Source organism: Medicago sativa, chromosome 3, assembly GCF_051527215.1.
Source record: "Medicago sativa cultivar Bolivia chromosome 3, Bolivia_mono, whole genome shotgun sequence".
Lineage (NCBI taxonomy): Eukaryota > Viridiplantae > Streptophyta > Magnoliopsida > Fabales > Fabaceae > Medicago > Medicago sativa.
In genome coordinates this window covers 92,634,648-92,778,826 of record NC_140751.1, presented here as the reverse complement: position 1 = coordinate 92,778,826, position 144,179 = coordinate 92,634,648, and the positions used below count along the sequence as shown (strand labels likewise).

At 33.2% G+C, this 144,179-nt stretch overlaps 10 protein-coding genes, 4 long non-coding RNA genes, 1 other non-coding gene and 3 pseudogenes across 21 annotated transcripts; 6 read left to right on the top strand and 12 right to left on the bottom strand.

Annotated features, from left to right (window-relative positions):
- Positions 1–7,195: 7,195 nt before the first annotated feature.
- Positions 7,196–8,983, bottom strand: LOC146942030 (serpin-ZX-like; annotated as a pseudogene). Its single transcript, XR_015033540.1, has 2 exons — positions 8,364–8,983; positions 7,196–8,196 (listed from the first exon to the last, which is right to left on the bottom strand). The product of XR_015033540.1 is annotated as a serpin-ZX-like (transcript).
- A 4,046-nt stretch (positions 8,984–13,029) lies between these two features.
- On the bottom strand, positions 13,030–14,612 carry LOC146942029 (serpin-ZX pseudogene; annotated as a pseudogene).
- Positions 14,613–35,362: 20,750 nt separating this feature from the next.
- On the bottom strand, positions 35,363–37,156 carry LOC146942028 (serpin-ZX-like). Its single transcript, XM_085758026.1, has 2 exons — positions 36,579–37,156; positions 35,363–36,430 (listed from the first exon to the last, which is right to left on the bottom strand). Exons 1-2 carry the CDS (start codon positions 37,134–37,136, stop codon positions 35,654–35,656), a joined length of 1,335 nt encoding a protein of 444 aa, XP_085614152.1. The 5' UTR covers positions 37,137–37,156; the 3' UTR covers positions 35,363–35,653.
- Positions 37,157–41,279: 4,123 nt separating this feature from the next.
- On the bottom strand, positions 41,280–43,030 carry LOC146942027 (serpin-ZX-like). Its single transcript, XM_085755989.1, has 2 exons — positions 42,649–43,030; positions 41,280–42,271 (listed from the first exon to the last, which is right to left on the bottom strand). The coding sequence occupies exons 1-2, from the start codon at positions 42,676–42,678 to the stop codon at positions 41,486–41,488; spliced, it is 816 nt and encodes a 271-aa protein (XP_085612115.1). The 5' UTR covers positions 42,679–43,030; the 3' UTR covers positions 41,280–41,485.
- A 697-nt stretch (positions 43,031–43,727) lies between these two features.
- Positions 43,728–45,503, bottom strand: LOC146942026 (uncharacterized). The gene is made up of 2 exons (XR_015032556.1): positions 45,023–45,503; positions 43,728–44,055 (listed from the first exon to the last, which is right to left on the bottom strand). It is a non-coding gene; the product is annotated as an uncharacterized LOC146942026 (long non-coding RNA).
- A 3,660-nt stretch (positions 45,504–49,163) lies between these two features.
- LOC146942025 (serpin-ZX-like) lies at positions 49,164–51,612 on the bottom strand. Its single transcript, XM_085755987.1, has 2 exons — positions 51,178–51,612; positions 49,164–50,261 (listed from the first exon to the last, which is right to left on the bottom strand). Exons 1-2 carry the CDS (start codon positions 51,562–51,564, stop codon positions 49,479–49,481), a joined length of 1,170 nt encoding a protein of 389 aa, XP_085612113.1. The 5' UTR covers positions 51,565–51,612; the 3' UTR covers positions 49,164–49,478.
- Positions 51,613–55,683: 4,071 nt separating this feature from the next.
- LOC146942024 (uncharacterized) lies at positions 55,684–56,274 on the bottom strand. The gene has a single exon (XM_085750002.1). It carries the CDS (start codon positions 56,272–56,274, stop codon positions 55,684–55,686), a length of 591 nt encoding a protein of 196 aa, XP_085606128.1.
- A 7,891-nt stretch (positions 56,275–64,165) lies between these two features.
- Positions 64,166–67,857, top strand: LOC146942023 (uncharacterized). Of its 2 annotated transcripts, XR_015032550.1 has the most exons (5): positions 64,170–64,385; positions 64,869–64,937; positions 65,405–66,537; positions 67,162–67,249; positions 67,521–67,857. It is a non-coding gene; the product is annotated as an uncharacterized LOC146942023 (long non-coding RNA). The 2 variants fall into 2 exon arrangements; XR_015032549.1 differs by having other exon boundaries at positions 64,166–64,385; positions 65,405–67,249.
- Positions 67,858–72,034: 4,177 nt separating this feature from the next.
- LOC146942022 (protein NRT1/ PTR FAMILY 4.5-like) lies at positions 72,035–75,054 on the top strand. The gene is made up of 6 exons (XM_085755984.1): positions 72,035–72,084; positions 72,281–72,359; positions 72,460–72,677; positions 73,334–73,780; positions 73,883–74,007; positions 74,124–75,054. The coding sequence occupies exons 1-6, from the start codon at positions 72,082–72,084 to the stop codon at positions 74,956–74,958; spliced, it is 1,707 nt and encodes a 568-aa protein (XP_085612110.1). The 5' UTR covers positions 72,035–72,081; the 3' UTR covers positions 74,959–75,054.
- Positions 75,055–78,370: 3,316 nt separating this feature from the next.
- LOC146942021 (uncharacterized) lies at positions 78,371–82,050 on the top strand. Its single transcript, XR_015032548.1, has 4 exons — positions 78,371–78,652; positions 78,788–78,904; positions 79,767–79,896; positions 81,275–82,050. It is a non-coding gene; the product is annotated as an uncharacterized LOC146942021 (long non-coding RNA).
- A 1,219-nt stretch (positions 82,051–83,269) lies between these two features.
- Positions 83,270–85,809, bottom strand: LOC146942020 (thylakoidal processing peptidase 1, chloroplastic-like). 2 transcript variants are annotated; one of them, XR_015032555.1, is made up of 6 exons: positions 84,784–85,809; positions 84,612–84,680; positions 84,442–84,510; positions 84,251–84,337; positions 83,954–84,150; positions 83,270–83,857 (listed from the first exon to the last, which is right to left on the bottom strand). XR_015032555.1 is itself a non-coding variant. In XM_085755986.1 (6 exons), the coding sequence occupies exons 1-6, from the start codon at positions 85,489–85,491 to the stop codon at positions 83,731–83,733; spliced, it is 1,128 nt and encodes a 375-aa protein (XP_085612112.1). In that variant the 5' UTR covers positions 85,492–85,809; the 3' UTR covers positions 83,270–83,730. The 2 variants fall into 2 exon arrangements, 1 of the variants encoding a protein (XP_085612112.1); XM_085755986.1 differs by having other exon boundaries at positions 84,083–84,150.
- A 3,463-nt stretch (positions 85,810–89,272) lies between these two features.
- Positions 89,273–98,378, bottom strand: LOC146942019 (uncharacterized). Of its 3 annotated transcripts, none has more exons than XR_015032553.1 (8): positions 97,824–98,122; positions 97,648–97,721; positions 97,256–97,362; positions 97,028–97,170; positions 95,624–95,705; positions 91,023–91,108; positions 90,795–90,937; positions 89,273–89,472 (listed from the first exon to the last, which is right to left on the bottom strand). It is a non-coding gene; the product is annotated as an uncharacterized LOC146942019 (long non-coding RNA). The 3 variants fall into 3 exon arrangements; XR_015032552.1 differs by having other exon boundaries at positions 97,256–97,341; positions 97,824–98,112; XR_015032554.1 differs by lacking the exon at positions 95,624–95,705 and having other exon boundaries at positions 97,256–97,341; positions 97,824–98,378.
- A 624-nt stretch (positions 98,379–99,002) lies between these two features.
- LOC146942018 (pollen-specific leucine-rich repeat extensin-like protein 4 pseudogene) lies at positions 99,003–102,824 on the bottom strand (annotated as a pseudogene). Its single transcript, XR_015032551.1, has one exon. The product of XR_015032551.1 is annotated as a pollen-specific leucine-rich repeat extensin-like protein 4 pseudogene (transcript).
- Positions 102,825–102,922: 98 nt separating this feature from the next.
- LOC146942017 (seven transmembrane domain protein) lies at positions 102,923–106,958 on the bottom strand. Its single transcript, XM_085755985.1, has 7 exons — positions 106,817–106,958; positions 106,638–106,707; positions 106,469–106,528; positions 104,818–104,932; positions 104,536–104,651; positions 104,135–104,259; positions 102,923–103,417 (listed from the first exon to the last, which is right to left on the bottom strand). The coding sequence occupies exons 1-7, from the start codon at positions 106,891–106,893 to the stop codon at positions 103,294–103,296; spliced, it is 687 nt and encodes a 228-aa protein (XP_085612111.1). The 5' UTR covers positions 106,894–106,958; the 3' UTR covers positions 102,923–103,293.
- A 9,142-nt stretch (positions 106,959–116,100) lies between these two features.
- LOC146942016 (U5 spliceosomal RNA) lies at positions 116,101–116,217 on the bottom strand. The gene has a single exon (XR_015033897.1). It is a non-coding gene; the product is annotated as a U5 spliceosomal RNA (small nuclear RNA).
- A 2,246-nt stretch (positions 116,218–118,463) lies between these two features.
- LOC146942015 (uncharacterized) lies at positions 118,464–122,653 on the top strand. The gene is made up of 5 exons (XM_085755983.1): positions 118,464–118,813; positions 119,901–119,941; positions 122,020–122,079; positions 122,177–122,233; positions 122,325–122,653. The coding sequence occupies exons 1-5, from the start codon at positions 118,699–118,701 to the stop codon at positions 122,397–122,399; spliced, it is 348 nt and encodes a 115-aa protein (XP_085612109.1). The 5' UTR covers positions 118,464–118,698; the 3' UTR covers positions 122,400–122,653.
- Positions 122,654–127,877: 5,224 nt separating this feature from the next.
- Positions 127,878–134,060, top strand: OVA6 (Class II aaRS and biotin synthetases superfamily protein). Its single transcript, XM_085755981.1, has 11 exons — positions 127,878–128,270; positions 128,363–128,419; positions 129,347–129,457; positions 129,623–129,709; positions 129,808–129,921; positions 130,011–130,217; positions 131,307–131,444; positions 132,595–132,756; positions 132,888–133,087; positions 133,492–133,575; positions 133,696–134,060. The coding sequence occupies exons 1-11, from the start codon at positions 127,941–127,943 to the stop codon at positions 133,835–133,837; spliced, it is 1,632 nt and encodes a 543-aa protein (XP_085612107.1). The 5' UTR covers positions 127,878–127,940; the 3' UTR covers positions 133,838–134,060.
- Positions 134,061–135,306: 1,246 nt separating this feature from the next.
- On the top strand, positions 135,307–142,706 carry LOC146942013 (pyridoxin (pyrodoxamine) 5'-phosphate oxidase). The gene is made up of 14 exons (XM_085755980.1): positions 135,307–135,526; positions 135,605–135,775; positions 135,861–135,899; positions 136,145–136,312; positions 136,424–136,529; positions 136,815–136,984; positions 137,127–137,369; positions 137,687–137,775; positions 139,450–139,500; positions 139,597–139,687; positions 141,392–141,496; positions 141,576–141,646; positions 141,826–141,921; positions 142,456–142,706. Exons 1-14 carry the CDS (start codon positions 135,368–135,370, stop codon positions 142,520–142,522), a joined length of 1,626 nt encoding a protein of 541 aa, XP_085612106.1. The 5' UTR covers positions 135,307–135,367; the 3' UTR covers positions 142,523–142,706.
- The last annotated feature ends 1,473 nt before the right edge of the window (positions 142,707–144,179 follow it).

Genomic DNA, 144,179 nt, shown 5'->3' with positions numbered 1-144,179 from the left:
GATTTACTTGGTGGAGTTCTCCTCCTATAACTATTTGGGATGATCTTGCCAAGAATAGGCTTGGTCTACCTTACTATAGGTTTTGTTAAGCTTTGAGGGTTTGGTTTGGTCTCCCCTCCTTTCTGTACTCCACTTTTTCTTTAATATATTTTAGATCTAGCCTCCTTGGCACATCAGCTTAAAAAAAATGCGTGATTATATAATGTAGTATATAATTACACATATATGGACAGGCCTGATAGGCCTAGTTGGCTTTTTCTATAAGCCTTAGCCTGACCTATTTAAATTAATGAGCTTTTTAAAAAGCTTGAGCCTAACTTATTTAATAAACGAGTTAGACCAAGTCGAGCTTTAAGTAGGTTGGGTCATAGGCCCATGACTGGAGGCCTGGCCTATTCCCAACCCTACCCTGTTTTATCTTGGTTTTTGGGTGTCAAACATTGATTACGTTTGAACCTTTTTAACCGGTGATATCTCATTTTTTCTTGGGAAGGGAAAAAATAAGCAAAACCCTTGAGAATCGAGGTCCGGGAGTTGTTTTCGCTACGGGAAGGTGTTAGGCACCCATAACGACTATAGTATCCTATAGGAACCGTCTTTACTTTCTACGCGCGCGCTTCATTTTTAAATGCTATTTAAAAGTGATATTTACACCTAAAGTTTTGCTAAGTGAAGAATTGGAGGGAGAAGAATGTGTTTGAATTTTATTTTATTTGAATTGAAGGAATTCTGATTCCTTGCCTACGTACCCTTTTAAGGGATCAAATCCACCGTAGTTCTCTTCAAAAAATATTTTTGTTTTCATTGGTTGATTTTAAGTTTGAAAATTGGAATTTTGAAGAATGGGAGAGAGAGGCCTCAAGGGCATGAGATTGTGAAAATGTGAGGTTGAATTAGTTATTTTGCAAAAGAAAGTCAAAGTATGATTAAAATTCATTAAGATTTTATTTAAGGAAAGAAAGGGAAAATCAATGGGAATTTGGATCCCAAAGTTTATTAGGAAATTATTTGAGTGATGTTGTTCATGTTTTTGTTTGGAAAATTGATTTTCCTAAGTGTAGATCATAGGCATTCATCTAAACATTCAATCCTAAACATACATCTAAACATGCGTACCCTAGCCATACATCTAAAGTATCTATGTGATGTGTGTGCATGTGTCGGTGCTTGTGTCGGTGTACATCATTAGAGTCCATTGTCTTTTACATCATTGGCCTAGATACATTCTATGGTCTTGCAAGAAATTAAAATTGCATGAAGAAAATTACAAGATTCCTAGGTCTTTACATTCTAATTTTTGCATGGATTTTAAAGTGCAAGATATTAAAATGCAAGAAATGAGAGATGAAAATATGATGTGAGATGCTATGGAAATGAGACATGAAATAAAGTGGTTAGTGATAAGAGGCATAGTGTAGTAGAAAAAAATTGGCTAAGAAATAAGGCATAATAACATAGTGAAATGGTAAGAAAAAAGTGGCAAAAATGCACTTAATAAAATACCAAAATTCCAAGGTAAATGCAAGAGACTCATAACTCTCACATTTTGACATTTTTCAAAGGGTTTTATGTTCAGCCCCAATGTGAGAGTTATGAGAAATACAAGTCAAGGACTATGGTATTTTATTAAGCCTATTTTGCACTAATTCACATGCTAAAAATAACGAGTAACTTGCTACGTGAGCAATCAATTATCACACATCTAAAACAGCACCAAAATACCAAATCAAGCATCAAACAAAACTCCAAAATGATTCATCGCACCACAATTATTATGAGCCAAAAGATTGGAATCGAAATATGCACAAAAACTTCATAAATTGGACAAAACAACACAAACTTCAAACAAATTCTCCATGTATTTTCTCTAACAATTTTCAGCACACAAAATTAACAAGAAACAAACCTAAATCGTTCAACAAAAAATTGCAACAAGAACTCACCCAATTTTACAAGTTTTGGATCAAGGTTTTCAACCAAAATTAAAAAGAAAGGAAATAAACCAAGGCAAAATAATCTTCCAATATTTCTTGATCAAACTTGACATGCAATATATCAAGATTAATCAAAAAATATAAGAACAATTATATAAGAACAATTCTAGAATTTAAACATGCAGGGGTAAGATTCAGCAAAACAGTGTGTAAAATAGCAACAAAACATACAGCAAAATGAAGTTCAGCACAAGCAGGCCCTAAGCCCAAGCCCAAGGTTACTCAAGATCCGAGTTCATCAGAAGGCATAAGGACCATCGGATTGATCCAACTGGATCAGATCCGAGATCCAATGACCAAAACATGCGAAGGAACACCGAAAACCCTAGGCTAGCATGCATAGAATTGAAACTGAAACAAATATCTTCAAGGGAAAAAGGACACGTGAAGATTAAAACAAAGTTCTTTCTCTCTCTTGCTTCATTCACAGAACGCGTTCACTCCCTCTCCATATACTTCATCTTCTCTATCGAAATTCTGGCAAAGAAAAGGAAAATCCGGCGAGAAGCTCCGGCACCGGTGTGGTGGCCAGAACTCAAATCTTTTGCAAATTGAAAGTTTGTTAACATGTTCTCGCTCGGAATTACTCCCTCTTTACGAATTCGTCGCCAACTTTTGAAGATGGAACTTAGAGATTCGTAGATCTACACCTCAAATTCGCGAAAAGGCTTTGAAACAAGAACAACAGGAACGTGTACGCAAAGTTTAAGGATCATTACCTTTAACCTTGATTTAACTGCTCGATTCCAGACTGGAGTGCTGTGGTGATTCCGATCTGGCTGTGTTTTGTTCGATCTCACCTTGAACCTTGCTTCTTCTCGGGGTTTTCATGAACTGTCACACTTGATTCTCGATCCGACGCATTGTTCGCTAGAAATCTCAGCTCTGCGTGATCCTGAATTGCATTTGAGTCTTCGCGTGTAACTCAGCTTCGAGTCCAAAAACGATCGTTGTGCGGATTCTGGACTGTGATTGCTTCGTGAATTGGATTCGGTTGTCGTAGTGATGGATTCGTGAAACAATGGAGTTATGGCGTGGGAAGAAGAGAAAACGAAATTGTGTTGTATTTGAGTGATAGAATCGGTTTTGATTGTTGTGAGATCATGATGAATTTTGTATTTGTGTTGTTTGCGGATGATGATCGTTTTTGTGGTGGTTTTGTGGTGGTTTGAAGTGATGAATGTGGTGGTTATGGTGGTTGAAGTGATGAATGTGGTGGTTATGGTGGTTGAAGTGAGGTTGAAGATGAAGATGAAGGTGGTTAGAGTTTGTTAGGGTGGTGATGGAGGTAGTTAGAGTTTGTTAGGGTGGTGATGGAGGTTGTTGAAAATGAAAGAGGTGGATGGAAAATGAAAATGTGAATTTGTGGATTTGTGAAAAAATACAATGGTTCCATGAGAAATTGTGAGGTGAGTTGGATTTATAGGTGCCATGCAATAATTCTTGACCAATGGGAGAGTGCCACATGGACTAAGTAGTAACAAACTTTGACCAACTTTGACCTTGACCATAACAAACTCAAAAAGGGTTGAAATGCAAATAACAAAAGCTTTAAGGACTAAAATGCAATTATTAGAAATTTTAAGACTAAAACGAAAATTAAAAATGAAATTGAATTAAAATTGGTAAATGGAAAATAACGTAAAGTGAAAGGATTAAAAATAACAAAATGGATTAAAACGCCCCAGAAATTTTATGTGAAATGACCAAAATGCCCCTAGGGACTAAAATGACTCAAAAATGACTCAGATGCAATTTTAAAATGATTTTTAACAAGGAATTTAAGCAAAAGTTTATGCAAGCCAATTGAAAAAACTCAGGGATAATTTTTTAGAAATTAAACAGAGTCTTGACATATGAAATGACTAAAATGCCCCTAGGGGGCTAAACTGACTCAAAATGACTTCAAATGCAATTTTTGGAATGGATTTTAACATGAAACAAGGACTTATACAAACCAATTGAAAAGAATCAAACAATTTTCAAAGATTAAAATGAGTTGAAGGCAGGAAATGACTAAAATACCCTTTTCCATGGAGTTTGCAAACAATATTGAAATAAGATGCAGGGAAAGATGCAATTGATCAGAGACACATCAAATGACTTGAAATGTAAGAAAAAAGGATTGAGCTAGTATTTTTAGGTCCAAAATTAGGGTATAACATACTCTGACATATCTTTTGATGTTCAGCAAGTAAGTCAATTCATGCATTCTCCTCGCCATCTTCACTTGGCAGCAGTTTGCCGTATAATTCGTTACTTGAAGGGAAGCTCTCATCGTGTCTCATTCTTTTCTGTTGGAAATTCTCCTAAGTTGAGTGCTTATAGTGATGCCGATTGGGCATGATGCCCTGATACTTGACACTCTATCACTAGTTGGTGCATGTTTCTTGGCTCTTCATTGATCTCATGGAAAAGTAAGAAATAAACGAGAGTCTCTAAATCATCTACTGAATCTGAGTATCGTGCCATGTTTGCTACTTGCTCAATAATAATTTGGCTTCGTGGTCTTTTGGCTGAACTTGGATTTCCTCAAACAGAGCCAACCTCACTTTATGCTAACAATACAAGTGTCATCCAATCGTTGCAAATCCCGTTTTTCATGAACGCACCAAGCATATCAAAGTTGATTGTCATTCAATCCGTGACACTTATGATGACCGACTAATATCCCTTCCTCATGTCATTACTCAATTGCAAATATTCTTACCAAGGCTGTTTCGCGCCCACGTCATTCGTTTCTTGTTGGCAAATTGATGTTCATTGTCCAACCGCATCAATTTGAGGGGGGGATGTGAATAAGAAGTTGACTTGTTCTCCTTATTATATTTATTAATTTGTTCATAGAAAGAAGGACACAACTCAGAAAATGATTTGTTCTCATTAATTGTAATTATTTACTGTAATTACTTGTATAGCCTATAACCTCTATATATACACAAGGAATAACAATAAGAAATGCATCAAGACAATATTTGTGACTACAAGGTCGAACAATAAAATCTAAATATAAGGTTTTACCTTTAACACATATATACTACTAGTTACTGAAATCATTGGAGTCACATAATCTAATGAATCAAAAGATAACACATACCACATTCATTATTGAAGGCAGCTAGTTAAAGAATTCAGAACTTCCTACTCACTTTCCTGCAGAATCGATCTAACAGCACCAAGCATCATCTTCCATGCATCTCCTACACAGGTTGCAGATGAGATGCATAATCATTATATAATTATACATCTACAAATCCTTATAATTAATCTTTTAAATGAAAATATAAAATCTACATGTAACTAAACAAACCAATGAATTCCACAAGAATGGTTGAGGTAATAGTACTAGTATTGCATTCACTGATTTTCATATCAGAATAACCTTATTAGAGGATCAATAACAATTTTGGGAGTGTTATACCAGGACTTCTGAATTTAACTCAAAGCCATTATATTAGTATTACAATTTCTAAATTCTATACTATGTAATCTAACCAGTGTGATAATGAATGAGTAGAATTATATAAAGTAAATATGTTTTGTTAAGATAGTTATAGACAAACGTTCCTTTCGAAAAAATCTTCAGAAGTTGAAGGACTGAGTAAGTTTACAAAGCTATAGCCAAACAGTGCAGATTTTCAAAACAGGCACAATCTAAAGAAAAATCTTTATTTGTCCATTTGTTACAAAAGTTATTCCTTCACTCGAACCTTGCATTCAACAATTAAAATATCAACAATGAACAAGCATAAGAATTTGAGAGAAGTTTCTATATAGACATGATTTGTTGCATACTTTTTTAGGTAATATAGATTTTCCCAAAAAGTTTCTACACTCCTGAGTCCTGATATAAGCAATTATGTTAAAAAAACCCAAAATACTCCTCAATTAAATTGAGAAAACGAGAATAAAGGAAAACCAAACAACTTAAACTTATTGATCATAAGCAACAAACCTTAGAACATAGAAGTCTTACAAATTATGAAATCAAAGAAACTAACATTAAATTACACTCATAGAGCTTAATAAAAAATTAAAAACAATAATTGAAACAAGTAATATAGATTACACAAGGGCAGAAAATACAAGCCTTCTACAATCATTACATCAATCGAGCATAAAATCAAATCAAATCAAATTTTTGAGAAAAAAGACGGGCGAAATTCCTATATTCAACAATAATATGTAGAACCTTGAGAATGCGGTGAATCTTGCAACTTTCCACTGACGGTTCCAGCCTTAAAGTCTAAGAGCATATATAAGCTGCGCAACTCCAGCGGTGCTTATCTGAACACAGAGCAGAGCTATATATGATAAATCGAGGTTGAGAATCTCTAATGTGATCACTGCTTATCATAAAAGGTGAAGGAAATCTATTCTCTGAAGATCAAGATGAGTAATCAAAATACATATCATATATGTGAGATGATCAAACCCTTCGATTCTTTTAAATTTACCAATCAGAATTGATAAGAAAATTTTATCCATAGTTCATATTCAAATTCCATATTGATTATATCCATAAGCTTATAGGGTGGAACCATTTTATTGCAAGACGTGACAAGTCCTGTTATGTTTTTGTGCATCAAACCAAATAATTATTTACATAATGGTATTGCTTATAGGAAAAAACTTACATGTTGATTTGCTGTCAACTTTTAGATCATTGGTAACAGATGACACAAGAATTTGTTAATGCTTAATCAAGAATTAGTCTAAGCTTCTATAAAGCTAAGAAGCTACACAAATTGAAAAGACGCAGATAAAAGAAATGAAATCAAGGACCTTTCATCCTTAAGCTTGAATAAGTCAATTAAAATAAAACTCTTAAATTAAAGGTGAGTTTTGTTTACATTAGTTAGAGATTAGTTAAGTTTGGACTCTCTTTCTTAAAGATGTACTTGTTTTTCATAGTACCTGCCCTTAAGGATGAGTGATTGTTAAGGACCTCTTAGCAACTTCTATTTTTTATTATTTTAAGGAGAATGGCAGCAAAACTCACACACACTCTTACCATATGCTTAGACGGTGTTGTATGTACAACTTATATGGTAAAAAGGCCGCATGAACATTTCATATGTTGGGACGTGGGTTCAAACCTCCACTTTACAGAGCATAAAAAAAAGTGTTACATATCATGAGTTGTTAAAGAAATTAGAGGAATTCTGCCAAAAATTATTAAACTACACAAATATGAACTCTTCGAAGAAAAAAACATCTATGAACAAATATGGAAACTTAGGTAAATCATCTCACTACATTCCCGTTCTACTAACATCATATTGTCAGTAAAAAAAATATGCTAAAAATATCACTCACAAATGGATCACATCCAAATATACAACTATCTTCATCACAAACACACGATATATTAGAAAATAAGTTCACTATTTATCTATTGGCAATCCAATACAGTGTGGCTCGCCAAGATCATCCAAGAGGATTGAGCACCTGTCCAACAAAGACGACAGTTCCGGTCAAATCTTCTCTGATCATAAATAAAAAAGGGTGGTCAGCTACAAAGTCTATTCGAGTTGGAACAATCCTGGAGCTGCCGACTGCTCCAGCTATAGTGACCGCAGCAGCCTCAGTGCCTTCTTCGTTTACTTCAATGAAAGACTTGTGAAATATATTGGAAATACAAAGGTTTTGAGTACTCATCACCATTTTAGTCAGACCTCCATTAGTAAAAGGTAAAACCACGCCTAACTCCTTCAGCATATCAGAAGTTTCAAGTTCAAATGAAATATTGAACCTTTGGGATCCTCAAGTCACCTACCTCCACTTTAACAAATGGAAGTTTGTGTTGTATCAACTCAGTTTCGGAAGGCAACTTCTCAAGCAACGTTGGCAGCCCGTCTTTAGCATCTGGAAGAAAAAAGTACATAGAGAATTGACGCTTATCTTTGCCTTGCTTATACGGAAGACCAAGAACTTTAAAACCATCAAAAGCTCTAATAAACTGCTTCTTCTTGCTGATCATAAAGGGAACCTTGACTGATCTGCCATTGAGAAGGTGAAAATCATAGTCTTTCGTTTTGGAAGCATCAAACTTATTGGTCCATGCTCCTTTAAAGTACAGTGCATTTGCAAAGATGAGTCTGGTTAAGTGGTCAACCGACCCTTGACGAAGAATTTCTTTAATAAGACCATTTGTCTCTTTCTCAGCCCATAAATTCACTTTATTAATCACTTCAATTGCCTTTAAAACCATGTCAATTTATTAACAGTCAATTATGCAGATAGATAAGTTGAGTTCTTTTCACAAGTATTGCAATAATAGAATTTAAATTTTTAACAGTTGGATGGTAGAAAACAGTAAAGAAAAGAAAATTGTTGTGAAAAGAGGGAGATACATACAATACATACCTTGTTCTTGAAATCAACGGAAGACAAAGTTGCTTTATAATCAGTAGACACAGTTTCTTTGAAGGAAGGTTGAAGGGGAAGGGTTTGTTCAACCCACACACTATTGGCAACAGAGAGGCGAGGACCACCAAAGGGAGCGGCATCAGAGAGGATGATGGAAACGAGTTGAGAGACGAAGAAGTTTAGATGATAGATGGATTTAAAGCCAAGGAAGTCGAGAAGTTGTTGTTGAGTGGCACCCTGAGATCCAGCAGCTATGATGCTGAGCACAACTTGGATTGAGAGTGGCGATAACACTATATTTTTGTCTTGGTGAGATTCTTTTGTGAATAGATGTTTGGCGATGGTGAGGGAAACGTTGGTTTGGTTAATGGCAGATTGGGATCGGAGGAAGTCAAGAAGCTGACGATGTTCATGTGTGGGAGTCTCATCGAAGCCAATAATACTATTCGTTTTTGAATTGAATTGAATGATTGAAGTGTGAAAGATAATGGAGACGCTGAGCAAAACTACGAGCCAGAAAAGATGTTTGGCAATGGTCATTGATTTGCGAGGAAACTGCACTCTTCTTCAATTAACGGCGCACGAAGAAGATCTTGTTTGAAGAGCTTATTGCATTTAAGAAGATCTCGCTCATTAATAGCCAATAGAATGTTGATATGTGTGGTTGATGACGTCATACTAGAAGTGATAGGAAAATTATTTGGGGAAAAATATTTGTTTTTTCTTTTCTATAATAATAAAAAATAAAAAAATTAGGGTGAGGATGACAAATATTTCAACTTAGAAGTTGTAAGGGGTATAAACGGAAAAAAAATTGAACCCCCTACCTTTTATACACTCATTAACATTTTAATTTCCATTCAAAAAAATATATCATTTTAATTTCTCTCTTTATCTCTCTTCCTATATATCACATTAAAAAACTTACTAATCTAACACATCACTCTCCATATGTATCTAATGGTCGCACTTCCAAAGTGTAGATGTATTTTGGATGTTTATCAATCTTTTTCCATTCCAAAGTGTAGATGAATTTTGGATGTCTATCAATCTTTTTCCAAAAGAAAAAAAGCATCTATATAGTATTAAAGAAAATTATAATATAAAAAGGAAAATGTTGTTTACAGCGACACTAAATTCGTTGAATTCCACGACCCCTGTATTTTGCTGCTTCCTAATTTTTTGTAACCGCCTGAATGTTTTTAGTGGAAGTTTGTTTTGCTTGTTACCAAAGAAAATTCACTTTCGGGATAACTCCGCGAGATATCTCTCACGAGAAATAGCAAAGCCCATATAAAAATTATAACTTACTATACAAATCACACGTTGTCATTAGTCAGTCAATTAAAAAAGTTTTTTTGGTACAATTAAAAAGTTTTTTTTTACGAATCAATTAGTTAAAATAGAATATCTTCTAGATAAAAAAAAATTAAAAGTCATATTACATTAATTATCTTTTGCTATCTACTATCTTTTTTACGGAAGAAACATTCAAAATAGGTCCTCAATATAGGATGATATGTAATCAAAAATCATAGGACCAGCATGAACACGAGCAGTTAAAGATAGACTATGAACAAATTTATTAGTTTGTCGCTTACTACAACTTGCCCTGTTGTGAAAAAGGATGAGTATGCATTGGGTAATAATTTTGCTCAACTCTATGCAATAGAGCCTCGTTTTTTTTTTTAATAGTCTTTCCTAAGTAATCTAATTCAATTACAACGCGAGAATCAGAGTGTTCGTACAACCAAAACAATGTGCTCTCCGGCATAGTGAGCAGACTGTGTCGTCACCATTTCGCCTACATACATAGACCAAACCCGAACTTGTTAGCATCTGTGAAAAGTGCAGCATTTGTTAGATTTTGTGTTGGGTGACTGCTGCAAAACTTTAACAAGAAGAAAATGACCATGATATGATGATAGTTGCACAAATAAATTTTTAAGCATGTGTGAAACACTAAGCTTTAGGTTCGATTCACCTCCACCAATTTATGTAAACCATGTGTAAATGGGAAAAATCGGTGAATCTCCTTCAAGACACTATGGAATCATTGACATGAACTGCATATTCATATCAAACGCATCAATCAATAATAGTTTATAGAATAAAATTCCTTCATCTACTCTCGTGCTCTAAAAAAAGAGGAAATGGTTTAGAAATGATTTGGCAAATTAGACTCACGTAAAACATGAAATTCATGTATGATTCTACCTCTAAATTGCCTCTATCTATAGAGAAAATTATATCACATAGTTGAGAGATCAAACTTTTCAAAAATGTTTTACAATGGTTGACCAAATGTTATAAATATCTTATACACGTTCATATAAATCAAAGCAACCTATCAGTCTAACGATGTAAACTCGCGATGGTAATTGTTCTTTTAACCCCTTTATCTGCTCTTTATCGTGATAAATAACATTCAGGAGTTATATTCGGAACCTTTAAAAATACAAAAAAAAAAAAGGTTGTTTGAAAGTTAACCCCCTGAATGATTTGTGCATTTTGTGGAATTAACACTTCTTCAAAAAATTATAATACAATTTTTTTGGTTAAAGCTGTCAGTTTCTCATTCTCTCTTTTATATTTTTCCCTCTCTCCTCCATATTCTCTCTATCTCTCTTTCACTCATACATGTCATCTCTTTCTCTCTTCCCTAGACTTCTTTAATTTCTCTCTTATGTTCTCATTTTCTCTAACTCCATTTTTGCTCTATTTTTGTTACTCTTATATGAAAATAAGAGATAAATATTAATCATTGATATCATTACCACATCATTCAACAAGAAAATACAAGTTCATTTTGAAACATCATTATCAAGCATGCAACGAATCAGACATTTACCAACACCACCCAATGCCGCCACGGAAAAAGCAAAACCCCGAACAATGATGGAGGATGGAGAACCAGCCACCGAGAGATCAGAATCTAGATCTACCCCTGCGAACCATCCATCCAGGAGGGTCCCCGAAAACCACTATGAGTCGATGCGCACCAGCACCACCACAAACCAGCCAACGATAGAAGAGTGACCGCTGAGAGAAACTGGTGACTGAGTGATGTAGACGACCAAAAGCCAATTGTCGCACCACTCAGCAACTGGAGCTACATCGTGACAAAAATATTTGGGTTGGAAGGGAGGAGGGAAACAGTGGAGATAGAGAGAGGTCGGAGAAAAATGTTTTAGAGAGAGAAATTAGTTGTTATTCCTAAAAATAAATTAAAAATTGTAAACCAGCTCCCAGTGTCACATGATACTTCAAAGTTAAAGAAGAAAAACTAAAATGGTAACGTTAGCAATTTTAAGTCTAATTGTTAGGATCAAGCCGTTCGACCCTTGTAAATTCACCGATTTTAATATATGCTTTTTCATATCTATAGATTAGAAAATTATATCCATGGTTCATATCCACATTTCATATTGTTAATATTCATGAACTCCATTGTTATTCATATGCAACGGGAAGAACATGTTAATGAAACATATGACTGAGTCATGTTATATTTGTGTGCATCAAACCAAATAATGATATACATAATATTGCTTATAGAGAAAAACTTACATGTTGATTTCCTTTCAAATTTTATATCATTGGCAACAGATGATACAATAGAATTTGTCGATGTTTCATCAAAGAATTAGTCTAAGCTTCTATAAAGCTAAAAAGAAACCACAAATTGAAAAGATGTGGATAAAAGAAATCAATTCAAAGACCTTTCAGGCATCCGCTTGAATAAATCAATTACATTAGTTAGGTTTGGACTGAACAAAATAAAACTTTTAAGATGTACTTTGTTTTCCCCTATACTTGCCTTTAGAATATTCTTGAGGATTAATGCTCTGTATGTTCTGTAAGATTCAAAAACAAGGATGAATGTTTGAATATGTGTTCCAACATATGAATTGTCCGTGAAGCCTTTCAACCATATGAGTTTACGAGATCAACTTAGCAACCTTTATAGAGGTGAATATTGGATTTATTAAAGATTATAAGAAAATAAATTGTTGCAAGTTTGTGCATTATTCCTAATATGAATTGAGATTGGTTTGGAAAAATGGATAATCAGGGATGACGTCCTTGACATTCCTAAAACTGAATCTATTCAAAATCAAAATATACAATTGTCTCACGCAGTTCTGAATTGGGACTGACAAAAATGTAACCCAAAGATTGACCATTCCCATTTCCAGCAATGAAGTAACAAATTTCAATCATTTGGAAGGTAAATATTTTTTTAAGTAACATAATCGCAAAAGTTTCAGGATAAAACTAACATCTACAATTTAATCACCATCTTTAAATTCTCATCATTAATCTTACCAAATAAATATATACAAATATAGATTGTAATTTGATTTCACAAACACTTACCGAAAAACAGAATATTTGAGTGAAGGGAGGAACACAAAGTGAAGACTAAAGAGAGTTATGCAGTAAGTGGGTGCGATTAAGGCATTTTGTTAAATGTTAGTGTGCCCAACCAGTTTTAATGTTTATCACTGTTATTATCCTTCTGATTTTCTATCCTTCTTATTATCATGGCAGGTATTAGATATCATGAGTTGTTAAAGAAATTAGAGGAAGTCTGTCAAAAATTATTAACATACACAATTATGAACTCTTCAAAAAAAGAAAAAAAAAACATACATGAACATGTGAAAACGTAGGTAATATCTCTCAACATTCCCATTTTACTAACATCATATTGTCAGGAAAAATAAGCTAAAAATATCACCAAGACATGGATCATATCCAAATATAAGACTATCTTCATCATAAACACATATGAAATATTAGAAAATAAGTTCCCTATTTATCTATTAGCAATCCAATATAGTGTGACTTGCTAAGATCATCCAGCAAGAGGATTGAGCACCTGCCCAACAAAGGCGATAGTTCCGGTCAAATCTTCTCTGATCATAAATAAGAATGGGTGGTCAGCTACAAAGTCTATGTCTGTTGGAAGACTCAAGGAGCTTCCGTAAAGTAAAGTTGCAACGGTGGCTGCAGCAGCTTTGGTGCCTTCTTCATTTACTTCAATGAAAGACTTGTGGAATATTTTGGAAACATAAAGGTTTTGACTCACAGGAGAGTTCACCATTTTAGTCAACCCTCCATTAGTGAAAGGTAAAACCACGCCAAGCTCCTTTAACATATCAGAAGTTTCAAGTTCAAATGAAATATTGAACCTTGGAATCCTAAAGTCACCTACTTCCACTTTATCAAGAGGAAGCTTGTGTTGTAGTAACTCAGATTCGGAAGCCAGCTTCTCAAGCAAAGTTGGCAGCCCATCTTTTGCATTTGGAAGAAAAAAGTACATAGAGAATTTACGCTTATCTTCACCTTGCTTATAAGGAAGGCCAAGGACATTAAAATCATCGAAAACTCTAATAAACTGCTTCTTCTCACTGGTCATGAAGGGAACCTTAACTGAGTTTCCATTCAAAAGGTGAAAGTCATAGGCTTTCGTTTCCGAAGCATCAAAATTATCATTCCACTCTCCTTTAAAGTATAGTGCATTAGCAAATATTAGCTGCGCTAAGTTGTCGACCGACCCTAGAGGAAGAAGTTCTTTAATAAGACCATTTGTCTCTCTTTCAGCCCATAAATTCACTTCTTTTCTCGCTTCAATAGCCTTTAAAACCATATCAAAAATTAAAATCAATTATCCAAATATATAGTTTTGAGTTCTTTTCACAAGTATTGCAATACAAAAATTTAACAAAATCAAAATCAAAATCAGGGAATGCAGTTGTATTTTGTAGCGAAAAGAGGGGAGATATAGAAACATACCTTGTTCTTGAAATCAACAGAAGACAAATTTGCTTTATAATGATTAGACATAATTTGCTTGAAAGAAGGTTGAAGAGAAAGGGTTTTTTCCACCCACACACCATCGACAAAAGAGAGACGAGGCCCACCTGCGGGAGCACCGTCTTTGAGAATGGCGAAGACGAGTTGAGAGACGAAGAAGTTTAGATGATCGATGGATTTAGAGCCAAGGAAGTCGAGAAGTTGTTGTTGAGTGGCACCCTCAGAACCAGCAGCGATGATGCTGAGCACAACTTGGATTGACAGTGGCGATAACACGATATTCTTGTCTTGATGAGATTCTTTGGAGAAAAGATGTTTGGCGATGGTGAGGGAAACGTTGCTTTGGTTGTTGGCGGGTTGGAATCGGAGGAAGTCAAGGGCGTATTCGGATCCACTACAAGAAAATATCAGATTAGCTACCATTATTTGCCTACCATTTGTTTTAGTGGTTAATTTGAAGTTACAAAAGTGAAGTTTAACTACCAATAGTATTTTTTTTAATACATTATTAGTTTATTAGTTATATTTACTAAATTATAACACTCATTTTTCACAAAAAAGAAAACAAACAAAATTCACTCCAACTCTCGCGAAACTCTCTCTCTCTCTCTCTCTCTCTCTCTCTCTCTCTAAGAAATAGACTCCACCGCCTCTGTTACCGCCGAACTCCGCCGCCACCGTTACAGATGAACTCCACCGCCGCCGTAACGGAACCATCATTTCCTCGTCAGAACTCCATTTCCAGATTCATCGATTGTAGATCTTCCTCATCTCTCTCCAAATCGATCTCTCATAATCTGAATCTTAGGAGAAGAAGCTCTTTCAAACTCAAGGATCGTGACAGACCTCATCAACAAGGTGCGAATTGTGTAAATTTTCGTAAGTGTCGTTTGGTTTTGTTGTGAATTTGTGATTCTCTTGGTATAAGCTAGCATATCAATTAGGTTTTGAATTTTTGAGTTTGTGATCTGAATTTGCGTACTTCATTGGCAACATTGAAATTAAGTTCAAATTTAGAAACATTGAATAGGCCTTATTTGGATATTCAACTTAATTTGTTGCTTATAGAATAAGTGCTTGTCATGATATAACTTATAAGTGCTTATTTTTCATATTGTTTTGGAAAATCAGTATTTGGCCCAAAGAATGACTATTTCGATGATAAGTGCTTATGTATAAGCTATTTTGATGACAAGAGATAAGTTAAATTGTTTTTGTATAAGTTGTTTTCATAATTTGTGATCTGAATTTACTTACTTTACTACATTGAAATCAATGTTCAAATTTTGAAACATTTTAACAAGCACTATTTGAATAATCAGCTTAATTTGGAGCTATTAGCATAATCACTTTTGTATAAGCTAATTCTATGACAAAAGATAAAATGAAGTTAAATTGCTCTTTATTTCAGGGTGCTTTCAAATTTTGCGTTTTCATTTTCATTCATATCAGTATTAACAGGAGTAACAACACTTTACAACACTGGTTTAAAATATGGTGGCCCTGTTTCACTTGTATATGGATTGCTTATAGCTTTAGCTTTCACCATGCTGGTTGCTCTGTCTATGGCTAAAATATGTTTCTCCTATCCAATTTCTGGTGGTCTTTACTATTGGAGTGCCAAAGTTGCTGGTCCCAATTGGGCACCCTTTGCTTCTTGGATTACTGGCCGGTACTATCCTGTCCCTATGCTACTGCTCCTACCTACCTCCTTTCAATAATAATTGTAATTAGGCCTATTTCAGTTTTTCTTATTTTGTTACGTTGTTACTAGGCCTATTTGAATTTTATAGTACTATGTTGTAGCGTGAATATCAGGTAATTGTTAGCGTGAAGAGTTGTCCCATGTGTTTTATTGTTTTTTCTCTAGCACCGAGACTTATGATGAAAGATATGTTTGGTGTACGACATTGATAGGGTTATCATCTCAGCTGTAAGGATGAGTAATACTATCAACTTCTACTTACAAGAATTGATAACAACGTTGTTGGAGTTTCAAACTATTTGGAAGCATGGTTCCGCCGTAGACCATATGAGTCAATTCACCTTAGAGGTATTTTGTGATAAACTACTACAATCATCCGTTGAAGGTAAGTTCTGTGTCACTGCAATATCTGTCAGAGATGCAGCATTGGAGCTTGTTGGTAGGCATATTGCTTTACATCCATATATGGGTTTTAAGGTATGTGCCAACGGATGTTCTCTTAATTGTAAATATGATCATGCCTTAAAAACTTGTTTGTAGGCATATTATGCGTTGTGTTTCGAATTGCTTGAATTAGCCTTGTGCATATGATGGATGTCAATTTTAAACTAGTAAGCATGATATTGGTGTCTTGTTTCTCTTTTGGTGCTTCTTACATTACTAATTTATCACTGAATCCCTAATTGATGTTCTTGTTCACAGAATCATGCTTGTTCTGATTCTTAATCTCACATCGCTGGTGCATGCTTACTTGTGGGATGAGTGTACTAATTCCACTCGTTATTCTGATGAATGACTCTGCAGGTTCCTATATATCTTCACTGATTTATAAGTGTATCATGTTCCTTGGAATCTATGGATTGGATGCATCACAATTTGAAGATACAACCATTTTCATGATGATTGAAGGTTGGGCCTGAAATTTAGAAGCATAGCAGCTCTGCTATGTTGACAGTGTGTTTACAATTATATTGCGGAGGAAGATTTAAATTGTTATATCTAAAAGCTTATCTGTTTTGGAGAAGTAAGTGCCTGTGAAAATTTCTCATTTAGGTGATTTTCTTCAGTTTAGATTAACTTCTTCTTTGCTCTGGCTTGGCTATGACCCTTATTGATGAAAATTCACCAATTTCAGTTGCTGATACCTAAGTTTTAGTTGCATGGTGCTCTTAATAATGTTTATTTTTTTAAACGCGTGCTCTTAATAATGTAAATAATGCATATTGGGGAGAATGATGTTGGATCTTCATGTGGCTGAGAAAGTTATTTGTGTGAAAAATTCAAATTGTACATTGATTGACCTGAAAATAGTTTATAAAGAGAATAGACATCCGTTAAATTAAAATTGATTTCGTGGCGTTGAGTTAGGTTCAAGAACAAATATTGAATGTTTTTGTTTTCAAAAAGGCGTTATGTTCAAATTTTGTGATATGTTCTATTTGTGTTGAATGTCTCTAGTTTCTACATGTTTTGTAACAAATATTACATTCATCTGGTTAGGATTAGGATTATCATATGGTAGCCAAGCATCACAACTAAGTCCTCTTTTCATGGTGAATACCATTATCTTCATGGCACTCGGTTTTTTCATAGGATATTCGGTTGCTTCCGTTTCAGGTAAAAATCCTTTTGCTGCTACTTTTCATCTTAAGCCTTACAAATTTTAACTTTTTATGTCACTGCTTCTATATTCATATGTTATTACGTGCCTTTTTTTTGACAGTTAAAACACTTCAAAGCTTGTGGAGGAATGACTTGGCAGCTCTAAAGGGTTCATGTCCAAATTGTGGAGAAGAGGTTAGCCATTGCCCCCTCAAACTTTGTAGTCTTTCATACCTTAACTTCTTTGGCTGTTACCCATGCCATAGTAAACCATTGTTGGGCGTCTTTGACTAATGATCTTGTTTGGATATACATCTTAACCTAACACTTATTTGATAAGCAATTGTCTTATTATGAGCTTATATAGCAGTTGTTTGTTATTGAAAATGGAATGAGAGTGAACTCTCTATAATCTAAAAACAATTTATGACAGTTAGCAATCTAGAGGAACTTAAATAAGTTATAAGCAACTAATGAATATATCAATAGCAGTTGTTTGTTATTGAAAATGGAATGAGAGTGAACTCTATATAATCTAAAATCAATTTATGACAGTTAGCAATCTAGAGGAACTTAAATAAGTTATAAGCAACTTATGAATATATCATTAACTTTTTCATAAGTTCTTTCAAACACTTACACAAGAACTTCATTAAAAATGTCTTGAGTGAGTTAGATTCCTTATCTTCCAGGTATTTGCATTTGTAAGACACGTGTGTATATTTATGATAAGGATGTTTACAGAAAAGCTAGTAAATTCTCAAAATTCTATATAAAATTTTTAGCTATAGATTTGCTGCGAAATTGCTTTGTATAACCATAGCTATTTAGTTAGGAAAATAAATTTTTTGAACAATTTTGCTACGCATTGGTTGGGAGTTAGCTGGGACATTAATTATATTAGTTGCGATTTAGCTAGGAAATATTTGGTAGATAATTTGCCGCCCAATCCATGCTACGGCCAGTACGATAGCTAATTCAAAACTGAATAGTAGCTAAACATGTTTTGCTAGAAATTAGCTACGAATTAGCTATTATTTTCGTCGAAGCAAATCCCTGATTTTCTTGTAGTGATCGGAGGGAGTCGATGTTGATAATGAGTGGGATCGATTTGGATATCTTGGGAAAAATGAATTTTGGACCAAGGATGAATAAACAAGCCACGATGTTGAGCATGAAGAAGTAGAAAACAGCTTTGGCAATGGCGATTGTTTTGCGAGAGAACCTCATTCTTCCAAGAAAAAAAGAAGAAGAAACTACCCAAGACCTAAATTGACCTAATTTGAGGAGATTCTTGTATTTATAATGAAAAAGATCTCGCCAATTAATATTAAAAAAGAAAGAAAAGATCTCGCCAATTAATATTAAAAAAGAAAGAAAAGATCTCGCCAATTAATGTTAGTAATTCGATGTTATCGTCAATCAATAGTGTATCTATACTATATATAAAGAAAAATACCCCTTTCAGCGCTTTTGGGTTGGATTTTTTTCCAAAAATACCCTCATTTTTTCAATACAAATAACACAAGTAACAAATAGATAAGAATAAATTTAAATATTAAAAAAAATGTGTAACAAACTAGATTAGTATATTTATACTAACTTTTTCATCATTCCAATTATACCCTTAAACAACTTTTTCTATAATAAAATTGTTGTTGGTGTCATTAAAAAAAGAATTTAGATTATATTTTTTTGTTATATTGTATTATTTTCGGTGTCGTTGAAATAGATAATCATGGTTTGTTTGAATTTTTATAACTTGAAAGCAACAAACATTAATATATTTTTTTAATTTTAATCAAAATCAAAATTTCATAAAAAAAACACAGTTCATAATTTTCAAACATTAACGCAATAAAAAGAGCAGAAAAACGGGCACGTGAGCGCCCGTCTTTTCGCTAGTATATATAAAGTAAGGTTTTTTATGGCACGTGTCACTTCCACGTTTATTCTTAATATTTTTATATATTTTAAAACGTTGTATTTAACATAAATATCTCAACAAACTTTTGATCTTATCCACTAAATATTTTATTTAATTTGTTATTGAATTCCTAATATTTTATGTAGGAAAAATATCTCAAAAAACTACATATAATACTTTCATTACTATCCGTTAAATTTTCACTTTATTTTTTTTCTCTTTTAGCACTTTATTATTCAAATTTTTCTTTTAGGAAAAAAAGACTTCAGTTAGTTTTTAATATATTATCTTTTAGCAACATCGGTTAGTTATTTATATATTATCTTTTAACAATATGTTTTAATGCAAATATTAACTATAAATAAATGAAATAACATTTTTTCTTCTTCAGGTTTGACAAATACTTATTCTATTATTTTTTTTACTTATACTTTGATTATATATATATATATATATATATATATATATATATTTTTGACAAGATATATATATATATATATATATATATATACACACACACACACACACATACTTTCATTTGTTTTTCTTAAATGTTTTATATAGTAACATAAAGTCGTTGCATCTATTTTGAATGTCAAATAAATATTTATCTATTTTTAATCAACTATCGTAAGGTTTCTATTATTCTTTGGACTCGAACAATATTTTTCTTCTCTCTTTATTCTTTGAGATTATTTCTCTCTAATGGAAGTGTTACTTTAATTATTATTATTATTATTATTATTATTATTATTATTATTATTATTATTATTATTATTATTATTATTATTATTATTATTATTATTATTGTTGCTATTGTATTGTTGTTTTAGTTACTATACTATTATCATCATGGATGATAATGGATGCCCACGGTTATACATAGTAGTTAATTCTTTCTATTTGATAAAAATAATATTTATGTCGTTCTCACATTCATATGAATATTAACTAGAAGAGTATTAGTGGATATTAAAGTATGTACAAATATTTGTAAATATCAACGTGTAAAATGATTTTTTATAAAAAAAATGCATTATTATAAAATAATTAAATTTATGTAGAATTTATTCCTTAAATTTTATTATTAATAATTGTGTCACTAATGATCATTTTACAACCGTTGCATGTGAGAGTTTGACAATCTCTCTTGAAGTTACAAAGTCAATCTCTTACCACTGAGCTCACACGTCTTAAACTTATTCCTTCTATTTTGATAAGACAAAAATGTTATATCACACACTTTTACTTTGGCTTAATTGCACTTTTGGCTCTCTATCTTTCCAAAAGTTGCGATTCTGGACCCAAAGTTTTGACGCCACGTCAGCGAAGACCAAGTCAAAATTGGCCTTGGGGGCCAAAACTGCCAAAGATCCAATACATAAGGGGCAGTTTTGTATTTTCATTAGTTAGGGGTCCAAAATCGCAACTTTTGAAAAGATAGGGGGCCAAAAGTGCAATTAAGCCTTTTACTTTCACAACAAATTACTAATCATACAAAATTCATTATTTGAGAAATCCAGTTATATTTAATTTCATGATGAGAAGATTTTTATTTAATTAATACGAGAATTGAATAATTTTACTAATTTCATAGCGGGTACAGATTTTTGCGAGTCCGGGTACTTAAAAAATGTTATTTTATACTATATTTGTTAATAATTTTACTAAATTCATTCTTCAATTTTTTTTGCTAAATCTATTTAAATTCATCTGCATGTGTATCTATTAATATACAAGTACTTAAAATATGATTTATATTATTTTATTCATGTGTATCCATTAAGATATTCGTTCCATACGAGTTCGTGTTGAATTTTATTTAGGAATACCATGCATAAATTTTGGACATTCTTAATTATATGTATAACCCGGGCAACGCCGGGTAAATACACTAGTTAATATTAGTACAAGTCGGTACTATCAATTTTTGTTAGTAATATATGGGGGTCCTCGTGAGCATAGCTCAGTTGACAGGGACAATGCATTGTTATATGCAGGGACGGGGTTCGAACCCCGAACACCCCATTTATTCATTTTTTTTTTTTTAGGAAACCCCATTTATTCATCTTATAAGGTGAATTCTAGCATAATCTACTTGACAAAAAAAATTGGTGAAAATTAACTCCAAACTCCAAAAATGACAAGGAAATTATAGTCCAAACTCCAAAAATGGCAAGGAGAGAATAGCCAGCCAATTAGAGATGTTGACATGGTGGTTGATGACGTCATACGAGAAATCGTTGTTTTCTTGTACGAAATGCAACCAGCTCTATATCGTCGGCAAAAGTTATGGTGCATAAGGAAATCCTTATGCACCGTGTATAAACACTTCACAACCATCAGATCTAGTGTACACGTGTAATAATCCTAAGCTTCTCAAACTACACCAAATCAAACTTCATTTGCTTCAAGAATTTCTCTCACTAAAACATAAAGATCTCCCTCTCTCTCTCTACAATTCATATGAGTCTTCATCTCTTCCGGCCACACATGATGATTCTGGCGCGGTGGTCGCCGACCAGAGGTGGCAGCGCCGCCGTGCCGGAGAACCAAACTCACCCTTTTTAAAAACTAAAGCCATTTTTCAACATCCATTTTCGTTTTAAAGCCAAATCCGAACTCGGATCGCGCAAAAACACAACGAGAAGGAGTAGATCTAAAGGTTAAAACCGGTTCGTTCCTCTTCTTCCCTCGCGTTTTCTTCTTCTTCTTCGATCCAGTGGCGCTGTGTTGATTGTTATATGTTACTGTTTCGTCACTGTTTGTGTTCACGGTTTCAGATTTGATGTTGTTACTGGATTCAAAATCTTTGTGATGTTAGAGGGATTTATGGCTGGGAAACTGCTGGAAACCATTAAGTACATCTAATGGTTTTGGAGTACAACTGCTGGAAACCATTAAGTACATCTAATGGTTTTCCACATCAAAATGGTTTTGGCATTCCGATACGGTGATGATGACGGTGATGATGATTAACTACGGTGTTGATGATGAGATTGAAGATTCTGGAAACCATTTCCACAGCAAAATGGGTTTGGAGTACAACTCACAGAAACCATTTCCACAGCAAAATGGTTTTGGCATTCCGGCACGGTAATGATGACGGTGATGATGATGAACGACGATGTTGATGATGAGATTGAAGATTCCAGTGGTGATGATGATGAATGACGGTGATGATTCAGTTTATTTCCGCGTTTGGTTCGTTTTGTTATGTTTTGTTTGGTTTCCTTTGGGGGTGTAGGAAGCAATTATGTTGGGATTTATGCACGGTGCATAAGGATTTCCTTATGCACCATAACCGCTCCCTATATCGTCGGGCCTCCAAAATATCGAGCATCCACGAATTTATTTTACGTGTAGTTCAACGACTCTCACACAATCATTTGTTGAGAGTTATTCTTTAGGCATCTGATAATTTCTCAAAGACACCTCAAATTACTCAATACCTCTAGCGGACATTAATTACCGTTTATATCATTTTCTTTTTTATTTTCTAATTGCTAATTAATTTTTTTAATAATTGCTAATTAATTCTTCTTCTTTGCTAATTTGTTAATTTTGAATTTTATTTGTTAATTGCTAATTATCTCATAATATTATTTATCGGTTGTCCTCGTTAGCTTAGCTCAGTTTGTAGGGACAATGCATAATATATGCAAGGTCCGGGTTCAAACCCTGACCACCATAAAAAAAAATTATCAGTACAACTTCAACATTGTAGTTAAATTTCAATGCTGTGAAATTAAACAAGAACATTCATAAATTTTGATATTATTAATTATAATATTGATATTTTTTATATTATTACAATGATGACTATTTTTTACGTTTTTGGTTGTTATTTACGATTTAAATAAAAGATTTCTCTTTTAAACAAATTTACGTTCTTATTTAATTAGAGACCAATTATTTCAATAAGAGTCGGGCCTCCAATTTGATTAGGACGGCCCTCCTAGAAATGATAGGTAAATGGCAAGAGCCAACTAAGCAAAAGATCATGTTCGACACTGGTCCACGACCCAATCCATCGTTATCTCATTGTTCATTCTCCAAAGTCTCTATCCAACATAACTATTCTCTCGTCTTGGATTTCCTGTGACTTTTAATGCACCAATAGCTAGCAACACTTTCGACGACCACCGGAGCGGTGGCCTTGTTTGTGACAACTAGTTTTCCACCATTTTTTTCACCTAGGTAAAAATCTCCCTCCCAAAAAATCCAAACTCTTTAAAATGGCCAAAGAACAACAACCTCGTCCCATGAACATCATTTGTTGCCCTAATCCGATGGACAGCAGAACTGCTTCGCCACCACTTATCACCACCCCCGACAGGTGGTTGCACTACCACTACCAACAATATGAACAAATGATCTCATGTGCAACTTGGTTCGGTTGATGCAAAACCATTACCAAATAATTCATGGAATAAAATCTGTGATTGCAACAAGTTGAAAGCCCGTGACATTAATCAACACGACTAAATGCCTCTAAAATTATACTCCCTCATGTAACACCCTGTTTTCCCAACATAAAAATTTCATATTAAATCAGAGTATTTAAATCATAAACGGAATGTCACATACTACTTTAAAGTCATAAAATAGATATTAATAAATATCCTTCCAGGTTCAACATCATAAAAGTCTGGAAATACGCAGCGGAAATAGTTCGACATGAATAAAGTCTTGGCACGCAGGCCTTATCAGAAAATCTCATAATTTGGTTCAATACTTATTCATAAAAAGTTCATAAAAGACACGTAAGGAATAGATATGAAAGTAAGTCCCATCCGGTTACGTATCAGAGCACCTAGACACAAGTGAGGAGTCCACTCACGAACACTTCTAGTCTTTATTACCTGCAAGTTACCCATACAAAGGGCAACATTTTCAAGCAGAAGGGGTGAGATTTCTCAAACGATAATATTAAACATATAAATCATATAAAGTACATTCAACAACTTAAACATCATTAACATATCTTATACTCCATTAACTAGCATCATTAATCTCCTACATTAGTTATACACTTCATCTTATATCATCCTAATTATAGATGTAAACATCATCATATAACATCAATTACTAATTCATAAACATCAGCATACATCATCAAATATTAATTACAAACATCAACACATATATTAATCACAAACATCAACACATATAATGATCATAAGCATCCACATCAAACACCAAATATAATCATAAGCATCATCATGTATTTCACATAAGTATCATTATCAAAGCATATCATTTATCGAAAACAACTTCATAATTAAGTTCGTAATCAACTTCTTAAACAAACATCATCATTAAATCATCATCAAATATAAGTTATGACAACTCTACAATGCAACAACATCTTCAACAACAACTTAGACAACTTCAACAACAACCTAGACAACTTCAACAACAACTTAGACAACTTCAATATGCATGTGGTACCACCAGGGCATTAAGCCCCCTTCGCTAAGGTCATATTTGGACCTGTCGGACATTAAGCCCCCATCGCTAAGGTCATAAAGAACCTGTCGGGCATTAAACCCCCATCGCTAAGGTCATAAAGAACATGTCGGGCATTAAGCCCCCATCACTGACTATGCAACGACACAATCTTCCTACAACTTGGACAACAACGTGAACATCTTATACAATTTCATTAAAATGGACAACTTCTTAAATCATGACAACTTAGACCGACTTATATATCTTCACTAAGATTCAGCAGCAACAATTGCAGCATATAACAGTGCTAGAATATCATATCATCAATAAGAAATGAATCATATCAACTTAACATCATAGAACATCATAATATTATGTATCATACAATACTCACATAATGTATTCCAACATATCAACAACAATAACCACATATACATTAATCAATTACATTCATATCAAAGTCCAAAACATTCTTCAAAAGCAAATCAAGTTTGATCAATGAGACATAAGCCAAATACTCATAAAACACCTCAACTAAATCCCTAATACTTAAGTTGAAGTTGGGAAATCAACCATAAGTTTTTGGACTAACTTGGGATTAGTTATACTAAGTTTTCTTAAAGTTTTCTGAAGACCCACTTGGACTATTTTCATCAAAACTCAAAATCTACACATAATTTTCTATTCACTCCAAAGCCATTAGAAAGCTAACTCAATTATCTACAACTTTCATGTTTACACCGAGAGCTAATTCAACACGGAAATGGGTGAAAAAGACACAAGAACGCAACAATCGAAGTTCTGACAGCACGCAACGAAAGCACAACAAGCAGTCACCCATGAGGGGCTGCCTTGCTGCGCTCAGGCGTGGAAAACTGCGCCCAGGCGTGGGAAGGCAGTAGCCCACCTGCGACGCAGCTCTGTGCAGTCCCATTTTTTTCGGTTTCACCGTTTCGTCCATAAAAACCTAACCGTTACTCCAAATCCGATTCCGTTTTCGCCTACGCGTTCTATTCGACAAATCCTATCATATTTTACTGAAAAATCATATTTTTAAATCTCCAAAATAGCTTATCCTAGAATCACTTATTTCTCAAAAACACTTAAAATCACTTTTTCTCAGAATCTCAACTTTTCATCCATTCTCATGTTTCTAACCATCAAACTACTTCTAATAACATTCCTATAGGATATCTAAGGTTTGTCGCTCATCAATTCTACGGTTCTTCATCATCTAATCATCAAAATCGCTCATAAACCCTAATTCTTAAACTCACCGACTTCTCATCTAATCATATGTTTTTAAACCTCAAAACTATTCCAATAATCATTCTACGGATTATCTAAGGATTGTTCACAGTTTCTACATCAATCTAACAATTTTCATCCATTAATCCTCAATTCTTCACTCAAAACCCTAATCCTCTTAATCTCACAAACTCTCCCCAACTTTGGTAGATGTAATCTAATGATTTACAACTTAATATTAAAGCAAGATAGTCTCACCATTACCTTAATTTTGCAGAAATCGCAGCTCTCTCTTCTTCTCTTCTTCTCTTGGCTTTTCTCCTCTTTTCTCCAAAACTTGAACGTACGTTGTCAACTATTCTCTCAACCTAGCTTCCTCTATTTATAACCTTTCTATTCTTTCTAAATCTATTTGGGCCCAACAACTTATTATTCTTTCTATTATTCTAACCCCCAATTCTACTTACACTAATAATTCTCATATTCTAATAAATAATAGAATAATGCCACATAATAAAATACTAACACCTCATATAAATAATTAAATCACATAAATAGATTCTAACTTAATAAAAATAATTAAATAAAAAGGAGGGTGTTACACCTCCAATCCTATTTACAAGAAACAATTTACTTTTTAGATACATTAAATAATTTATGTATTTGGTTTAGGTTCTTGACTAGATACATACATTATTCAATGTATCTAAAAAGTCAACTTTCTCTTGTAAATAGGACCGGAGGGAGTAAAAGATAATCAATCATAGAGACGGAATAATGTATAAAACTTGTGTCAACAAGTTATAAAAGTAGCATATCCTCAACTAGATGAATATTTTATACTCCATCCGTTTCAAAATGAGTGTCACTTTAGCCAAAAAAAATTGTTTCAAAATGAATGTCACTTTCATTTCCAATACAACTTTAATTTTTTTCTTCCAACTTTACCCTCAATAAATACTCCAACTTTTATCTCACACAATATTCAATGCAACTTTAATTTTGTCTTTCTCTTATAAAGTAAGGGTAGTTTAGTAAAAGCGTTATATCCAATGATTATTTTATTCCATTTCTTAATATGTGTGCGAAAGCCTAAAGCGACACTCATTTTGAAACGGAGTGAGTATCATTGTTAAAAGTTAAGGTAATGTGTGTCCTTAATAAGAGGATGCAGTTGCTAGTTACCATATAGGTATGCAATTAGCTTAATAATGACAATCGAGAACGAAAGTAAAGGAAAGAAAAATAAACTTAATCAATTTGTTGCCAAAAGACCTCAAAGGAATCAGCTAATAAGGCGAGAAATAATTGGGGAGGAGGAGAAGTCCATGTAGTCAATGGATCGACATTCGTAGCCCCAAACTTAGTTAGCCAATCAACATATTCATTGTCTCATCTTAAAGTATGGATAAAGGAGATCGTCCAAGGATGAGAGGAGATCTTCCTAATGGGAGAAAGAATAGTCTCATGGGGATGAAAATCGGAGTTATGAACATCTTCAATCAAATGTAGAGCCGCTTTAGAATCAGATTCTCAAATAATATACCCATGACCAAGTCTCATGCCAATTGAAGGCCTCACCAAATGGTTCAGAGTTCAACAAACATATTAAATAATGTACTAAAAAAACCATAAAAAACAATAATTCAAATCTCATTAGAGTCTCTCAAGAGGTCACTAAAACTGACATTACATGGATTGTCAAAGGAAGAAACCATCCATATTGACTTTGATATAACCATCACGGGTGGGTACCAATGACCATGATGAAGGACATAACAATCCTCATGTCGAGCAAGAGCATTTATCATAGAAGAATGATATGAAAAATACTATTAATTGAAGTCCAATTATCCTTCTTAATATGTTTAAAAATCTCTTCATTTTTGTTCCTCAATATCTCCCAACAAATAACTATGAAAAGCGAACATGTCTTAGACATAATATGATGCTTTGACCAAACCTCTCAACTATTAATTGAGAGAAGAAGCTAATCGTTAACCAACATTTTGTTGAATTGTTAATCCATAAAGTGAATAAAAGTTAGTAAGATTTGGATAAGCTTTGTTTAGAAAATTAGTTGGTTTGTTAAGCTTCTTAACTAACAAATTACTTCTAGAAATAAGTGATAAAAGTTTTTAGGATTCAGCCATGGATCAGTAGATACAAGTTATAGCATATCAGTATCAAAGAAGGAAGAAGAATTTGTGTACCTTGTAGATTTAGGATTCATGAAGGATGGCTCTCAGAAGGATGAGAGGGATGACTACCCTCATTCCGATTAGGTTTGCACCATGCTGCTGGTCAGAATGATTAACCGTCTGATGGGATGACGTTTAAATAGCTAAACGGCTGAGGGCAGGGACCTCTCATTGGGCTTAGCTAAATGGTCCAACCCATCACGGTCCATTTAGAAAGAATAGCCCAATCACACATATTCATCAACTAATTAGTGCTTAACACAATAGACCATAATTTATATTATGACATTAACTTATGATAATTGATTATTGTCGATCCATAATTGATTAATTAAATAATTAATCCAACAATCTCCCACTTGGATGACAATACTCAATTACTAAAAAAACATCACATTTCACTTTTCATAAAGAATTTTAATTTTAAAATTATATGTATGGTCAAAGCACTAATCATTCAAAAGAGAAGCAAGCTTTAATGCTGTAGAAATTGAATCCGATAGGGGAAACAAATCTTACAGATCAAAGACTCACTTTTCTAACAAACGATGAATTTATAGTGACACTTTGAATTAAAAGAATGTGTCATTAAAGAATGGCCCAAGCATTTTAAAAATGCTTTAACAAACTCCCACTAACCCAAAATATCATAGACTTAATCAAATCATTATGAGTTACAATACTCGTACATACAAGTCTGTGGTTAGTGGTTCTGCCAATGAGTTTTCAATTTTATAAAAGTCATATATCCACACAGGTCTAAGAATAGTAATTACTTATAGGGATAGCCTATTAAGAGAGTGTAATTACATTTAATCAAAATCGATAAATGTTCTACGACATTCAATTAATCCAAGTTTTAGCAAAAAGAAATGTGACTATGAAAATCCATAAGAAAATAGGAAATTCAAGAATCTCCAAATTGGATCAACATAGACACTTACTTAGTTTAAAGAAAATAAAATGTGGATTAATGTGGCCACTAGAATGTCAATAATAAATGAACATTTATGATTATCTCAGTTTATAAGTACTTCAAGAACACAATATCATACTCGATAGGAGTATTGATATTATACATTGTACTTATTATTTATGACCTCATAAAATGTGGAATGTTGGTAAAAGAGAAGCACAATATATATTTGCATGCTAAGAGGTTATTGTGCATATTCCAACAAAATTGACTTAAGCATCTAATTATGATGCTTATTGAGATTAAAAGAATTTTAATATATATCTCAATATATTAGAATGAGACTATGTTTAAAGTCTCTTAGGCTATGCCATATTTTATAGTGTGCACAAGAGTATATGGCAATGACGAGAATAATATTGTGTACACATTTCTCTTGATCTCACATATATATATAAACAAGAGTGAGATTTCTCATTTGAGCTCATAATATATAGTGTTGTGTACACACTCCCACTGATCCCACATATATATAAAAAAAGAGTAAGTGAGATTCTCATTAGTGATCACTGATATATAGAAATATTTTAATAATGTAGTAATCAATTCGACAGCGGGATACTTGAGTGCAAGATTATCAACATAAGTGGTTATATAATGTTAAATAATAGACTTTCATGAACTCAACCACATATTTTGCACATGAGTATAGCAGAATCATTAACACAAGTGGTAACTCAATGATAGTATGAAACCCTATGTATATATAATTTATTAATGGCAGATATTATTAAGAATTGGGTTTCGTAGTTAACCACATATTCTGCATTTAGAATTAAGGAGAATGTAAATTTTCATTTAAGAATTTTATAACACAACATCTCCTTTTTTCACAATTAAAATTCCAAAGAATTTTATAAATATAGTAACCTTTATATGACAGAGTATGATGATTATATAAAAAGTTTTATCATCATATGAGTGAGATTAAGTCTCTAGTATTATAAATAGGATATGAGACTCATATGAGTGAGATTTAGTCTCTAAAATCATAAAATAGGATATGAGACTCTATATACAATTTTAGTAACTCACTCAAAATTCAAGTGCTACAATTATAATTTCACACATTTGAGAAAAGATTAGGTTACAAGCAGCGGAAATGCATGAGACTTATATTTTATTATTATTGAGGATATAAGAGAAAATAGTCATAACCTTCCAATATTAAAGAATAGCTATAATATAAAATATGTCAAAATATAATAAAATTAAATATCTCAAATATACCATTTATAATTATTTAGAATAGTGGTTTAAATAAAATTTTCTCAATTGAGTTGTTAAGAATTTTGGGATTTTGACATATTGCTTTTACAGAGTTTACATTGATATGAAATAATATGGAAGTGTATAATAATTTATGAGAAAATAATATAACTAATATCCTCAATATAAGTCTCTACATTAATTTTATATCTAAAGGTATAAAATAAATAAATATATTTGTTTATGAGATATAGTTAATTGACATGCAGAATTTTCCTCGCTTGTTAAAGAATTATATGTTCTCCACTTGGTGAGAATGATAGTTAAACTAATAAGGTATTTTTCTTACCCGTAAAAGGATGATTATGTTAAGTAATCTCATACCGATAGGGTATGTCCATCACGTTACACAATACATAGCAAGGTAGTAAGGATTCTCCCACTTGATAGAGAATAGATAATGATAGTTGAATTAAAAAGTTTGAAAGATACTTTAAATAAAATATTCAACTATTTCTCTATCACAAAATGATATGTTAAGTAACGTCACACCGATAGGGTATGTCCGTCACTCACATAACAAAGGGATAATAGCAATCCAAAATATTTATATATATATAAAAATAACATTTAAGCAGAAATTTAATTCAAAATTAGAATAATATTGGATTGCAAAATTTATATAATTTTCTACATGTCTTTTAATAGAGTAACTTACTTATTGTAATCTCATTCGAGATCTTAAGGATAATAAGTAAGAACTATATCATCACAATGTACAATTCTTATGTCTCAAAAAATTTAAATATTGATAGGGTACTCTAATTATATTTGACATAAGTATAAAAATTAAGGTACATTGAATAATAGCAATTATATTAATAACAACACACCGATAGGGTATGACTGTCACCAATATAATGCTAATCTATTTAACAAAATTTGCATAATTGTATCCACGATAGGTGAGATTACAGTTACACAAATCAATAAAGTTTATGCTTAAGAGAATATGATAAAAATGATATCATGCATAAACAATTGTACTTAATTTACTCGACTTCGGCCATATTCAAATAATAGAATGACATGCTTAACAATATTTTAAATTAGCATATCATAAATATGACTTTAGAATTTCTTTTATATGAAGTAGTAAAATAACAAAAGTTATTATTTGGAATACAAGTGTGTCAAATAGTTTTCTAATTTATCCAGAATAGAACTCTTAGAATAAAATTTTAAATACTCCCACTATAAACTAGAATTAGAATATAAATACAAAAGGAGTATTATAGTAAAATATATAAGAATTATAGAGTTCTATTTAGAATATTCTGGAAAAAGGATTTCACTTCTATATAGGATATCATAATTGCACAACAAAAGAGAAGAATGAATAAATGTTTTCATATGTGCAATAATATACGATAAGTCACAAGAGGATAAAAAATAATTAAATCACGACTTACCTCGCAGTGTGTGACATTCATCCTTATGCTTAGAGCTAGTGATTTTTGATGACTTAACGAGAATATCTTATAATATAGGCATCTCAATGAATACAGAATAAGCAATTATAAATAAATGTGTATGAGACTCTAATTATAAATCAATATGATTTATATAAGAATTCAGATGTAAGGATGATAAATATTTTAAAATTGTCTCAATTCTTAATATGTTGTTTTGATAATATTTAACGGATAAACAACAAAGAGACGTGCAAATATAGTTCATAGTTAGAATTTTAGCATAAAAATGCAACTATGCATCATTCAATATATATAAAATATTTAGTATAATATTATTGTGATCCAAGTACTTAATTGCGACAAGACATGTTAATAGTATTTGTCACAAAATTTAGAGTAGTAAATTACGGGTCTAGATTAGAGAGTATAGTAGAAAGTATAATGTATATTAAAGAGAAATATGCCAATTTTAGATTCAATTAATATAAATGGCATATATAATATACAACTTACTATACTCATTTTGAAAACATAATATTATTAGGACCCTTTTAAATCAATTTGTGACAAGAATCAGGGACAAGTGTCTAAGTTTATATATGTCGCAAAAAGAATGATCAATTAGAAAACTTTGGATATTTATGCTAATACAATATGAAAGAAAGAATATATTAAATTCAATATATTTGGCATTAGAATTAATAAAATCGAGCCTTCTAAAAATTCACAATATTAACATTTTAATTTATTAGATAGTTAGTGTTACTAATATAAGAGAGAAATTTCAAAAATAGTTTAGGCTCAAATATTGAGAATATATGATTTTAAGAGAAATTATTCTCAACGATCCTTTTAAGTTTTTGACAAAATTTTGAAACCCACAAATCAAGAATATATATCCTATAATAGTCAAATTATTCTTTTGAAACACACAAATCAAGAATATATATCCTATAATAGTCAATTATTCTTTACTTAATAAATTGTTGAGGGCATCGACAAATCCCAAAATATAATAATTTATATAGAATATTTGATGCAAGAATATATATGATCGAGTCTGAGAATTTTCATAATCATAACACTTTAAAAGAATATATTTCATAAGTGTTATTACTATAAAAAAAGTATTTTAGACTCAAATATAGATGATATATGATTTAAAAAAGTACATGATTCTCATATCAATTTACATCAAATATTTAGAGGTTTCATAAAGGAATTTAAATCCCATAAACCAAGGGTGTAAAATAAATCATATTCTTTTAAGAATATTTTTGGGTGCAAAAGAAAATTATGATTTTATTCTAAATAATAGAATATTTATTGGTTAATGGGGTAAACAATTTGTCATTGACACATCAATTTGGAGAGTGAGACATGCTTCATGTGTCAACAAAGAGTAAGGAATATTCAATAAAATTTTCACACAAATTTAACATGTGAGAGTATGATATTTAAAATATAATATACCCCAAATAAATTAGACAAATATTTATAGCTGTCAAAATTTCCAAAAGTCATACCAAAAAAACCAAAACACAAGAATATAATTATAATTTTTTTTTTCGCAGAAACAAACAATTTTGGAACATTTTGCACTATACACCTCTCCCACGCACCAAAAACACGTAAAGGTTTTTTTTTTTTTTGCACGCGTGTACTCACACGCTGGGTTTTCTACGCCCGGACACCTGAAAAACGGGTTGAAACGACCCGCGACTGATCCGATTCGATATTGCTCATTGGTGGACGAAATTGAATGATTCAAGTGGCGTTGAAATCGCGATTGAGTGAAAGAGGGAAGCCACATATCAATTTTGTGAATTATCAACTCAATCAGAGATTAAAAAATTAGGGTTCTTGACACAAAAATATAAATCAATGATTTCTTAATTCTTATAGAATATCCAGCGATTTACCTTTTATTAGAAGAAAAAAAAACCCTTTAGAAATCATCAAAATTGTTCATGAGGCAAAAGATTTAATCGTACGCTATTTTAAAAAAAAAGGTAAAGGATGTCAAACATGAATCCTATAATCTGAATCTTATGCACAATTTCATATTACTATCCATATCAATCATAAGTAATACGATAATAAGACATGCATCCTCTGATTCAATTATTCGATAATACCATGGACGAAACAAATATATAGCACATATAAATTCAGTTCAGAATTCACGTTTCACGTTTATGCATACAGTTAATCCATCAATAGAGTAATAGCCGTAATATGTATTTAATAGGCTCTGATACCAATTGATAAAAGTTTTTAGGATTCAGCCATGGATCAGTAGATACAAGTTATAGCATATCAGTATCAAAGAAGGAAGAAGAATTTGTGTACCTTGTAGATTTAGGATTCATGAAGGATGGCTCTCAGAAGGATGAGAGGGATGACTACCCTCATTCCGATTAGGTTTGCACCATGCTGCTGGTCAGAATGATTAACCGTCTGATGGGATGACGTTTAAATAGCTAAACGGCTGAGGGCAAGGACCTCTCATTGGGCTTAGCTAAATGGTCCAACCCATCACGGTCCATTTAGAAAGAATAGCCCAATCACACATATTCATCAACTAATTAGTGCTTAACACAATAGACCATAATTTATATTATGACATTAACTTATGATAATTGATTATTGTCGATCCATAATTGATTAATTAAATAATTAATCCAACAATAAGTTGTAAAATCCATCGTTCATTAACTAATGAAAAGTATAGTTACAACAAACTCTCCTCTCTCTCACTTATATTCTTCATCTCTCTAAATGAGTCATCATTCTCTAAAGATTCTTTCTTTCTCTTAGATTATTGGATATGCAAGAAATGTGTGTTGCGCTAACAATTAGCATCAAGATCTTTAAATAAGTTAACGAACTTAATTTCCAGCTCATTTGGTTCATGAACCAAATTCAACGAATCAATTGTCGAGTCGAGTTTCGAACTTTATTCGAGTTGTCTAGGTTCATTGTCAGCCCTTATGTAGCCCAAAGATTGACCATTCATTTGAAGTAACAAATTTCAATCATTTGGTCAGAATCATTTGGAAGGTACTAGGGCTTTGAAGTAACATAATATCAAAAGTTTCATGATAAAACTAACATCTACAATTTAATCATCGTCTATAATTTCTCAGCGTAATGTGTATAAAATAAAATACAGTTCCTAATTTAATTTCACAAAAAATTACCCAAAAAAAGAATATTTGAGTCAATGGAGGAACACAAAGTGAAGACTGAAGAGAGCTATGCAGTAGTAGAGGCATTAAATGTCCGTGTGCCCAACCAGTTTTAATGTTTACCACTATATTCCTTCTGATTTTATATCCTTCCAATTACCTTGGCAGGTGTTAGATATCATGAGTTGTTAAAGAAATTAGAGGAAGTCTACCAAAATTTATTAAAATACACAAGTATGAACTCTTCGAAAAAGAAAAAGAAAAAAAACATCTATGACATATGGAAACATATGGAAAGGCAGGTAAATCATCTACCTACATTCCCATTTTACTAACATCATATTGTCAGAAAAAATATCGCCCACACATGGATCATATCCAAACATAGGACTATCTTCATCATAAACACGTGATATATTAAAAAATAAATTCCCTATTTATCTATTGGCGATCGAATATAGTGTGGCACGCTAAAATCACCCAGCAAGAGGATTGAGCACCTGTCCAACAAAGATGATTGTTCCAGTCAATTCTTCTCTAATCATAAACAAGAAAGGGTGGTCAGCTACAAAGTCTAGTCGAGTTGGAAAACTCATGGCACTGCTAGTGATTACTTCAGCTGCGGTGGCTGCAACAGCTTCGGTGCCTTCTTCATTTACGTCAATAAAAGACTTGTGAATGATTTTAGAAATACATAGGTTTTGAGTAGAGTTCACCATTTTAGTCAGACCTCCATTGGTGAAAGGTAAAACCACGCCTAGCTCCTTCAGCATATCAGAAGTTTCAAGTCCAAATGAAATATTGAACCTTGGGATCCTAAAGTCGCCTACTTCCACTCTATCATGTGGAAGCTTGTGTTTTAGTGACTCAGATTCAGAAGCCAATTTCTCAAGCAAAGTTGGCAGCCCATCTTTTGCATTTGGAAGAAAAAAGTACATAGTAAATTGACGCTTATCTTCGCCTTGCTTGTAAGGAAGGCCAAGAACTTTAAAATCATCGAAAGCTCTAATATATTGTTCTTCCTTACGAGTCATGAAGGGAACATTAACCGAGTTTCCATTCAAAAGGTGAAAATCATAGTCTTTCGTTTTCGAAGCATCAAACTTATCATTCCACATTCCTTTGAAGTATAGTGCATTAGCAATGATTAGCCTGGTTAAGCTGTTAACCGACCGTGGAGGAAGAAGTTCTTTAATAAGACCATTTGTCTCTTTTGCAGCCCATAAATTAACTTCTTTGGCCACTTCACTTGCCTTTCAAACCATATCAAAATTCAAAATCAATTATTCAAATAGATAATAAGTTGAGTTCTTTTCACAAGTATTGCAATACAAAATTTTAACAAAATCAGGGCATGCATTTGAATTTTGTAGTGAAAAGAGAGCAGATATAGAAACATACCTTGTTCTTGAAATCAACAGAATACAAATTTGCTTTATAATCATTAGACACAATTTGTTTAAAGGAAGGCTGAAGAGAAATGGTTTTTTCCACCCACACACCATCGACAAAAGAGAGACGAGGTCCTCCAGCGGGAGCACCGTCTTTGAGAATGACGGAGACGAGCTTAGAGGCGAAGGAGTTGAGTTGATCGGTGGAGTTGGATTGGAGGAAGTCAAGAAGCTGTTGTTGTGTGGAGCCGTCAGAACCAGCAGCAATGATGCTTAGTACAACTTGGAGCGAAAGTGGCGATAACACCATGTTCTTGTTCCGGTGAGATTCTTTGGAGAAAAGATGTTTGGCGATGGTGAGGGAAACGCTGCTATGGTGGTTGTTGGCGGATTCGGATCGAAGGAAGTCGAGAAGCTGCTGATGTTGAGTGGGATCGATTTGGATATCGCTCGGAGTTGTATTCGGTATCATGATTTTTGGAGCGAGCATGACTAAACAAAGCATGATGTTGCACACGAAGAGCGTGAAGTAGCAGGCAAGGTCGATTGGTTTCCGAGAAAACTTCATTCTTCTTTTTGCGGCACGGCACACAACAAAGAAGAAGAAGAAGAAAGTACGGAAGATCTCAATTGACCTAATTTGAGGATCTTGCTTGTATGTATAATCAAATGCAATATTTTATTCTTTATTTTCAAATATAATGAAAAAGATCTCCCCAATTAATATTAGTAGGTCGGTGTTATCAAATTTTTTTTTTTTCAATAACCTAGTATGAAAAAAATACAATCCAATCTTTGAAAACAATTACCACAATGAAGAAGTGTTATGGACACCTTTTTTAACATTCACTCTCTTATTGATTGAAATTCATGCAAATAACACACATTAAAAATAGACTCACCTGGATTTTTCCCAAATAAGAGAGTGAATGTAAAGAGAGCTAAAATGAAAACACACACCACATTAACACCATTTGGGATTGCGCTATTCTATTTGAGAATGGCTTGGCTTCCACCTAGATGGCGGCATTCAACTATGTTTTCATTTTTATTTTATTTTTGTCTAAATTTGTTTTACAAATTCTAGATAGAAATCACAATTCTTACTCTCCTCTTCTTACAATTTCCTTCATACCATTTTCTCCAGGGCCGTTCCTGAGTAACTAGAGGCTCGGTTCTAATGTAAAAATAGGCCCTTAATAAGAAAAAACATAATTTTTTTTAAAGAGCAATTATCAATTTAAATTGAAAATAAGATCCGTAAAGATAAAAAAAATCATTATTGTAACTAACACATAAAAAACCAATATTCTAATCAATATTATAAAAATACAACTTCAAACGAACAACTTTATCAATTTTCTAGGTTGTTATTTTCCTTAATTTGTACAAAGGCAAAAATAAAAGGTTTATAATGTTTTTTTAGATCCCTCAAAAAAAATGTTTTTTTAGAGAATAATTATAATGTTTGTTCTTTCAAATAAAAAATTATGACATTTGTTGTTAATGCTTTAAAATTATATTGTGCTTTCATTTCTAAATATACAATCCAATATGTTAAGGAGAATTTGGTTGAATTGAAGAGAAGATTGAGGAGCCTCAAATCCATAATAAATTTTGTCCAAGTCAAAAAGGCCTCTCATACTAAAAAATAATAATTAAAGAAAAACGGTTTCTGGGTTAATTAGAAGAAAAAAGGAAAAAATAAAAAGATTAATGAACAAAAAGACTTGAGTTGAAGGTGTTGAACCCAAGGAGTTGAAGGTGTTGAACCCAAGACCAAGTAAGTCAATACTAGCTCATAGTGCTACCGCTAGGTCACTTCGGTTTTACTAATAAGTTTGTCACGCCATTCGTATATATAATTATTTTACATGCAATATATATAAAAAAATAATTAAAAAAAATAAAAAATTGGGTCCAAAATTTTGGAGGCCCAGTTCAGCAGAGCTGCTTGCACCCCTTAGGTCCGGCCCTGATTTTCTATCATCTACATATGCCTACTCAATTACGCACCAAATTTAAATTTTAGAATATAAAGAAGTCATTTGAAATATTTATCAACTCCAACGAAGAGGTTATCAGAGTTGAAGAACAACTCAACTACTTCTTTTTTATTTAGCGCATGATGATACTTGAAAGGTGGTATATATTGCATATTGTGATCCTTACATCTCATTGAAAGAGGATAATGACAAAGACACTCTAAGCATGATATTAAGCTTTTTGATAATGACGTTGTAGTTGAAGTAGAAGACATGTTTCTTGTTCGAAGAAGATGGAGAAAGACTGATGAGGCTGATTGTTAAGGTTTTAGTACCCACAAATTCTTTTCTAGTTTGTCAAGCATAACAATTATGTAGTCATAGCTTACGCAAAATGAGATGCAATAAATCCAACTTCAACAATAACCAACATTTCCCTTAAAAAAATAAAAATAAAGAACATGTATTCTTCGACATATATGAAGCCATTTATTCAAAAAAAAAATAATAATAAGCCATGTCACGGTCTATACTATAAAGGTTAAATATATTTTCTATTCTTATAAATATACCAACTTTTTGTTTTAATCTCTCTACAAAATTTCTTCGTCTTTTAGTCCCTAAAAAGTTTTCATCTTTACTTTGAACAAAATTTATATTTTTGACTCATGTAGAATTTATATTTTTGAACAAAATTTTGCAGAATAGTTTATAATATTATAAGAAACTCTCCCCAAAAAAAAAAATTTAACAAAACATTAACTAAATATGAATTTGTATACGTTTGACGGTTAAAAATTCATATTTAATACATGTTTTGTTAAAAAAAAAAAAAAATTGGAGAGATTCTTATAATATTATAAATTTATGTAAAGTTTTGTTCAAAAATATAAATTCTACATATGAGTTGACTTAAAAATAGGGACCAAAAGTTAATATGGAAAATGTTTGAGGACTAAAAGCCGAAGAAATTTTTTAGAGGGACTAAAACAAAAGATTGATATATTTATAGGGATAAAAAAAAACATATTTAATCCTTTGATTGCGCTAACATTTGAAAATTATGAACAGTGTTTTTTTATAAAAAATTTATTTTGATTAAAGTTATAACAAAATAAACTAACAATGATTATCTATTTCAATGACACCAACAATATAACAAAAATATATAATCTAAATTCTTAAATTTTTGAATGACACCAGCAACAAACTTTATTATAGAAAAAAATTATTTAAAGGTATAAATATACTCATCTAGTTTGTTACACTTTTTAAATGTTAAAGGAAAAAAAAAATCATATCGTATTTGTTACACTTTTATTTTAATATTTAAATTTATTCTTATCTATTTGTTATACGTGTTATTTGTATTAAAATTTGAGGGCAATTTTAAAAAGAGAAAAAGTCAGCCAAAAAAAACCCGAAAGGGGTTATATATTTTCTATAAAGTATAGATGTGTTATAACATGGTAGTAGCTCTAACACAAACGTTGTAGGCAAAAGGCCAAAATAATGTGTACTAGCTTCAAAGATGACAAAACACAATGTCATATAATATGCTCATTTTGCCTTACGTAGTTATAAGTGAAACAGGATTATAGCTAAAATGAAAACTCGAAATTATGAGGAGCTACTAAATAAGAGAAGAAATTATGAGGAACCAGGATTACATTCACACCTCCTCCATGTAATTTGGTCCCCAAAAGACAAAGTACTACTTGTTGTACGCCATGGACATACTGCGTGCAGAAGGGATTGATAAACCAACCATTTCCACACAACCTTCAAAAATTGACTTGTTGCCATAGCCACAAAATTGAACTAACCTATATCATTCCATTTGTAAAATTCATAAGCAGTACGTAATGCTTACAACAAGTTGAATCTTTAAAACTAATAGCTTTAACACTTGTTTTGCTATATAGTAATACCATCACATGTTGTGAAATTTCAGATGGAGAGTGAGATCGATCTGATTCATCTTCAACACAATTTGGTTCTAGTGCAAGCAATTGGTCTGAGCCTGTGTTTCTTCACCATGTTTTCCCACCCCATACTCCGTATACCAATACTTATTGTTAGCGGCAAACTTGGCAGCAACTAAGTAGCTCATCAGATTTGGTGGCTTGGATGGCAATGGAGGATTCGACACTGCACGAAAGGTTCAATCTGGTGGTTTCAGTGGCGGTGACATTGGTGGGACACTTTGTCGATCATAAGAAATATATGTTTACATTGATCCAGTCCACAACACTACCTTGATCTCCGCTAAAAGGACACAATCGGTTTTCAATATTACTGTCAAACAATCAAGTACAGTAACATAGTACACCTAGGAGATGTGATTACAATCAAGGAAAAAATAGATGGCAGACGGAAAACTTGGCACTAAGCAATTTAAAGAAAATGCATTGAAGTGATAGAGCAAAAATGCCAGATAGAGGAAGGAATTAGAGAGAGGGTAGAACCAATTCCAATCATCATTTTTATGCCCCTCTCTTAATTGATCCTTCTTCTTTATAACAATCTTTTGGCATATTTTCTGTTCACTTTATTCTCTCAACTATTGGATCAGATTACACATGACCATTTTCTCTAATTAATTTGCTGACCCGCTATGATGAGTTAGCATATACTCTATTGGTATCATAACAATGTACCTACAATGACACCCTGATGTCAAAGTAAGGTAGGGTGTATGCAGATAGATAACATTAAGTTGAAAATATCACAAACTATTCTTATACTCTTGCGAACATTTAAAAAGTACTTGGTTATAAATATATTCAAATAAACTCCTCTACATGTCACTCACACATGGATCATGTACATCACAATTTAGTACTATTCTTATCATAAATAATACATTTCAATCAGAAAACATGTTCCCTATTTATTTATTGACAATCCAATTCATTGTGTGTTGCTAAAATCACCCATCAAGAGGATTAAGCACCTGTCCAACAAAGATGATTGTTCCGGTCAAATCATCTCTAATTAGATATAAGAATGGATGGTCAGCCACAAAATCCATTCGAGTTGGACCACGCATAGGTGCACATTGTAGTTCTATAGTTACAGCACTTACCGCAGCAGCTTCAGTGCCTTCTTCATTTACTTCAATGAAAGATTTGTGGAATATATTGGAAACAAAAAGTTCGTGACTCACAGAAGAGTCCACCATTTTTGTCAGCCCACCACCAAAGAATGGTAAAACCACACCTAGCTCCTTTAGCATATCAGAAGTTTCAAGTCCAAATGAAATATTGAACTTCGGAATCCTAAAGTCACCTACTTCCACTTTATCAAGAGGAAGCTTGTGTTGTAGTAATTCAGATTCAGAAGCCACCTTTTCAACCAAAGCTGCCAACCCATCTTTTGCATTTGGAAGAAAAAAGTACATAGTGAATTGACGCTCATCTTTGCCTTGCTTATACGGAAGACCAAGAACTTTAAAACCATCAAAAGCTCTAATAAACTGCTTCTTCTTGCTGGTCATAAAGGGAACCTTGAGTGAGCTGCCATTGAGAAGGTGAAAAACATAGTCTTTCGTTTTGGAAGCATCAAACTTCTCATACCATAGTCCTTTAAAGTACAGTGCATTAGCAAAGATGAGTCTGGTTAAGTTGTGGATTGACCCTTGAGGAAGAATTTCTTTAATAAGACCATTTGTCTCTTTTTCAGCCCATAAATTCACTTCTTTTCTAGCTTCAAAAGCCTTTTAAACAACATCAAATATAAATTAATAGTGCAAAAAAGATCGATTTTCAATTGTAGAATTAAACTTTTTCATGATGTTTTTTGTCATATATTCTGTTGCTAAATTGGTTTGGTACATCACAGATGAATTAACACCTTACAAAAGATCGGTGAGACTGAATTGCAAAACAGACCATTCATCTAATTAGCATAAGACTGATTGTTTACAAAGAAGTTTGTATGATCAGAACACAAAGCATTCATGACACCAAATTAAATATATACAACTTTAAAAATATTGGCAAAACATTTACACTGTCATATTGGCTTTGAAATCAGTAGCCACAGTTTGTTTGAAAGAAGGTTGAAGAGAAAGTGATTGATCAACCCACACACCATTGACAAAAGAGAGGTGAGGTCCACCATTGGGAGCAGCGTCGGAAAGCACAAAGGAAAGGAGTTGAGAGACAAAGTAGTTGAGATGATAGGAGGATTTGGATTGGAGGAAGTCGAGAAGTTGTTGCTGTGTGGGACCCTCAGCGCCGGCAGCAATTATGCTAAGCACAATTTGGAGTGACAAGGGCGAAAACACGACGTTCTTGTCTGATTCTTTTGAGAAGAGAGTGAAAAGTTCGTTTGGTTTGTTATTGATTCACGGAGACGGAGGTCCATTCTTTATTAATGTTTCGGGTTTTTTAACTTAACAAGACTTTCAAACACTACTCTTCTGACACACAAAAAAATGCAGGCTTTTGTTTTGAGTATAATCTACCTTCGTTTTTTTTGTTCTACATACATGAGTACTAACTACCTTGAAGTTAGTATATACTAGTAGTTCAATAGTCAACGCTGCTGTAGCGTGTCGATGTTGGCTGACTTTGACCATTTCTCTCAAATGCTTACAGATTAAATTTGGAAGTTGATTCTAGGTTCAAAAAATTCAAGTTTAAGCAAAGCCCCGTATATAGGGTTGAATAAGTAAAGGGTCTTTTTGTTAACGGGAAGAAATGGTCAAAATACTTTACTATCTTTAGCAAGAGTTTATCAATAAACATGAGATTATTCATATTAGAACAATAATCTAGTTTGTCAAGCATAACAATAATCTAGTTTGTCCCAAAAATTATCGAAAAAATAATTATACAAATATCATTCCTCACAAAAATAAATGTTCTATTTATAGTAATGTATTATAATATTGCAGTAGCTCTAACACGAACATTGTAGGCAAAAGGCCAAAATAATGTGTACTAGCTTCAAAGATGACAAAACACGATGTCATATAATATGTTCATTTTGCCTTACATGGTTATAAGTGAAACAAGTCCAAATTAATCAATTAAATATCACCAGGAGAGGAACCAGAATTATAACTAAAATGAAAGCTCGAAATTGTGAGGAGCTAAGACAAAGGCTGTAATGGGCATAACAGAAGTTCAGAACAATCTAAAAACTAGTTTTGTCACAAAAGCTTTTGATCACTACATATCCAATTAATCTGTATATATAAATATATAAATATAACAGCATATGTAACGCCCACACTAAACGTGTCTAGAAAATTTAACATGTGTATTATCTTAGTACTGGATACATTAAAATTTACAACATAAATTACTTCGAATGAATAATATATACAACAATTCACATTCGTACATCTAATAATACATCACTGTCTATCCAATACATAGTCGTATACACTTAAATCCATATAAATTGCTTGCAACTTCTACGAACGAGCACTTGCTGATTATCCACTCGGCCACATGTCTGCTACATCCTGCTAAACCAACACCTGCTGATCTGAAACAAATAAGGATTGGGATGAGACATAATGTCTCGGTGAGTTCTACCTAATCCTAGGTTGTAGGTAACCTCGGAGAAAGCCTAGGGTCACCACGTGTCTACAATACAACCATTTGGTTGATTATACGTGTGTGGAACATGTGTACCTAGACGGACGTGCATATTAGGGTCGTCATAAGGTTCTACGTATCAGAAGCTGCAAGTCTTGTCTTATATTCTACATGTCATGGTGGTCAAGGGAACCTAAGACCGCTACGTCAAGATACGATAAACGCATCAAGACCTAACCATAAACCATTCATAACATGATCCTGAACTGGACGATCGGGGAGGTACTAAGATCGTCGACAGTGCATCGTCATAATCTTGTCTTGATATATAATCATATACATACTTCCTAGCATAACGTATTCGTATCATATCATGTTCAAGGTCATTCATTATGTTAGAAGTTAGCGTGTAACAAACAACATTATCTTGGTTCGTTTTACGGATTAATTCCGAGTGGAGTAACCCCGAAAATTAATCCCATGACATAACCGGTGAAATTCCTATCTAAGTCTAACATCAGACTCCTCTTAATGTCGTGCGGGCCTACCTTACGAAGCATGTCTCGTCCCCCTAACGTGAACCTCTTGAAATCCCCCTGGCGTGGATCGCAAGAGACACGACATGTTCATATTACTTAGCTTATACATACGTGAAAACTTATAACTTATACATACTTGAATAATTGCCACGGATCCATAACCTATCCATATAGCGTTAACTTAATACATGTTCATTCTTATTCATAGGTGATCTAACATACTTAGCTTGCTTAATAACATACTTGTTCTCGACTATCTACGTCGAGGCTCTATGGTTTATCCCCAATACTTAGAGCTCAGCTTACTACCCGGCATGATTCGTATTATAAATACTCTCGTGTGCCATGCTTCGCCAATTCTAATATAATACTTACCCCTTAATGCTTTTATAAAATGGCTTGAAACATTAACAAGGGGATATTGCTTGGAGGGATTTGCATTTATAAGAAACCATTGAAAAACTGAACAAAAAACGGCCATTGCTTTCCCAGAACGAGTCAAACGCACATTTCTATGGTGTCCATATCGCCCTAGCGGGATACTGTTCGCCCTGGCAAGCTCCCAGCTCGAAATCATTGCTTTCTGTTTCAAATTTCCCGCCCTGGCGAGATTTGGCGTGCCCGACGAGCTGTGACAGTATAGAACGTGAAAAACAGCAGTTTTGTCCAAAAACCTCCAAATCAAATGACCCAATGCATAATTCAAGCCTAAGAATCATAGAAATACTGAAAAACACTTAAGATTGCAAGTATTAACAAGATTAACTAGCATGGCATGGAGAAAGGGGGAAATTCATAACCTAGAATCTCATATTTTCTTTCATGAATAACCACATAATCCCAATGGTGGGTTCTATCTAAGAACTCACCTATGATCTCTGCAATTGAACAAGTTCCAAGCCTCAACTTCCACTTCACACAAACCAAACCCTAGCTTCTTGAATCTCTTGCTCAACATTGCTTCTAACATCCAAACTTAACACCACTTCTTCTACTTTCCACATGTGAAACTCACTAGCTTGAATATTCCTTAAATGGTGTTGAACTTCAGATTCATAGATGGAAAGGGAGAATTTAAGCTTATCTAGTAACTAATCCATCAAGAGGATTCCACAATTTAGCTTGCATGTTGATTTAGAGGGTTAGATGATGATTTGTGGTGGGTTAGGGTGAAGGAAGAGGGAGGTCGAATTCTAGAGAGGGAAGGAGAGCACAATTCTGATATGTGTAGTCTAGAGAGAGGATGTTCCAACCAACCAGAATGAAGTGTTTTGAGACAAAAACACACTTATATACTCCTTACATGCAATTACCATTTTGCCCTTGGTCTTAAATGTTCTTAACCTGACACTAATAACTGAACCCGCGTGTAAACTACTGACACTGCACCATTAAACATTCCCCGTTGTAATGAATTCCATGAATATTTTTCCACTGGCACGTCCAACTCTTAAAACTCCCATAGCTGACTTGTGGGATGTTACAACATATCATTACAGCTTGTTTGAAATTAACCCTAAAATAAAAACAACAATATATAAATATAATTACAGTTTACCTACCTTACTTGAATGTGAGTAATCACTTTGATAGTTACAAGCATAAATAGAATCTGTTTTAAACTACCAAATTAGAAAACCCAAGTTACCATAAATTATGGATCAAACATGAAGAATACTGTTAGCAATAGACCTCTTATTGCGAGGACCTATTCTAGTAGAAATCCCATTAATACAATTGGGCCTGGTGAGACAGAAAATGTGCAACTCAAAATAGTAGTCTGTTACTCTGTTTATTTATTTAAGTGTGGAATTTCTTAAGTATATGAAATGAACCAATTGGTTTGGGAGAGGGAAAGCTCTCAATTTCCTTTCATTTGTTTATTTTTGTAATTGTAGTAAATCTATAGTGAACTGTCAAAAACTACATCCGTGCAGTCATGAGTTTAATTCCATTGCAGCAGTAATGAGCATCATTGCTTATGCAAGCTAGTAATGCAGGAACAACAGAAAATTGTGTAATCATAACCTATATTGATTTAGCATTGACACAGTTAGATAACCTTAGTACACAAATCAATGAAAAGTAAATATGGAATCAATCCATTTGTGGTAATAATGAAATAAGCAGAAAGTAGAATTTCTGAGAGAAGAGAGCTAATGACTAATAAAAAAACTTTTGAAGATGATATTGCTAAAGATACACAAAAGGCTAAAGACAAAGCATTACTAAGATATACATAAATACCAAAACAAATAGAAAATCTCATAAAAGATGCATATAAAAAAATTAAGTTATTATTGTTCATAAGGTGAGAAGAGAAACTAAAATCTTTATTCATTATTTCATTTCAGTGTTGTCGTTAGTAATCCCGTAATCAGGAACTATTTCTATTTTCCCTTTGATCAACATGACTTTTTCTGAGTTTCTTTTCCAACTCCAACCTTTTCGCTTCTTACTCTTATGAATGAACGGTAGTCTTATGGTTTGGTATATAAGAGATTGTTCATAGTTTTTTGTAGACAGTCAAATAGGTTCAATACATTCTGTATAACTAAAATCCTTCGTTATAGGATGAAGCGCGAATAACAGTTCAAGACAGTAGTTATAGGATGAAGTTGCAAACCTCGTCAGCATTGTGAAAAACAGAACACGAGACAGGAATGAGGGTCATCTCTTTAGTAAAATGTGTGATTCCAAGCAGGCTCTTAATCTGTTGAAGGGGGACAATTATAGAAGATCCAGCCATAAACCCAACAAGGATTGCCTTAAATAGAAAATCAATAATAAATCCTAGTCTGCAACATAATCATTTAACATGAGGACTTTTTATTTTTTTCACTTTCAAAATTAATGAAAAGTAAAACAAAATGTAGTGGTAGTGATTGCCTAGAATTCCAAGAGCTGCTTGAAAGAGATCAGCAAAGAATTTTGAAGTAAATACTAGCTAAATAAAGAGATCAGGTTGTGTTGTGGAAGATGCTTCCTAAGAGCATGGCTCCCACTATAAGATCCCTTGAGACTCCACGAACAACGTAAACAAGTGGTGGAGCAAATCTAGAATCCGAAACATATATGCAAAAAAATCTGTTAGAATTAAAGACGTTAATTTTCGCTCACAAATCTATTAGAATCAAAGGCATTCATTTTCGCTCGCACTGTGATTTAAATTTTAAATCCATTAAAATTTATATAGATTTATAGAACTAGCTATTAAATCCAAAAAGCTCTGGACCTGTCATATAGCACTTCAACATGCATGCAAAACATAATTCTGCAGCTCATGGACTATAGGAAAGCACCAATCCACCATCAGAAAATCTCCTCAAGGGTAAAAGAATATCAAACAAAACTAAACTGTGCACCTGACTCATTTCAAAAATTAGAAAAAACCGTAACAATGGACTAAGATCTTCCAGATTTGAAACTACCATCTTCATCTAATCTCTGGTGAAGACCATAGTCTATGAGCTTGAAATCAGTAGCAGCACAAAATCTATATCTTTCTTATTGGGCTTTATCTTCAAAATCTATAGTGAGGAAAACTATCAACTGAATTTCATCCAAAAAACCAACATAACTTGCCCGGTGCATCTTCACATAAAAATACAGTACAGCTTCATAAGGAGAGGAAAACATAATCTAAACATAAGGATAACAGTACATTCCGAAACACTAAGCACTTACAACTACCGAAACCAACCTTACTTCATGTGTTCTAAACATTCTATATGAAATGTTTTGCTCCACACCCTCAAAGATTGACTCAGTCCAGTAATGAAGTAACAAATCTCAATCATTTGGTCAGAATCATAATCATTTGGAAGGCACAGGGGCTTTGAAGTGCCATGATCTTAAAAGTTTCATGAATGTCATTGTATAAATATAAACAAAATCTAGATCCAGAAAAAATTTCACCAAAACTTAACAAATATGGAAGACATGAAGGTTCTCACTCCAAAAGTAATAGCAATGAAATATTGTACAACCAAAACTTAGTCGAGATAGTTGAATGAAGCTACATAAATAGAGTGTAACATAGTTAATAAATGCCTTCGTAATGTTTCTTTAGTAACGAAAATAAACCATGTCTTAGTTGAAAGGGACATTGCATAACACATGCAACGGTCGGGGTTCGAACCTCAGATACGCCACTAGTAATGAGTATCTTGTAATAAAGGCTGGAAGAAGTAACATTTTTGATATATTACTAAAGAAAAAATGTAAATGTAGTAATCAACCTGTTTTGATAAATATTAGTGTCCACTGTCATCAACCTGTTTTCATTTTTTTTTTTGAAGTAATCAACCTGTTTTAATGTTACCACTATTATCCTACTGAATCTCTATCCTTCATATTATTTTTAGATGTTATTCCCTCAAAAAAAAAAAAAAAAAACTTAGCGAGCGTTAGACATCATTTGTTGTTAAAGAAATTGAAGTCTGTCAATACACAATATGAACTCTTCAAAAAGAAACTTCTAAACATATTTCCATATGGAAAAGTAGGTTCATCGTCTCTTAACATTACCATTTTATTAACATTGTGGTATTAGGAAAAATAAGCTGAAAATGTCATAACCTATTTATATACGCGTACAAACACAGAAGTAATTATATGTTAGAAAATATCATACTTATTTCTATACTCTTGCAAACATCAAAAACAGTACTATAAATAAACTCATCTAAAGTCATCCCTTAATACATGTAACTCACACATACATCATATCCAAGTATAGTACTGTCTTCATCATAAACACATTTGATCTATTAGAAAATAAGTTTACTATTTATCAATGGGTGGGCCAATATAGTGTGGTTCCCTAAGATCACCCAACAAGAGGATTGAGCACCTGTCCAACAAAGATGATTGTTCCAGTCAAATCTTCTCTAATCATAAACAAGAAAGGGTGGTCAGCTACAAAGTCTAGTCGAGGTGGAATACTCATGGCGCTCCTTAACAATATAGATGCAGCAGTTGCCGCAGCAGCTTCAGTGCCTTCTTCATTCACTTCAATGAAAGACTTGTGAAATATATTGGAAACACAAAGGTTTTGACTCACTGAAGAGTTCACCATTTTTGTGAGACCTCCACCAGAGAAAGGTAAAACCACACCTAGCTCCTTTAGCATATCAGAAGTTTCAAGTCCAAATGAAATATTGAACTTCGGAATCCTAAAGTCACCTACTTCCACTTTTTCAAGAGGAAGCTTGTGTTGCAGTAGCTCAGATTCAGAAGCCACCTTTTCAACCAATGCTGCCAACCCATCTTTTGCATTTGGAAGAAAAAAGTACATTGTGAATTGACGCTTATCTTCGCCTTGCTTATAAGGAAGACCAAGAACTTTAAAACCATCAAAAGCTCTAATAAACTGCTTCTTTTTGCTGGTCATGAAAGGAACCTTGACTGGGCTACCATTCAAAAGGTGAAACTCGTAGTCTTTCGTTTTTGAAGCATCAAACTTATCATTCCACGCTCCTTTGAAGTATAGTGCATTGGCAAAGATGAGCCGGGTTGCGTTGTTGACCGACCCAAGAGGAAGAAGTTCTTTAATAAGGCCATTTGTCTCTTTGTCAGCCCATGAATTCACTTCATTGGTCACTTCAACAGCCTTTAAACCATATCAAATTTAAAAAATCAATTATGCATATAAATAAGTTGAGTAATTTTCACAAGTATTGCAATAGAAGAATTGAACATTTTGTTGGTGTATTTTTCATGCATTACAAGCTAAATTAGTTGGATACTAGAAAACAGCAAAGGAGTAAACTCAGTGAAGTTGTGTTGATCAAACGTTTTCATAGAATTTGATATAATAGCTGTTCTAAAATAAATCATTTTAGTCAGAGAGTTGTATGCTAAAAGATCATGTAAGTTGCTCCCTCTTTAGTACTACAAAAATTTAAGTGGCTTTCAATTCAAACTGTGAAGAGCCATTGTAGCAGGGAATTGCAGAACTTGCTTGACATATTGTTTACACTCCTTTTTGCTTGATATACATTTACGAAGGAAAGACAAACAGGTATAGGCTGATTTATTTGAATAACATAAAGGTTTGTCACATGGATGAAATTGCTTATGATCAATTTAGAGTCATGAAGTTGTACTAATAGAATTCAAAGCAATTCTCATACCTCCAAATATATACCACAGCTTTCATTAAGATAGAAAAACATTCTAATGGTCTGTTTGTCAAGCACAGTAAGCCAGCTTAGCTTATAAGCTTATATGAATGAAAAGGACTCATTCGATAACTATCATTTTCTCATGGGCTTATAACTTATTGTTACTAGCTCATAGTGTTTTTCGATAAGCTAATTCAAGTTATTTATAGCTTACGTGTTTGGTTTGAGCTGATCATGATAAGCATTTGTGCAATAAGCTACAAATAAGTTGTTTACCGAGATAGACCCTAAATCTTAAAAGCTTATCATTTTTACTCTCAAATCTACACATGTTATCTTAATTGAAAAAACAAAATTAATTATTAACTAAACATATTTTGATGTCATTTCATAGAAACATACCTTGTTCTGGAAATCAACGGAAGACAAAGCTGCTTTAAAATCAGTGGCGACGATTTGTTGGAAGGAAGGTTGAAGAGAAAGGGTTTGATCAACCCACACGCCGTCGACGAAAGAGAGGAGAGGACCGCCGGCGGGAGCAGCGTCGGAGAGGATGACGGAAACGAGCTGAGAAGCGAAGTAGTTGAGATGATCGGTGGATTTGGATTGGAGGAAGTTGAAAAGTTCCTGTTGCGTGGGACCCTCAGAACCAGAAGCGATTATGCTTAACACAACTTGGAGTGAGAGTGGCGAAAACACGATGTTGTTGTCTGATTCTTTGGAGAAGAGATGTTTTGCGACGCTGAGTGATACGTTGGTTTGGTTGGCTATTGATTCACGAAGATCCATTCTTTCTTGTTTCGATTTTAAAATTGAGTAAAAACGGTTTTGAGTTTTGAGTGATATCTATCTACTTTGAAGTTGAAGTTGGTTATTAAATAGTGCTACCGGTTGTTTCTTACTATGCGATGCCGTGGTGTATGTGTCGCAACCATGTCGGTATTGACGTGTTGACCTGTTGTTACTTTGTTATTTTGCTTACGGATTAAGTTTGGAATTAGATACTGCTCATTTTCTAGGCTTTCAAAACCACCTCCAAAAACTTTTCTCGTTTGGCTCTCCAATATATCCAAGGTCCTATAAATATACATAGGTTAATGTTAACTTGTGCCCCAAAGCACATGTTAAGATACTCATTATAGAAATACATATATCAAAAGGCGTACATTCAACTTTTTAAAAGTTGTTATATTGTGTTTTTCAATGCAACATTGTTCTATTTAGGTTGCTTAACATGTGCCCTAAGGGCACAAGTTAACATGACCCATATACATATGATAGTTTTTTTTAGGAAAGATATACATATGATAGTTATCTATGGTATCTATGTTTTTCAAAAAAGTAAATAATTATCAAATCTCTATTTAAGGGGCTTAAAGATATTAGGGTTTTTTTTTTGTTGGGGTTTGAACCCCGGATCTTGCATATTTTTATGCATTGTCCATACCAACTGAGCTAAGCTCACGATGACAGAGATATTAGGGGTTAATGAGAAGGTCGTTATTTTTTTCATCTTACGAACTTTTCGCACGCTCAATTCAAATTCTTATATGTGAAATATTTCAACGTTTTTTAGAGGTTTTATGGGGTTTTTATGCAGTTCAGATTCTAAAATCCGAACTGCATAGGATGCATGAGAAGCTCATAGAGTGGAAGAAAAAAAACAGTCTAAGGAAAAACATTCAAGCTTGTCAATAAAGAAGGAAAGCCCATATTTTAGAAAATTGCTTTTCTGACAAAGAATACTTCCAATTGACACAAGTAAATGACCAAAATACCCCCAGCGGTAGTTAACTACCGCTGGTTAATACGCCGGCAGTTAACAACCGCTGGCTTCCAGCGGCAGTTAACTACCGCTCACACCAGTTACAGAACCAGTGCAGTCTGCACTAATTTTTCCCAGGAAATGTGTCGGGAGGTGCAAAGCTACTAGGATTTTTGGGAGGATACAATCCATCCAAGATGTAGTTGTAACGGTCCTCGCTCGCATATACCTCAATGTATTTGCTTCTATGCTCTTTCAACTCTTGAATAAGTGCTCTCCGCACCATAACATTGTTGGAACAAAATGTGTTTAACAATGAACCTTAAAGAGTTTTGATGATAACAAGGTATTAAAAATTGTAAATTGGACTAGCTAATATTTGTTCAAGTGTACAGGACCATAATTATAAAGTTACATCATCATTGGTTCTGAATGAGCAAATAAAGAGCAAAAGAAAATTAAGCTTAGATGATTCTGAAGGCAAAGCGCTCCTGAAGTCAAGCTGCTCCTGAAGAAATAGCGCTCCTGAAGTAAAGCTGCTCCTGAAGAATAGTGCTTCTGAAGACAAGAGGTCCAGAAGCCACATCATCAGAAGCTGCAGAAGTCATATCATCAGAAGCTGCATCATCAGAAGCTGCCTCATCAGAAGATATTTCACCAGAAGCTGAATCTCAACTGGATTTACAAAAGATTCAAGAATTGAAGAATTATCAATGCAAAAGCTGTCTATTGGATTCGAAAACACAAACAAAGGATTAGTGGAATTTTGCAACGGTCATTTCAAAGGTGTTTGAAGGCTTGTGCTTGCAATTTGGACGAAAGCGTTGACATTGTACTTTGTACGAATTGTACAACCACGTTCTCCACTACTCTGTTTTGTGTCCACGCTTCAAGACAAGAAAACAGCTCCAGAATACGGTCTCGCCTGCATATATGTTCCTTTGGATAAGGAATGGATTTCAAATTGGTTCTTCATAGGACAACAACCAAATCAGGCAAAATATCATTGGTGAAAGATCAAGCTTCAACAACGACTCTTTGGTGTGCTGGCAATTTCACAACGTCTCTTTCACACCTCTATATAAAGGAGTGAAGACCTAGAGTTTTGGTAATGCAAGAACGCTGAAAAAAAAGACTCACAAGATTTTCACAAGTACCAAACCTCTGCTGAAATTGTTCTGCATTCACTTAGAATTTCTGTGTCTCAAAGTCATATCTTAGAAATTCTTAAGTCCATTGAGTCTGTATCTGATTTGTATTGTGAGCACCTCTGATTGTATATCAAGTGTTCAACCTTAAACAATTTTCTGTGTAATTTTGTTTAGTTAGGAAGTCTCTTGCAGTTGTGCTTGAGCAGGAAGTCTCTTGATTGTGTTCTTGAGCAAAGGAAGTCTCTTGCTTGTGTGCTTGAGCATTGGAAGTCTCTTGCTTGTGTGCTTGAGCATTTGTAATCAGATATTACTCATAGTGAAATCTCCTTGGAAGTGCAAGGGGGACTGGACTACTTCCGGTTTGTGGAAGGAACCAGTATAATTGCTTTGTGTCGTTCTTCTTCTCTCTCTCTGTTTTATTCCGCTGCATTTAGATTCTGATTATCACTTCAGAAGCTGTCTCACCTAGCTTCTGATCAGTGTGTTCAGTTTTTAGGAGAAACGAAGAATTTTTAAAAACACAATTCAACCCCCCTTCTTGTGTTTTTCTCACCTTCAAACATGACTTTCTTGCGTCAAATCCAAGGCTTCCGCTATAGCCCTAAACCCACAATACCCGTCACCAATAACATCCACAACTCTCTCAATGTATGGTCTCATGAATTTTGGCATGTAATACATGGGATTGGATGGATCATAACTTGTTGAAACCAAGCTAGGCTTAGGAACCGGACTCAGAGAAATGTCAATGCGAGCACCTTTTCTTTTAGTTTGTGAAGATTTTTTCCATGGTGAAGATTGACTTTCCGGATGTTGTGAATCAATAGTCTCCCACGAAGATGGGATCCTACGTGTAGTTTTGATTGTTTTGGGAGCTCCTTTGGTTGCCACCTTTCTTGGAGGTGGTGACAACAATGTGGTCTCCGGAAACGCTAACAACCGCAAAGCCTCTTTGATTTCTAGTTTCATTTGGAACGGAACTCTTTGGAGACGTTCTTGGATACCACGCCACTAATATTAACCACTTTTTTTTCAATTATAGCTCTGATTAATACTACTCTCAAATCAATATCTTCCACTTTGCATTTATGGTAATGGTGAATGCACCAATAGCTGACGAAGACTTTTAAAACTATTTATCTCTCTCCTTCACTTATATAGTTTTCTTAATATTTGTAAAATAATCAAATGGCTCACTTAATTTGAGGTGAAGGAAGTACCTCCCTCACATGGATTACAGCCTCCATCTCAGATCTTAGCCAAAAACTCCTTCCGCGTAGCATTTATTCCAATATTCCGTCATCACCTTAAGATTTCTCATCTTCGTGAGTTTTGTTCAACACTCATATTAAGATGTGGGCTAAATTACACCAAAAGTCATTTAAATTATTTAATTGTAACAAATTGATCTTTTAAATTTTTCCGTATCGCTTGCGTCCTTTAAGTTATTTAATTGTAACAAGTTAATCATTTAAGTATTTTTCGTAATACTTAGATACTTTAAGTTATTTAATTGTAGATTTTAAGCCCCAAATAACTTACATTTTAAGATCTAAAATACCCCCAAATTGTTACGGCTAAATAACTTAACTAATTGGTACATAAAAAGCTTAAAGGACCAACTTTTTACAATTAACATAAAGGACCCAAGTGGTACGGAAAAAAACTTAAAGGACTAATTTGTTACAATTAAATAACTTAAGGGACCTCTAGTTTAATTTAGCTTAAGATGTGAGTTGTCCAAAATATTTATAAAGCTAAAAATAATTTTTTTGTCCAGAAGGTCAAATTTTTATTTTTCAGAAATTATTAGCTTTCCGTAAAAAAAATGAATTTTTTTAATAACTCGGATTTTAGTTTTCCAAAATGAAAAAGTTTATAAAAAATTAGAGGATTGAAACAAATTAATACTAATAAATAATGGTATTCAATTACAATAGTTGGCAACCAAAATGGTATCTAAATTTTATTTTTTTTTTAGCAAAGGAAAAATTACTGCATTTCATTCATAAATAGAGAATACAAGGTAGTAGGAACATCATAAAAGACATGGGGGCTAGGATACGATAGAGCAGCTCTAGCAATGCTATGAGTCACACTATTTGCTTGCCTCCTAATAAACGACACTACATAGTCGGGATTACTTAACAAGAGAGTTTTGCATTCAGAAACTAAATCATCAATTTCATTAAGAGGAAGATTGGTGTTTCCTAGTAGATCAACCAAGAGCTTACTATCTGTTTCGAATGCAACATGGCGGAGGTCTTTGGAGATGGCCATTTTGAGAGATTCCAAGAGACCTATAGCTTCAGCTTCCAAAACAGTGGCCGACAAAAGTTTGAAATCTGACTTACCGAAGAGAAGGTTTCCAGAAGAGTCACGGAAGCATAAACCATAACACATTACCGAATTACCATTGAAGAGGGCTGCATCAACATTGCACTTGATTGTGCCGTGAGGAGGCCTTTCCCAGGCAGGGGGGCTGTTCGACGTGGTGCTCCGAATGTTTGGCTTTATGGACGCAACTCCATTCATGAAGGACTTCTTGGGCGCGAGTGACTGTGTGAGTTGGAGTAGTGTCATTGTCTTCCCAAAGTAGCAAGTTGCGACTCTTCCATAAACTCCAAATGGTCATAGCTGCTAATGGTCTTTGATGATCATGAAGTTTGTGCAGCAAGTCAAAAAGCATTTGTTGAAACGAATCGGCTCTATAGAGTAAGTCTTGAATAATGTTGCCTATGCCAAGGAGGTTCCAGCAAGCCTTTGCTTTATGACAAACAAAGAATAAGTACATATGAGATTCAGCCAGAAGATCACAAGATACACAAGTTTCTGAACAAGGGATACCACGCTTGGATAGATTGTCTCTTGTAGGTAGACAGTGGTGGGCTGCACGCCAAAGATAGGCACATACTCTTGGAGGGACACGAAGGCGCCAAAGGAGCTGCCATTGTGTTGAATTTGGTTGCGGCGAAGCTTCACTAAGGATCACTACTAAAAAAAGGTCATTTTCGGACGAAATTTCGGACGGTTTTGGGACTAAAAAAAAGGTCATCATACTGCTCGTTATTTTGTGCGCAATTAAACCAATCATGCGGGGGTTCAATCTCATCCACATCCGATTTATCCGATAGTGTTTCACTATCGCTTATATCAACGTCATCCCCTAAAGGAAAAAAATGAGAAATTCACAAAATTTAACAAAACAGGGAGACAATATCTTTTAAAAACAGGACATTAAAGGTTTTGTAAATTTTTTCATTATAGGTCTATACTTGACTACAATAATTCAGTACATGTGAGCACCTTCATTATCGTAAGTGTATTGATTGGAAACTGTAGGCGGAACGTCTTCTGAGCATATGTTTTGAATTCTGAGACCACTACCTTGATTTCCCACATGCCTTAGACTATATTTTCCAGGACCAATTGGTTTGAGGCCTACTTTATCTAACGGTAAAGTTCCATTGTCTTTATGCGTTGATGGAGTGTCAGCTACATTGAACAACATTGATCAAGGACTGCGACACAACTTGCCACTTTTATAGTAATAAAAACTACTGTGCTACCTTCGTGTCATTTAAAAACTACGAATCAAAATTACATACCGTTGGTTTTGCGCCTTTTAGCGGATTCCATTTCCGATCAACAATGATAAAAAACACAGCATGAGCCTATTATGACATGAGGAACCGTGTTTCACCCCCTATAAGTCACCTTTCTTGTTTCCTGAATATTTGAAAGGATAATGCGATTCACATACACATCAAGGAATAAAACAAAATATGAAAGAAAGTTGAGAAAATAGACTAACAAACATCATATAAATAAATATAAAGTAGAGTTTAAAAGTTGGGTTAATTATGTTTCTAGTCCCTATAAAATAGCGACCTTGTAAGTTTAGTCCCTACTTAATTTTAATAGCATTTTTAGTCCCTAATTTTGTTTTTCTGCATTGAGTATTAGTCCCTACTCAATTCAAATTTGTTTAATTTATGCTTAAACTCTTAAATTTTTGAACAATTTTTTGCAGACATGTTTAGAACATTACTAAAAGTTCGTCCGCAAAAAAATTATCGCAAAATTTGATTTCTACATCCAGATTTTATTACTTTTTATCTTTAACTTTTGTCGTTTTAAAAAATTCATATTTAATTCATTTCATGTCAGAAAATTCTAAATTTTAGTAAACGAACCTTTCATAGTGTTCTAATCTTGTCTCAAAAAAATCGTTCAAAAATTTAAGAGTTTAAGGATAATTAATCAAACTTTGTTTTAGCAGGGACTAAAATTATAAGTAAATTATTTTTTATAGGGACTAAAAATGCTATTAAAATTAAGTAGAGACTAAACTTACAAGGTCGCTATTTTATAGGGACTAGAAACATAATTAACCCTTAAAAGTTTTTGTAACTTAAGCGAAAGATTAATTTTGAATGAACAATGATGTGATAAGAGGAATTAGGAACAGCTTTTTATATATTTTTTTTGAGTAAAAGAACATCTTTTTATATATTAGCATCATCTATGGAGTGCAAAATAATTTTTGAAAAAAGAAAAAGAAATATACAATAGCTTTAGTACTAATGAACTTCACTTAGAAAACCAGAAGTAATCTATATTTTGGAGGGCCAAAAATTTAAAAGAACAACATGATATTATATTCTCATGTAGGTGGAATTTAGTATGGGAAAGGGAAGTTGTTTCCCACCATGGGAAAGCTAATTTTAACCATTAGATAAAATAGAGAACATGCTTTTACCATAGACACTCAACACCAGATTTTTTACCCACACTCACCACTCAGCAACGTACGGCTGCTGCTCCAACTCCGAATCTTCTTCAGGAGAGAGAAAATTAATTATTTCATCTTCTTCAAAAAAAAAAATCTGGAATTTCTTCAACTTTATTGTGCAATCTCTTTATTTTTGTTGTGATAATTAATATACACCCACCGCCCCACCATTACCATCGATTAATTTTTGTTCCTAAGACCTCAAGAATCATATCTATATATGCTGAATGGTGTTTATCCATTGAAGAATTTTTGTGGTGAGAAATTTAATAATAACCTAAAATTTGGTATTGTTCAACTTGATGAAAAATGTTATCCAAATAACATGATTAATTATTTGTTCTATCTTCAAAACACAAACACTTCATTATTGTCAAAAAGAACAGATCAACATAAATTTTTCTGTCAACAAAAACACAGAAAGGTAATCCGATGGTGGAGGAAAGACAAAACACAACACAAAAACACTTGGTTTGTTGGGGAAGAGAAGCTATTCTTGGCTTGTTTTGTCTTTGAAAGCTTTTGAGAAAGAAAGAGTTGGGACAGCTGCAACCTGCACGTGATAGGTGAGTGTGGGTAAAAAATCTGGTGTTGAGCGTCTATGGTAAAAACATGTTCTCTATTTTATCTAATGGTTAAAATTAGCTTTCCCATGGTGGGAAACAACTTCCCTTTCCCATACTAAATCCCACCTCTCATGTATTATGTCGTTCTTTCAATTCTTTTGAAATATCAACTATATATTTAAATATAAACTTAACCATCTAAATTGTTCCCCTCTAAACAATTTACATAAAATATGTAGAGTTAAATTATAAAACAAATAAACAAATTGTCTCATAAACAATTGACTTTTTTTTTTGAATAGCTCATAAACAATTGACTGAACAGAATTAACATGAAAAGTCAAATATTTAGTGTTAAATTAGACATCACAGAAAGCTCAAAAGCAATATTTGGATCTGTCAACAATTCTAAACTTTACCTTTTCCAAAAAAAAAAAATTATCAAGGACTAAACAAAGTACAAAACTTTAGTTTTTCAAACCCACCGCCATCACAAAAATTACAGAAATCAAAATATCAACGAATTGCAAAAATACAAACGGAAGAACAAATTAGTAAACCTAAATTCAGAAAAATATCAATATCTAAAATTAAAAAACACTGCAACCAATCAAAATTGAGCAAAAAAATGCGTAATTAAAAAAAAAGAGCACCTTATGAAAATTGAGGTTATTTCCAAATTCAGCAGCGAGTTCCTTAACTCTATGAACAGCAACTTCAGAAGAATTATCAAGATTATCAACGATAACCGTTTTGAAACCGCCGAGTAAAAGCTGAAGAATTTTGGAGTTACGTTTTTTTTTAATGAGCACGTTGAATGAGAGGCATTTTGGCATATATAGAGTTTGATTAATGTATAGAATCAAACAAAAAGAATTTCGATTAATTAGTCTATAAGATTTTTAGTCTATAAGATTTTTATGTGGACATATATAATTACTATAGCATCTCAAAAACATCTTTAAATTTCAGCATATATAGAGTCAATGGTTAAAACAACTCTTGGGTATACATATTTATCATGCAATGAGAAGTTACATTTTTTCTATATATAATGTGAGAAATATGAATTAGTGCAGTTTTTAATGCTCCAACTCAAGAGGTTCATTTTATGACAGTTGAAAGGTGAATAGCCCCATCAGTTGAAAGGCAACAAACATGAAGTTGAAAGGTTCTTGAATTGTGCTTGCAATGCATTAAATATGGGAACACATAGGTCAAGAATTAGGGTTGGCAACATTTCTTAACATTGTTATTAGTATTAGAAATAAGTTTGATTTGATTAGAAATAAGTTTGATATACACACTATAAGATAATTATAACAATTAAACAATAATACTTACGCAATAACTACTTAGTAACTAACTAATATAATATACACCCTCCGGAGGGTGTACCTAAAAAACCCTTCTAATGTAAGCAAAAGTTAACATTTTAGATTCATTCATTAAATGATGTATGTGGTCTATAATAAAGACTATATACATCATTAGTTGAATGAATGCAAAATGTCAATTTTTGCTTATATTAGTGACCGGATGGTGTACCTAAAAAACCCTTCTAAATCAAATTGAACGACTTTTTTCTGTAAAATTTGATCTTGAGGTTTTGGCGGTGGTTTCAATGAAATGGCAAAATCGACATCATGGTCATCATGAAAAACATTGTCATTGGAATGAGGCTTAGCAACATAATCATCAACGGAGGACGTTGTCTTTGTAGATTTGAATGGTTCATTAACTAACTATATTTTCTCATCCATTAACGGTATAAGGTGTCTCCATTTAGGTTTGGAAAGCCACAAAAATGTAGTGGTAAATGTTTCCCAAGTTGCCTCAAGATGACGTTAAGACCACCATATCCACCAATGTATAGCATGTCCACAACGGGGCGACACAGCTTCCTGCAATTGCACAACCATTTGTATGTTGTTCCATTTTTATTTTTTAAAGAAAGATGTGACCTATTGAAAGTGCGTGATTGATTTCGGGCCTATTTGCATTAAACTTATTTTGAGTTCATGCAAAACAGCGTTAATAAATAAACTTCTATTTATTATTTATAAGTTTGTAAATGTAGGTTATGAAAAAAAACAATTTATAAAGATACAATTTTTGTTAATCATAATTTATAAATTAACATAGAAACTTATTTATTTGCATAAAGTGTTTTGCATAAGCTTAAAATAAGTGTAATTCAAACGGATCCTCAATAACATATGTACGTATTGCTGTTTCAAAACAAAAAAAAAAACATATGTACGTATTGCTAGTTGTGCTACTTAAAGCACATTAGCGCTAATTGTATTAAGGTAGAAGACGGCAACTATTAGTTGATTAGTATTAGATTTTTTTTTTTTTTTTGACAAGAGTTGATTAGTAATAGATGAACTTTACATTCTCAACCAAACAATTTTTTTTTTTTGAGCAACCAAACAATATTTTTAGTTTTTAGTTTTTTGTTAAGAATTATTTTTTAGTTAAAAAAAAGTATATTATTATTTTATTATTAAAATTTTTTAAGAATATTTTTACAACTTGTTATTTTTTTTTGAAAGGTTAACTAAATATTTATTATTATTTACAACTTGTTTAGATAAAATTTATTAAAATAGTTTTTTTCAACTTTAATAATTAATATTTTTATGTATTTTAATCAAATTATTTAAATTGATATAAAATTTGAATGAAAAATATAAACATGTGAGGTCAAATTTGTGTTCTTTATTTTTTATTTTTAAGGAAATTTGTGTTCTTTATATACAACCATTGTTGAAGTAAAAACTACTTAGATGTGTGTTTGTTTCAAGTTATCTTCGTAGATTCTCGGGAATAAAACGATAGGAATACACATGTCTATGTTTGTTACAAGTTTACTAAATTTTATTCCCGGGAATAGAAAAATGTTCCCAAAGAAAAGGGTGGGAATAAAGTTCCCATGGAGATGGGAATAAATTCATGAGTAATTTCCAATTATAATTCCTATTTTTATGGTTCCTAGGAATATTATAATGTTAAACAAACATCTTTTTTCTAAATACCTTGGAATAATATTCTCATCTTTATGTTCCAAGGAATATTATTGCTAGGAATAAATTTGGTAACCTTGAAACAAACAGACCCATGGTTATTTGACCCGCATAAAAAATAACTTCGTTTATCCATTGAAGTTCCTAATTTGTTTATCCCATTAACGTCGCTCTTAATTATGTTAAGTTAGTAGATTTGAACTCCACATTTCATTTTTGCCTAAAAAAAACCCTTTGTACCAAAAAATTTGTTACTTGTTACTTTTTTATAAATCACATTCGACTTTTCTCGAACAATTTATTGTTAGATGTAACTCATTAACAACTTGAAACCCATTAAACTCCACGTTATTTAATATTGCTAATTGATCTATCATGTTGGTTTATAAACTATAACTTTCTTTTATTTTGCCGTAGCTAAGAGATAAACTTAATAAATTCAGAATATAACAAAGACTTTCTAATATATATTTAGGGCCCGTGACTAAATAAAACAGAGATTGATAACTTAATGATAAAGTTCCTTAAAAAAAAAAAAAAAAACTTAATGACAAAGTTGAAGGTTTAGAAAGTGCTTCGATGGATGCTAGTGGAGTCACTGCCAGTAGTGGTTGTACTGATGTAAACATTGAACAAGAAAACAAATTTTAAATCGTAGAGATAACTTAACAAACTCATTTTACACTTCACATTGCTTGTTTTTTATGAAGGTCATGCTTAGGATATTGATGTGAAAGGTTGAAATGGGTTTTAACTTATTTGAATTCGAATCCATATTTTGGATTGTACGGGCTAATTTTGTAAACTTATCAAGTTTAAATTGAATATAGTCTTGCTTTGAGGAAATATTGATATAAATATGTGGTACATATGATGTACCACTAAAGCATATACTGTATATGATTTACAATTGATCAATAATAATTAGACTAATTATTTTTTAATTGAGAAACAAAAAAGACTGATTATATTTAAAAATATATTAGAGTAAGTTGAAACAAGTCATGACTAACATCAAAACAAAGTAGCAACAAAGGATGATATAATTTAGAGATGGAGATAACATGTTTGGTAGGTTGTAGCTAGTCTGAAACATGTTCTCATTTAATTTTGGAATGTACGATAAATCAGAGGAACATCTATACAGATCTAGTCTTGGTTGGAATAGAAATAGCTTGTTGTTTTGACTATATGTTGGGCGTTTTGGTGTTGCTGCAACAAGATACTTGAACCTGAAGAAATGATTGAGGTGGCTAGCTTATAACTTTGGGAATATGTTTGCTAATTACAAGGTCAAGAAAATTGAGGTCTATGAGCAATTTGTTTTCAGTGAGAGGAGAATTTTGCAGTAAAATTTCTAGATATAATCTTGATTTGGTATTTTCCTATTGCGGGATTGGATGTTAATTCTCGACAACTTTTTCTTCTAAGAACTCCACAACTTATTTGTTTAAAATTCGAGCACCTTTCAATAACCTTAGATGAAAACACGGCACAAATAAAGAAGTAAGAAAATGCACAAAATTTAATATGGTTGAATGTCTCTTAGTTTACTTCACATAAACATCTAATAAAATATACTCCACTCACTATTTTAAGGGAAAGTTAATTTACTTTAGCAATTAAGAAAATTAGTTAATTACAACAGAAAATAATCAATAATTACAATTTTATTAAAAGCGTTCGAACTCAGCATCTAAAAGAGGAAAATCTATCTACATAGTAACAATTTAGAACCCATCCAGCATCATACTAAAAAGCTGCAGCCCAACACTGACGACCAAGACCATGCCTTGCCAACACCTTAGTACACTCAATCAAGGACAGTAACAAATGATTGCAGCTAGCAGAGACACCACAAAATGGAGACCATGTCGCATGCCCCACGCACCAGTACATGCATGTACATGATCAAACATTCATTCCACCAACCATATTCAGCTCCTTAGTACAATCAGCACCAAACTATTTCACACTCAATCATCATCTACTATATATATATATAAAAAGAATGTACTATCAAAAGTATATTACTGTCCCCAACCCTACTATTTCTTATAGTTACTTTTTACTACTTCTTAAGGATAAAATTGGAATTTCATGCGCATCAGATGCTTTAGAATTGCTCCATTTATAATTTTTCATTTTCTTCCAATGTTGTCCAAAACTGAAAACTAATGCATAAAATAAATCAAGGCTATTTGGGGTATTTCACACAATTTCACTTTAATTCAATTTTGATTCTTCCCACACTTTCCTCTCCCTCTTTCCACGGTTTCCTCTCTTTCTCTCTGTACAGAGAAGGTAAAATTTTCTTCTCTCTTCCTCTTCTTCCATTCTTCTTCTATTGTTCCTATTACCATATTTCTTCATCAATTTCTTCATTCTTTTTCACAATTTCTTCATTCTGCACAATATTCTTCGATTTTTTCCTTTTGGTTTCGTATGATTTTTGTTTTCTTCCGTTTTTTCCGCTTGATTTCACTGGTGATTGAATTTTATGTTGATTGTTTTATTTTTATGCATTTCGTTGATTTTGCGTTGTTGTTAGAGCAGACTATGATTTTGTTATTTCAAAGGTATACAAATCTATTTTTTCCTGATGTTTTCTTGTGTTTATTTTTCATTCTTGCATCTTCTTCAAATCTTGCAGTTTTGTTTATATTTTCACATCAGTTATATATTGTTTGCTGATTCATTTTGATGTTTCTGTTATGCATATTGATTGTGTGTCCATTTGACATCTAATTTACTAATTTCTTTGAATTTTGTGTTGCTCTTTTTCAGTTTCGTATATGCACTCAAAGTGTTTGGTAAAATGCTGCAGTGAATTCTCATCAAAATTAGCCTCACCAGGTTTGATGTTGTTTTTATTTTTTTTATTCATAAATATTTCAATCAATTTGTTTATTTGTGTTTGATTTGTTTTGATATAAATTCAGTCCATATCTAGCATATAGGTATTGATAAATTTCTAAATGATCTATCCAAATCTATCACCCTAATCTGTTTTAAATGATCCACCTCCCATATTTGCCATTCTTCAACTATAAATCACATGTTTATAATTCTTTTTTCTTTGCTTTGCATATTTATTTACCAGGTAGGAGTTAAAAATATAATTTACCATGTTGTTTGGTGTCGAAGAATGCAATTTAATAAATTAATCTTTTTTCTTTTAGAAATTGGTAGCTTATGAAATATGATTTTGAAGTTATTGTGTTTTGTCATTTGGTATTGTAAATTGTAACATTTTCTTCAAGATTTTGTGTTTGGTCATTGGTGTGAATGTGTATATGAGATTGAATTTATGTCTGGTGTAGCGGAGGCAGAGAGGTGGGTTGGTGCATTCCTCACAATTTTCTTCGGCGTGTTCTGCTGCACCATCATTGCAAGGAATGCAATAAAGGATTATGGGTTTGGCCAATGTAGCCTCTCAATTTTGAATTAATGGAATTCTTTATGCTAAGCAGCAACAACTTTGAATGATCCAAGGACAAATTCGGGAGCAACTCTCATATCAGGCTTCACTTTGCAATTATAGGTATGATCCAATTTTGATTAGTATCAATAAACCTTTGTGGCTTAATATTTTGTCAAATGTCATATTGCTAAACTTGATTTCACATGCCTGTAATAACAACATTTTTAAAGTGCGGCATTTTGGAGGTTTTTAATTTTTTCAAGCTGGATTGTATGAACTGGAGGTTTTTAATCAGTTAAAATCAAGCTACTTTGTTTATGAATAAGAACATCATATACTTGAAGAATTCACAACCTAAGGGTCATACTAACATCTTCTCTATTTTTTTTTTCTTATTTTCACTTCTGATTACAAAAATGCCACCTTGATTTCACATGCCTGTAATAACAACATTTTTAAATTGCGGCATTTTGGTTTCTACTTGAAGAATTGACAACCTAAGGATTTAAGTTTAACTTCTCTATTTTTATTTCTTATTTTCACTTCAGACTACAAAAATGTCAAATTGATTTCACATGCCTGTAATAACAACATTTTTAAATTGCGGCATTTTTGTTTCTACTTGAAGAATTGACAACCTAAGGATTTAAGTTTAACTTCTCTATTTTTATTTTTTATTTTCACTTCTGACTACAAAAATGCCAAATTGATTTCACATGTCTGTACTTACAACATTTCTAAGTTGTGGCATTTTGCTTTCCTCTTAATGTTTCAATGTTTTAGCAAATGACTGTGATAAACACATGCTCAGTAAAGAACCCCAAACCAAATCAGAAAACAATTTGGTTGAATCGAACCAAACAATATTAAGTTTGGTGCAGAGGTTTAAAATTTACAAGTTGAACTGCTTTTGAACTGATTCTTAAGCCATTTAAAAAACTGCTTGGTTTTATGGTTCTTATTTAACCAATTCAAAAACTGATTCTCTGGAACATCATCTACTTGAAGAATGCTCTGCATGCTTGTGTTCAGGTTAGTGAAATTATTTCTCATTCGATTATTTCATTGTTATATTTTAAGCTGTGTTTTTAAATTTGCTACAATAGCTGAATCTGTGTAAGCTTTGTTCAAAAATGGTTTGACCAATATTGTTAAAAATATAATTTTCACAGTATGTACTTTGTTTTAAATGTAAGTGCGATATCTCTTTCCTTCACTTTATTAATTTTTTTTTTAGAGTTCCTTCACTAGCTAAAATTCCATTTCAAAATCTTATGTTAAATGAGTGTTTTGTTCTCTTTTCTGTTGGCATATATATGGGGACATGTTAACAGGATAATGTTGATTGGTATGCAAAACTAATATTACTCAAAAAAAATTAGGAGCCATTAGATTTTTGTTTGAATAGACAAAATTAATTAAGCGCTTATAACATACACATTATTCATATAACTGCTCATGTATAAAGCTATTTCTATTAAGAAATAATTGAATGTAAGATTGCTTGAGATCCTCCATTAACTGTTTTATCATTTGCCTTAATTAATATGTCTTATTACTCTTAGGCAAGGTAATAAATATGTCTTGGATTATTTCACTGTTTTGTCATTTGCCTTAATTATAATTTGATACTCAATTTATTTGTCTATTGAATAGATGCAATTGGTGCCTTCCAAGAGGTTACCTCAACAAACAAGAGTTTAAGGAATATCAAACCAGTAACCTTTCTGCTAAAAGAAACAAGGTATGCTTTTCTGTCTAATCAACAATCATCTTTTCAATGCTTCATTTGTACAAAACTTTGAACTATGATTAGTAAACCATTTCTAAGTTTCCTTTTTGCAAAACTGATAATTGCTAGACTCATACATCTTTTCAATGCTTCATTTAAGTTTCCCATTGAAAATCCTATGGCAAATGCAATATTTTCAAACTTGATGCATGACCTGTTTCTGAATCTAAACTCTTAACCTTCTTATATTATTACAATACATCAGTATTAACTTCTTGATTAGGACATTACATGTGATACACAAGTACTCCTTTGTGGACCTGAAAGCGGTTCCAAGTGATGTTTTGAAGAAGGTCAGGGCTGATAAGAATAAGACAAAGCTTGGACTAGACTGACGAAGTTTTGTTCAGATGAATGGTTTTATGAAGAATGAAACTCTCGGGGTGAGTTTTGTAAACAAGACAACATCAAATGTGATCAAAGTTGTGAAAATATAATTCCACAACTCTATATATTTTCCATAAGTTGTAATGATGTCTTTATTCAGTCTGAATAATATACATAAGTTGTAATGATCTCTTTAATCAGTTGGGATAATAGTTATATTAGCAATTTCCTAATTAAGATTTATTATCCCTATTTTATCTATACAATACATTTGAGAGATTAAAAACCATTAAGAAAATATACTTTAATTAACTGATGTTCGTTTTGATTTCTTATTAAAACTATAAAATAGACAGGTTCCAATGTCTAACTCAAAGTTGATAATAATGTCCATTAAACGCACAAAATAACATATTTAATATTTAACTTGACTTAATATACTGTTGTGAAAACTTCTAATTCAATTATCATTATTTGAAGTCCAACGTGAAATGTTTCAAGAACCAAAGGTGTAAAGTTTGAGTCATTAAAATCTGCTCAAATCAATATATGTTTTTACGCGGGACCTATATTTATCACTTATCAATAAATTAAGTTTCGAATTCAAAAACATTTAAACGGATTTTCACATGTAAGTAAAGATTTTTATAGAAATATTATATTAAAGTTGATTTTTTTTTTTAATACTTCATGTAACACACTTATCAAACAGGGAATATGTATGCATATGATTTTATACTGAAATGAGATAGTGTATATTTATGAAATATAATGCGAACTATATATTAATAATTTTTTTTTGAAAGATAATAATTATGAGTGTATGATATATTGGTATATATTAATAAAATAAATGTGAGTATAATTTATGTCACTAGACACGTGTTTATCACTTATCATTAAATTAAAATTAGTATTCGAAACACTACAAAAAAAAAATTAACTACGTAAGGTTCGACTATGATTCACAATCAAATGCTTGCTATTAGATAATTAACTACGTAAGGTTCAATCCTTCAACAAAAAAATACGTAAGGTTCGGCAATGACTCACAATGGAAAATGTTCGAATATTTTTAACAAATTTTTACATGTAGAATAATCAAAGATTTTATATAAGTATAATATTAATGTTCTTTTATACACATGGTGAGAATAGATTATTTAGAACGGCGGTGGTCGGAGAAGTTGTTCTTATCGTCAATACTAAAACAAAACAAAAAATTATATACTATGATTAATCATACTTCAATTTTTTCCGTTGTTTTTTTTTTTGAAAATATATCACTAAAAAACCCGTTGGAGTGTACAATTGTAACACGGGACCCATTTTAGTAACTACAACGAGTGATCAGTTTTAATAAGTATTTTTTTAATATCTCTATTTTTTTTTTTGAAGGATTTAATATCTCTATTTAAATACCGCGATTGCCTAAGTTTTATTAATATATTAATAAAATATATGTGGGTGTATGGACTATATATTAATAAAAATATATATGAGTATATGTTTGTTTTACGGGAATATATTAGTATATTCTTATTTCTGAAATCTAATGGGAACTATATATTGATAAAATATATATGAGTGTATGGACTATATATTAACAAAAATATATCTCACTGTATTTTTTTTACGGGAATATGTTAGTATATCTCACTGTATTTTTTTACGGGAATATGTTAGTATATGTTTATTTATGAAATATATTTTACGATAGCAGTATTATATAATACATTAATTATGATTTTTCACGGGATGCATATTAGTATTTTTCACACTAAAACATTAAAACATATTAGTAAATAAAATGTATGATTATTTTTATTTATTAGCATTATTAATATCGTCAATACTAAAATTTAATATATATTTGTTCATATTAAAATTTAATTATTTTGTCTTTTTTTATTACTACCGATCAATATATACATTATTATGCTTTAAATACTTTACATATTTTCACTATGGACAAAAAAATCACTATGCCAAACGCAGCCGAGACGCGACACGCGGCGGAGCCGCGGCCATACAGCGCGGCGAAGCCGCGCTACCCATGCTGTAGCACGGGTATCTCGACTAGTATGTTATAAAACATATTCCTATACTCCAATTTGTTTTTTAGCACAATTAGGGGACACCAATTTTAGTTAATTGAAAATATTTTAATGAAAAAACTCATTTAACTATCCGCATTTTTTGAATTAAATGAAAGATATACTATTAGAGATACTAACATTACATAGTTCAAAAATTGTTACTTTGGCTTATAATAATGATCAAGATTTGAGTTTTTTTTTCTTCTTATAATAGTGATTAGAGGACGGAGTGAGTATTTACTTTATCAAATAAAATTACAAGGGTTGTAATCCACTTGTAACGATCTTTTAGGATCAATATTTCATAAATTATGTGTATATGTCATCCGGACAAAAACTTGAGAGAATTAGTCATCCACCCTATATATCAATCAGAATGCACTCTAACTAACACACACATGCATTGTTGACAAACTGCACAAAACTGATTGCAAATGCCGGCAGCAATGAATGTCATTAGGTGACATGAAATATATTTATATGAGTAATTAGCCAAATACCCCCCCGAAATTGCAAGGCGCGTCAATTACCCCCCTGCAGTTAACGAAATATCAATTACCCCCCGAAATTGATAAACGTTAGTCAATTACCCCCCTCCGTTAATTTCCTCCATCTAACATGCTGATGTGGCAGTTAACTGCCCACGTGGCACTGCCACATGGTCAGAAAAGGCATGCCACGTCAGAGGGGGGTAATTGACTATATTTTTTAAATTTTTTTTGAAAATTTTTTTTTTTTTTGAATTTTTTTTTTTGAACAAAAATATGATTTTTCCTTGCAAATTTATGATAATTGATCACCACTATGAATCTTATTCCTTCTATATGCTAATTTATATGACTAATATATGCCACTGTCATTATTATCACTACTATATAATGTGCTTATACAGAGATAATTCTGTCATATAGTTCTGTCATATAGATGTTCTATGCTTATACTGTCATTATACTGTTCTATGCTTATACTGTCATTATAGGTAGCATACTTAAATGATGATTTCACAGAGATAATTCTGTCATATAGTAGCATACCTTAGTCATAGATTATAAACTTAGACACTCATGCACCTAGACACTGCAGGCACCCAGACACTGCAGGCCGCAGAAACACGCCACCAACCACAAACAGAACTAGCATAATAGGTTCTGTCAAAACATAAGCCCAAATAATTCAAATACAGGGGGGTTTTTGACCATTATTGATAAACTACAGGGGGGTTTTTGACCATTATTGATAAACTACAGGGGGGTTTTTGACACGAACTTGTTGGAACAATAACAACACAAACAACTTAGAACAATAGCAGCACAAACAGCTTAGCATAATTGCCTCTTACATTTGTTTCCAATACACATAAGAAAATACTTAGAACAACAATACATATTTCATATAACTATTGTGAACCAAGAATTTTAATCAAAACTACCAACATACACAACAATACTATCATGTACTTCAATAAAAATCAACATGCAAAGCTTCCATTATCATTTTCATCATTATTAAGCCCTAAAGCAAGCTTCAATTCCCCCTCTTCTGTCCAAATCGAAACACACCATCAACTTCACATTATATAGTAGTGATAATAATGACAGTGACATATATTAGTCATATAAATTAGCATATAGAAGGAATAAGATTCATAGTGGTGATCAATTATCATAAATTTGCAAGGAAAAATCATATTTTTGTTCAAAAAAAAAAAAAAATTTTCAAAAAAAAAAAAAAATTCAAAAAAAAATTAAAAAATATAGTCAATTACCCCCCTCTGACGTGGCATGCCTTTTCTGACCATGTGGCAGTGCCACGTGGGCAGTTAACTGCCACATCAGCATGTTGGATGGAGGAAATTAACGGAGGGGGGTAATTGACTATCGTTTATCAATTTCGGGGGGGTAATTGATATTTCGTTAACTGCAGGGGGGTAATTGACGCGCCTTGCAATTTCGGGGGGTATTTGGCTAATTACTCATATTTATATTCATGAACATAGTAGTTCAAACATGGGGTCTATGGCCCTCTATTTTATCAAAAAATTAAAAAAAGTAGTTCAGACATGCCAATCAATACCATTAACTTAATTTGTTCTAGTCATAAAAAATTATTTAAGTCAACTAATGAATTCAAAACATGCACATTATAGGGGCGGGGAGGAGAAAAACAGAAACATAGGTTCCCTTACAAAAATGTAACCAAATTTATTTTTATAATGTCAACTTGACATTATATGATTTTCTTATTGCTTACTTCATCCACAACTTGCGGCACATTTATCTATATAAGTTCATGGCAAATGAACTACACTAGTATCTAAAGAAGCAGTTTCTCACCTTCAGATCAAAGAAGACACTAACAATGGTAACTAATCTTTTCTTTTTACTTGCCACACATTTTTAATGTTCTTCAAAATGGACCAGTTAAGGAAAATGATTCAATTTCTTAACTTATTATAGGTTATATTGGTGTCACTGGATATTTTTACGTTAGCGTCTCTTAGTTCACCAACCGAATTATCTGCTTAGAACACTTTTGAACTTGTTTGATTACTTGCCAGGGAATCTGCAGAAGTATGGCTACACAACCAAGGGTACAAAGAAGACTAGGAGGAAAAAGAGCTGCACTTTTTGTATATGGTAAGAACTTGAAACTTGGAAAATCCCATGTGTGTCCTTTTATATGTTAAAAATGTTTTGTTTGTATTTATTAAATTGAAATTCCAATTTTTGGATGCAGCTATGGAAGGGTTAGAGAACATGGCTTTTGTTGCCAATGCAGTGAGCTTAATAACTTATTTCACTGGGTCCATGAACTTCAGCTTAACAAAATCAGCAACAACCCTAACCAACTTAATGGGAACTGCTTTTTTACTACCACTCCTAGGTGGATTAATTTCTGATACATATTTGTCTAGGTTCAATACTTGTGTTCTGTTTGCATGCATGGAATTGTTGGTAAGTTTAATCAATTTCTCTTGCTAGCAAATTTTTCGTTAACGCAAAAATATCATCGAGTGTATATTCTATTAGTAGTATAACCGAAAACACATTTGAGAATCAAATTAACTAATGAAAGACACGTTTAAAGATCAAATTGACATTCAAAGTGACTTGTTATTCTTTGTTAATATTAAAAACTGATTAATAACTAGTGCCCTCATTTTTATTCTATCTTCACTTGCATTTCACGGTACAGCAAGGTGAAGAGGGGCCCTATGGTTGGTAATGTAGGAGCTAGGGTGTAAGAAAAATGAGTGTGAACATAGCATAGCTCAATAATGATAATTATGTTTGTACTTTCAGCATCATGACGTGGTCAATCCCATGATTAATCATTATAAACAAAGTTTAGTGAGAGCCTTCAATAATTGAAGGTGAATGTTTAAGGAAAAGCTAATTAAAGATGTAACAAAACACGAATAAATATCTTGCTAAAAGAAATGAATAAATATATTTTTTAAATCGTCGAGAGAGAAAAATATTATTATTAATTGAAATGATACTAATGACGTAAAAAAAAAAAAGTGACCATAGCGATTATTTTACAACCGTCGCATATGAGATTTTTTTAAAAGGATTAATCATCATACAACTAATTTTTTTAATTGCAGGGATATAGTATCCTAACAGTTCAAGCACGTTTCCAACAATTAAGACCAATTCCTTGCAAAGATATAGCACCAATTCATATGAACCAATGTGAACCTGCTAATGGAAGCCAAGCTGCTATACTTTATACAGGTCTATACCTTTTTGCATTAGGAACAAGTGGTGTTAAGGCAGCTTTACCAGCCTTAGGAGCTGACCAATTTGATGATAAAGATCCAAAGGAAGCAGCTCAACTTTCAAGCTTTTTTAATTGGTTTTTACTTAGCCTTACCACAGGAGCAATATTTGGTGTTACTTTCATTAATTGGATTAGTACTAATCAAGGATGGTATTGGAGTTTTACTGTATGCACTATAGCAGTCTTTCTCTCAATTCTCTCTATTTGCATGGGTAAGTCATTCTACAGAAACAATACTCCAAAGGGAAGTCCTCTAATTAGAATCATACAGGTAAATATCATTATCCTCATTTTTTTCTACATGCTTCAAAATGTTATTGTACTTTAAAGGGAAATTTAATTGTGATGCATATTTAATTTGTTGAACTTTCAGGTGTTTGTGGCAGCCTTCAGAAACAGAAAACTCCAAATTCCGGAGAATGCAGAAGAAATGCATGAGATCCATGAAAAAGAAAGAGGAGACAGTTATGAAATCCTTAAAAGGACTGATCAATTCAGGTAATTATATATAATGAAACATATTTGAATTTTGATTCATCTAAATTTAATGCAACATGACTATTATATTTACTAATTCGTTTCTTTCTTTGTGAAAAAAAAAATTGTATTCACAGATTCTTAGATAGAGCAGCAGTTGGAGGAAACAGTACAGGATCATGGAATCTTTGCACAGTGACACAAGTAGAAGAAACAAAAATCCTAGTCCGAATGCTACCAATAATATTAAGCACAATATTTATGAACACATGTTTAGCACAGCTTCAAACTTTCAGCATACAACAAAGCACAACCTTGGACACAAACATCTTGGGATTCAAAATGCCAGGACCCTCCCTCCCAGTAATCCCTCTATTGTTCATGTTTGTCCTAATTCCTCTATACGACCGAGTTTTTGTCCCGCTTATTCGAAGAATCACAGGAATCCCAACCGGAATCCGACACCTTCAAAGAATTGGAATTGGATTGGTTCTATCAGCTATATCAATGTTAGTTGCTGGTTTTGTCGAAACACGTCGAAAATCTGTAGCCATAGAACATAATATGGTAGATAGCACTGAGCCTTTACCAATGAGTGTTTTTTGGTTGGGTTTTCAATATGCTATTTTTGGAGCTGCAGACATGTTTACACTTATTGGACTTCTAGAGTTTTTCTATGCAGAAAGTTCAGCTGGAATGAAGTCACTTAGTACAGCAATTTCTTGGTGTTCTGTTGCATTTGGTTACTTTACAAGCACAGTGGTTGTTGAGGTAGTTAACAAAGTGAGTGGTGGTTGGTTGGCTAGTAATAACTTGAATAGAGACAAGCTTAACTACTTTTATTGGTTATTGTCAATCATAAGTGTTGTAAACTTTGTATTTTACTTGGTTTGTGCTTCTTGGTATAGATACAAAACAGTGGAAGACAAACACCTAGGTGATTTAAATGATGTTGACATGGTTAAGGTTTAAATTAGATTACTAGGACTATTGAATCTACATGTAATTTAGTATATATTTATGTTTTTGTACAAAAAGAATTATTATAAATAAACTTGATTTGATAAACGTAAATTGATTCACAATGATTTCATATAAAACCTTATTGCATGAGAAATGACAAGACAAATCAAGTGAAGAAGATGATGAGTATCATGCATATTCGAATACTTGAAAAAACATGGTTAGCAATGTGTAAAATTGTGGTTAATTATGTTCAATGGATGATTAATGAGGTTGTGTCATCTTGTTATATTAAATAATCATCTATTGAACTACTTAACCACATGTATAACGATGTTAAACATCAAATTCGCTGTGGATTTTTGTTGAGAAAATTTGTGTTTGAATTGGTGGCATAGGCTGGAATGAAGTTGAGTATAATGAAATAGGGTAACATGCACTTTTTTAAAATATAATTAGACTATTTTAATTTTAATTCCATTTCACTATACCACTCATCCAAACATGACATAAAAGGTAGAAAATTGCTCTTCTCTCATATGTTTTTGCTCATTCCCATTGAGAAATACACTTGTGTGAGTTAACTCACGCTCGGCTATTTTGACGAAGGGAATGAGAAAAAACAGATGGGAGAAGAGCGGTACTCTAAAAGTTAGACCCTGTTTTTACTATGTAAGTTCTTAGACACATTTTTCCTACAACACTTGCATATTTAAAAAGTTTGTCTTCGGATGGGCCTTAGCATCAATAGACACTAGTTGTTTGGAAAATTGATGTTCCCACATCAAAGGTTGCTATGAAAAACCACGAAATCATTAATACAACCCCGATGGATTTTAACCGGCGGTAGTTAACTGTCGATGGAATTTAAGGTTAAATTTGTCATTTTATGGTGTTTCTTAGCATTGAGTGAATTGGGAAAAGCAATTTTCAGTTGTTTGTTTTAAACTTGGATGTTCAATACATTTCAAAAAAGTGCCAATAGATTTTCAATTTCCAAAAGTAACTTCAATCTGTTAAAAATGCTTCACAGTAATTAAAGAAGTGCTGATAGAGTTTTGGCTTTTGTATTTTCCTCCCATATAACTAACACACAAATAAAACTTGGAGATGCTGCAGCTGAAAAATTATTAAACGCTTGTTTGGTTATATTAACCTGTAAGGAAAAGAATTAGCAAATTTCTTACTAATATTTATACAAAACGTTAGCAAAACATTTTCATTAAGTTGAGATAATAAAAAATATTTCAATTCAGACAATTGGTTGTTATTTAAAAACAAGCATTGATTTGGATGTGAGATGGATCAGAGGTATCAAGAATTGATTTTGAATGAAAGTAAAGTAAATTGTGTTTGTATACGTTTATTTATGTAAAAATGAATTGAACTATAAATTTGTGTGTAAAAATCAATTTTAAACTAAAAAGTTATAAATATTAGCTTCAAGTAGAATCAATTGTGGAAGAAAAATCAATTCCTCTACTTGAAAAGAACCACACATGTCAGAATCGAAACAGTTTTAGTCCCTTTAGAAGTGAAATGAAACTAAACATACACTTAGGAAAGATATACTAAATGGGGATGATTGTCAAGCACAAACCAATGCAGTGGTGCTCGCAGCATGGCTGAAGTACTATGTCAACGTAGTGGTGATATGGTGCCAAACGGGCATCTACCAAACACTAAGATACATATCTTCTGCCTATGATTTATAGCAGTAGTGAACTGCATAAATTCTGAATGTGTTGTTGCAGTCGCTGATAGGTCAAGACTGCAAGGGCCTGCTATAAATTGATAATGTTTCTTGCTCGTCATGAGAAATTCTAAGATAGACACAAGCACAAATCTAAATCATTTAAGCGCACACACAACAATACATATTAACCAATGTTTTCAATAATAATAACAATAAATTGAATTTTTTTTCTCTTTTTATATATTTCTATTTGTATGTGTGCCTAAACCAATATTTGTGGTTGTGACCAAACAAGAATTGCTCGTCTGTCATTTACACTAGGAGGCAAATGATTTCACAGTTTAGTTGAGAGAATATCAAATAAAATTGCGTCTAGAACTTGGTTGGTCAAAATTTCCATATTTTGACTTCAACAACAAAAAGTCAACACTATATATATTGATATATAAAAAAAAAAAATTATATATATATATAGAGAGAGAAGGGATCAATTGACTCCAAGAGTAAGTCTTTAGACTTACTCTAAATCATTTTAATAATAATTAATGGTTATGATTAATTGTAATAATTATTAAGGTGAGGTTCTTTCATCTCTAAACATGTGAATTTCCAATTCTTCTAATCTCTTTGTGCTGTCTCTCAACGTTTTTTATTTTTCAATTTTTAAAAGTCAATTTTTCATGTTTACGACCTTCGACAAATCTTCTTGTTAGGGTTTAATTGGTGCACAATTTTTTTATTTGATTTTTCTAGAGATTGAATTGATTTGCGTTGTAAGACCTCGTTTGGTAATCTTCAATTCACAAGATAACATAATTACCACACTGCCTTCAATTTCAGTAGCTAATTCTATCGTTAGTGGCATGTGGTTCCCTTCACATCTAATTATCTTAATATATACAATTACTTTTTTCATGAAAGGATTTTGTCAAAAATAAAAATAAAGAATTGAAAGGAGATGACATACACATCAGGTTTATTAATCTCCATGTGCTAAGTTTTGAATTATGAGCGGAAGCTCATTTGTATTAATGGTGTTCCGCTGTAGACTTCAAGAAGAAGGAGTAAAAAAGCCTCACCCTATCAATTATTATTATAATTAATCATAGTCATTAATTATTATTAAAATGAAGGGTCATGATTTGGAGTAAGTCTAAAGACTTACTCTTGGAGTCAATGGATCCCTTATATATATATATATATATATATATATATATATATATATATATATATATATATATATATATATATATATATATATATATATATATATATATAGGTTTTGTTACAAGCCACCCTTTGGTAGTGTCTTTTAACAAATCACACCTTAAGGTGTGATATTCACTTTTTAGTTATAACTTTGCTAAAAGACACCTTCATAAAAGTAAGTTGGTGTCTTTTCGCAAATGCTCATAGAGTAACTTGATAAAAAACACCTTCGTAAAAGGTGTCTTTTATCATAACCCTATATATATATATATATATATATATATATATATCCTTTATTATAAAAGCCTAACTTGATGTGCTGGCAGTGTTGCCCTAATCACTCCTATTTTTTCCTCCCTAATCCATAATTAATGCTAATCTCAACTGCCAACCACACCTTAAATCTCAGCCTTTGATCTTATGACCTTTCAAGCTTGCATTAAGTGCTGACCCTATCTGCCAACTACCCACTCATGAACCTTCAATGTCCATCCAGTTTTCAAATGAATTTGTATTACCCGAGGTGTCTCTCTATCTCCCCATTCTCTCAACTCTTTTGCTATTCCCATTCACTCTTAGGTTTTCAATGCCAAACTCTTTCCTCCTCTAACTCCTTCTTCCTTCAGAGAGAGTGATTAAGTACCTCATGTGTTGTGTCTTGCTTGATGTTCATTTGGTTATGCAAACCGGATTGTAAATCGGTGAAGTTATAACTTTCACAAGAAAATCGGTGAAGTTTAGTTTGATGAAATTGTGAGGATTGGAGTACGAATTGGACCCTAAATATAGCAATTTTAGGTACCCCTTCTCTCACTATTTTTCTCTAATTTCTATCAATTTGTTAGGGTTTAGAAATCTCTACCACTACTTTATATTTGCAAATCATCTTTCTTTTCTCTCAATTGAATCTTTAATTCTTCATCTGTTAATTAGGTCATAATTTATCTTACTCGGTGGTTCTATCAAATTTGATTCTATATCCGAGCTTTCCTTGGCAAGAAATGCAGCTATTTGGCAAAAAAATCAAAATATAGCAATTGGGGTTTCAAGGTAGTTGAGTTTTTTTTAAAAAAAAAAAAAAATTATTCTGTGATTTTTTTAACCTACACATCTGCAAGAAAGTTGTTAATATTATGTTTGTAGAAGAAAATTATGAACTTTTCAACTCAAAATCATTGGTTTTTCTATTATTTGTGAAATTTTGAACAAAACCATTTGCTACATTGGTTGTTTCTTTAGTTTTGTTTTGAAAAGTTTACAGCCTTAATTTTTTGGAGTTTTGCGGCCAGCAGCTGTTAGGAGTTTTGTTTTTTGGTTTTAGTTACCATCTGGTGTAGCAGTTCCATTACTGTTACTGTCTGCTATTTTGAGCTGGATAATATCTGAGAGAACGATAAAAATGGTAGAAAGACCAAAGTCATTGATATCAAATTAGAAGATATTGAGTAAGATATATATGAACGTGGATATTATATATTATGTGAGGTGAAAATGAATATCATTATACATTGCAAGGGAAGAAGAATCCACTGTTCTTTTTGGGGTGAACTTGCAAAAACAATTGAGAAGTATTTTGCTGTGAATGATAATTCCCAGCCGATAATATTGATATTACAGTTTGGCAAAACTAGGAAATACTATATGGGTAGATACAGTCAACTCCACATCACAATTCATGTCTGAACTATATTGTTTCGTTATTTTTTTTTCTGTTAACACATTGCATACACGTCCACGTTGCAATGGGTGTGGTGAACTCATTCTTTGGGACGAAAGTTATTTTAAACGGCGATCTGCCTGAAGTTGAAATGTACAAAAAAAAGTATTGTGTTGTAACATATAAATACATGATTTTCGAACATTTTTACGCATGACCATGGTTAACAACTTTACGTATTTTGTTTGTTGATAGAATGGATTCTGCTCATGTACAATTGACTCAAGGTGTGAGCATGATGTCTTCATATAGTGCACGTCCCGTGGCTGAGGAGTTGCTGGAGACAATGCGGATGACTATAGAAGATTTAATAGAGTGCCATCAGGTAATTGATTACGACATCGCATTAGAAATGATGAAAGGATTGTGGTCGGTAATTCAGTAATTTTATGATATGATCGAAGGATTGTGGTTGGATTTTATTTTGTAGTTTATATGTGATGCTGAAAAAGTGAACTTTGTTGTTTAAAACCTTTGAAATGGAAAATGATTTTCTTAGTTGCTTTTTCTTTCAGTTCATATTAAATTCAGAATTCAACTCAAGTTATTTGCATTTTCGATTTGAATTTAATATCATGTTATCGCTAAAAAAAATCCGGTTATTAGAGGTATGATAGGTGATTATATTTACAAGGGTTTTGGTCGTGATGATTCGTTGATGCCTTGATCGATAACAATAGTTTTGGCTCAAAAATCTGTTTTCATAAAAGTTAGTGCTCTCAATTTACGTTTGCTATCTGTTCTTATAAATTTCAGAATTTAAGTCAAGTTTTCTGCAATTTGGCTATGATTATAATATCATGTTATAGCAAGTGTTTGTACACTTCTTATAGGTCTGAGATATGATTATCAATACAAACATTCCTTGATTCTTCTGCATGTTAGTTGCATACTGAATTTATTTACATATATTGATCATTCCAAATCAGAAATTCATGGACTGTAAACATATCATTCAATGTTTGTGTTTTCACTTTCTAATGATTTCAAGGTTATTTAAATATGTAGCTGACTTAATTAAAGATAACAATAACATGAGTATTGAGTCCCATTGCAGTATACTCTCTGTTCACTTTATTGGAGTTGCATGGTCTACTAGAGAAATGGAGTTTCTGTTTTTCATGTCCCTTATGATGTTTTGAATGTAATAGTTGTGTTTAAACTTTAAATCAATGTTTTAAAAATTGAAGTGGAACTCGAATGAGTCAAGAAATAAGAGTTTTATAAATTAAAAATTATTGTAGAAGTTTGAAGAACAGTTGAGAACTAAAAACCATGAGATCAGCACTTCAAAATCAAAAGACAAGTGAAGACAAAGAGCAAATAATGGGCAATGATGAAATTACTTAGATTAATTTGGTAACAATTAGATTCTCTTGATATACTTGAATTTTGAGTTCTATTATTTCTATTTTTCAAGTTTGCATTGTAACCTTAAGTTCCGAAACTTACTCAAATCAGAAGCTTAATTTTTTATGGAAACAGACCTTATGTCTTAAAACCAACTCAAATCAATTATAGTAATTATGTCACAACACTAGCCTGAAAAATAGGATTTTAATTTGTTTGGGACTTGGTTGATTTGAGTTTATTTCAGAACATGTCAAATGATATCTTGCTATTGATTAAGCGTAAGATCAACATGCTTCAAATGTCCTTCATCTCAGTGGTGTACTGATTCCTTAAAGTCCATGTCCTGATAGGTAATTATAAATTTCCGCTGCATATGTATGGTGTAGGAAGAAGTTTTGGTATGGTTTTGTTAGTCTGGCTTTAAGGACATTTGAAGTTTTGGTATGGTTTTGTTAGTCTGGCTTAGACTTTGTTCGGCTATTATTGAGGAAATTGGATTTAGGTTTGGTATCTATGAAGAGGAAGCTTTATGTTATTTTGTTATGGGATTTCCAGTATTTGCGTATGTGAAGGGAGTTAGAACTGCATCGATTATATATCGTCTAATTGTGAATGGATTCGTGAAGAGGGAAATTTTGGGATATACATGATATTTGGTCTGCTTAACTATTTATGGCGTGTCATCTTTGGATGTTCTGTTCTGCTGCACCGGTGTTCTTACAGTGGTAAGGATGGTTGATATATTCTGGCATTGAATCAAGCTGCTATTGAGATTTGCTGGTATCGGGATTGTGGTCGTGTGTACATGTCTGCTGCTATATTGAAAGCATATTCAAGAAATTTGTGGGTAATGTGTCGGTTGGAGAAGGAATTTGGTGGCTGTTCATTGGGCAGTTGTGTAACCTTATGATTATGATTATATTTTGATATTGATACTATCGTAGGATTGTTGTGTAGCAATATTAATAAACAGCCATCTATGTAATTTTGTGTAATGTTAGTATTCACATGTTAGAGATTTGCCATGCCCCTGTATTATCACCCAAAAGTTGTGAGCATACATATCATCTCAAATGTTGTTTATCATGAAGTCTTTCGTAATGTATCTTGATGATTAAAGTTCAAACCTTTTTCTGAGGTATACTATCATCTCATTTTGTTGTTATTGTTGTCGTGGAATGGAAAATATTTTTAAATTTTTATAAGACTTCTATTAACTATATACGTTTACATTGTTGCGATTTATTCGTTTAACTTCTTCTCGGTAGGACCCGTGCGGTAGCACGGGTCAAGAGTCTAGTGTGTGTGTGTGTGTGTGTATATATATATGGGTTATGTTACAAGCCACCCTTTGGTGGTGTCTTTTATCAAGTCACACCTTAAGGTGTGATTTTCACTTTTTAGTTATAACTTTGATAAAAGACACCTTCCTAAAAGTAAGTTGGTGTCTTTTCGCAAATGCTCATAGAGTAACTTGATAAAAGACACCTTCATAAAAGGTGTCTTCTATCATAACCCTATATATATATATATATATATATATATATATATATATATATATATATATATATATATATATATATATATATATATATATCAAGTGAGAATAGGTATCTTATGTGAGAATGGTAGGAATAAATCTCAACCATTGGATCAAGGTGTATGGCTTAGATTAAAAGCCAAAATTTAACAAGTCACATGTCTCTTCTTCCAATTTTCCCAAAAAGTTGCGACCTTTATCTCATATCCCTTAAAATCGTTTTGTTCTCCTTTGTCGTCACTCGTCACCGATCTTCTGCATTTACAACGGGTTAATGAATACCGGTTCTAACTACATGGATTTTTCAAATTGGGTTATTGAATCTGCAGTTTATATTACCAATTACATATAATAAAACACAATTGTTGTTGTGAGCCAAGATTTATAAATTAAGTATGAAGCACGGATACAGACACGGACACCAGACACGACACGGACACTGACACGCCGACACAGCTAATAATTTGAAAAAAATCACATAATTCAGTGTAATTACAAGTGTCGGTGTCGTGTCGGTGTCGGACACGACACGTGTCCGACACCGAGACACGCTTAATCCGAGGAGTGTCCGTGCTTCATAGGAACAATCAAATCATACCAATTACATATATTACCAATTACCATATATATATATATATATATATATATATATATATATATATATATATATATATATATATATATTATAACGAACTACAATGATATTCCACTTTCATCGAACTCAGAAATCTGACCCAGTTAATTATCCATAGTAGACATTACAGAGCATTATAAAAATAAAGTGAAACAGGAAGTTATTCTGAAATTTGAAACCAAAACCTTGCCCAGATAATTTCATTTATATATGAATGGCGTATTAACCACAATGATAAGGCTTTTTATTATGGAACTTACTTACAAGGAGTCAAATAGCTCCATGTTGAAACTTTCTTCAAGTTTCTAGCATTCAAAAAAAGAAAAAAACATGAAAAAATGAATACAGCACAAATCATACATCATGTTTCTTAAATATTTCTTTTCCCCAAGCTTTTGCAAGGGGCCATACATGTCAGGATAGCACTAAAGAACATTATTATTAGGTCATTGACAAATTTGCATCAATGAATAAGATGTTCATCCCAAACTTTAATCAGGACCAGCAGATTTGTCCTGGAGAATTGTTGAATAACAGCTCACTCCTAGTCCAAAACTGGAGTGGCGATTCATTCAGAATAAATGAATGTATCAAAAATCTTTCTTCACCCTCAGAAGGTAGTGGAAACTGCGTCAAGAAACTGCCACGGATTTATTTCCAGGTGAGGATTTATGAACCATGACAGTGTCGGATACTTTGGATGGAGGCCAGTAGCGAAACATGGACCTACCAACAATGTTCTCGATTGGAAGTGGACCCCTGATTGACACAAAAACAACACGGATGTTAGTCAGGCATCACAATTAAGTGCATATAATTAAGTATGAACTTATAAGATCCGAGAGCATGTTTTACATAAGCTAGAAGTTTGGAGAACAGCATCAACAAATAGGCCAAAACGTATCACCCAGCTAAAGCAATATACTCTCCATTCTCCAATAGAAACAAGAGAGAAAAGTTAGTAAGAAAGGACATAAAATTTACCAGTTATGAGAATCAAAACTCTTGTTACGGTTGTCTCCCATCACAAAGACATGTCCCTTTGGAACAACCTGCAAACATTAGAAGTACAAAAAAATACTATTAATCATGTTACCAAACAGAATTCACAATCAATAAACAAAAGCACCATTACCACAGAAATATCATTACCATTGGAGCCAGCTCATAAGCAAGAGGCTCTAAAACAAATTCCTCATCTTCAGCAACACCATTCACCAGAAGTTTCCCATCGCGAACCTGCGACAAAACCCAAAACAATATAAGATACTAGAAATCAAGATAAAACAATTCAAATGTGATCAGTTAATTACACAACAAATGAGTACTCGATCAAAGCTTACTTCAACAACATCACCAGCTTTAGCTACAACCCTTTTTATAAAAACATCAGATGAACTAAAACCATATGCCTACATAAGCCAAATCAAACAATAAAAAACATCATAATTCATCAACATATAATATGACAAAAGACTTGCAATAGTTGAACCACTGTGGCAGTAAAAGATACCTTCAACCAGGATGGTGCTTTGAAGATCACGATATCAGACACATCAGGCTTTCTAAAGAAGAATGAAAACTGTTACATAATCAAAAACCTTAATTAGTTCAAAACATCCTAAACAAAAAAAACACACAAATGAGACAAATGATTGATAAAAAGAAAAAATAAAAAAATAAACCTTTTCTGTAAGAACACGATCACCAACTTTAAGAGTTGGGTACATAGAAGCAGAAGGAATGGATTTGGGTTCAGCCAAAAACGATTTAAACAATAAACTAACAGTAACAGCAGTGAAAACAGCTTTAGCATCTTCGGAACAAACATTCAACAATTTCGAAATCCAACCACTAGTATTCTCCTTCTGAGTCAAATCCAAACGCGATTCTTTCTCAGAAGAAACAGAAACAGGCTCCGATTGTATTCGCGTTCCACCTTTATCAACCTCCCAAGTTGTTGCTATAGGAACAGATTCATTACAAGGAAGCCACTTTGAACCCTGCAAAAATGGTATAATCGAAGAAGTTTTGAATGGTGAAATACCCATAGCACCCATAGCCGCCGATGTTGACCCAGAAATCGCCGTTGACTTCATCATCGAAATTAAGCCTAAGATGATAGGATTGTTGCAGCTTTCGGAGAGAATTTCTCCGGCGAGGGTAGAATAGGCAGAAACAGGTGAACTTCTAGGTTTAGTGAAATCGGAATAGAGATTCCGATTGCGAAAGCCGCCGGAACGTTCGAGATCGGGTTTCTGATTGGATCCAAAGAGGCGCGAAAGGATGCAACACTCTTGGACACAACGAGAATTCCCGACTCGAACGCCGGCGGAGGAAACTAAGTTTTGGGCAACATAGCCGGAAAAGGAGAAGGTAACACGGATAGCCATAACGAAGAATTGAATAAGGTTGATGAAGAAAAGGTACAGGGTGGTTTCGGAGTGAAAGATTTGGGAAGGGTGAAACCCTAGCAAGTGAGATAAGCCATTTTGTGAGAAAAATTCGTTGAACGGAACAAGGTAGGGTTGAATTGAAGGGTAGTTAGGGAATCAGGGAAGGGTAGCGCCGCCGGCGGTGATGTAACTCCTCCGATTACCGGAGGAGGATAGAGAAAGCTACGTCGTTTTGATGAATTGAGAGAGAGAGAGAGAGAGAGAGGAGAGAGATGGTGTAGATTTTTTTGAATTGAATTGGGAATGGTTGAAAACAGGAAAAAATGGATTTTTAGGCTTTAAAAAGGAAAGACTGCGACTGGTAGTTACTACTTACCTTCTCTTTTCATTACTCGACATGTATCTTTCCATATTTACGATTTTGCCTCCATGAACCCATTTTGGTATGTGGTTGATTATCATACATACTTTTGATTCATTTATTTACTAGACTTTTAGCACGGGTTTTCTCGACTATATTAGAAACTACTCCCTCCGTTTTAAAATACATGTCCATTTTTTTGCAATGTGCATTATTCACTTGACTTACTTTGACCATATTTTTTAACTAATCTATAAATACAAATATTAGCATGTAAGATATTGTTTGATTTGTCTCGACAAATATTTTCAAAATATTAAATTTTTATAATTTTTTACTTTAGATAATTAAAGATATTAACAGTCAAAATTGTGCATTGGCATGTGTGAAGTGGTTGACTTGGACATGTATTTTGAAACGGATGGAGTAATAAATAATCTTTAACATGTAAGATTATTGATATGGTAGAAAATATTTTCTTCAAAAAAAAAGGCAAGCGGATAGGAATGAAATTTGTGTGCAATACATTTTTTTAGATGAAATTTGTTAGGTTAAATAATTTCAAACCTAATAAAGCAAATGAGCGGGAAAAATTAGGTTAAGTTATTGTAGACGTAACAAAATTAATAAATAAGGATTAGTTAAGATTCACATTGTGTTGTTGTTTTATAAAATGAAATTCATTTCTTTACATCCATAGAATATTGTCTCATACAGTGGATCTCACAGTGGATCTCAATTAAACAGATAAAAATGTTGAAATTATTAGATTGGATATTATAATCAAGATTCGAACTCCGATACTCCACTTTATAGATATGAATTATGATAGTTTTGTCATTTTATCTATATCTAAAAGAAATCGATATAATATGTTAATGCAATATAAATTCACTAAAAGTAATAAGATGAATTTGTCTAAACAAATTTATATCCATGTTGATAACATAAAAAAACAAAATATCATATAAGCCTGTAATTATATCCAATAATCTAGAATATTCGTGTTTTTTTTTTATATATGTAAAGTTGACGATGGAAAAGTTATTAAATAAATTTGTATATTAGATTGAAGTTAATTTGATCTAAATGGAACAAACATTGGAGTAAGACGGAAAAGGAAAACAACGATACGCACGTAGACAGGAAGAATTGTTATTCATCATCGATCGTATAGATGCATAGCCGTCTACTACGTTCCAATAAATATTGCAAATGTCATGAAAGACGTAAGTGCCTGCGTCACTCAGCAAGTCAAACATTATAGATAAGGAAATTTAAATTATAGTCTTAACAATGAAGCTACCTTTCTAAAAAAAGAAAAGTACGAAGCTCACAAGCTTGTTCCTCCTGTGTACAGTAATGTAATTATAATAAGGGTAAAATATGCTTTTCGTCCCTGTAATTATAGGCCATTTGAATTTTCGTCCCTGAGCTTACTAATCCTCCCATTTCGTCCCTGTAAAAGTTAATCACTTGAAATTTCGTCCCTCGCCCATTTTAATCACTGCCACGTCAGCAAATTACCAAAATGGCATGGGAAATGACGAAAATACCCCTGACTTATTTTTTTTCCTTAAAAAAATTTCAAAATTTTGAAAATTCTTTTTTTAAATTAAAAAAATCTGAAAAAATAATTAAAAATCATAAAAAATTTCGGAAAAAAAATGTTAAAATTAAAACTGAAAAAACTGAAATTTTTCGGAGAAAAAATTGTAAAAAAAAATTCGGGAAAAAACTGGGAAATTTTTTTTTGTGAAAATTATTTTTTTAAATTAAAATATCTGAAAAAACAATTAAAAAACATAAAAAAATTTCGGAAAAAAAAATGTTAAAATTAAAACTGAAAAAACTGAAATTTTTCGGAGAAAAAATCGTAAAAAAAAATCCGGGAAAAAGCTGGGAAAAAAATTTTGAAGGAAAAAAAAACAAAAAAAAATAAGCCAGGGGTATTTTAGTCATTTCCCATGCCATTTTGGTAATTTGCTGACGTGGCAGTGATTAAAAGGGGCGAGGGACGAAATTTCAAGTGATTAACTTTTACAGGGACGAAATGGGAGGATTAGTAAGCTCAGGGACGAAAATTCAAATGACCTATAATTACAGGGACGAAAAGCATATTTTACCCTTATAATAATAATACTATTATCCAGTAATTCTTGTTCATTGATGTAATTATAATTATAATAATAGTATGATTTGGTTGAGGCTGAAGTGTGCACCTCCTGTGAAGCCCAGATATGAGATATGATACTGCACCGATACGTCGATACGGAAAAATTTCAAAAATCAAGATACGATACGGCTGGGATACGTTAATAAAAAAAATTATATAGTTAAATGTACAATATAATTATAACCATTTTTTTAATATGCAAATATATTAACAAACACAAGAAACTAGGCTCGTAGCACATTAACATAAATATAAATAATATTGACGATTAAGAGAGTGGTCATTAGTCAATTACATACGCAATATATACAAAAAAGAGCACCATCAGTGCTATACATCAATGCTACACTATATCCAAAAGGAACATTGTTAGTGCTATACTATATCGATCCAAAAAAGAAGCACTGTATCCAAAAAAGAACACATCAGTGCTAAGAGTTAACACTAACATGTAACTAACTTTTACATCTCCTCTCCTCCATTCCCATCATCAAGATACAAATCAGCTTCCAAATCTGGTTCATCCAAAGACAACTCTGCTAACTTAATTCCAACATCATCAAGCGGTTCATGCGCATCTCTACTAATGTCCCACATTCTTGATTGTCCTTTCTTATATCCATCTTCTTTCCTTGACAAGAAAATGGCTGAGCTGTTCAATGGTGGCCAAAGTGGACGACGACCACTTTGGAAGAAAAACTTGAAACCCTAATTTTTTAGAAAGGGGAAGATGCAATTGTTTGTGTGGTGTGGTGTGGTGTGGGTCGTACCGGCACCAAAGAAAGATAAATGAAATGTGTATATATTATAGTAATATAATGTTTTTATTCTTATTTTAAAAAAAAAACAGAAATCAAAATAATATAAAAAATACAAGTATCTGTGCGTATCGGGATGTATCGGGAAGTATCGGATAATTATTTTTTAAAAAAATAAAATTTAATATTTGGATACTCTCCGGATACGTATCGGGAAGTATCGGGCAGGTGTCGGTGCAGGAGGGGATACGGTACGTCATCCATTTTGAAGTATCGGGGCTTCACAGGTCACCTCTACATAGTTAAACATCTGCTTATGTTTTTCTCACGGTTTTCACCACAACTTCTAAATATCAAATTTCAATTTCAGAGCAATTTCTTTTTAATACACTGGATTGCTCTATAGTTGATAATTGCACTATGAGTTTGTCAGGATACGATTGATGTAACACCCATACTAGAAATTACCTAGGATATCTAGTATGCTCGTTAAACTTGGCATTGGATACATTAAAATTACAATAATAAAATTTCTTCTGAACATATCATAAAACTACTTGTCTATACATTTAAAATAGTACCACTGACGTGTACAACATACATGCAATGACAAGTAAATATAATTGTCCAACTTCTTCTTCTACTTCATCACGAACTGCCCTGCTTGCGATCCACCTGTGTCTCTGAAATAAAATAAAAGGGATTGGGGTGAGACGGGATGTCTCAGTGAGTTCCACCTATCCTAGGCTGTAGGCAATCTCAGGGAATCTAGGATCGCCATTTGTCTCTAAACTCAACCATTTTGGGTTTATGCAGTTTTATCATGCATAACTGAGCGATCGGGGGATAACTAGGATCGCTGTCTAAAAGACTGATATAATCCTGATACTAATACTCAACTCATAATCATAATTATAATCATAATGTCTGTCATATTATGTTAGAAATGTTAGCGTTGAACAAACAATATTATCTGAGTTGATTTTACGGAATAAACCCAGGTGGAGTAACCCCGGAATTTATTCCACTCTGACCGGTATATATATAAATATTTCCAACTGGCGGGAACCCAACTGACGGGGATACCGGACTCCTCTGATTATTGTGGGGTCATCCTCGCGGATAGTGCCCGTTCCAACTGGCGGGAACCTTTCGTATCCAACTGGCGGGATAGCGAAAGCCACAATTTAAACATGTTTTAATATTATAACTTGATCTGATTCTCTGATAACTGAGTCAATCCTCAACTCCACTACTGACGGAGAGATAGAGAGGAATAACTTATCTTAACTAATTTTCTTTTAATGAAAACATCCTGAAACTGATAATAAAGACGTAGTGATTCCGTCTTTATTCTGAAATTATTTCTGATACTAACCTATTCAGGTTCTAGGCATATCGTTGTCATATGCCATTTCTAAAAGGTTATAAAATTTTCCCCATATCCTGATAAATTAAATTCGACTAATTAAGCCGAACTTCCATACTTAGAATTCTCTACTTTCCAATGATTGGAAATTTACCCATGAATAATTTGTTCAATAGCTATTTTACTCTAAACATTACTTTACACAAATAAATATACACTATGGTAGTGTATGATTAGAGGATATGCATAATACAATTTCGGCTACATATTCGGCAATAATGAGAATTGGAGTCTTAGCTAAGTCAAACCATTATATTACCTTAAAAGTATAATTTATATTAGCTAAGAGTCGAAATAAAGTAATAAAATCAAACAATTCTCACTTTACGTAACGTTAGCCGAAATTGCATATTTATTCATTCTCACGTAAAACTTATCATAATATTTTTCCTCTAACTTCTACATTACCATAATCATATTTATCAACATAAAAGTTATTTTAGAGTACTCTAGCAAGGGTATAAATCTTAATCATATTGTCACTAAATTATGTACTAATGTACTAAATCATATTCTATTATTCTAAAGGCATAATTTAACTACCCAAAGGGAAGTTTTCTAACTAAAGGAACTCACCTCATCTTATTCCAAACTCTTGAACAATTATAAGCATCAATTCAGCATCTTCACCTCATATTCATGGTTCAGCACAAATCCTACTTCTGCCCCCAACTTCAAAATCATCTCCAGACTTCAATACTGGACCAAAATCAATGAAACTGGTACCGGAACGTCCGTAATTTCGTTAGCTAACCATAGCATTAAAAATCACTTGATTCCAAGTTACAGAGAGAAAGTGCTTACCGTTTTAGTGGAGCTATGTCCCAAAACCCGTAACCAAAAATCCAGCAGAATTTACTCAACTTCAAATGCACTTTCCGAGATCATCACTAATCCAAAACACATGAAATCTATATTCAAACTGAAGGGAATTAAATGGAGAATTCAAAAATCCAATAATTATTCGATTATGGGTTACACAGCAGTATATACAGGCCAGTGAAGATCATACGAATTTCGTCTCAAAATCATGAATTTCTAGTATTACCTCTTATAACAATATCAACTACCACTCAAAATACATCAACAACAATTCATCAAAGTTGTTATACCCCTCTTTCCATAATAATTCCTTAAATCCAAAGTTTCTACTTTTCAACCCTTTTCTCCAAAAATTCAACTTAGTATTAACTCACCTTGAATGTGATTCCATAGCTCCTTATACATCAAATAAGTCACTACCATAATCACCCACAACATAATTGCATTCCTAAAACATTTAAATGAACAATTCAACAAAAGACAATAGAGGTAAAGGTGGGTGGATTGAATTCCATGGGAAAGGAAGAGGAGGAAGAGTTTTGATACTTACTTGGTGATTAACCATCATGGGTGCTCCAAAAACAACTTAATTAATGATTTCCATGAGATTGGGAAGAAAATTGGAGTATTTGAGAAGAAGAGGGAAAGGGGCGGTTATGAGGAAAATGGAGGGAGTATGAATTTTTGAACCATGATTCTTGCTTAGCTCACTTCTATTAACTCATATTCCATGGTAATTTTGGTGAAGAATTGAGAGATTATGGTGGTGGTGAGGTGAACCGAATTTGAGAGAGGGAGGAGAAGAGATTAATGTTTTTTTTTTTTATAAATGGAAAGATGTAGAAGAATGAAGAAGAAATGGTGGGTTTTTCTACTTAAAAATCTCAAATGGCCAGATTACCAAAATGCCCTTCAAGTAAAAAGTCACAATTACCCTCCGTTAATTCTTAACAATTTAATTTCTCGAGTCCGTAGGGATAATATGTGAGATGTTTACCGAATTTCTTTCCGTTTCTTAATAAATAATCAACTCTTTAGAAATTATTTATGTTCTGACATGTTGAACTAATACGACAATTTATTTAAAATTCTGCGGGATATTACACTCTACCCCCCTTAAAGAAATTTCGTCCTCGAAATTTAGATTTTACCTGTTAATAAGTACAAACTTTCTTTATACTTTCAACTTTAGGTTCCAACATACGTCCATTATTAACTGATTCTTTCTGACCGACTAAATTATCGGTTTCCCTTATTATATAAAGTCTCATGACTACATATCCATAAATATAACCGACTTGAAGTGATAGGTCAAAACTGATTTCAGGACATGTCTTCCAGTCTTATGTCGAAAGGATCGATAATAACCTCCTTATCTGTGAGTTGCAGAATATAGTATACACCTTATGATAGTGGAACGCAAAACTAATCAATGTGTCTGATATTCTTCGAGTAAATTCTTGGTTCCACATACTCTTTTTAAATCTGTCTTAGGTTACTAATACTTGTTTATCTTCACTGAGTTCTAGATAAATATCATACACTTGTTGGAGTAACACTTTTATCGACTTCGTCGATTTCTTTATCTTGTCTAGAACAGATATGACCTTTGAGTGATATTTCATGTTATTTCTGGTCCCAACAAAATTTTATTTCTGAACTATGCCCCAAATAACGAGGTCTTATAATGATAATCATATCATACTCTGTATAAGATCGTCCTTACTCTGAGCAATATCTGACGTCAAGTTTATTTCATCAAAAGTAAGAATTGTAATACATAAATAGGTAAATGTTACTTCTGACGTCTGTTATGTTTTATCTGAATAAACTCAACATTGTGCTACCTCTAACATCTGTTGGAAGTACTAACTGACGAGTACAATCCATAAATCAGATTTAAATACATAGTGTACTAACTGGCGAGTACATTAAATATATAAATCTTATATGAGAATGGTGCACTGACTGGCGAGTACACAATACACGAGGTAGTACAACTGATAGCTTAATACATAACATATATTTGTAGTCATTCAACTTTGCTTCTTCTATACCAGAATTTAAATCAATCACGATACACCTTGATCATATTAGGATGAGTAAAAAGTATCATCATAGATCTTCTCTTGAACTTATATGTTCAAAATATACATTTCATTCTTGAACAATATTGTTATAGCTGTTACTCTAGGGAATGTCTTATCATCTTTTTCTTAATTCCATACTCATAACCTGAACATGCATAGTCCCATACCGTAGCTCACATAATTTTTCTAACTTGTGTGATATCAATCTTTTCTTTATCTCAAAAAAAAAATATGGAGTTTAGATTCCTGAACTTCACGACTAAAATTGCATTCAAGCATTTGCATTCATATTCTAAATAGTATATGTTCCCTCAGATACATGTTAATATACCTGATATTCCATGATAGTATTTCAAACCAAAATAAAAATAAAATCTTCAAGATACAACATTTATATCTTTGCCTCATACATGACTCCTTTTAACTAATCTGATACTTCTAAGTCATTCTTCGAAATCATGGCGTCGATTAACCGGGTTACATACTATAGGTGATTCCAATTTCTTATATTTAATAAGGTAGGAACACCTTCATCCTACTCTTACTACTTGAACTTTTTATATCTTTGAATCATGCGGTTTGGAAAATTGTTTAATTCGTCTCTTAAGATTTCCCATGAATATCTCATTCAAAGTCTTAAACTTTTGCACATTATGTTACTTCTTGCTGATTAATATCTCGCTGCGCTACTCTGATTTATTAGTTCACTTTGCTTAGGCGTACTACTCCAACCATATTGTAAATTTCTCCATCTCATTACTACATGTTATGAACATGGGGCTAACTTTACACTTCTTGCTATTTCGAGCACCGACTTATAATCACTGACGAGTCATTTTCAAATACTGCAATTTTTTTTTCTTTAAACATGCACTACATACTTTTTTTCTCAAAGTGTTCCTTGAATGATTCTCACATTCACATTATTTATGAACTAAAACATACTTGAATCTTCGAGGCTTATTTCCATTTAGTTTGTTCTTGTCTGTATTGACAGTTACATTACACTTACGATCTCCTCTGTAATAACTTCGACTCCCAAAATTCGATCTAGTTAACAAAATCATTCTTTTGATTTTCAAGACATTTGCATCAGAAAAATCATCAGATAAAAATGTTTAATTGCTCAATACTTTACTTCATTCTTAACTCTTTTACACTAGCGACAATTTTTCCTGTAGCAGAACCTTAAAATAATTTTCAAATTCAAAAATCTTGATTTAATCTTTAACACATCAACCTATTGTATTCATGCGTTAATACATTCTTGTCCTCGACATTCCGTTGAAAGAGCTTGACATCATTCGTCCATTAGTTCACTGAACTTCCGCAACTTATTATTATTAAATCTTTATTTTCCGTTCCGATCGAAAATTTACATCTTGTCTCTGACCATTACTGGGATCTCTTTCCACTTACTGTTATACTTGTATTTCTTAGTCTAAATCAACTTAATAACTCATGATAAACGTATGGGGTCTGATTCAATTTCCTTAGTGTACTACTCCCGTTAGTCTAACTTCTCTTGCAATTTCTCATCAATAAGAATACATCTGAATCGTACTTTTATCCGTAAAAGATTTTTCCACTACTATTTATTCATCCTTCTTGACACATATGATGCATAGCATCTTCACTTCCGGATTCATAAATTTGGCACTTTAAATTCAGGTGATACGACTAACCAGACATGATTTATCTGGCTTGCGTTGTCCATTAAATGCTTGCGTTGAGGAATTATCCTTATCTTCTCCAAAATAATTTACTTATTCCTTAATTAGTTCACTTAACAGTTCAAGCATCAAAATCCAGCTCGTTTCGGCATTCAAGTCCTTCACTTCTTACATACTCTACATCCACCGAGAGCTTTTGGATTCCATTAATCATCTGACAATTTTTTTCATACCTTACATCATACTTCTCATATTGCGACTCTTGTTAAGGTTACAATCATCCCTGAGTCTCTTCCTTCTCTTGTATCCAAATACGAAGTGCAGTTTAATAATATCAAAGTACTCCGTCTCACTCATAACATTTTCTATCCATTCCTGAGGAATTTCCATCTTCACAAATCACCAGCCACCTTTTGGCATTAAATACTTCTTTATCAAGATTCGTTATAAAACCTGACTTTCCTTCTTCATGCGCTTCATTCCTCATAGGTCCTATTCAGCTCTCAGACATTTGTTCTAACTATCATATACTAGTTTGAGTTGATCAGGCTCAGCTAGATACGACATTTAGAATAAATATCCGGAACCCAATGGTCCCACTGCATTTTATTGAATTCTAATGACCCAAGGCACGATCTGAATCGACCTGCTCTGATACCAAATTGTAACACCCATACTAGAAATTACCTAGGATATCTAGTATGCTCGTTAAACTTGGCATTGGATACATTAAAATTACAATAATAAAATTTCTTCTGAACATATCATAAAACTACTTGTCTATACATTTAAAATAGTACCACTGACGTGTACAACATACATGCAATGACAAGTAAATATAATTGTCCAACTTCTTCTTCTACTTCATCACGAACTGCCCTGCTTGCGATCCACCTGTGTCTCTGAAATAAAATAAAAGGGATTGGGGTGAGACGGGATGTCTCAGTGAGTTCCACCTATCCTAGGCTGTAGGCAATCTCAGGGAATCTAGGATCGCCATTTGTCTCTAAACTCAACCATTTTGGGTTTATGCAGTTTTATCATGCATAACTGAGCGATCGGGGGATAACTAGGATCGCTGTCTAAAAGACTGATATAATCCTGATACTAATACTCAACTCATAATCATAATTATAATCATAATGTCTGTCATATTATGTTAGAAATGTTAGCGTTGAACAAACAATATTATCTGAGTTGATTTTACGGAATAAACCCAGGTGGAGTAACCCCGGAATTTATTCCACTCTGACCGGTATATATATAAATATTTCCAACTGGCGGGAACCCAACTGACGGGGATACCGGACTCCTCTGATTATTGTGGGGTCATCCTCGCGGATAGTGCCCGTTCCAACTGGCGGGAACCTTTCGTATCCAACTGGCGGGATAGCGAAAGCCACAATTTAAACATGTTTTAATATTATAACTTGATCTGATTCTCTGATAACTGAGTCAATCCTCAACTCCACTACTGACGGGGAGATAGAGAGGAATAACTTATCTTAACTAATTTTCTTTTAATGAAAACATCCTGAAACTGATAATAAAGACGTAGTGATTCCGTCTTTATTCTGAAATTATTTCTGATACTAACCTATTCAGGTTCTAGGCATATCGTTGTCATATGCCATTTCTAAAAGGTTATAAAATTTTCCCCATATCCTGATAAATTAAATTCGACTAATTAAGCCGAACTTCCATACTTAGAATTCTCTACTTTCCAATGATTGGAAATTTACCCATGAATAATTTGTTCAATAGCTATTTTACTCTAAACATTACTTTACACAAATAAATATACACTATGGTAGTGTATGATTAGAGGATATGCATAATACAATTTCGGCTACATATTCGGCAATAATGAGAATTGGAGTCTTAGCTAAGTCAAACCATTATATTACCTTAAAAGTATAATTTATATTAGCTAAGAGTCGAAATAAATTAATAAAATCAAACAATTCTCACTTTACGTAACGTTAGCCGAAATTGCATATTTATTCATTCTCACGTAAAACTTATCATAATATTTTTCCTCTAACTTCTACATTACCATAATCATATTTATCAACATAAAAGTTATTTTAGAGTACTCTAGCAAGGGTATAAATCTTAATCATATTGTCACTAAATTATGTACTAATGTACTAAATCATATTCTATTATTGTAAAGGCATAATTTAACTACCCAAAGGGAAGTTTTCTAACTAAAGGAACTCACCTCATCTTATTCCAAACTCTTGAACAATTATAAGCATCAATTCAGCATCTTCACCTCATATTCATGGTTCAGCACAAATCCTACTTCTGCCCCCAACTTCAAAATCATCTCCAGACTTCAATACTGGACCAAAATCAATGAAACTGGTACCGGAACGTCCGTAATTTCGTTAGCTAACCATAGCATTAAAAATCACTTGATTCCAAGTTACAGAGAGAAAGTGCTTACCGTTTTAGTGGAGCTATGTCCCAAAACCCGTAACCAAAAATCCAGCAGAATTTACTCAACTTCAAATGCACTTTCCGAGATCATCACTAATCCAAAACACATGAAATCTATATTCAAACTGAAGGGAATTAAATGGAGAATTCAAAAATCCAATAATTATTCGATTATGGTTTACACAGCAGTATATACAGGCCAGTGAAGATCATACGAATTTCGTCTCAAAATCATGAATTTCTAGTATTACCTCTTATAACAATATCAACTACCACTCAAAATACATCAACAACAATTCATCAAAGTTGTTATACCCCTCTTTCCATAATAATTCCTTAAATCCAAAGTTTCTACTTTTCAACCCTTTTCTCCAAAAATTCAACTTAGTATTAACTCACCTTGAATGTGATTCCATAGCTCCTTATACATCAAATAAGTCACTACCATAATCACCCACAACATAATTGCATTCCTAAAACATTTAAATGAACAATTCAACAAAAGACAATAGAGGTAAAGGTGGGTGGATTGAATTCCATGGGAAAGGAAGAGGAGGAAGAGTTTTGATACTTACTTAGTGATTAACCATCATGGGTGCTCCAAAAACAACTTAATTAATGATTTCCATGAGATTGGGAAGAAAATTGGAGTATTTGAGAAGAAGAGGGAAAGGGGCGGTTATGAGGAAAATGGAGGGAATATGAATTTTTGAACCATGATTCTTGCTTAGCTCACTTCTATTAACTCATATTCCATGGTAATTTTGGTGAAGAATTGAGAGATTATGGTGGTGGTGAGGTGAACCGAATTTGAGAGAGGGAGGAGAAGAGATTAATGTTTTTTTTTTTTATAAATGGAAAGATGTAGAAGAATGAAGAATAAATGGTGGGTTTTTCTACTTAAAAATCTCAAATGGCCAGATTACCAAAATGCCCTTCAAGTAAAAAGTCACAATTACCCTCCGTTAATTCTTAACAATTTAATTTCTCAAGTCCGTAGGGATAATATGTGAGATGTTTACCGAATTTCTTTCCGTTTCTTAATAAATAATCAACTCTTTAGAAATTATTTATGTTCTGACATGTTGAACTGATACGACAATTTATTTAAAATTCTGCGGGATATTACAATTGATTTCAATTTTACAGAGTCAAAAATTATTCTGTAATTGATTTCAATTTTACAGAGTCAAAAATTATTCTAAACAGTTTTTAAAAACAACTAAACATGCATGTTAAAATCAATTTTAATAATGAAGCTAACTAACTCTCTCAACATTATATAAACCAAAGCTCACAAGCTTGTTCGTGGTAATGTATTGCTAATAATATAATAGAAAAATTATTTTCATTCGCTGGTGCACAATTATATATATACATACATATATATTTCACAAATAGTTTTCATCATGTATATTCATTGAAACCATAATTGTTTTGTTTATTATTTGCTTATTCTTTTAACTTGTCAGTCGATATACCTCCCACGTAAGAGAACACTAAAGTAAGCGTGCGAGACATGGGAAGTATCCTGAGTTGGTAACATTCAAGATTAAACATAAATAAGTAAAAATGACTTCATGAAAACTTAATCTCATCTATACAATTATATGATGAAATTTAGTTATTGAAACCTCTATCTCTATGTATCATGTCATGTCATGTGTGAATCCGTACAATATATTATATATATGGTTGATATTATCAATTCTTACAATATAACGTGATACAACAACAAAAACAACAAAAAAGAATTGGTAAATCATAATTTTAAAACATTGTTTATGAATACATCTTCATTTTGCTCATTCAATTAAAGACAATTCAAAATATTTCAGAATACAAAGAAAGATCTTGTCGCGTCATGTGCCTCAACTTTGAGACTATGATCTAATAAAGGTGGAAGTAAGTTATGGGTCTTGTTTAAATTTAGTAACCAGCAATGATTGGTGGAGGAGGTGAAGCATATGAAGAGCCAAAGTGAGGGGGTAGAATGATATCATCTTCCGGAGGTGGTGCACTAACAGGAGGAGGAGGTGATGCAGTTGGTGGAGGTGGAGAGTGGACTGGTGGTGGCGGTGAGAAAACGGGTGGAGGAGGTGAGTGAACGGGTGGTGGTGGAGAGTGAACTGGTGGTGGTGGAGAGTGTACCGGTGGAGGAGGTGAATGAACCGGTGGTGGTGGAGAATGTACTGGTGGAGGAGGTGAATGAACTGGTGGTGGTGGGGAGTGAACCGGTGGAGGAGGTGAGTGAACCGGTGGTGGTGGAGAGTGTACTGGTGGTGGTGGGGAGTGAACCGGTGGAGGAGGTGAGTGGACTGGTGGAGGAGGTGAGTGAACGGGAGGCGGTGGGGAGTGAACTGGTGGAGGAGGTGAGTGAACGGGAGGTGGTGGAGAGTGTACTGGTGGTGGTGGTGAATGTACTGGTGGAGGAGGTGAGTGAACCGGTGGAGGTGGTGAATGAACCGGTGGTGGAGGAGAATGCACAGGAGGTGGTGGGGATTGAACTGGGGGTGGAGGTGATCGCGTTCTTCTTTTGGGTGCTTCATTGTGAGGATCATCCTCAATTGGTGGTTCTGCTTCGGGTGTAGAAGGGGTTGGTGGTTTTGGTTCTGGCTTCTCACTTGGTGGTGGATTGGATGGTGTTGGTTTAGGTTGTGGACTTTGTGTTGGCTTTGGTGTTGATGGTGTTGGGGTTTGCGAAGGTGTAGGTTGCGGTTGTGGCTTAGGCACTGAGGGTGTTGGCTTCTCAGTTGGAGGATTGGATTGAGACGGTTTACCACTACATAATGACTTGGTGCAATCCACAGGTTTGCTTATAACCGCATTGCAATCATTTGTTGCCTTTTGTTTTGGCCTATTAGGTATACAATTATCCATGTCTTCCAACTCAATCTCTTTTCCAGGAGGCACGCAACCTTCTTCCTCGACATTAAAATAGTTATAGGAGAATGTAAAGTTCGCCAAATTAGGCAAACTACAGATACTTTTTGGAACAGAACCTGTAAGCTTGTTATGTGCAATAGAGATTACTTCAACCTCACTCAGTCCCTGCAATGTCTTTGGCAACGCACCAACAAATAAGTTCTCACTCACGTCCAAAACGGCTAAATGTTCAAGCTTTCCAATATCCTCGGGCAAACAACCAGTAAGGTTATTACCGATTACAACAAACTCATTCAAATTTTTCATTTGGCCAATGCTTGCAGGAATACAACCACTAATATCGTTATTGGCAAAAACAATGACTGATGCTGGAGAATTTCCCATATTTTCTGGTATTGTTGATGTGAATCTGTTGTTGTTTATAAATATAGCGTCGAGTGTTTTGTTAAAAAGCTCTGGAGGAATTTCTCCTTCAAATTCATTGAACCTGATATCAATGAATTTTATATCTGGAATTGAAAGAACATGATGAGGGAATTTGCCGACAAAACGGTTGTTACTAATATCCAACTCGTGCAAAAGCTTTAACTTTGAAAAGCTTTTCGGGAGAACCCCACAAAACCTATTTGAGTTTATATGCAAAAGAGCAATATCAGTTAACAAACCAAACTCAGCAGGAATGTATCCTGCAATGTCTGCTTGATTAAGATCAATCCCAGCTACAACTTGAATTTTTGAATCATTAAGAGAAGCTGCACAAAAAATTCCATTGTAAGAACAAACATTAGGGCCCTCCCAATTTGATGTGAAGTTAGTTGGGTCTGAATAAATTGCTGTTTTCCATGCTTGAAGTGCTATGTAAGCACTTTTGAGATTACGATTAGGAAATGTTAAATCTGTTTTATAGGTATCTACATAGTTTTCGGGTAAATCCTCATTTTCTTGAAGATGTAACATTTGACGACGAGCAATGGAAGAGGCTTCTTCATTGGAAATTGCATGACAGAAAAATGATGTTGATGAAAAGAGGAAAAATGAGAACAAGAGAAACCAGCCTGGGACTTGCATTTTGTTAAAACGCCACCTTGGTATATCCTTCAAGGTTGCTTATAAAGTGGTAAAGAAGGGGAAGAGGGATGGTGAATTAGAAGAAGGTTATAATTATTTATAGAGACAGAAAGGAAATTGTGTTTTAAGCCATTTATGATAGGCTATGCAAATGTTTCTGAATCCACAAGGGGAACAACCTTTCTTTATACAGAATTGGTGATATAAAATTAGAAGGTGTTTTTTTTGTCTCAAGTTCTCAACCATTTGCGCGTTGTCGTGTCTCTAATTTTAGAGGGTGGTTTCAACTTTCAACCATAGTTTACTTAGCTTAATTTAGCAAGTAATGGTTCCTTTGCCTAAATTTGCGACTCATGCAATGCAATATGGCCAATGCATAGTAAGTTAACAACCATGTTTGGTTAGTGGTTAATATCTACGAGGAAAATTAACCTATGATTATTCTAGTCGTTTCATTCTCATAATCATTTAGATGTGGTTTTAATTTTCTATATTTGAAAGAGTGGTCCACAAACACTTCCATTTCACCGTTGACTTTCTAATAGTCTAGTGGTCGTTCATTTTCCTTGAGAAATTGTATTTTGCAAGTATGACTATGTTTTGCTGAATGTATTTTGTCGATCTCGTTGGAACTAGCAATTATTCTTCGATAATGATTATTTCCTCCGGAATAAAATATAAGGAAAAGTGGTAGTTGAAAAAAATCAATTTATGTGGTTAAACTTAGTTTAAATGCATCAATTTTTCAACTACCATTTTTACTTATAATTCATTTCGGATGGAGTATTTTGTTGTGTCACATTTTTATACGAAGATATCAAAACCGTTTAGAAATAAAAGGTTGTAGAATATATTTTTATATCTGATCATAAGAAATAATTGAAGAAACTTTGAACAAACTATCTTTCACAAGTTTTTCACATTTGACATCAAAATTTTGATGTCAAAATATAATTTCTCTTTACGAATGAGGAACCTATTTTTCCAACTCCAAATTCACTTCACAAGTATACTTCCCACATCAAGACAAGACAAAAACACTTTTTTTCCATCTAGAAGTATACTTCCATAACTATGTATCAGAAATATAGAATTTGTTGCACTTGGTTAATTAGTTGGTATAGTTAAAAATTAGTTTTCAATTATGTGTACAATTGAGTTTTAGAAAAAGGAAGACTACGTACACAATTCACATCTTTTTATCAATTAATCAATATGAACCATAATGAGTTTTAATTTATCTCTATCAAGCTCTGTTGCTCAAAAAAAAAAAAAAATCTCTATCAAGCTCTCATGTTTATTTTACCTATAAGATGAATCTTCATCTTTATGATCATTTAATTTCTAATAATGTGTATTTTAACTACAAAGCATTCCATACATACAAGCTAGAACATACACCCTCCACTCTATAATTTTGGCGGGTTAAGATTTTTTTCACCCAGATTATAGATTCATTTCATTGATGTATATTAAGTATTAACACCAAAATAGGGATATAAAGTTGGTTTGGTGGTTGGGGTGAAGAGTTAACGAGTGGAGTAATAAAGGTGATCTCGAGTTTGATTTCTTCATTGAGTAAATATACTACAAAATTTACAATTAACATATTAACTGCTTCAAAAAACACCAAAACACCCTGGATTTTATTATTAGTTGTTTTACAATTCTAATTTTTTTTAATCTGAAGAGTATAAATAATCTACTATAAACAACCTCGTTAAAACAGTCATCTTAATTATATCCAAAGATACAATTAGAAAACAAATGTTAATATATCTTGAATTTCTAATACACCAATTGTTTTGAAACAAAAGTAAAATGCTAAGATAAACCAAAGATATGGAATGGAGAGAAAATGCTCTGATGACTAAATTTTCTAATGAATTGCAGCCAACATTCTACCACAAAAAAAAATTAATAGGCGTGTTAAACTAAATCAGAATATTGAAAAACTGCAATTGATAAAACATTGAACTTTATGAATTTTAAATAAACTGCATGGCTGCTGCCAAAAGAAGCAGACAGTGGAGCACAAATCTACTCAGAAAATAGTTATGTAGGATTCTATCATATTAAGTAGCAGCTTTCTCACGCTGAAGGTCTCTGACATGCAGCAAACAGTTGCCAACTTATAAAAGCCATCACCAAGGATGTGAAGAGCTCAAAACCGACCACTTTGGGAAGATGCCACCCCAATCCACGTCTCAAATAGCTGCAGAAGACACAGTTTAGCAAACACTACGCTACAGTAAATGGCACATAAAAAAGTTCGTGTTATGACTTAAAAAATAACTACTACCAAGCACCATATCTAATAGACCAGTGATTCTATCCAAAAAGACAGGTCTTTTATCATAATACACATCTACGCAGCAACAGACTCGGAGAAAGAGAGGTAAAAGTTGGAATTTTCAATTGAAGCCAGTGTTGTCAATAGCGGATCGCGGAAAATAGTAGATTGTTTAAATTCCACTATGCTACAATGCTATAGCGCCACTGTAATCTATTTGAAACACTTTGTACTAAATAACATATCGTGGAACAATAGTGATTTGTTCAGATTCCACTAAACAATTGCGCTATAGCTGCTATATAACAACACTCATTGAGGCTTTTGTGCTTGGTCTAGATTCAAAATATTGATTTTTTTTGAGAAGAAAAATCCCAGTTAGGTAGTGTTAGCAACACTCTTTTAACACTCTCTCTAATACTCACCCTCTTCTTGTTTTAAATCATTGCGGGTCTGCACTTTGCAAATAGAACCCACAAAATGTGGTGGGACATACATTGATTCCATCCAATAAAAGAGTGAGTGCTAGAGAGAGTGTTCAAAAGTGAGTGTTGCTAGCATTCCTCAAATTAAAATGACATCAGTGCATTTACACATCAACAACTTAACAGAAAGTGTAATGAGTCATTCAGTAAAGACCTTGTGATAGATGGCATGGTAGCTACAATCCCAGCACACAAGTATATAATAGGAATGAGGGTCTTGGGTTTATTCTTTCGGAGCCACATCAAAGATCCCAGTCCAGCGAGGGATATGCTCAAAACCTGTACAGATAAAGTGCAGAAACTTTAATATTATAGATAATACATATAAGACAAACTGCACACAAATTGTTATTTGTTAAGTCTTTTCGCCTATACCACATAACAACATTGACAAACTGCTGCATTATTCCAATTAATGTTGGATTATAAAAACAACATTGACAAACTGCTGTGTTATTCCAATTAATGTGGATTGTAAAAAATTCAAAACTCTAGGCGCAGTCACAAAATATTATCCGAGAGAAAAAAAAAATGGCTTCTAGCTAAAGAACGTACCAAATTTGCATTAGCCTCTAGGCCCTGCAAAATGTACTCCCAAGTAAATTCTAATCCTCTAGCACCCACCCAAAGAGGAGCCAACCTATGCAGTACAGAATCAGCAAACGCCCAGCCTGCCACAAGAGAAGTGACACCAACAAGTGAAAGTTAGAGAAGCAGAATAGCAAAAGAAACACCAGAGGCCGATCAAGGAAGGAGAACATCACTTCTAACTTCCAAGATGCACATAAATTTAAAACTAATTTTTGCTTCAGATGTAATAGTGTATCATATACATACCAAGTCCAACTGCTTGAAACTTGTGATTTTGAGAGATATTTCTGTGAGTCAACTGGGTTAAGGCAAAATAAAGGCCAGCAACATCAATAAAACCTATTAAGGCCTTCAAAAATTCCTGAAAAACAAAGCCATTTGTTATTATTCCAGACAACAAACATAATAAAATATGGAACTCTATAAGAATATATGAAAATTGGCTCTTAAAAGCAGACGAAGACCATTGTAATTTCTCAATAACAGACACAAAACAAATGAAAATTGCCATGAACCATCTATCCCAAAAGCTTAAGCTTTTAGGCGAAATGACACTAATAATTAATATCTAATATGCTCACTGACACGAGATCCCTTTGGGCTTTATGCATTGATAATGCATATGACCGCCTACTTATGCTGAAATTTAAGTTTTTATCATAATAAATAGGAATGGCAAGGATCAAACACTAGAGTCAAGAAAACTTTGTCACACAAGTCGTAACATCATGCCATAAACAAAATATACCAAACGCTTAGGCTTTGTTTGCGAGTTGGGTTTTGGAGGGGAAGGGAGGGGAAGGAAAGGCTTATGGAGAGGTAAACCCTTGTTTGGGAGTTTTAAAAAAATAGAGAAAGGTTTTGGGGGGTTTTGAAGGGATTCATATGTCCAATTTTAAAGTTCCCCCAAATTGGGGGGTTAAACATACAAATTGACAATTTTGTCCTCATAATAATTCAAAATTTTAATTATAATTTGCAAGATAAATAACAAAGTATAACATAATGTATTGATTTTAAGAGAAAAATGGTAAAATAGTAAAATTATCACATAAGCCCTCCATCTCCTTCCCTTCCTTCCCTTCCCTTCCCCTCCTAAGCCTTTCCTTCCCCTCCCCTCAAAACTCGCAAACAAAGCCTTAAGGTTTTAGATGAAGACATGTGAGTGATTATGTTATATCTCTAAATAAACAAAAGATAGCACGGGTAGAGATACTGCGGAATCTTGAAGGGGTCTACTTCCTCCCATCATGTGGCCCAAATCCCTAACTCAAAATGATTGGCTACATTTTCTCTCTCCCTATCCCTGCTTTAAATCATTATCTCTAGCAGGGTATATATACCTTCCTCACTCCTCTATCCCCAGCTACCATGAACGGTTATAGGAAAATCCTCCACAAATATTCTCTTGTATCTATCATTTATCACACTTAAGAAATTATCTCCTAATTACATTGGAGGGTATCTATCATTGTCATCTGCTCTCTTGGCACTCAACTTAAGCGAAAATACCTACTTTCACACTTATTAAGGATAGCTGTTGTACATTTAATTTTCTTGATTTCATTTTAAAAATGAATTACATTTACTAACTTACCCGTAATTATAGTAATTATCTCATCACACCATTAAGAAACTAATTTAAAGGTATTTTGGGTAATAACACTAAATGTTGTTAAATTAATTGAAATGAAAGATGCAAGATGATCATATTCAATTCATGTCTCTATTACACAAGAGTGAAGCATGAAATGGTCAATTATTTCAGATCCTACACAGACAAGAACTCCGTCCCTCCAGAATGGAAGGAATTAGAGCTTCGTACTACACCTTATTATAATTTAGGAAAAACTAACACATTGAGAAAGCAATTTAGATAAATATACATGTTACACACCTGATATGGATCAAAGCTATCACTCTCAGATACCTTGAGAAAAGTAGCCAAACAAATAAGCTGGCAGAGAAAGGAAAACAAAACAAAAAAAAAAAAAAATATTAGTTAGAGAGTTAATTAGGTTTGAAGATGTAAAAAGGAGTAGAGAAGTGTAATTAGCAGTAGCAACCTTTACTAATGCTGTAGCGAGATAAACAACTGCGGCTTTGATAGAAGTACCGAGTGTATCATACTCAGATCTGAATCAAATTCAAACTAATATATTATATTTAGTTTTCATGATGCGAAATTGGGGGAGCAAAAATTGAAATCGATAGATCTGATTTTGTTGAATGAAAAAGTACTTACAAAGGTGTGGCGGAGTAGTAGACGGCGTGAGGGCCGAAAGTGAGAATCGCACAGTTAAAGAAGTGAAACACCGTCATCTGATTCTGATCTTTTGAGACGACAGAAACAACAACAAGCGCAATTCCACTTCACCTTTCTCTTTCTCTTTCTCTTTCTCAACTCAAATCGCTCTTATATGCTTCTTCGCTAATCAAATTTTTTTATCTCGCTATATTGTTTTACTCAGATTAATTAATTAACCAACGAATATGTTTAACTTTAACCTTATATTTTTTTTTTGGTTACATGAGAAAAGAAAAAGAAGAAAAAAGAAAAGAAAAAAAGGGATTACATCCTTGCAAAGGACGCCCCAAGAGCATCAGCTAGCAAAGCTAATGACAAACTAGAAGGAGGCGTTTGGAGCATAATTAAAGGATCTACGTTATTAGCTTCCAACTTTGCTAGCACATCTGCACAAGCATTCCCTTCGCGAAGGGTGTGATGAAGCGATATTGACCAATCTTTTGCCATGAAACCTCTAATAATCTCTAGCTCATTCGAATAATGATGAAACTGAGATGTTCCCTCTGTGACAAGTTGAACCACATGCAAGGAATCTGAGAAACACATTACTTTCCTATATCCAGCCTGCCAACACAGTCTAATGCCCACTAAAAGTGCTTGTATTTCTGCATGGAGAATATTAGATAAACCTACACTCCCATAGAAACCAAATTGAAATGTTCCATCATGGTTACGCACCAAGCCACCAAACCCTGCCTTCCCTGGATTAGTAAGAGCACTTCCATCGACATTGAGAATCATGGCATCCTCATCCCCTTTATTCCAACACACCTCACGAATTGCTCGAGTGGAGTGGGAGGTTGGATTTTCAAACGCCTGTTTGGAAACATGTAGCTGAGTAAAGATAGAGGTTATGATCTGGTACTTCACAGGAGTTGTTCCCTCAAAAATAAATTTGTTACGAGAGATCCAAATATTCCACATTATTAATGGAGCTAAAATACCCGCTTCATCCACTAAAGTCGCGAGGATCTTTGAAATATTTTCTAGACCAACCTTGTGAAACATTGATGACAGTACGTCATTACTAGTTTTTTAGTCATATTTGTGTCCTTTTTGTAATGTTTAGAGAGTCAACTGCTTGTAATTCATGGTGAAATCAGATTAAAACAGGAACAAGAGCCCAAGAGAAGAAATTCCTGAAAAGATTGAAAAATGCCTAAGAATAAAACATCGTGCCACGATTGGATCGTAACGTGGCACGTTTGTTGAACGTGGGACAAAGAATTTGTCACTGGAAATTTCGTGCCACGATGAAATCTGGAACGTGCCACGATATGAAAGTTTGTCTGCTGCCACGTAGGATTAATGAAGTGATTGTGCCACGATTGGATCGTAACGTGGCACGATGATGGGCTTTCTGAAACCCTAATTTTGTGTCTATAAAAGCCAGAAGCGACCAGAAGCTTGGGGTGCGATTTTGGAGACCTAAACAGAGCATAGACGGCACCAGGAAACCGCAGAACACGCAGTGGATCTCACCCAACTCATAGTTGGTTCTGGTTTATGTATGTTCACTATTTTCTATGTATTTGATTGTTTAGTTATGAGTAGCTAAACTCTTAGATTGATTAAGCCATGAGATGAATCTTTGTGATCTGTGAACCATGTAATTTGTTACGAACTCTCTTTGACATCAATGAAAACTTAGTCTTTATTCAGAATTATTTGTGTTCATTGCTTTTTGTATGATTGTTTGCATGACTACTAACCCTAGCTTCTTTCAATCACATAAATTGATCTTAGGAATTGAATGACTACTAGCCCTAGCTTTTAATCCTGAAATAGTAATTCTGTTTAACTCAACACTAGGAACCTAGAGATAGGAAATTGAGAGTTATGACTTAAGGAATAACGTTCTGACTTTGCTTCCACGGTTATTCAATCTGGTTAAGAGATTAATAGGGTTATAACTTAGGAAAGGGTTTTGAGTCAAGAGATTGATCAAAATCACTTAGTTAATCCGTCGTAAAGCTAGGTTAATTTCTTTGAGAAAGAAGAGAGGTAAATTACTCACAGTGAGCAATAGAGGATTCGAAAGGCTTGATCATCTGTTTTTAATCCAATTATCAACCCATTTTATTTACTTTGTTTAAGTTTTATAAAACTAAATCCAACTGCCTAGGGCAACCCCATAAATTTAATACATCCTTAATTTTAACGCTTTTGCCGATTAGAAATTGAAACAGTCCATGTGGATACGAACTTATAAATTTTATTACTTCGATATATTTTTGGTACACTTGCCAGATATTTATCAAGTTTTTGGCGCCGTTGCCGGGGACTGTTGAATCATTTCAGCTTGGTAATTTCGTTATTATTTAGGATTTCTGTCATTTATGTTTTTTGTTTATATATATATAAAAAAAAAATTGCTCTTCACTTCTATTTCTTTGTGCTTTGCTACTGAAGAGTTTATCCAAGTTTTGCAGCTATGATAGACAGGGTACTCCTCTATGACACAGAAGAGATTGCTAAGTTGCAGTATGAAAAATATATGCTATCTTTTAAGATCAGAATTTTGGACAACAAAATCTCGAGTTGTGGTCATTATGAGGCGAATCAACCAAGTAGTAATTGTGAAGGGAAGAAAGAGGTGATCAACATTGATTACAATACTCAACTGCAAAATATTTTAGATGATTTCTTGGTGTCAAATCAAGTTTCATTTGAGAAGTTTGATGTTCAGTGTGGTGATCTTGTTGAGAAAGCACATGAGTCTCAAAGGAAGTTGGTTAAGATGGAGACTGAGTGTCACGAGGTTGTGTTGGGAGAAAATCCAAAAGTGAGGAGTGTAGATATTTCCTCAAAGTCTGAACCAACAGGGGTTAAGGAAATCACTCGTGTGCAAATGGATGCATATCCTTCTCTAAGGTGGGAGAGCTTAAATTCCAAAGGTTTAATTGTGAGCGCATGGGAGCATCTACTTCTTTGTTACAAATTCATGGAATTCCTACCAAACAAGAGGAAGAAGAAGGATGATGTGTTCTTTCTAACATATTTGCCACCCTAACAGTGGTTGAAGCGTCAAGCTCAATGACGTAAAAGAAAGCGCTTGGTGGGAGGCAACCCATCCTTTTTATTATGTCTTTATTTTCAGTATTTTATTTCTATTGTTGAGTCAAACAATTGTCGGTGTGTTTGAATAACTCAGTTGTACCCCATGTTATGTATTGAATTTGCACTTGTTTATTATTGATGAATTTGTTTGTTTATTGACTTTTTCCAGTTTAGTAACAAATGCTTGTTCAAGTGGTATTCCAAAAGTTCAAAAGGAGGAGTGACTTATGTTTCAAAGGCGAAGTGTACGGCAGTTAAAGATAGGTAGTCACAACTCCCAGATATCATAACTGTAAGGTTCATGGCCAAATTTTATTTTTTTTCAATTTACTTATATAGAGTGTTCCATGCTTTTACATTTCTAGAACTTGCATTGTTTCTCTACTGTTGATTGATCTTTGTCATTAGCACACTGAGGCAAAAGTGCTTGGTCCTGTGAGCCTTTTTGAAGCCTACCCTGTTTATATTTGAATAATTATCCTTTCTTTAACCAAATTGAGCCGGTAGGTTTAGATCTTTTTGTTCGGTGACAAACTGCATTACAAGCTTAGAAACTTTTAGGACTTGTCCCATATTGTTTTTCTGAGTTAGGCATTGTAGAATGTTGCTAAATATTAAGTTTGGGGTTGCTTCTGGAATTAGCAACCAACTAAGTTGGGGGTGGGGGTACTAGAGAACAAAGAAAGAACATATCATGAAAAATACACGGGAAAATGGTGTATATACACTCAAAAATGGTGTATAAAAAAAAGAGAAAGAAAAAAAATAGAATGAAAAAGGGACAACACATTGAAAATCAGAGTAACTTTAAACTCGATTGTCCCAATAGTTACAAGTATTCTCTAGTACCTTTGCAATAATTGTTGTTGTTCCATAAGGTGAATGAATGATGGATTGAATTTTGTGCTTAACTTCCGTAGGAATGCCTAACTCAAATTTTGTGTAGCCTACTTATCCAAATATTATCCCACCTTCACCTAAGCCCCGTTATAACCCTTAAAGACCTCAAAGTGTGCATTGACATTGATTCTGATTGACGTTTAGAAACTTTTCAAGCTTATGGTAATATGTAGATTGCATGTCGACTGTGTGTGAACCCTTTTCATATTGTTGCGTGGAGTTGTGAATTGGTGGTTGCTAACAAGTCAAACTAGCTCATCTTTAGCTAGTAAGGAGTTGAACTTTTTGGTACTATCGCTTGATCAGGTAATTGTTATTTTACTGCCGATTGTCAATCTTGCAAGCAGATTCCTTGAGGACAAGGAATGGTTCAAGTTGGGGGTTGTGATGACAGTACGTCATTACTAGTTTTTTAGTCATATTTGTGTCCTTTTTGTAATGTTTAGAGAGTCAACTGCTTGTAATTCATGGTGAAATCAGATTAAAACAGGAACAAGAGCCCAAGAGAAGAAATTCCTGAAAAGATTGAAAAATGCCTAAGAATAAAACATCGTGCCACGATTGGATCGTAACATGGCACGTTTGTTGAACGTGGGACAAAGAATTTGTCACTGGAAATTTCGTGCCACGATGAAATCTGGAACGTGCCACGATATGAAAGTTTGTCTGCTGCCACGTAGGATTAATGAAGTGATCGTGCCACGATTGGATCGTAACGTGGCACGATGATGGGCTTTCTGAAACCCTAATTTTGTGTCTATAAAAGCCAGAAGCGACCAGAAGCTTGGGGTGCGATTTTGGAGACCTAAACAGAGCATAGACGGCACCAGGAAACCGCAGAACACGCAGTGGATCTCACCCAACTCATAGTTGGTTCTGGTTTATGTATGTTCACTATTTTCTATGTATTTGATTGTTTAGTTATGAGTAGCTAAACTCTTAGATTGATTAAGCCATGATATGAATCTTTGTGATCTGTGAACCATGTAATTTGTTACGAACTCTCTTTGACATCAATGAAAACTTAGTCTTTATTCAGAATTATTTGTGTTCATTGCTTTTTGTATGATTGTTTGCATGACTACTAACCCTAGCTTCTTTCAATCACATAAATTGATCTTAGGAATTGAATGACTACTAGCCCTAGCTTTTAATCCTGAAATAGTAATTCTGTTTAACTCAACACTAGGAACCTAGAGATAGGAAATTGAGAGTTATGACTTAAGGAATAACGTTCTGACTTTGCTTCCACGGTTATCCAATCTGGTTAAGAGATTAATAGGGTTATAACTTAGGAAAGGGTTTTGAGTCAAGAGATTGATCAAAATCACTTAGTTAATCCGTCGTAAAGCTAGGTTAATTTCTTTGAGAAAGAAGAGAGGTAAATTACTCACAATGAGCAATAGAGGATTCGAAAGGCTTGGTCATCTGTTTTTAATCCAATTATCAACCCATTTTATTTACTTTGTTTAAGTTTTATAAAACTAAATCCAACTGCCTAGGGCAACCCCATAAATTTAATACATCCTTAATTTTAACGCTTTTGCCGATTAGAAATTGAAACAGTCCTAGTGGATACGAACTTATAAATTTTATTACTTCGATATATTTTTGGTACACTTGCCAGATATTCATCACACATCACTTGAACATCACTAAACCCACAATCAGCCCAAATTTCAACTGAGCGTGGACATAACATTAGACAATGAGAAATAGTTTCATCTTCACTGCAGAAAGGGCAAGTAGGAGTTAAAAGTACTCTCCGATGGCACAAGATACTTCTAGTGGGGAGAGACTTATGGCATGTTTGCCATAAGAAAAATTGCACACTTGCTGAGAGATGTAATTTCCAAATCCACGACCAAGATTCTTGAGAAACTTCATTATTATGTTGAGATAAGAGCCAAGTATAGCCACTTTTTGCGGTATATTGACCATTCAGACTAGCACTCCAAACCCAAGTATCTTCCAAGGAATCAACAAAACATGGAACTATATGTTGGATGGATGTAATAATATTAGGAGGCAACAAGGTATGTAAACTTGCAACATTACAAACATCGCCATCCCACATGTCTCTGATCTTCAAACAAATATCACCTGGAGCAATATCATGGACCACTTCACATAAAGGTTGCTTCAAAATCCAAGGTCGAAACCAAATATTTGTGTCCCCATCTCCTATTTTGAAGGTGAAACTGTCCTTCAAGAGAAGCAACACTTTTAAAATTGCTTGCCAAGTTGGTGACCCATTAGTTGCTATATCCAAAAACAAAGCTCCTTCTTTCAAATATTTATCAGTCGACAAAGAAACCCATAATTTATTTTCCGACTGCAATAAGCTCCAAACAATCTTACCAAGAAGTGCCACATTTTGAAAATGTGCGGTACGAATTCCTAGTCCACCCATTTTCCTAGGTTGAGCCATCTTCTTCCAGCTAACCATGTGCATACCCTTATCATTTAACCTTATATACTCTTTTCTCTCAAAAAAAAACCTTATATACTCTTTTCTTTTTTTTGATCAAGTTAATATACTCTTTTCTTGAGCAAAGTAGCTTAGCTCAGTTGGTTGGGACAATGCATAAAACATGTCCGTGTGATTTTTTATACTTGATATTTGATCAAATAACCAATTAATTTGGATCAAATAACCAATTTAAAATCTTGAAAAGTCTGAAGCTTAGTATAGACATGTTAATCACAACTTTTTATTTAAAATTAAAATAAAAGATCATATAAATAATTTAAAGATCGATCATTTGAGAATAATTTTATGGAGATGAGATTTCATTTGTGTTTTCTTATAATAGTAACAAATATTTTTAAAACTTTTTTCTCTCATTTTTTACATCATTAAAATCATTTTTAAGAAAACTACTATGGCTTTGTTTGCGAGTTTGGAGGGGAAGGGAGGGGAAGGCTTGGAAAAAAAGGAATGAACAAGAAGAAGAGATAGAGGAAAATGAGAAGGAGGGCTTTGGGGGTTAACTTCTCTTCATAATAGAAAACCCTCCTCATTTGGAGAAACTAAAAAATTGTATTGGAGGAGGGTTTTGGGAGGTTTTGGATGGTTAATAAGAATTCTTCAAATTTAATCTTTTGTAAAAAAAAAATTCTTCAAATTTAATCTATGTAGTTATAATATTTTTAAAATTAAAAATAAAGTAATCATATGCATTAATTTATCATTCTCTAAAAAACTACTTTTTTAGAAAATTTGAAAAATTTCTCTATTTTTCCTCATATTTTACACCCCTCAAAGTCTTTCCTTTCCTTCCCCTCCAAACTCCCAATCAAAACCTATATGTCAAAAGAAAAAACTTTGTATTAAAAGGACTTCATATTTTTTGCTATATAATTATTTGTAGAACTTTTTTTATGAAATTAAATATAAAGTAATATTAAATTAAAATATGGTTACATGTTTAATATAATTTTTTTTTTTGTATATTGTTGATGTATATACCGTAATATAAAAGGAATTTCGTAAGTAATTATAAACTTTATCCCTAAAAAAAAACTAATTATAAACTTTAGTTAGGCATGTGCTTATGTAAAAAAATATTTCAACGAGACAATATTTTTGTAAACTTCAATTTAGATTTATAAATATATATTTTTTGGTGCAAGGATTTCGATATATATAATAATTTTAGAGGAACCAAAACGAAAAGTTGGTATATTTATAGGGACAAAAAATATATTTAACCCTAATAATTAATAAGAATGTATCTTTTTTTAGTAGAAAAATAGTATCTCTTTTTCAATACATGTTGTTTTATTGTAAATTGTGGAAAGACGGACACTACAAGAATTTTGTGAGTGTAAGCCAATTTGAGGCAGACCGCAATTCACATAATTGTACACAGCAAGACCAAAATGTTAGAGTGATGAAATTTAACGAATATTCTAAGCATGCAAACTCTAGATATATCCTCAAACATAATACTATGTAGCTCCCTTAGAGGGGCTTCTAAAATAATGGATGAAAAACAAATTTGTGTTAGACTAAACGTAGCTAACCAATATGCTCTTTTATTGCCTTCATGTCAAGTGTGGTTGATATGAACATTCCAAGGAAGATCAATGAGATCACAGAGACGACGAATCAGGATAGGGGTAGCTCCACTAAGCTTGCAGTTGCCTGTGACCATATCCACTAGTAGTTTGGAGTCACTTTCAACAATGAGTCTTCTAACTATCTTTAACCCCTCATACATGTCCCACATCCCGGCATGAGAAGCATCGCAAGTACCAATCTTTCTAGCATAACCAGTTATCCACTGACTAATGGCGTCTCGAAAAAGGCCCCCACAACCTGCAAGGTCCAATGGCTCCTTATAAGCTCCATTAGAATTAAGTTTGACATAATCTTCATGTGGTTTTTTCCAGCCAATGTAGATAGTGTCAAGATGTCTCGACTCTCCTGCTAGGTGAGGATGCTCGCCCATCTCAATGGCTCGAACCATCTCAAGAATCAGATGAATATGATTAGTAGGCCGATGAAAATCCTCCTTTAATATACTTATATTTTTCCACCTCCAAATGTTCCAACATGTCACCATGAAGGTAGTTCACCGGTTCTCTGTGTGAACTCCGTAACTCCGATGAGCGATGTTTTTGAAGATCCCATCCTTGCAATTCAAAGAAAATAAATTAGCAATATGTATAGAAGCCACTAACCTGATCCAAACTTGGGTAGCATAAACACAATCTCTTAAGGCATGGATGAGCTTCTCTTCGCCATTCCCACACACATGACAAAAGGGGATATCCCAACTCTCCATCTAATCCGACGATAATTAAATTATGAAAAATCTATTACTAATATTATATCTTTTTGTGTTTGAGTAAAAGTATCGATAATAAACAATTTGAAATATTATTTTTAAAAAAGCTTAAGAATTATAGTTGAGGTTAATTTATAAATTATTATACATTTAAATTTAATTTAATTGGTATAAAAATAAAAGTGTTGTTAACAAAAGGTAAAAATCATAACTACAAAATCTCTAATGTAAACATTATTATTAAAGAATATTTGTTAGCATTTTTCTAAACATTTATAAACCTGAATAATATTTAAACTAATATTGCAGAGCCCTCAATTAAGAGGACTAATTAAAGAATTAATACATGAAAAATATTTAAACTAATATTGCAGAGCCTTCAATTAAGAGGACTAATTAAAGAATATTTGTTAGCATTTTTCTAAACATTTATAAACCTGAAAAATATTTAAACTAATATTGCAGAGCCCTCAATTAAGAGGACTCTTCCAAAAACTAACGTATGCCACAAATTGTGACGTTGACACGGTATTCTTTAGTAAAAGGCGAAAGAATAGTTCGCTATGTCATCATCACACGGCTCCGTGCTTAACAAGAGAAGAAGTCATTTCATTTTATATGCAAGCAGCTCAGCTTTTGCGTCAGACGATGTGGGACATTAGTTTGAATATAGGCATCCACTCACTTGACCCCTTTCCTTTCTTTCCACCCTCAACAAAGGGCAACCTGTTGTCATAACTCTTCTTCTATTTAGTCATCCACACATCTACTTGGCATGTTAAATCTTTGATCTTCAAAATGTTTACAATCATTTTAGATTTCTTCAATATCTCAAAGTAGAAGATTAAACATGTCATCGAAGCTCTACTTCTACCGAAAGAGAGCGATATATATATGGAGCATAGTAACATAATTCCTGGAAAATGCAGAGAACCGCGTACCAATTCGTGAGTACCGAATTCGGGTACTTCAGCGTATTGGGTGCGCATGAATTCACGTGGAATTCGTAAAAACTGTCGAACCACACGTCCCATGGAAGGAATAACGGTGATTGCTTCCTATTTGAAATCACATTAAAATACTTCTTTCTTCTCAAGCTGCAGAAGCCTCCTTCTTCCTTGGCATGATGTCTTTCATAAACTTTCACTTTTCTGGAATATTCTCTAATCATTTTTCCTATCTGCAACAGTAATACAAGTGACTGTTTCTTACCATGCCTGAGAAACTTGTAGAAGTGCCAAGTACCGCTCAGTTTCTCATCTTTCCTTCCAATTTCATTTTATTTTTTACAAGACTTTTTATGAGGGTTTAATATTACCATTTATATAGGCCATGTAGCCTACATTAAGGGGCTAGCATAAGTTATAAATGCACTTATAGAGACGAGACACAACCATTGGATATCACCCTGACATATACTAGTAAAAATTTGATAAATGAAAGTGTTTGAATGTACTACACATGTCTGTGTTGGACACCAACACATGTTGGATCCTTACACACGCATTTAATTTGAAGTGTCAATGCTACATAGCTAATAAGTTGTCGCTCAACAAAAAACTTCGAAGCAGACAAGCAGGTTTATACAGATTACCTGCATGATGGTCGGTTATCTCTTAGCACTAAAATCATTCTTGATGGTGATGAAACAATGATGCACAAAACTAAAAAGTAGAAGTAATAAGAAAATCATCAACTTGCTAATTTTACATTTCTATCTTACTGATACTCTTATTCAACATATACAGAAAAACAGCAAATGAACTACAATATATCTTTTTGGCAAGTTAAAGTTACTCATGAGCAAGTTAAGGCTGATATTTTTTTCTTTACACAATTTCATCTTTGTTTAGGCCAATAACCCACAATTTCCAATTTCACATGACAGGCAGCAAGTAGTGAATTTGGGGAAGAGTCCAAGCTACAAGGTTTCATTCAACAATCAACAAAACATGCAAGAGTGAAGTTATCTCACTTTAACATTGATAAATCACAAGAGAGAAAGATTGGTAAACACCAGTATAGGTGGTGGCTTGCACGATGCAGAAAACTTCACAATTTGCCATTAAATTTCAAATAGATGTTGGTCTATAGTTAATGTGGTTAGTCGTTGTATGTCAATGCCCTTAAAAAGAAAAGAAAAAAACATATGGAGGGTGATATTGGGGCAAGGGTACTGTGACTAATGGACATTGTTGTTATGTTAAATATCCACAAGTGACATTTCAACTGAGAAAAATGATAAATTGTTGAGCCTGACGGCTAAACCCCGACTCTTTCACTTTTTCAAGTAGCTATTATAATTTCGTCTATTTAATAAAATAAAATCACCTTATTTAGTCATTTACTATTGGGCGTCATTCAAGTTATTGTTGGGAAAATGAGTTTACTACTTGGTCATTGATTTTTTTTTTTTTTTTGAGGGAACTACTCGGTCATTGAAGTCATCTAAGATTACGAATTGGACCTAATAAAAAATAATCACCTTATTTTTAACGATGGAAGCATGTCAAGTCTCAAAGATTTTTAGTTTAATAATGAAATATTTTCTTCTATGTATTTTTTTAAGGGATTTTTATGTATTTCCTTATGTTCAATAGTTTTTTAAGACAATATTTTCTTTTTAAGATGATAATGTAATTTTTTTTTTAGTCAAATAGCCAAGTGACTAAAATTCACCCTTTTCAAGGTGAATAAATGGGGTGTCCGCTATGGTCGGGGGGGGGGGAAAAAATGATAATGTAGTTTAAATGAAAAAGAAGTGTATTTTAAATTTTTACATTCTACACCCCTAGTTGTTATATACTTTTCCCTGAGTACCATTTCGCGGTTACTATTTACCGGTACACCCATTACCATACCTTTTCTTCTAGCCAAAAAACTCGACAGCTGAAAAAGAGAAGAAACTCAGCCATCCAGACCAGCGGCACTGCCGCCTCGAACCTCCCACTCTCTCTCCTGCGGCGGCAACACTTCATCTCTGTGCGCGACTTCTCTCTGTGCCAGACCACGTTTCCGGCGACGCAACCCTTTCTCCGGCAAGGTAACCCTAAAACAGTGCCAATGTATTCACGTGGTCGCGATTTTCTGTTCTGTCACTTGTGTGGAACAATGCTCACGGTTCCCTCAACTGATTACGCATGTTGCCCCTTGTGCAAAACCAAGTGTAACATAAAGGGTACAACTTTTTCTTTTTCTCTTCAAATTAATCTATTAGTGTTCTTGTTTTATTCTGATTATTTTATGTATGTATCTTGTTAAGTTTGTAGCTTAAATGGTTTAATGATTGATGAACAGTGAATCAAAATTTCTAGTTGGTGCTACACAATGTATGTGAAAATAAAATTTGGTCTGTAGGTGATGAAATAATTTTTGAAAATGAAACAAAATAGTATTTTTATATTGAAAGAGCAAGGTGAATTTGACTCAAGTTTGAATACTGGCTGAAACAATCTTTGACTAGACTTTACTTACCTCCAGACTAAATTCTGGATTACCAGAGTGCAATTCGTCAGGGATCGGAGGGTTAAGACCAAACAGAAAGTGCAAAGTGTCTATGCAGTAATGTACAACTTGATTTCTCTTATTTACAATATTAAATATATAAGCACAATGCCAAGGGTAACAAATAACAACACTTATATATGGAAATAAACATTAGGTGTTTTTGTGGACATTATTTAATCTGAAACCATGTATTGAAGCAACGCACACTGATAAAATAGTCTTATTTGATTTGTCTTCATTTGATCTATTAATTGAGGAGTCTTCTTGACTCTTTAGAGCAATACTTACTTTTTTTTAACAAAATGTGTGCCCCTATTAAGTTGTAAAAAATGTATCATCTAGTCAATGCTTATGCCTTCACAAGACATCTGTGTGTTGTTTTTATGTTAATGATAATGATACACATCAGATGTGATTTTATAGTTATCTATCTGCTGCTAGTATTTCATACTCCTTAGGTGCAGGGGTACAACTGTATTGTGTATCTCACTTATGTTCTTTATGTCTTTATGTGATTCATGTCATGTGTAAGGCTTTACAAGTGAAGACACTGTATATGAAAGCTATTTTTATGATTCATCAGTTAAAATAGGCTTCTATGGTGTTTTTGGATTTAAGAACGTGAATATGTTAGACCGTTACTGTCCTTGCATATGCAGTAAACAATTTGTTGTGCATATTGTGCTCAAGTTAACTAATATTTTTTGTGTTTCAAAAACCCATTATAAGTCCTAACTGAATGTCCTTGTCTTCTTCAGATATTAAAGGAAAAGAAATAAGTTACACAATTTCTGCTGAGGTATGTTTTTGCAGATTTTATTTTTATAGCCCAATTTAAACATGTTATATCCATCCCTATCCTATGATTATATCACTATGTTCTATCACTGGCTTATAGTTCCTACGGCTGAGTGACTAGGTGTTTGGATAGAGAGTATATTGAAACCACTGCACACTTTGCAAAGGATCATCACTATATTGACGAGTGATGAATGAAAATAGCAGAGAAAATTTGCTTCAAACTTCTTTCTATTAATTCTAGATTTCTTCTCTATTTTCTGGAGACTCGCCCTTCTTGAACAGAGTCACAATACCACTCTTATCATATATCATCCATGTTCAATGCTAGTGTGTTTAGATGAAATTGATTATGTCCACCTCCGCTATGACTTAGGTACATATAATTCACAGATCTATGATAAGCTGTATTTATATTTTTTTTTTGGGATACAAGAGGGCCTAAGCCCAGAAAAAATAATGAAAAGGAAACTACCGGTAAACTAAAAGAGGAGTGGCAACCTTTACATCATCAAGATACCTCTGGCTAATCTGATTAGGACAATTATCATAAACTATTAAATTTGTGCTATTACAACATCCAACATTAGCAAGTCCATCCGCACACATGTTCGCTTCCCGATAAGAATGATTTATCGTTATCTCCCACTCACGCTCCATTAGTTACTGAATTTTCTGCACTAGTCTCCAACCATTGGCACTAACACACACTTTCTTCTTAATACTCATGATAACTGCTTGGGAGTCAATACACAACTCCACCGCCTTGAATCCTTGATCAATCACCATCTGCAGCCCAAGCAAAACTCTCCAAAGCTCGCCTATGCTGGCTCCATCCCTATTCAATTCTACCCAACCCGTCAAAGGAGGTTTCCAACTGATATGAACCTGTTGTGCATGCCTGCCATTGATCACAGCTTCAGCCCTTGAGCCATATGATACTCTCTTTCAATTTGTTAAGCACTTCTCTCCATCTGTTAATTGGGCTTGAAATTTTTTCGTTGTGTATCTCTTTATTTCTCCAACTCCAAAGTTGATGACAAGCTAATGCCCAATAGTCTCTCCACTGCTAATTACTTTCCCATTCAACTGTGCAATTCACGTTTAAATCCACCCCGTCAATGAGAATGCTGTCAAAAAAAAAATCTCCTTATGCTTGTAAGAACCACATTCAGTCAAATGGCAAGTGCTTGAGAACAATCTATCAACACATGCTGTTTTGTTTCAATTTTTTCTCTACAATGGATACAATATGGAGTACTCAAATGCATCTTGTTCTTTCTCTCATTAGTTTTTAAGCTCCCATGGAGGACAAGCCACAAAAAGCTCTTAACTCTCTCAGGTACCCCCAGCCTCCAAATTCTTTTCCAATTGTCATTTCTGTCCATAGAAGCATGACCACATAACAGAGAACAAGTACTAGCAACTGTGAAACTGCCAAACACATCTCCTGGACATAAATTCATATCAGCCCCTAACTCCTGGTGTGGAGGCAGAATGGATTTAATCTTGATTTGAATTTCACTGGGCAACCAATCAATCATTTGGTCATTCCGATTTCCACTTGCATCCACCAATCCTGCTGCTACTGAAACTTGCTGCAGATTTGGTGGTATATCTATATCAGCAATTTTATAATCCACGGCAATCCAACTATGATTCCAAGCCATTGTAATCATTCCATTACCAACAGAACGATACTCATATTGAGCGAAGTTTGGCCACACCCTCACCATAGTCTTCCACAATGCAGAATCAGCTGCTGTTGCTATTACTATATTCTCCTCCATATTAGCTCTGTTATATTTACCTTTCATCACTTTACACCATAGTGCATTTTTCCATGATCTATGTTCCCAGCCAAGTAAACGATATCTTGATTTACTTTGTCGTGGTGGGATATGGTGAAAAGATCACTGTTTTAGAAGTATGAATGAATAATTTGGCCTTTTGAAATATCAACCTAGGTTAGGATTTTGATATCAATTTAGAAAAATATGTGTCTTGATTTTAAGCACGTACAAATTCACAAATTATTGATTATTGGCAAATGATCCTTGTGTACTTTGTGGTTGGCAGGATATCAGAAGGGAACTTGGAATCGATCTAATTGAAGAACAGAAGGTGCAATTGTCTAAGGTAATGCATCCTGCAATATGTATTTAATGACATGATCTTTAAGGAGATGTTTACATGTTTTAATGTTATATTTGTTGTTGTTGTTGTTTGTTTACAGGTCAACAAGACATGTGAAAAATGTGGTCATGGTGAAGCTGCCTTTTATACCAGACAGGTATTATGAGACTTCACAATGAAGCTTGCCAGTCTAATTTGAAGCTAGTTTAGTACTCAAAATTTATGTATCTAAATCTTCCTAATTTCAGATGAGATCGGCGGATGAAGGGCAAACTACTTTCTACACATGCACCCGATGTGGTCATCAGTTTCAGGAGAATTAAATTTGAACCTTCTACGAACAGATTGTCTGCACGCTTTACTTTCTTTTTTGTCCCTTTGGCTGAAATCTGCTCCAACATTAATTTGGAGAGAGCTTTGTCCGTTCAATTGGAAGTTTTGATCCTATGTAGCTTGTACCATGCCTGAAAATTATATACTGAAATCCACATAGAAAAGTTGTTTTGGTGTTAAATATGAAGTACCTTGTGGCTTCTAGATCTTTGTTGCTAAATTCACAGTAACCACCTTTTTACTATTTTTTTCCCTATCAAATTTTGATCAATTGTCATGCATTACTCAGGTATTGTGGCCTGGTGTTTTCTATAGTGTGTGCTAATTTATCTAGAACTGTGTTTGTAGTACTTAGTTCGTTGCTTTTTTGGGTGAATAGTACTTGTTTCCTTTTATGACATGTTAGTGTTCTGCTGAATTTATTTTCTTAGATGTTTTTTGCAATTGGTATAAAATTTTCTCTTAATTTCCCATATTTTAAATTTGAATACGGTATGTTTGATTCAAGATTGTTGCCGGTCTTTATAAAACAGTATGTTCGTCCCTCATTTTAATTAAAAGGTGCACTTAGTGAAATTTGGTTTTGAAAGGACTGAACTAAAATAAAGTCCTTTAATTTTATGTTTTTTTTTAATGTTAAAATGTGCAACATAGCAATTAATCTTTGATAGTTTATATTACATCAAGGCTTAATTACATTTTTGGTCCTCGTGTTTTGGCCTACTCACGAAAATGGTCCTGCCCTTTTAAAACAGAACAAAATCGTCCTTCAATTATCATTTTTGTTACATTTTTCGTCCTACCCCCCATTTTATCCTCCAAAAACGCGCAGGTAATTTTTAACTGATGTGGCAAAAAAAACACCTATGTGGCAATTCCCCCTTGGAAAATGTCATTTAAATCAATTAAATAATAAATATAGAAAACAATTAAAAAATATAAAATGCTTAAAAATAAAATAAAAAACCAATGTTGCAAATCAAAATCCAGAATTATTAACATTCATTCATCTTTTCTCTTCATCCATTTACAATTCATCCCTTCCATAAATTCATCATCCCTTATTCAAAAAAATAAGGCTTAATTACACCACAGGTCCTTTAAGTTTGACGTTTGTAACATATAGGTCCTTTAAGTTTGTTTTGTAACAGATAGGTCCTTTAAGTTTGACGTTTGTAACATACAGGTCCTTTAAGTTTGTTTTGTAACAGATAGGTCCTTTAACTTTGTAACAGTGTGCAACTAAGTCATTCTGTTAACTCACCGTAAAAAAAACACTGACGTGGCTGTGAAGTCTGTCAATTTCGTCTCCTTTACCCTTACATTTCCCCAATTCTCAAACCCTGATTCCATTTTTATTCATACCAAAGCTTGAATTCGTCAAATCAATGGCTTCCAAGTGTAATACCAGCATTATTGCAGGGGAAGAACGCAGGATAGATGATAACAATTTCTTATATAGAGAGTTGAGTATATTTATCATCGGTTTCATCATCTCAGTTATTGCCTTTGCAATGTACTTGGTAATCTTGGACAAGAACTTATAAAGTCCAACAATTAGATTTCGTGTGGTAGAACTGTTGTCTTCTTTCCTTCGGTTATCTTCTCCTGATTCTTCAAAAAAAACTGGGTGTAGTAAAGGAGATGAAATTGACAGACTTCACAGTCACGTTAGCGGTTTTTTACGGTGAGTTAACAGAAGGACTTAGTTGCACACTGTTACAGAGTTAAAGGACCTATCTGTTACAAAACAAACTTAAAGGACCTATATGTTACAAACATCAAACTTAAAGGACATATCTGTTACAAAACGAACTTAAAGGACCTATATGTTACAAACGTCAAACTTAAAGGACCTGTGGTGTAATTAAGCCAAAAAATAAATTCATCATCCCTAAATTCACAAAACCCTTTTGAGAGAAGCCGAAGTTCTCTGTTATCTCTCCTCTTTGGCTTTATTCCGGCGAACACCTAACCTCTCCGGTGATTTTACAGTGAAGAAATTTCATGGTTTCTTGATAGTTTATTCCGCTTACTTTGCCGTTTTCACTCTCTACTGTGTGTTTCGAGCTTTTCTGGGTTATTTTTCTCCTTGGATTCATCTGGTTCAGTCTCTCTCCGACGAAGGTCTTTTTTTTCGGCGATATCTGGGTCGTAATCGTTACTTCGAAGCTTCGTCCTGTTTATTTCAGGACTGCGATTCCTTCTTTTGAGCTACTTCTGGGTTCGTCACTCTACGATGAAGATGTTCTTTTCCGGCGAGATCTAGATTTGTTTGGCTACTGGGTTTGCTCTGCGTTTTCAGATCCCTTCTGGTTTGAAACAACTTAATTTTATTCCAATCAATGATGTATGGATTTGTGTTTTCCCCACTCTGCTAATATTAGGAGCTGTTGTGTGTCGTTGTTTTCCCCCTTCTGCCTGCGCTCCTTGAGTGGCTTGTCCATAAACAAAGCCTGAAAAATACAACACCACACAGGGAATAGAAATGCCAAAATAGTGGTATCATGAATATGAAAATATGGATCTGGAAATGGTGTGTTGATGATGATGGTGTTGGTATGATGAATCTATGGGAAAATGAATTGAAAATGGATGAAATTCTTTTAATTACAATTTGTTTTTGTTTTAATTTATGAATGTTTAAATTGTTTTTTAAAATTAAAAATTGTTGTTTTAATGACATGTAAATGACATTTTCCAAACTGGCAATGCCACATAGGCGTTCACTTGTCACCTGTGCGTTTTTGGAGGATAAAATGGGGGGGTAGGACGAAAAATGCAACAAAAATGATAATTGAAAGACAATTTTGTTCTGTTTTAAAAGGGCAAGACCATTTTCATGAGTAGGCCAAAACACGAGGACCAAAAATGTAATTAGGTCTTACATCAATTAAGAGGGATGTATTGGATTGAGATTTTAAAAGACTATTTTGACAAAAAAGTCTTGAATGAAGATTTTAAAAGATTATGTAGGAATATATAACTTTCAAGATTTTAATAAAAGACTTTTAAGATTTCAATGGATTTTAACTCAAAGATTTTTTAAGATTTGAAAGTATTTTATGAGAATTTGTAAGATTTAAAAAGACTCTATCAACTAACCACAAAAATACAAAATTACAAGAGTGGATGACTAAAGATAATAAAAAATCAAAGGTTTACATGATAAAAAATAAAATCATACAATTTTATAATTTTTCAATAACAAAGTGGTTCTAGTTTCATGTCTTCTTAAGTAATATATATTTTTTTTTGAAAGAATTCTTAAGTAATATTTTTTCACATCTAAACTATTCTACCATAAATTATCTTCTTCTTATACATGTTGTTCCGTTTGAACAATAAATTGATAATATTTTTAAGACAATTAAAAACTTCAAATTTGAAATAATTTTTTTTAACAACGATATATATATATATATATATATATATATATATATATATATATATATATATATATCGGTTTTTTTTACTATTATAAGATGAACTACTAATATAATAATAATAATAATAGTTACTTAATAAAATCAAAAGTTATTCTTTAAAAAAAACGTACTGATAATAATATAAACATGTAAGAACAGGAAAATGTATAAACATGTAAGAACATGTAAGGATATAAGCATGATCTTTAAAAAAAATGTAGGAAAAAAAAAAAACGTACTGATAAACATGTAAACGTGATCTTCAGTAAAAAAAAATGAAATTCTGGAAAAAGAAAGGAAAAACAAAAAAATAAAATAAAGGAGGATATCAACAATAACACATGTTGATGAGTGAAGCGGGAGAAACAAGTAAAAAGAGTCTCAAGAAATCTCATGTCTTTGTATGAGATTGTTAGTTTTAAAAAATTTAATTGAAAAGTCTCACAAAATCCATTATACCAAGTACTCCATTGAAATCTATACATTTTTGAATACCAAGAGACAATTTTTAAGTTGTAAAAAATCTTGATTAAATACCACCAGATTTTGTTGGACTCTTTAAAAAATCATTAAAATCCTAATTGAATACCACCAGAATTATTTCTAATCTTTTAAAATCTTGACTGAATACCTAAAGATTTTTCTATAACCAAAAACTCTTTTAAAATCTTTTCAAATCCCAATCCAATACACCCTCCTAAGACTTTTTTTGACGGAGCCAATTATGACTAGTTGTTTTGCGAAAGAATCGATATTAGTATATTATTACTACTCAATTTACATTCCAAAGTGAATTGCAACTTAAGGCCTGTTTGGTTTGGCTTCTGAGAAGCAATTCTAGCCCAAAATCAATTCTCTACAGTGCCAAAAGCAATTCTAGCCAAAAACAACGTGTTTGGTTCAGCTTTTCAGAATTGCTTTTATCCTCCAAAAGCAATTCTCCATGAAGCTACAAATCCTAGCTTTTAGCTTTTCTAAAATCAATTCTCCTTGAACAATGTGTATATGTTTGTATATTTTATTATTACAACATGTTATTTTACTTTATTGCCCTTTATCAATTCTCATTCTTTATCAATTCTCCTTTAGCTATGTCTATTTTAGTAATTATACATTCAAAAGCAATTCTACATAATTGCATCCAAACATAAATCATTTTGTTTAATCAATTATACACAATTGTATCCAAACATAAATCAATTCTCTCAGAATCAATTCTGTCAGAATCAATTCTATCAGAATCAATTCTCTCAGAATCAATTATATTCAAAGCTGAACCAAACGGGCACTAAGATGGACATGAACTTTATGTTTGTGTACATATTTTTATTCTACCCTTTATTATTATTATTATTATAATGAATTGATTAATCCTATAATATGCTTTTAACTTTTTTGTGTGAAATATATCCTCTAAAAAAATGATCTTTTAATCTTTCAACTTAACCATATGCCTTAGAATCAAATTCTGTTCTAAAAATGCAAACATTATTCTATACAGTTGTGTGCTGATGATACTCAATTGAAAAGGACTAAGGATATCATTGTAATGAATGTGTTATAAGAAATTATAAAAACCTAAATTATCCTAGAATTATATGTCTCACTATTTCTGTTGAAATATCTATCCATAATGTCAACTTATAATAGTAAGGGTCAATTACCTATCTAAATGTCAACTTAGAATAGTAAAACAAGTAATTTCATACATGTAACAGTGATAAATTTAGTAGTATAAATACCACATTTTGATTCATGTAAAATAACACTATTTTTGAAAAATCTAAACATATCATTATACTTTCTTCTCTCTTGATTTTCTTAGTTTGATAGATTCTATCACTGTATCTTATCAAAAGTATTATATATTAGAGCAGTAATTTATATCATCTCATTAATTTGTTAATATCATAAAAGAAGTATTGAAATGAGTTTGTATAACATGTTCAGTATTTGAAGTTTTTTATAAAATATTAGTAATTGAACTTGGAAAAAAAATGTTATTTATTTAAAATAAAAAAAAAATAACAGAAGCTAGTCAAAACAAAATCCTCATCTCACTCTCTCTACCTCCTCTTTCACTCTTCTCCAAAAACCACACAAATGGTGTCTCTCAAGCTATCTTCTTTCACTCACCTCTTCTCCTCCCCCTCAACAACAGCAATTTCTCACCGTTCCCCAATCATTCTCCGCCACCGCCGTCACCAACCTTTCACCGCCACCTTCTCCGCCAAAACCACTGCAGCAGAGACCAAAGACCGAGTCGACAACTCGAAGAATCGCGTCCCTGACCGAGTCATCACTCCTAGGTCACAGGACTTCAATGCGTGGTATCTCGATATCATAGCCAATGCCGAATTAGCAGATTACGGTCCGGTTCGCGGTACAATGGTTATTCGTCCCTATGGTTACGCCATTTGGGAAGCCATTCAGGTTCATTCTTTTTCTCTTCACTCGTGTTTATTTTTTCCTTCAATTTTCATTTTGCCATTTATTTATTTATTTATTTAGTTTTGTTTGTGTAGGATTATTTGAATGTCAAGTTCAAGGAGACTGGACATAGTAACATGTATTTTCCACAGGTAAACATTAATTACCAAACTTAATTAATTATATATATATCTGCAATTTGTTTGCATAGGAGGCACCTGTTTTACTTTAATTTTTTTGATTCTAGTGTTATTAAATCAATTATATGGCCTTGTTTGGATAAACAACTTATTTTGCAGCTTATATAGGCATAAACAAAGTCAACTAAGCCATTTCTTTAACACAAGATAAAATAAAGTCAACTATTTTTGTATAACTCATAAGCTATCCTAGTGAATTTAGGGAAATAAGCTGAAAACAGCTTATGAACACGTCATAACTTAAGCTGTTTTCATAAGTTCTCCCAAACAGTGTCGCAAGTGCTTATGCTAGTAAGTGAGCTCAAATAAGTCCGTCCAAACCAGCCCATAGTGTCAGATCAGATATTCCTAGCTTAATTTTTTCGACGTTTATTGTTATATAAATTTAAGGCTGCTTGTAAAAACAGGGCAAGGCTGCGTACAATACACCAAATGGTGGGACCCCTTCCCGGACCCTGCGTATGAGGGAGCTTTAGTGCACCGGGTTACCCTTTTTTTATTGTTATATAAATTTAAGCATTTTACTATGTCTACAATGATTCATGCTTATTTCTAAGTATTAATTCTTCCTTTTTACTTAAGATTATGTTGTTTCTGTTGATCTTATACGATGTTTTATAATTTTGTTGAATCCTTTAAATTTTAAATTTTGCTTGTACTTGGGTTAGTGCGGTCATATTGTATTGCATTGTATGCTTGTCATGTTTTTGTATTTGTGCTTCTAGCTAGCCTGTGCCTATATCTTGTACTGTTTGTAGTGTAAGAATATGAGGGTTGTGTAAAGTGATATCTTGATAATGTGGCATATGATTAACACCATAACATAAAATTTCATTACCCATCATTTGTTTGATGCCTTCTCTCAAATCTGTTCTGCAGTTTATTCCTTACTCCTTTATAGAGAAAGAAGCAAGTCATGTTGAGGGTTTCAGTCCAGAGTTAGCAGTAGTGACAATTGGGGGTGGAAAGGAACTTGAAGAGAAGCTCGTGGTATGCATGCTTTTCAACCTTTTTTTATGACTGTTTTTCTTCACATATTATCGGGTGTTTGAGTATATAAGCTAAATTGAAGAAATTAGTCATCTACAGTATTCGTTGAAAAGCTGTGACCTAAGGTTTTGTCTTTGATTTTTCCATTTTTTGAGGCTGTGGCAGGTCCGACCTACAAGTGAAACCATTGTGAATCACATGTTTACTCAGTGGATCCATAGCTACCGTGATCTTCCTCTCTTGATTAATCAGGTAAACGATGTCCTGGTTTCGTTTGTAAGCAAAAACTTTCTTTCTTCTATGATTTGACAATCTAACCTGTTTTTTCCTGTTGAATGAACGGGCTTCAGTGGGCAAATGTCACAAGATGGGAGATGCGCACTAAACCATTTGTTAGAACTCTTGAATTTCTTTGGCAAGAAGGTCATACTGCTCATGCAACTCCAGAAGAGGCAGAAAATGAGGTCCGCATATTCTCTTCGTCAAGATTATAGTGTATTTACAAGTTTATATGACAGCATAAACTTATTACAAGTATTCTGCTCTGTTGCAGGCTAAACAAATGATTGACATCTATACCAGATTTGCTTTTGAACAAGCTGCCATACCTGTTATTACGGGTCGAAAATCTAAAGTGGAAACATTTGCTGGTGCTTGTAAGACCTACACGATTGAGGCAATGATGGGTGACAAGAAAGCATTGCAAGCAGGAACCAGCCACAACCTTGGCCAAAACTTTTCCCGTGCCTTTGAAACACAGGTCTGATGCTGTTACAGAACACAAAATACTTCATTCCTGTGGAGTATTTTTTTTTTCTTCAGTTTATCTTTTAGAATCATATATGGCTCCTTGAACTTTAAGTAGCAAGCTTGATTTTGCCAGCTATTTCGGTCTCTTTAAATACTTCATTATTATTTTTTTCTTCTGTGAGTTATGGTGACAACCACGACTTCTTATTTGTTACTAGTTACTGTTAAATTTACGCCGTCAACTCAAAGTTTCAGTAATATGAGATTTTTTTTCACCGGTTGCAGCTAATGTAGCATTAAGGAGGCTGTTTTTCTGTAAATAAGAGGAGGTAGGATTAGGAGAGTAAAAATTGTTGCAAATTGCAATTACTCAGTCCACACTTACACAACAATCCTTCCTAAAATAGGAAATCCAACTAGTCCTACTATCACTTGTACAAAAACACTAACTTGAACCAAATTAGTTATAAAATTATACTCCCTCCGTCCCGCAATAGATGACTCATTTGAAAATGTGCAATTTTGACCTAACTTATTTTGACCATATTTTTCTACTAATATACAAAGATAAATAATATCATATAAGATGTCGTTAAATTCGTCTCGATGAGTATTTTCAAAATATCAAATTTTCATAATTTTCTAATATATTATTCAAGATATTTAAGCTCAAAATTATGCATTGGTATGCGTAATAGGGTCAACTGTGTCATGTATTAAGGGACGGAGGGAGTATATTTTTCCAATTTAAATTGAAACTTATGATTTTATACAAAAATTCTTAAACAAGTAAGCTACTGATAAATTCCCTACTTATGATAAATCCAAGCCATATTGATTGTGCCATATCATATAACTCAACTTTTTTACTAAATACCAAGCTATAGAAAGCATGAGTGCTTACTGAAAGACTATAGCAAACCTTTTAGTGGCTGCAGCATCCTGATTCTGTTTTCCCCACTTCTGTTTTTATTCATTTATGTGATATATTATCCATTTTCTTTTATGGGGTCTTCTTTCAACTGTTATTGATTTTTTAAAAGTATTGATTAAATCCTTTCAACGAGGATGCAGCTGCTCAAAATGTATGCTTGTGCAGTTCACAGATGAAAATGGACAAAGGGAATATATTTGGCAGACATCATGGGCGGTTAGTACTCGTTTTGTTGGAGGCATCATCATGGTACATGGAGATGATGCTGGCCTAATGCTTCCTCCAAAGATTGCACCGATACAGGTATGGTTGGATGCTATTGGTGTCAAAATCATGTGTAGATATCTTTGTTAGGTTAAATGTAGCACTTTAGAGGTTGTAATACTTTGCACCTTGATCAGACAAGTAATGTAAGATTTGCTACACAAGAATATGGGACAGAGTGTTGGGCGGTAAACAACCAATTCGAGCATAAAATAAGCGTAGAGGAGATGAGGATGTTGCGTTGTATGTGTGGTAAGACTAGCAAGATAGGATTAGAAATGACAACATTAGAGAGAGACTTGGGGTAGCGCCTCTTGTAGAAAAGACGGTGAAAACCCGGCTTAGGTGGTTTGGGCATGTAGAGAGGACCTATAGTTTATGTAGCAAGGAGAGTAGATAAGACGGAGGATAGTCAAATCACTAGAGGAAGAGACCTAGAAAAACTACAAGAGAAATTATTAAGAAAGATCTAGAGATTAATGAGTTGAATAGAGATATAATATATGATGGAACATTGAGGTGTCATTTGATCCATGTAGCCGACCACCACTTAGTGGTATAAGGCTTGGTTGTTGTTGTAATGTAAAGTTTGCTACTTTTGCTGAATGATTTCATACATAACATCCAATAGGACTCACCTCAATTCAAAATCTGATCTCAATATTGTGATATATACTGTCTGATATCTACACAGTGAAAGCTGTCTCTTTTGGATAGTCTTTTTAAGTGTCATGTTTTTAGTCCTCAATTCATTTTCTTCCATGAAATCATTTTGCATGTAACTTCTAATTTATAAGTATTTATTTATTTATACATGTGACTTGATTCTTAGTGTAATATCTCACTGGATGTATTCATGCATCGGATAACTGAACTTCAGTTAGAGTATATTCGGATGGAGGAGATTGAGAAGATGAAGGCATTTTTTTGAATTCTAAATTTAGAGAATTATTAATCTTTACCAAATTATAAGGAATGCTATGATACTTTTTCATTTCATTCCTTTCATTTTATAAGATTCTCATTTGAAGGGAATGCTTACTTTAAATGAAACAAAATCTCTTTTTTCCACTCCAAACTTCTACATCCAAATATAGGATAGTTTACATGCTCTTCTTATTGTAATTTATTATAAAATAAAAAATTCTTCCATTTTTGACAAGTTCATGCTGTGCATTGCCTGGTTTAGGTGGTAATTGTACCAATTTGGAAGAAGGATGATGAAAAAATGGAAGTTCTTAGTGCAGCATTGTCTGTAAAAGAAGCTCTTCAAAGCTCTGGCGTTAAAGTAAAACTTGATGACTCAGATCAAAGAACCCCTGGATGGAAATTCAATTTCTGGGAAATGAAGGTTCGGATTTAAACTTGGATAGATTTCATTTTTGGGACCAAATTGTACACATTGATTCTGTTTATGCTGCTGGATGCTTCCATATTTGACTATCTGAATATATTTACATTATTTTTTTCTTCCAATTTCAGGGAGTTCCTCTTAGAATTGAAATTGGTCCCCGGGACGTGTCTAGTGGAAGTGTGGTGATATCCAGGAGAGATATTCCTGGGAAGCAAGGGAAAGTGTTTGGAATCTCTATGGAGCCTTCAATTTTGGAGGTGTATGTTAAAGACAAGTTGGACGAGATACAGTCTTCTCTTTTGGAGAGGGCAATTGCATTTCGAGATAGGTTAGTTCCTTTTGTGATACTTTTTACTTGTGATAGACATTTGGATCTAACTGTTGGTTCTGGACCTAATTTTTTTTATTAATTTTTGTAGTGAATATAACTCCTGAATGATATATTCTAGTCTTCTAGAGTTTAGCCTAGTTAAATACTTTTCAGAAGGCTGTATACTCACTGTTCTGACCAAACCAAGTCCACTCTATGTAATACACTAAATGTGACCGAGAACTGTCTCTAATGCTTTAGTGGTGATAAAAATAATTCCAATCTCTATTAGAAAGGAAATCAATTGGAATGAGTTCCTTGTGGTCATCATGTTGTGCACTTCCCATCGCACACATGTTCATGCCATCCCCAGCAAACAGGCAAATTGACATGCACTGATGCACGTTATTTTGTTTTTGCAGTAATATTGTAGATGTGAGCACATACGAAGATCTTAAATCTGCAATATCACAAGGCAAATGGGCAAGGGGCCCTTGGTCTGCTAGGTTGTGTTTCCAAATCTATCCTTTATTTTTATATAAATATGTTATACGGATTACAAATAACTAACATAACCAGAAAGACCATGGTTAACAACTCTAATGACAAGCTTTGCAATGTCGCAGCGATGAAGATGAGTTAAAAGTGAAAGAGGAAACTGGAGCAACTATCAGGTGTTTTCCATTTGAACAGCCACAAGGGATTAAAAGATGTTTGATGACAGGAGATCCTGCTGAAGAAGTGGCTATTTTTGCCAAATCTTACTAACTCTGCAAGTTTGTTTATTTTTTTGTAACTTTCTAATAATATGATTTATGGGTGGGTATTTGTACTTTTTTTGTTGCATTCGTGCTATTCTGAGAAATTAATTTCTTGTTACCACTTAGGCAAAAGTTGTATAAGGGTGATATATTTATTCTGTGTAACTTCTATTCTTTATCTGCTGTCATTGTGTAAAAAGATTATTGAGAGTTTGATGTTGTCACCGTAATTTATATGTGCATTATTTTATCTTATTTAGCAGTATTGCTTGAACCCTTAGAGCAAAGGGACGAAAGTATCACCAATTTGTTTTGATACAAATTTAACTATATTTAGTAAATATTTCTTCATGCTGTAGACTACGGATATTAAATTTTAATGACACTGCACGCGTAAATATGAGCCTGTTAGTTAGCTAAGAAAATATGAGAAAACACCCTCTTATCATTATTATAAGTAAAAAACAATTTTATTTTTGTACCAAAAAAAAAAAAAAACAATTTTATTTTTGTCAAAGCAACATCAATGTAGGTCTTTATCTCATTGGTGAGGATAAAGAAGACCGTGAAATTTTACTTCTTCTTCATGTTATTTTTATTTTAAATAATTTTAAGTATGTGATGAAACTTAGGTATATTTGTCCCGTGAGTTTAGCTCAATTTGTAAGGACAATGCATAATATATGCAAGGTCCGGGGTTCGAATCTCAGCCACTCAGCCAACAAAAAAAAACTTAAGTATATTTTCTTAGATATTTTTATTTGATTCTTAACTATTTTTGTTATAACAAGCTTTAAAAAGTTATAAATTTGAGGATTTCATAGTTAATTAGTCAAGAACCATAAAAAAAAAAATCCAAAAGAGCTTAGTTGTATTTATATTTAGCTACTATGTCTTTTAAAATAAAAAATTGCTCCTATAGTTTTTTAAAACGTCATATAGCCATTAATTCGGTTATTTTTTTTAATTTTCGAATGGCCTATGTTGGAATCGAACGTTCAACCTCTTTATTACTTTATTCCTTAACTCAATCACTACATCAATCAAATCAAATATTTTTTTGTCAAACAACTTAGTAGTTAGAATTTTATCGTGAAAATATATGATTCAAACCTTAAAGTCTGTATATTATAATATATTGTCTTTATCAATTGAGCTATACGCATAGCCATCAACTCAAAAATATATTTTTATTGAAAACTCGATATTCAATCTCAATGACCGACCAATCCGATGGTTCAATCCCAACGTACGGTTGTAAACCCCATTTATCATAACTCGCCCATATATCTCTATTCAATCATTATTGTCAATTAATTAGTAATGAACATTAGTTAGCAACTTAACATGACATTTGTAGCCAATAAAAAATCTTAAGAATATAGCGAAAATAATTAAGCTAATTATTTAAAATTGTTAAGAAAGTTGGGTAAATTTGTTGACGGATAAGAAAAGGCCAACAAGGCAATCTAGAACACGCGATTCTGGTAGTAAAATTGAAGTGTGGTGTTAGTAAGTGAATAATAGTGATGAAGAGATGCGTTCATTGATGGTACATTTATATGGAAGAAGAAGAAGAAGCATGATATTGACATCCCCATACAACAACATTACCAATTCACTATCACTCATTCATAACCACAATTATTATTATTTCTCTACTAATCACAAACCTCCCTTTCTTCAATTCTTCTCCGTAACTAATTTCTCTCTTACTAATTACCTCTAATTAAATCAATTCAGTTAGTTTTAATATTTACTAGTTTCGTTTCAGGGTATTCTTCTCAGGCCTACAATTCGATCATTTTCTACCACAATCACTTCTTCATCTAAAACCATGTCCAATTTCGATTCCGACTCAGTCACTTACCTCAAACAACAAGAAGCTGTTGAGATTGATGAAACTCTCATGGGTCCTCTTGGCTTCAGCGTCGACCAACTCATGGTTTGTTGATTCATCTTCATCACATTTCCAACCTTTCCTCATTTTTATCTTACTTTTTCTTAACTCTTTCCATTTTCAATTTCAGGAATTGGCTGGTTTGAGCGTCGCTACTTCCATATATGAGGTACTTTTTTTCTAGAAAAACATAAAATTTAATTGCCAAATACTTCCGTGATACGTGTCAGTGTCACACACCGATACTTTGTTTGTTAGTTTTGGAGTATCGGGCTTTTTAGAGATGGATATGTTATAAGTTGTTTCCACACTTTCACAATTGCTTATATGTAGATAAATTCAAATGAGACTATCCAAATAGGCCGTTAATATAATTCAATCATGAAAGTTTCTTGAATGGTTTTTCTTTTACAGGTTTACAAACCAGGCGAGTATAGTCGTGTTCTTACTATATGTGGTCCTGGTAACAATGGTGGTGATGGTCTGGTGGCTGCCCGTCACCTGCATCACTTTGGTTATAAGCCTTTGGTCTGTTACCCAAAGCGTACCCCCAAGCCTCTATATACTGGGTTAGTTACTCAGGTACTGTGACAACATTTACAATCATTCCTATATCACCTTGCCATTTTTTTCTTTCTTTTCTTTTAATGAGTAGCTGGAACTCTTATATGAGATAATTGATATTATACGTAGCTTGAAGCATTGTCGATCCCTTTCTTGTCGGTGGAAGATCTACCATCAGATTTCTCCAAGGACTTTGACATTCTAGTAGATGCCATGTTTGGATTCTCATTTCATGGTACTTTTATATTTATGCATAATTGTTTGTGATCCTTGTATATCTATTTCATTCTCGCCAATGTTATGAATCCTGGTTACAATTATGAACATAGTTTGAAACATTCTCACCAAATCCAAATCCATTTTTATACTTTGGAGTTTGGACTCATTTCACAAAGTTATTTAAATCAAACATGTTTTGTCTGTTATCAACACAGGCTCTGAATTCTGAATCATTTTCTAAGCTTTTGAACAAATAATTTCATTTGACATTATTTGAATTTGTTGTTTTCTAATTGTCCAGGTTCTCCAAGGCCTCCCTTTGATGATTTGATCCAAAGATTTATTTCTTTACGTAATAATCATAATCAAATTGGCCAAAAAAGACTGGTTATAGTCTCTGTAGATATTCCTTCTGGGTGGCATGTTGAAGAGGGAGATGTTGATGGCACAGGAATTAAACCTGATATGTTGGTACGTATCCAGGGCATATATCTGTTTCATTATTTGTTTATTTAAACATTGGAATTTAGATATAATATCCTAAGATATTTCGTTCAACTATAAATTGTGTTTCTAATGAGAGACAGACCCACTGATATACCGAATTTTTTAGATCTCTTTGACCGCGCCAAAATTCTGTGCAAAGAAGTTTGGCGGCCCTCACCACTTTTTAGGAGGTAGATTTGTCCCACCTGCTATTGCTGAAAAGTATAAGCTTATACTTCCACCATATCCTGGAACATCCATGTGTGTCCGAATTGGAAAGCCTCCTCAAATCGATATTTCAGCTCTACGAGAGAACTATATCTCTCCAGAATTTCTTGAAGACCAGGTGGAGGCAGACCCCATTAATCAGGTAATGTTCATGTAAAACATACTCTGTTACATAGTTGTTGTTGCCCTTCCTCTTCCCTGTTGGTAGTTAATGACTTGAGTATGATCTAGTTCAATTTCTCATTTCAAGTATTTTTGAGTGCTATGGTTTTAATCAGGTAATGTTCATGTAAAACATACTCTGTTACATAGTTGTTGTTGCCCTTCCTCTTCCCTGTTGGTAGATAATGACTTGAATATGATCTAGTTCAATTTCTCATTTCAAGTATTTTTGAGTACTATGGTTTTAACGGCTATGACTACTTGTCAATCTAAATCTGTTGTATTTATTACCCGCAGTTCGGTAAATGGTTTGATGATGCGTTGGCTGCGAGTTTGAAGGAACCAAATGCTATGGCCTTGTCAACTGTAGGAAAGGATGGAAAACCGTAAGATCAGCCTCTGTTATTTTGTTAAATACCTTTTGTCTTCAAGATCACTAGGCTCTTGTATAGTGATAGATCACTATTGGTGTATTTTAGGAGAATAAGAGCCAGACCTAGTCTAGTAGACCTGATTAGTTATTTTATAATTGGTTGCAAGATAGTTATGTTTTTGCTGTGGCAGTTATCTGTGTAGTTATAAACTTATAGATATAGTCATGTAAAGAAATTATAGGGGTTGTTTATTCTTACAGTTTGTGTAGTCTTTGAACGAGGAAACCATAGTAGTTAATAGCGGCGCTATAGCGGCCAATAGCGGCCGCGCGGTGCGGTGCGGTCCAAGACCGCTATGCAATAAGCCATGGCGTAGCGTTATGAGATAGCGGCGCAATAGCGGCCGCAACACTGCATAGCGGTTTTGCACTCTTGCACCGCTATTTCATTTTACGTGAAAATACAAGATTCTCCTTGGTTTTAAATAAAAAACAAGGGTATTTTTGTCATTTTCATCAAACCCTAATTAATAACTTCAGTTTCTCTCTTCCTTCTTTCATTCTTTACGGCGCCTTTCAGATCTGTACGCATCTACTCTCTCAAAAAACTTCCTCTCTTCATTAAATCTTCTCTCAAAAGCATCAGATCTGTACCCTAAAAAGCATCCTCTGTTTTGTTCATCCTCTATTCTGCTCTCTGTTTCCTTATTTTTGTTGTTTTTGTGGACAACATAGTCATGGCAGCTTCCGCTTCTGGAGTTCAATCAAACTCTGTGTCTGTTGACTCATGTGCTCAAAGACATAAGTGGACCGGTGATAATATCGACATTGTTTGGCAATTTAATCACTGGAAGGATCCCAGCTTCTGGTGTTCAATCAATCCTAAATACTTTTATAGCAAACCAGAAATTGAGACAGATCCCAAATTGCTGAGAGGTTTGCATAAATGCATTGAGACACTTTGTGAATGTAATGAAGTGGCAGACTTGGTTACAACTCAGAAGTTACAAGTGATATATGTTTGTTTATAATTTATAGTATTATTTATTTTTTTTTGAGAGAAGTTTATAGTATTATTTATATAATTTGTCCAAAAGGTTATATGAAATAGCGGTCATAGCGCTAGGCGCTATCCCGCTATAGCATTTTTGGGGTCGGCCGCTACGCGCCGCTATCCGCTATTAACTACTATGGAGGAAACTCCTTGTAGGGGGGAACCTTGTGATCTGGTTTGTTATTGTAGTAAGAGCTTAACTCTGATTTGTACCAGAATATTTTAAAAGCCATATTTTCCTAATTGTGTGTCTGCGCTATTGGTTATGTAAGTTAGTTGTACCCAGTCTAGCAAGGTCTGATTATTTGTTTTTATTAGTTGTATGATGGGCATGTATTTGGTGCGGTAGTTATTTGAGTGATTATGGAAGCTACCTGTGTAATTAAATATATGCATTTAGAGAAATTGTGGGGGTGTCTCTTCTTACGGTTTGTGCTGTGTTTGAACAATGAAGGCTGATGTTAGGGGTAAACCCTGTGTGCTGGTGTATTATTGTAATGAGAACTATGATCAGTTGTTATATTTTCCTAATTATGTGATTGAATTCGAGTTTATATAAAATGAATTTCTATCCCACCATAATATGTGTAATATTGGACCATTTCCAAATTAATGTACTTCAACTGGCTGCAGCTCATCACGGATCGTATTGCTAAAAGGCTTTGACAAGGATGGATTTGTGTGGTCAGTAATAATCTTCTATTTAATGTTAGAATTTCTTTGGCAATATTATTAGGAAAATTGTTATTTGTGTTCACCTACTGTAATTGTTTTGTACAGGTTCACAAACTATGAAAGTCAAAAGGGACGTGCGTTATCTGAAAATCCACATGCATCAATTCTTTTTTATTGGGATGGTTTAAACCGACAGGTGACTATTGATTTCATTCTAGCTTGCCATATCTTCAGATTGATTTGTTTGTAAATAGATCAGTTGGCATTAATTTTTCATGCAAAGGAGTATTGTGTCTTCTCCAGGGAAGCTAATGGTCACAGCATGCCATAATGTACTTTCCTAGGATATAAATCGAGGATAAGAAAAATATTTAACAGTTATAACTTCTGAAGAGAATGTTCAAGATTGTGGAGATTAAAATTCTCTCAGATGATGTAACTTGGGATTTGGAATATCTATTATCAACCTCATATGTGCAGCTTGCTGCATCCATTAAAATATCAAGTACCATGAGATATGTCCAGCCAAACAAGTGATACAAGAATGCTCTCTGTTAGTGGTTAGTTAGAAATGAGGTTGTAAATAGGAGAATAGAATTGAGGTAGGGCGGCTGTCAAATTTGAGAATTAGGGTGGGAGGCTACTGGTTCCTTGAATTACCTAGGTGTGTGGTATTTTATCAGTTTTATTCGTTGCAAAGAGAAATAGAGCCTATTCTTCTCATTTTTCTGTTGCATTCTTTTTCTTTCTCTTGTATTCTGGTTCCAGTCCTAATACATAGAAAGACATATTCTGGTATTGTGGGAACTGATTTTTTTATTAAAAAAGAAGTTTCGGTGCTTACTTACATGACCTTTAACTTAATCCATGGGGAACCTTATCACCTCTATTAAAAATATTAAGATTGGCCTTTTGGGCATTTTTCTAAGATTCGGTTGGGGTCCTGAAGGTCTTGATTTGGTAACGACATGTATTGATTTGCTTTTCATTTTTTTGAAGTCCGAATACATAAAATTGTTTTTTTATATTAAATAAATATTGTTCAGACAATTGAAAATATTAGTAATGAAATTATTGTGCAATTTTTATTTAATCTGTGGTGAGGGTTAAGTGAAAATATATAACTGGTGTCTTCTTATTTTTGTAATACTCTTCTATGCAACGAAATAATAAACCCGGTTGACCTTAATCCTTATGTAGTATCTTTTATTTCAGCTACTTACTAATCACATTTGATAACTCATACTACAGAAAACTTTCAATTTCTTAAAGTGGAATAGAGCTTGGAACACACTCTCTAACACACATTCCATACCCAATAGAAGAAAGTGTGTGTTAGAGAGTGCGTTTAACCACGAGAGTGTGTTGCTAGCACTTCTCTTTAAAGTGATGTTTTTACTTAACTGTTTTCAGCTAGATGACCTATATCTTAGGACAACTGGCAAAAGAACTTAACCAAGATGAAATCAAGTGCATGTCTGCTGTAGAAATTGATTATTTTATGTGTTCTTGATCTTTTGCATTTGCTGACTTGTTTTATTGGTAATGAAATTATAAAGAAACACAAATTTATATCTCTTTCCATCCATATTATTATTATTTGCAACTTCTCTGAAAATGTACTTAGAAAAAGTAAATCAAAATGCATTAGTATTACTTCCTAAAAAGGTTTTGTGCAAAATATTTAGTTGATTTTTATCCAAAAAAAATATTTAGTTGATTCTTATTGTGACCTCACAAAGCTGGCTAATGTAACATGAAACATTCGACTTAATATTGCAAACTTTATGTCACTTTGCTTTTCAGAGGCTTTTTTCATAACTTGTTGATAATCACAATACTTAAGAGCAGTATCCAGCAATTTAGTGTTGATTCACATTTTATTGCTTTTTTTTTCTAGGTACGTGTGGAGGGGTATGTTCAGAAAGTTTCTGATGAGGAATCAGAACAGTATTTCCATAGCCGTCCTAGAGGTAGTCAGATTGGAGCAATAGTCAGCAAGCAGGTCTACTTCATTCTAACTAATCTCGTTGTTATTTATAGAAATTAATGTAAACTTATATTTTCAATTTCTTGATCATTAGAGTTCTGTAGTGCCTGGTAGGCATGTTCTTCACGAGCAGTACAAAGAGCTGGAACAAAAATATGCTGATGGGTAAGTTATTTGATCAAATCATTTTGACTCGATAATTGAAAATTTTCTTCTTCTGTTACTCCCCTTGGCCTGGACTTCGGACATCTGATTAGCTCTTGTTGCATTTGGCCAATAATCTCATTCTACCTTTTGTTAAATCAAGGAAAGCTAGAAATAATCCATATATTTTCTGCTTGCAGAAGTGTGATCCCTAAACCTAAAAACTGGGGAGGATACAGGCTAACACCAAATCTTTTTGAATTTTGGCAAGGACAGAAATCTCGCTTGCATGACAGGTGGTTGCTCCCCCGTTTATGATAGCTTGTTTGTTTTTCGAATATTCTGTTTTAACATGTATGAAGCCAAACTGTGTGTGTATGACAACTTACAGGTCAGCATAGATTCATTTTTCGCTACACAGTTAAGGTTCATGACTTGTGTGTCATGCCAGCAAAGTTGATCTATATATGATTATGATAACATTATACATATATGAATATGACAATTTTTACTTTAAAAGGCTTGTTATTTATTATTTTCCCCGCATATTCAGTTAATTAAACAAGTAGAAGGGGGTTATACCAAAAAAGTTCCCTGTCAGACTTTTGCTACATCTTTCTTGCCCCATTAGTCTTTCTTAATGTTGCGCCTTACCTCATGATTATTTAAAACTTTTTTTGGACATACTAATGAAGTATTCAAGATTTCCTTTCCTTAGAACATTTGAAATCCTAGTTAATGGAAAGGAGTAACCTTTTGTTGTTTACCCGTGTGAGGTAAATTTTCCTTGAAAATTTCTGATTGATATTATATGCATGTCTAATTGACAGGTTGCAATACGTTCCCCATGAGATAGATGGAAAAAAGCTATGGAAGGTTGAGCGGTTGGCTCCCTGATAATTCAGTGTGATGAGTTTACCCCACCGGAAACACGTCAAAATTGTATATTTGTTATTTAAATGAAAAAACAAATCAATAATGCTGAAAGAAGATTGAGATTGCAGTTCCATTGGAATAATGCAACGCATTGTACGTATACAAATCTGAAATAAATCATTCAATTGATATTATCATATGATCATGATATGCTTCAATTATTAGTTGACCTGATTCTGCTTAGAAATGGTGAGTATGCGGCGTATAACATAAAGTGTCACACTGTCATGTGCTCAATGCTATTGCATTTGCTCTTAAATACATGTCGTAATTTTACAGTGTATACTATTCACATTATTTGTTTTGATCATATTTTTTAACTAATACATAAATACAAATGTTAGCATGCAAGTTTTTGTTCGATTTGTCTCAATGAATATTTTTAAAATATCAAAAATTTTATAACTTTTTATCATAGATAATTAAAGATATTAATGGTCGAAGACTCGAAGTTGTGTATTGACATGTGTAAAGGGTTGACTGCGACGTGTATTTAGAAACGGATGGTGTAATTATTCTATACGGTAACTGGTATGTTCAGTTGTTACACCTTCATCATGCATCCATCGTAATTGGTATCTACCTAACGTCTCTTAGCCACTTGCTATCCCCGGATATTCTGGATTAGATTGGGTTGTGCCTTTTTCTGCTTATCCTCTATACTGTATGCTATATTATTATTCTACTGTTATTGTTGGTTGTTATGTATATGGATCCTAAGATGATCAGGCATGAGCTATTTGCTAGGGTTCTTTGACTTATCCTCTATACTGTAAATTTGCTGGCTGCACTTAGCCTCTATCCTATCTATCATTTATATTCAGCGAACAACAAAAATAGTTCCTGTTGAATGTGTGAGTGCAATGCTTGTTGTTTTGAATGCATACATCAAAACTGATGTTAAGCGTGTAGAAAGCAGCTCTTTGCTTGTATGTCTATGTTGATTTGGTTAAGGAAATGGATTGTGCTCAACCATGAATTTACAACCAATGAATTTCCTAAATTTTCAGGTTTCATCTCCTTTTGACTAATGTTGAGGCTAATTTGATTTATTTCAAGCTAAAGTTCCTTAAATCGGTTATAAAGTTTTCAAACCAAAAACTAAAGTGACCTATTGATGATATCACCTTTTATAAAATAAAAAAAAACTCCAATGAGTGGAGTAACATACATTCAAGACGTTGTTGTTACATGTCGTGTTTGAGAGCATGAAGTTGAGATGGGACAGAATTTAAATCAAGAGTTGAGATTTTCTAATGGTTCTAAAGAGGATGCTATTTCAAATCAGGCACCTGAAAAGAAAAGGTTTTGATGATATATGAAGTTAGATAAATGTTAACCTGTGCCCTCTATGACACATGTTAAGAAGCTCTTTATAGAAATATACGTCTCAAAAGTCGTGTAGTCAACTTCTAAAAAGTTAAAATATCATGTTTTTCAATGCAAAGTTGCTTTTTTTGGGTTTCTTAACATGTGCATTTAGGGCACAAGTTAACATATGACCCATGAAGTTATGTTCTAGATATTTCATTAGTGGGGGAGTTGTTGATCCAACTTATAGTTATTAGCGTTGGGAATTAACTAGATTGTGGTTCTGTTAGAAGAGCAATTTAAGACA

Coding starts and splice junctions, on each gene's coding strand:
- LOC146942028 (XM_085758026.1), bottom strand. CDS start 37,136: ATGAAGTTTTCTCGGAAACCAATCGACCTTGCCTGCTACTTCACGCTC. Junction 36,431..36,578: donor CTGTTGATTTCAAGAACAAG/GTATGTTTCTAT, acceptor ATGGTTTGAAAG/GCAAGTGAAGTGGCCAAAGA.
- LOC146942027 (XM_085755989.1), bottom strand. CDS start 42,678: ATGGTGGACCTCACCTCTCTTTTGTCAATG. Junction 42,272..42,648: donor TCACCTCTCTTTTGTCAATG/GTGTGTGGGTTG, acceptor GTTGTTTAAAAG/GCTTTTGAAGCTAGAAAAGA.
- LOC146942025 (XM_085755987.1), bottom strand. CDS start 51,564: ATGGATCTTCGTGAATCAATAGCCAACCAAACCAACGTATCACTCAGC. Junction 50,262..51,177: donor CCGTTGATTTCCAGAACAAG/GTATGTTTCTAT, acceptor TATGGTTTAAAG/GCTGTTGAAGTGACCAATGA.
- LOC146942024 (XM_085750002.1), bottom strand. CDS start 56,274: ATGACACTACTCCAACTCACACAGTCACTCGCGCCCAAGAAGTCCTTC.
- LOC146942022 (XM_085755984.1), top strand. Junction 72,360..72,459: donor AGCTGCACTTTTTGTATATG/GTAAGAACTTGA, acceptor TTTTGGATGCAG/CTATGGAAGGGTTAGAGAAC. Junction 73,781..73,882: donor CTCTAATTAGAATCATACAG/GTAAATATCATT, acceptor TTGAACTTTCAG/GTGTTTGTGGCAGCCTTCAG.
- LOC146942020 (XM_085755986.1), bottom strand. CDS start 85,491: ATGGCTATCCGTGTTACCTTCTCCTTTTCCGGCTATGTTGCCCAAAAC. Junction 84,511..84,611: donor AAGCACCATCCTGGTTGAAG/GTATCTTTTACT, acceptor TGGCTTATGTAG/GCATATGGTTTTAGTTCATC. Junction 83,858..84,082: donor AGTTTTGATTCTCATAACTG/GTAAATTTTATG, acceptor TGTGTCAATCAG/GGGTCCACTTCCAATCGAGA.
- LOC146942017 (XM_085755985.1), bottom strand. CDS start 106,893: ATGACGGTGTTTCACTTCTTTAACTGTGCGATTCTCACTTTCGGCCCT. Junction 104,652..104,817: donor GTTTCAAGCAGTTGGACTTG/GTATGTATATGA, acceptor CTCTTGTGGCAG/GCTGGGCGTTTGCTGATTCT. Junction 103,418..104,134: donor ACCATGCCATCTATCACAAG/GTCTTTACTGAA, acceptor TGTCTTCTGCAG/CTATTTGAGACGTGGATTGG.
- LOC146942015 (XM_085755983.1), top strand. CDS start 118,699: ATGTATTCACGTGGTCGCGATTTTCTGTTCTGTCACTTGTGTGGAACA. Junction 119,942..122,019: donor GTTACACAATTTCTGCTGAG/GTATGTTTTTGC, acceptor TGTGGTTGGCAG/GATATCAGAAGGGAACTTGG. Junction 122,080..122,176: donor AGAAGGTGCAATTGTCTAAG/GTAATGCATCCT, acceptor GTTTGTTTACAG/GTCAACAAGACATGTGAAAA.
- OVA6 (XM_085755981.1), top strand. CDS start 127,941: ATGGTGTCTCTCAAGCTATCTTCTTTCACTCACCTCTTCTCCTCCCCC. Junction 131,445..132,594: donor CAAAGATTGCACCGATACAG/GTATGGTTGGAT, acceptor TGCCTGGTTTAG/GTGGTAATTGTACCAATTTG. Junction 132,757..132,887: donor TCAATTTCTGGGAAATGAAG/GTTCGGATTTAA, acceptor TTCCAATTTCAG/GGAGTTCCTCTTAGAATTGA.
- LOC146942013 (XM_085755980.1), top strand. CDS start 135,368: ATGCGTTCATTGATGGTACATTTATATGGAAGAAGAAGAAGAAGCATG. Junction 135,900..136,144: donor TCGCTACTTCCATATATGAG/GTACTTTTTTTC, acceptor TTTCTTTTACAG/GTTTACAAACCAGGCGAGTA. Junction 139,501..139,596: donor GACAAGGATGGATTTGTGTG/GTCAGTAATAAT, acceptor TGTTTTGTACAG/GTTCACAAACTATGAAAGTC.